This window comes from Amblyomma mixtum, chromosome 8 (assembly GCF_055824585.1).
Source record: "Amblyomma mixtum isolate Tamu chromosome 8, ASM5582458v1, whole genome shotgun sequence".
Lineage (NCBI taxonomy): Eukaryota > Metazoa > Arthropoda > Arachnida > Ixodida > Ixodidae > Amblyomma > Amblyomma mixtum.
The window spans coordinates 130,159,643-130,262,710 of NC_143019.1; the positions used below are offsets into that span (position 1 = coordinate 130,159,643).

Genomic DNA, 103,068 nt, shown 5'->3' on the forward strand with positions numbered 1-103,068 from the left:
TGGATGCCTTGGCACATTTAGAAGGAAATGCTAAATGTTATCAGACTAGACATGGAGAAAACTGGAAGGTTGCTGTACCACGCTTGAATTCTGGTATGGAGCGATTGTGTTATTCTTTGCCATCTCTGTTAAACTACTATCAGTCACTGAATTTTGATTTATTTAGTTGTTCCACTCTTAAACTTAGAGACATGTTTGCCGATTGACTAACCTGATTTTATCTATTCTGATGTTTGTTTTACCTAGCTCAGGACTTTTTTTCCTTTGTTCTGCACTGATGAAGTGTCTTGATTTGTTTATTGTTTTTTCATTATCTGGTGCTGTCTACACGCTGCCTTATATTTGGGGCTGCGGACTCGTCAAGTTGCCAAGTGGCAGCTTTTTTTCCGTAGCCCTCCATCTGTAGCACCGATGGAAATAAAGATTTGATTTGATTTGATTTGAAAATGCGGTATTTATTTTACAACATTTTGTATATGTCATCGCCCGAATGGCACCCTTAACACGATGTGACCCTTCGAACATTGCCAGAGTTTTTTTTACTTCCGATGTATATTCACTTTGGAAATAAAAAAAAGGTCCTTATCATCTATTGTCTTTCTTTTTTCTCCAAGAGAGGCGCTCCAATGACTGGTGCTGTTCCCGCTGCCACACTACTTCTCTGAGCGGCGCATTAGGTAGGCCTCGGCTCGCAGTCAATGCCAGGTTAGAGGAAATAGCTGACACATTGCTTCTATAACGTCAGCAGCTGTATAGGTAAAAATAAAACGAACTTGGGTTTGAGTAGCGCAGAATGAAACAAATGTGTACTGACCGAGCCCAGAATGCTGCCGCAGGACTGAACTCGTGCCTTTAAACACTGCGGCTTTACCGCATAGGCCCTTGGAAAGAGGGGCGGTGAAGGAGACAAGACTCCTTGCTACCTCTGCCTGCCATTGCTCGAACAAATGTCAACTTCATGCTTTGCAATCCTTGCTTTATAATGACAGACATTTCGCATGGCCAAAGACCGATGCGGCCTGTCCTACCACAGCGTCGCCATCAACATTACATCATCACTAATACTAGGAGAGACCACTAGTCTCTAGTTAAAACTTATGTGTGATTGCTCCTTATTCATTTATTTATTTCACGCCTTATGTAATACCCTATTTAGAGGTCTTCAAGGAAATTACATGCCATCGTGGCGAGACTGAAGGTTTCCGAAATCTACAGGTCACGATGGTGAAGGAGGCGTGGCGGAGCCCCTATGACAGCGTGCTTCGGCTGACGAAGACATTTGTCGGCTCCCTGCCCTCGGTATGCCCAGCCCGGCCTTCGCGCACTGTCGGCGACGATGGCCACCAGCGGGTCACTGCCGCCCCTGCCTGGAAGTCGCCGGAACTGTTGGGCGCTGCGCCTCCGCCGAGCCATCCAACGGCGCCTCCATTGTCCACGACGCCAAGAGCGCTTCGCGGCGACTGCAGCCAGTTCGAGCATGAGCGCGGCGAGTCCCAGAGCGTAGCCGACCCCTAGAAGCCAGGTTGGGCCGACAAAGTCGCGCATAGTGAGGGTCACTGTTTTACGCGCTTTCTTGGTCGGGTCCACCCGGTAGTCCACCAGATACTCCGGCCGCAGGTGCTCGGGCAGGCTAACTCTCATCGTCTCATCCGTCCAGTGGCTCATGTGTCCGGTCTCGAACAGCGCTCGGCTCCTGCGGGTGAAGCGTGAGCGAGTGAGCGTGCAGCCACGAAATATTCTTTTGTCCAGGCGACCTTGCTCAAAGACCAGCATGTTCTTACGCCATTTTTCGGAATACGGAAGCCAAAAATTTTAAAGGCATTCATCCTTGTCTTAATATGAACTTCAGCGGCAGTAGGCATGCGGCGAAATGCTGATGTCCCTCACAGTCTAAGGTAGACAAGAGCACCGCACGGCGTGCCACACTGTCTCTCATGGTCGTTCACTCATAAATTTAAAACGGGCGTCCATCGTAACCGTTCAATAAAGGGGACGAGCGACGGGGAGAACTGGTCAGCATAGTCCGCTGCCACTGTTTTCGTCATATGCAAGACGTGCACTGCTTAGATTGACAATGATAGAGTTAAAAACAACAAGAAAAGTTAACAGCAATCTACCAACGGAGACTATTGCATTCCAGCAGAAAAAAGAAAACAAAAGCATATGACAAAAAACTTGATAAAAGATAAGAGGGGGAGAGAAGATAACAGGGAAACGAACTACACTGATAGCAAGAATGACAGAAGAAAAACTGAAGAAAAAATGAAAAGTCTTCATGCAAATGGAAATTTCACAGCTCTTAGATCATAAAAGGTGGTGGTGGCGAAAAACTTTCATTAAATTGAGGGTGACTGCGGTAGCGGTGCCCGTGCGCGGAGTCCTCATACTCTGTTTCATACTCACTATTCCCAGGGGTCAATCCTCGGGGACTTTTAATGGCGGCGCAATCTAAACGCGGCTAATAAAAGCTGTCGAATTAGTAGTCGGAAAACGGTTTCTTCTTTGCTTTTTTTCCTCTCAATTTATCTCTTGGACTGCTGGGTTTATGAATTTTTCATACTGCATCTGTTTTTCAATGATCTTTTTTCCAGGCGGTTGTGCGTTTATCAACAACCTCAAAGCTTGCAACTCTGCCGTCACGGCAATCCGTAATCCAGAGTTTTAGCTCAATCACATCACTGTTTCTTAATACATAGGCCCTATATACTGACCGTTTCGCTACTCTCAGGATCAAAAAGCTCTAGTTTCTCTCCGCTCATGACGTGTCTGCTCATAGCGTGTGGCATATGTTGCCACGCTCCCTTCTTTCCTTTTCTCACTTTTTGCTACAGTGCCGACAACGACGTCGCCGTGCAACAGAGGAACTGGCCTTAACTGCGGTCGATGTAAAAAGCCGAATTTCTTTACTTCCTAGAGGCTCAACCTGAATCTGAGGGGCGCAGTGTGACGGTAGGGTGTAGTGCGTCTAGCGTCCACACAGCTGTCGTGCACGTCACACCAAGGCGCCTCGATGGTGGTCTACTCACAAGTTTCCCACTGCACGTCGGGTAGTTTGGGAAAAGAGGGTGAAATAAGCGTGCAACCTTACATCAGTGGCTCGTCATCATGGCAGTCGCCAACGACTGGTGCAAGTGATTCATTCATACATTGGATGTACAGAGGTCGCTGTGGCCCCCATGTTGGGGACCAGCAACATAGTGGTTATCAGCTTGGTTATCGAATACACTCATAGCAACCTACACTGGCGTACGCTACGGATGCTACTCATGGAGCCGAGATTGGACACTTGGGGACTGAGATGATGGTTTTGTTGCATAACTATATACTACAACGTGCGAATTGTCTCTTAGTTTTTATAAAGAAAGCTGGGGTCATTTGCATTTGTCACCAACACTTGTGTGCATTCTTGTGCTAACGGAAAAAACTGTACTCTATATTTTAATGCATCTCGCACTGCATCCACTGAGTCTTGTTTCAAGAAGCAATAGGGTCTTCTTTCTATGCTATGCGCTGCATATGGGCGGCTCCATGGCAGGCGCCGCAGCTACCGTCAGAGAAGGTGGCCTAGGACGGCACACATCAGGAGCCCAACAAGATTTAGACTTTCAGTGCGATTCCTAAGTGCCTCAGCGCAGCACCCACTATGACACTTTTCATGCTGCACACACTACGCGAAATGAAGTTTTCGCATTCGGTTAATTGTTCGAGAGTTCTGCTTGCTCTACTGGCTTTGAGTCACCAAAAAATTGAAGCCACAACCTTATGAAACAGTTGACAGATCAACGAATGTTAGGGTCCTGCAGTGATGTCCTCCGAGGTACTCGAATTTGTAAGTCCAACTCGGAGCCCACTTTCGAACCACTCTTTATTAAGCAGCCACCTCCTAGCTGCATAGGTGCGCATTGTTTGCGGCAGAGTACAGCACCTGGCGCTGACGATTCGTCGCAGAGGGCAGCCCTTCTGGAAGACGAAGCCAAAGTACTCGACGCCCAGGTGGTCGCCGACGACACGCAAGCGCCGTGTCTCCGGCTCGCTCAGGAGTTCCATGCCGGTCACGAGGGACATCCTGGTCACAGCGAGCACATGATGAAATTGCGTACAAATTTTATAAAATCAGGTCCTTCTCTTTACAACTACTGCCACAGCGCACAAAAGAAGTGGCTCGGTCACCATCATCATTATCAGCCTGGCTACGCCCACTGCAGGGCAAAGGCCTCTCGAATTAACGGTGTCCTGTGCCTGATGCGGCCACCCTATCCCCGAAAACTTCTTAATCTCATCCGCCCACCTATCTTTCTGCCGCCCCCTGCTACGCTTGCCTTCTCTTGGAATCTACTCCGTTGTCCTTAACGACCATCGGTTAACTCTTCTCATTACAGGACCTGCCCAAGCCTATTTTTTTCGCTTGATTTCGACTGGGATGTTATTAGCCCGCGTTTGTCCCTTACTCGCTCTGCCCTATTTTTGTCTCAACGTTACGCCTATCGTTTTCATTTGCATAGGTCGCTGCGTTGTCCTTAATCCCTCTCCGTTAGCCTCCACATTTCTGCCTCACAGGTGAGCACCGGTAGGATACAGCTGTTGTATACAGCTGTTCTCTTCAGGGATATTGGTGAGCTACCATTCATGATCTGAGAGAACCTGCCATATGCGCTCCACTCCATTCTTATTCTTCTAGTTATTTCCCTCTCATGATCCGGATCTGCGGTCACTACCTACCCTAAATAGACATATTCTCTTACTACTTCCAGCACCTGGCTACCAACTGCGAGCTGCGGTTCCCTTGCTAGGCTGTTGAACATTACTTTGGTTTTCTGCATGTTAAATTTTAGCCCCACCTTCTGCTTTGCCTGTCTAATTCATTGATCATGCTTTGCAGTTCATGTCCTGAGTGACTTAGCAAGGCAATGTCATCAACGAATCGCAGATTACTTAGGTATTCTCCATTAACTCTTATCCCCAACTGTTCCCATTTTAGGCCCCGGAATACCTCCTGTAAACAGGCAGTGAATAGCATAGGCGAGATCGTGTCTCCCTGCCTGACACCTTTCCTTATTGGAATTTTATTGCTGACTTTATGGAGAACAATGGTAGCTGCGCAATCGTTACAGATATCTTCCAATATCTTCACATAACACTCTTCTACACCCTGATTCCGCAATGCCTGCATGACTGCTGAAGTTTCTACCGAGTCGAATGCTTTCGCGTAATCAATGAACGCTATATATATATAAAATCTGGTTATATTCTGCGCATTTCTCTACGACCTGATTGAATGCGTGAATATGGTCCATTGTAGAGTATCCTTCACGAAAGCCTGCCTGATCATTTGGTTGATCTTATCTTAGGTGAACACAAGTTTTTTGAGATCGAAGAAATTTTTTGGTGTGTAATGCTCTACCAGAGCGGTATGCATTCACTGTTATCAAAATGGTTTCCTTTCGAACAAATGACGCAGCACCAAGCAAAGTCACCTGTTTGTGAGAAGATTCCTATTTCTGCCCACCTAGTTACGACTGAGACTTCGAATGCAGCCTCGTAGTCCGGCATAATGTGGAGCACTGCGCTTTTATTATTTATTTATTTATTGTACTGCAATCCCAGGAAGAAATTTGCACAGGGTGGGCATAGAGAAAACAACGTACAAGTACAATATTCAGTAAAGAAAACAGAGGCGACAAATGAATATTACACAAAAAAACGATCAGCTGTAAAGAAAAAATGAAATCAGGGCAGAAAAAAATGGTAGTCATAAAAATTAAGAACACATCAAACCTTAGGCGAATAAATTAATATTGCCAGAAACAGTATGAAGTCTACGATGTTAAAAAACTGGGACCAAGGCAGGCGCCAGAAGCGCCTTACAACAAAATGTAGTAACACACAAGCTTCTATCGAATGATGTCAGAGGTTGCTGAAGAACTTTCTTGTTAGTAAAATGATTCCACTCCGTTAATGTTGCCAGAAAAGAAAAAAGATGAATTTTTAAAGAAGTTATTGCATTGGCAAAAAGAGGTCATTATTGGGTTGTGACATTATCTTGTAGTGTTACCTGACGAGAAAGATGTGAGCCCATCAAGGTTAATCCAAAAATGACATTTGAGTCATTTCTACAAGTATTTAAGCCTAGAAACCCGATTCAGTTTCCTTATAGATACTACAGCATCCCAATTTAACAGGTCACAGGCACCGGGAAACAAAGCTGCTCTGTTATCGCCGGCGGTGGATGGAATTTCGATCGGGTCCGAAGTTATTTTCTGCCGGATATCATTGCCATAACAACGATACCGCGCTCCAGTTGGCTTTCCTCCGGCCGCTGTGAGATGAATGGGCGCTGACGTCTGGATTGGCTGGGCAGTGGTGTATGTGGGAAGCTTCCTACCACTCACCGAACACTGAAGTATGCCAGAGTCAACAAAAAGATTACGGAGGGCTCTTAAGACTATCTTGAGGAAAAAGACAGCGCACTCCTCAGACAAGGACGAGGAAAGACAAGACTATACGGCACTGGCTTCAACTGATTATTTTATTGTGGAGCGACATATTGTAGACCGAAATAGGTCCGTTAGCCTTTTTTACCTTTTGGAGAAGGTTGTTTTCTGTCTTCTGCTTTTAATGCCCCTTTTGGTTCTTTTACCGCTTTTGAATTTCTTCCTATTTAATGGTCTTTTTGGCCTTTTAGTGCATTTTGTTCACTTATTGTCATCTCGTAGTGTTTTTTTGTCTCTTGTATTGCCTGTTCGCGTCATCCTTTTAAGCGTCATCCTTTTAATCGCCCCTCCACTTGTCTTTTTATACTGTTTAGCTTCCTTTCTTTCTTGCCTCCAAGGGTCACCCTTGCCATTATGTGTCTTTTCAATTTTAGTATGTTATCTTTCGGTCGGGTGCAAACTCAGCAGCTGTCACCCATGTCTTCCAGCCCACTTTTCGAACATATATATATGTCGCTCTACAATAAAAAAAAACCAGTTGAAGTCAGCGCTGTATCGTCTTGTCCTTCTTCGTCCTTTTCTTAGGAGTGCGCTGTGTTTTTCTCCCAAGATGAACTACCAACTAGCCCGCTGTACCGCCCTTGCAACTCAAGACTACTTACGTGCTTTTAATGCGAAAGAAATTTATTTCCTCGCTTTTAATATATCAACTTTTAATTTTTTTCTTTTTAACGATACACCTATTACATTAGCATACGGTCGTAAGGAAACGCGTATAATATCTTAGCTGAAATTTGTCAGCTAAGAAGTGCCACAGCTTTGTGGCCTGTAGGTTGCGTACTCGTCTAGCAATCTGAAAGTCCTTGGTTCCATTCCCCCACCTTCGGAAGAAATTTTATTTTTCTTTGACACCACAATGACGTCATCTGGAATTTTTCGCGACCACTTTTGCGGTCGACGAGGCTAGGTTTAATTGCCAATGAGCCATACAATGATTTCACATTGAAACAGCTTCAGAGGAATGATCACCGAAAGTGACATCTTGCTGCCGGTTGTTCAAGTATCCTGAAATCCAATTACTGATTTTGTTATTTTTTATTGAGCGGATAAGTTTGGAAAGCAACTTTTTGTCAGAAATCTTGTGAAATGCTTTTGCAAAATCAATAAAAAATGGCATCTGTGTGGCTTCCGTTTTTAACAGAGTTCGCAAAATCATGTACAGTCAGGACAAGCTGAGCTGGAATAGCTGGACGTAAGCATTGCGTGGCGTGTTTCGTGTGGCTCGTGAATAGCAGCTAATTGTGCAAGACTCACAATAGTGCCGTCACCTCAGCTTTGTTCCAATGGCTTTGATGACAGTTCAACACTAAGCGAAACAGGAGCGAATTAAAAAGAATTACTTCATGACAAATGAGTAACGTTTTCCTAGTCTAGAACGTGTGAAAGTTTTCTGTAGCCAAGAAGCTTTGTCTAACCGAATGTTTATTGTTGACTGAAATATTTAACTACATAGTTGGTTCACATCGGCCAATCTAAGTTCATAAGAATATGACAGCCATGATTCTATAGTGGAATTTGATTAGAACATGAGCTTTCAAGATCTCTTTATCGCTAGTGTAATTTCGAGCTTCCATGCACGAAAGGAGAGATCCGGACATTTCGGCTACTATTACAATCGCCTAAGAATGAGTGCTTAGACCATCTGCGTGTATATTGTGAGCCACTTTGTCTCAATCACTCTTCATACAGAAATTTTTCGGCAGCGTAAACACAGCGTAGACCACGGCGCAAAAATTGTGTAAGACCTGGCCACGAGACCAAATACTGTTATTCGAAGACTCGCCAAACAGCGACGGAAGGAAAACAGCGGTCATAGAGCAAGAGAGTGGCAATGCAATTGGCAGCAGGGCGCTAAATTAGAAGCACTTCAAGAATGCCAACCTGAACGGGAAACCGATTAAGGCTTATATCGACATGGGCAGCCAGTGCCTAACGATGCGAGAAAGCGAGGCGGAAAAGTTGCCCCTCTCCTATGAAGCGGCCGTCTATTCACTATAAGCGGGTTCGGATTGGGAAAAACAACCTCCTGGAACAATTTGAGACAACGCTTACTGTGCACAAGGCTGCGGCCGACTTTGAGGTTCGCGCCGTCCGCGACCACACGCAGGCCGTTCTATTGCTTGTCGGTCAACCCTTGACTGAACAGTGGTGCGTCTTAAGAACACTGTGCGCATTTTCGAGGAACATGACGGGTTGAGGATGTATACGGGACTCTTATCTACCTTGCTGTACGAGTCCTACCTCCACGATGAGCGAGCATGTGGGCGAAAGCGGCCGTTGTCATACCTCTGAATCACGTCGTCCTCATTGGGCTTGGTAGTCGCAACGTTAACCACAGTGACATCTTCGTTCACGGCAAGCTGCAGGAGACGCGCAGCCAATATGCACCAAGCTGCGCATTGAGAGAAAGCGAAGTAGGCGAGCTATGCCTGCCCGCAGCAAGCATCTCGGACTCTTCGTTGATTGTCACTCAAAGCCAGAAGATGGCGAGAGGAACGTTGTGCGTAGAAGATGAAAACTCCGAACTCTCCGTCCTCGCAAACAGCAACCAACGAAAGACGATAAAGGCGATCTCGAGGGATATTTAACAGTTCATCGCAATGATTAAAGAATACCGCGACTGCTTTTGCAACACACCTTTCGGAGATCGGGTGCACGGCCACAGCAGAAATGAAGATTGAGATGACCACGGGTGCCCCTGTAACATACCGCCTAGCATACTCTTAAAGGCAAGCTGTAAGAACAATTACCGACGAACTCAAGACAGCTGTACTAGTAACGGACCCTCACACCACCTACGCGAGCCTTATCCTACCTGTTTAGAGAAAGAACGACGAGAAGAGGCTTTGCGTAGACTTTTGAGCCCCCCCCAAAAAAAATTGGAGGCGACACTTCAGCTCCGCCTTAAGCATATGACGCGAAAGCGTTAATGAGTGAATGCCCATATATGCAGAATAGGCCATTCACAAATTTACAACAATATGTGCCTTGATGCCCTGATACGACTCCTTGCACAATGGTGCAGCGGTTGAGGGATGTGCCACGAAGTCCAGCGGACTCAGCGGTTCTACGGAGGATTCCTGGTGGCGGTCCGGGTGAAGCGCTTTGCAGAAGGGACCGCGGCCAGCGAGGATCAGTCGTCGGACACCAATGACACCAAAAGAAGACAAAGTGAAGGTGCAAAGTGATATGCGGCATCTGTTGTGGACTTTCTCAGCGACGGCCCCTATTAGAGTACGGCTCGTCAGGAAGGTCGGCCTGCAGTGGAACCGCAAAGGAGACTATGTGCAGTGGACTATAGGCAATCAGATCAGCAGCCTATGCGACTACCTCGCCGAAATTGGTCTCCACTCCTTATTTTAAACTTCTATATCCTACATTCCACTCCCCCTTGCTCAACACATGCCTCATGGCAGACTTTCCGAATAAAAAAAAAAGGACGGCCGATTGTTGCCGAGAGAGGCGCTCTGAATACCCCGGACACACAGCGCTCGCAAGCCGCGCTGGCCATTCAAGCTCCGAGGCCGTCTACATTTCCCAAACACTGCCGACCACTCTCACCTCTTTGACCAGCAACGGGGACTCGACAGGGAGACGCCGAGGGACATCGGGACGCTGCTCTTTGGTTACCTTGGCCCCCCTCGACATCCGGTCAGACAGTGTCGTTTGAACTCTTCTCCTAAAAGGGTACACGTACTGCGCTCTGTTCTCTAACTGTTCCTCGAAACCTTCGCCGGCTAATAAACTTGCCCCTTTATTTGTTTTCTTTTAAACTTCTGTATCCAATACACGTGTCTTTCGCCTGTCTGGACCTCAAAAGATTAAGAAACAAGTTTATTTCGTCAGTGTGCGAATCCACACCGAACGGGACCACGTTCGGCGGCCGCTGCTGCCGCTATGCTAATAAGTTTGCTGGACGGCTCCATCTATCGCACCACTACCGGTTGTCAGCGGAAGTTTCTTAGGCATCGCCTTGGCATCTGCACCATCCCGATTACACTGCTCATAAACGGCAGGATTCGCTTTGAGCTGATCGTATTCACTCCTCTCTATCGCGCTACACCGTTGTCGGCATTGTTTTTCTGAATATTGCCTACAAGGCAAGCTGGCGCACCGTCTACACGCACTTAATCCAGCGCGAGAATGCCGGGAAGACAAGTTTTCGTGTTTGGCTTGGATCGTGTTGGGCAGAAAACGTGGATTGTTCCTCGACATTGGTAGCTGCGCCGCGATGCTCTCCTTACTGGGAACATTAAGTTATGTCAATACTGCGTTTTTCACCTCTTCAATACATTAAAAGTTCGGTGATGGGATGGAATGGAAACTTTCACAGCATTTGTGCGAGGTTTGCGTCGAGAAGAGTCGTATTTATGCAGCTGAATCCACGTTTTATGCCCAGCAATAGACAAGTCAAGAGAAAAATGTAGTCTTCCGGGCATTCCTGCACCACTCCATGGTGGATGAAGTGTAGACAGCCAGCTTTCCTTAAGCTGGCTGTTATCAGGCCATCAAAGAGCGTCCGCCCATCGTTGCTGATTGCGGATAACAGGATGCGATGAAGCAGCATACGCGGCGAGGTTCGTAACTCTTAACTTTTCCGCAGTTTTAAGCCCAGAACGACGCACAAATTCAAAATTTCAGCTCTTATAAGATGCCCGATAAATCTGCGGCCGTGAAGGGACAACGGCGCAACCAAATCAAAATTGCACCAGCCGCAAGAGGCTGATGCCTTAAGCGAATTTAAATCTGCCATTGCGGTAACGTGTTTCGGGAGCCCAATAGCAGCGCGCGCTTTGCACAATTTTGTTCCTTTGTCTTCAGCTTCAAGGGATCCCTCACAGTCGCCAGAAGAATTGTCGAGACTCGAAAGAGCCTTAATCCCGAACTTTGAAACTAGTCCGAAATACTGCCAACGGAGCGCGTGTAGATCAAACTGCGGGCGATAAAAGCGAGAGCAACTGAACCTGAATTGCAAGGACAACGCGCGCGGATTCGTGATTTTGGAGTACCATTACACATGAATCAGGCGGCGTTTTTCAGCCCAAATTTGTAGATAATGACGGATACCCCTCAGGATGCGGGTCAAGGGCCGGGTCCTCCCCCTTATTAAGCTATTATATTAATCGGGCTTCTACTTGCCGCACTCGAGGCTTCTGTGTCTTCTTGGTCACTTTCCCACCAATAAGAAAAGGAACTGTTGAGATTGACAACTAACTCACCCCCCGCCGCGGTGGCTCAGTGGTTACGGCGCTCGGCTGCTGACCCGAAAGACGCTGGTTCGATCCCGGCCGCGGCGGTCGAATTTCTTTGGAGGAGAAATTCTAGAGGCCCGTGTACTGTGCGATGTCAGTGCACGTTAAAGAACCCCAGGTGGTCGAAATTTCCGGAGCCCTTCACTACGGCGTCTGTCATAGCCTCAGTCGCTTACGGACGTTAAACCCCAATAAACCAAACCAAACCAGACAACCAACTCACCAAAAAAATTAAGTCCGGAGGATGTAATTGACTAAAGTAACTGTTTGGGCTTGTTGGTCAGTGGTCATGGTTAAAGAATGCAGTGCGAAAAGACAAGTCCTGTGCACTTCTTCGTTTGTCCCGGTCTTTTCGCGCTGCATTCTTTAACCATGATATGCAATTGACGCCCGCGGAAATTAATAAATACACTTCCGAAAAAAAAAATGTATTTAAATCTTCAGGTTTGCGCTAGCCTCGTTTTCTTTGCCCGTGTGCGCAACATACGAAACAAGCTTGAGTCATCTCTTCATGTTGTCCGCCAGTAAGAAGCCGGTATGTTCTCTTTGCGGTGGCAAGAATAGCCACATGTAACGTAAAGGGATAGAGTTATCTCCTGACAAGATTTACTAGTTACGGAGCCGGGGCCTATGAAGTTCTCGTAAATCATAAGCGTTAGTAACAGCAAAATTTCAGGATCTTTTGGCACGCATCTTGTATGCTGTCTTTCGCTATGATGCCTCTGTTCGTTAACCCGTCAGTAAACTCAGTGTCCTCGTTTTAACTGAGTAGACACCGTGATGGAAGAACATGGACTCGAGAAAAGTACTCCACCTTGAGTCAACGTATATGAACCTCTTGTACAGCGTCCTCTCGAGGCCTGTCTTGCGGTCAGACACAAGCAGGGTGTCGCCCTTGCCACCTTCCAGCTGGTTCTTGCGCGCCTGATAGAGGACGCCACTGGTCGCCACCTGCAGTAGAGTGCGTCACCACTTGCATCATTTAATTCTGGGTAACTGTAATTCAAACCCATCGAAGAGAGCGTAAAGATCACTACCCACTCGTTTCTTGATGTTGCGAAGACTATTTTGTTCTTGAGTTTAGTGCTGCTGGCAGTAGTAGCTGAGAGCGTTATACGTACCTCTCACATGCAAGGAATCAGGTTGAGAGGATTGAAATAATTACCCAGTCGAAAAAACGAGTAACTATGATGCAAACCCCTCGAAGAGAGCGTAAAGATCACTGCCCACTTGTTTCTTGATGTCACGAAGGCTTTATTTTTTTCTTGGGTTTAGTGCTGCTGGTAGTAGTAGCCGACAGCGTCATACCTCTCACATGCAAGAAAACAGGTTGAGATGATTCAAATAATTACCCAGTCGAAAAAACGACAGGAGCCCGGCCCAAAAAAATAACAAACAAAATCCGACAAAATATTTGGTCGTTTTTCGTAACGAAAAATTTTTCTGTTTTATTGTTTCTTAATATTTCTCTGTATTTCGTTCATTACAACAAGGGACACCACAGTACTACAGAAAATTCTGTAGTTATAGCCACAATTTTTGTTGTTACTACAAATTCATGACCAAAATGCCAAAGTGCAGAAAAAACATGGTAATTCGTTCTTGTTTAAAACCTGGCTGTACCCTTTGATATTTCTTTTATTGTATTTATTTACTCATTCTGTAAGATTATGCCAAGTCAGGAGTTGCTATTGTTGAACAATTATAAATCACAAGACAAAGCTACACTGTACAATGACACGTGGGACAATTTAGTGCATAGCATTTAGGGTAAAAAGCACAACATAACAGAAACTGATCAAAATTGGTTACCTTCAAACCATTCATAAACGAAAGCCACAAAAGTAGCGGAAATAAATAATCAAAAGCAAGATGCAATACAAGTGATCACCGCCTCAGGAGAAATACGAATAATACTTCAAGCAATTTGAAACAACACAGTGTCCCAAGCAGGCCAAAACAGCAGACAATAAATTGTAGGAAGGATTAAGACAAAATGCCATGTTATAAGGCTCAAAAACATACCGGTTCGAAACAGTTACAAATATTTAGCGAGGGCGGTTTCAAAAGCTTTCAAGTGAGAACACCGAGCAACCTCTTTTGGTAATTTATTCCATTCGTCAATAGTGCGAGCGAGAAAAAAAATTGCAAGAATCTGTTCTAAAATCCAGCGGTGTGATGTGTTTGGAATGTGCCGATAGTCAAATTCGACTCGGCGAAGGCTGACACTGATAACCGGCCCCTGGCTACCGGCGCATGCGTCGCGCCTTTTTCCTCCCCCCGTTTTATCTTTCTTCTTTCCAATGCCGAGAATAAACGCGTGTTCATTCGCCGGGCGACGCTGTCTGCGGTGGTCGTTTACTGAGCTGCGGCCGGTGGGCCGCACGAGTAAGAGAATGTTTCGTTCTGCTGCCAAAAGTACTCAGTGGCTTGATGTATCAGTCCATATTGACCCTATAGTCACCACTCAGCACGCGAAAAAAGAATATGAGCCTGTTAAACTGCATTTTCTGCTTCACAGTTGCCAGCCCGGCCCTGTTTCTAAGTTCAGACACTGATTGCGTTCGAGAGTAAGAGTTGAAGATAATTCTTAGAGCTTCGTTTTGTACCCGTTTATATTTTGAAATCGCCTAACCTTGAATGTAGCCAAAACTAAGTACGTTATTTTTCTTTCTAGGTACAAGGCAACCAACGACTCAATTACACTTACTCTAAGTAGCTCGTTTATTTATTTATTACCTCAAAGGCCCCGGTTGTGGGGCATCACATGAGGAATGGGTGGATTACATGCAGATTATATAAAGATTACAGAGTACATAAAGATTACAGGATACATTACTGATTACATAAGGATGGCCACAATCTTTTTCTTGAAGTCGATGCAGTTGACGATGAGTACGGCTTCCGGCGGCAGATCGTTCCAGTCCCGAGATGATATGACAAAAAAGAACGGAAATGAGATGTAGTTCTTGCAGCGGGTGGGTATACGGTATTGATGTGGTTGTTGCGGTTAGAAGGACGATGAGCTGTTGATATGATAGATGATCCTAAAGGTGAATGATAGAACTTGGGGAATAGGCATAGTCGAGATATTTTTATTCTAGTATCAAGGTTAGGCAAGGATGCTCTGGATTTTAAAGAGGACACGCTAGTATAGTAAGAGTAGTCACAATAAATAAAACGGATAGCGCGGTTTTGAACTTTTTCAAGGATTATAGAAAGGTTAGATTGATGAGGATCCCATACTGCTGATGCGAATTCTAGTTTAGGTCGGACCAATGTTTTATAAGCTAATAATTTGATAGAAGGGGTAGCAATACGAAGATTTCGACGTAGGAAGCCAAGGGTGCGGTTAGCGTCGTTAGCGATGTTCGTGATATGCGAAGATCATGTTAGGGTATGAGTTACGGTGATGCCAAGATACTTACAGGAAAGAACAAGATGATACTTCAGAATCGAAAAGAACATATTTTGAGGGAATATGGGATTGCCTGCGATGAAAAGAAATCATACATGTTTTAGTAATATTAAGGGACATCAGCCAATGCTTGCACCAAGTTTCGATTTGGGTTAGATCAGTTTGGAGGGTGTCAGAGTCAGTTCTGCTGGTAATAGGGCGGTAGATTATACAATCGTCGGCAAATAATCGGATGTTCGAGTTGACGAAGATCGGTAATGTAGATTAGAAAAAGCAAGGGTCCAAGCACTGTGCCTTGTGGTACACCTGAAGTAATGGGGGAAAGAGGTGACGATGATTTGTTAGCGTAGACAAATTGCTCTCTGTTGGTCAAAAAATTTTGTAGCCATTTTAACACCAAGTGGCTAAGGTTAAGACGGGAAAGTTTTAGTAGTAATCTTTTGTGGGGTACCTTATCGAAAGCTTTTTCAAAGTTAAGGAAGAGCGTGTCAACGGGAATGTTTAAGTCAAGATGAGAACTAAGATCATTAATAAAAGGGCTAGTTGGGTGTCACAGGAAAGTCCTTTTAGGAAGCCGTGTTGGTTAGGATGAGAAAACTTGACCGAAACTATAAATTTAGAGATGTGAGAATAAATAACATGTTCCATTAGTTTTGAACAGATGCTCGTAAGAGAAATAGGGCGATAGGTTTTAGATGAAAACGATGAACCTTTCTTGGGGACCGGAACGATCTTACCGATTTTCCAGTCTTGCGGAAGCACGCCTGATGATAATGACTGTTGAAAAAGATGGCACAAAATGACACTAACCACGTTTTTAGTATTTTTTAGCACTTTAGAGTTCAAGCCATCAATGCCAGATGACGATGACACTTTCAATGATTCAATTAGCTTCCTAATACCATTGCTATCGAACAAAATGTCTGGCATAGCTGGATGATCGAAGACAGGGAAGTGCGGTAATTCGCCGTCCGGTTCGTTAGTAAAAACTGAACAGAAAAAAGAATTTAGAACGCGACAGACATCATGTTCCGGAATGAGATTATGGTCCTCATCATGTAAAGTAATAGGTGTGTTGCGTGAAGGACTAATGGATTTCCAAAACTTGTTAGGATTAGTGCGAAGCATAGAAGGTAATACTGATGAAAAAGAGGAACGTTGAGTTTGGTTTACCAGAGATTGGAAGGTTTTTTCAGCACAATGGTACTTTTTCCATGAGCAGTTAGTGTTCACATGTCTGGCTGTACGGAAAAGCCTTTTCTTCTTGTTATTAAGGCGCTTCAGATCGTTGTTAAACCACAGTGACGATGACTTTTCTGTGATCGTGATAGTAGGGATGTGCGTATCTATTAGTTGATGCATTTTGTGTATGAAAAGAGACCAGTTAGTTTCTACTGACCGGCTTGAAAAGTCATGGACGAACCACGCCCCAAAATCGGCTAGTTCCGTGTTCATGGCAGCGTAGTTACCTTTGTCGTATAATGTAAGTGTTTTTTTGGTTTTCTTCAGGCTTGGGACTTGAAATGAAAATGTGCTTAGTATAATGGAGTGGTCACTAAGTCAGGATAAATGAAGTGGCGTAGAAACTTTATCAGGGCGGGAAGTGAGAATGAGATCGAGAATGTTGGAGGAATGATCAGTTTGCCTAGTAGGTTCAGATACGACTTGAGAGAAGCCAAAGGTTAGGCACGTGTTAACAAAGTCACTTACAATGTTATTTTTTGATGTAATGGTGGGATGATCGGACCAGGTAATGTCAGGAAAATTGAAGTCACCATAAAAAAGAATGGGAATGTGCTGATAGGACGTAGTTATCACGCGGAGTGCTTCGTGTAAGTGAGCAACAAAGGAATCAGTTAGATCAGGGGGTCGATAGCAAACACCAGTGATAACAGGAGGGAACGAGGCATGACACTTGCTATCGAACGATATCTTGCTATCGGGCGATAAAAAAAAGGAAGCAAGTACCAACTCCCCAGATAGTATATCGCAGTTTCAATCAAGAAAACTTAGCTAGGTTTAGATCCATGATGGAAAGCACTGCCTGGAGCGAAGTTTACAATGAGTTAAATCCTAGTATAGCGCACAATATCTTTCTTCAGTTAGTAAAAAGCAAATATGATACTGCATTTCCTTTGACAGTGGGAAAAACTCACAAAAAGTCTCGAAAGCCGTGGGTTACGAGAGAGTTATATCGACGAATTCAAACCCGTGACAGGCTTTTTGACAAATTCATCCAATCAAAAGATCCAGTCATACTTAAGGAATACAAAAAACTTAGAAATAAGTTAGGCTCTGATATTAAAAAAGCTAAGAAACAGTATTATCAGAATAAATTTTCAGCAGTCTACAATTGCCCTAAGAAAATATGGGATTGTTTGAGCGACCTCATGGGAAGGGCGACAACCCATATTCCCAGCACATTAACATTCAATGCTGTTGAATACAGTGGCGATGCTTTGGCAGACAAGTTTAATGCTCATTTCCTATCCTCTGGCGAATCATCTCAGAAGCAGGATAGAAATCATGAAATTGCTCAGTATATTGCCTCTCCAATTGGTAGTTCCATATTCTTGAATCCTTGCAGCGAAAATGAAGTATTCACATTCCTTAGAAGCCTAGACAAATCCACTGCGGCAGGCGCTGATGAAATTAAGGCCGAGCCTATTATTGCTGTTGCCGATCTAATTAGCTTGCCCTTGCAGCATATATGTAACAACGCGTTAGTTCAAGGTATATTTCCAGATGGTATGAAAATTGCCAGAGTGGTTGTTTTACACAAAGGTGGCCCTTATAACAATATAAACAACTACAGACCTATATCTGTACTCCCTTTGTTTTCTAAACTGCTGGAATATTTGATCAAAATCAGACTGTGTAAGTTCTTTGACGACAGACAAATTTTTGTTAACGAACAGTTCGGATTTCGTGAGAAGAAGTCAACAGAAATGGCATTGCTTAGTATAAAGGAAAAAATATTTTCTAATATGGATGACAAACAATTTACAGTTGGACTTTTTTTAGATTTCAGGAAGGCATTTGATTCAGTTAAACATGATATTTTATTTTATAAGCTACCGTTTTATGGCATTCGAGGAGTTGCCTTAAGTCTGATCCGTACTTATCTTTCCGGTCGCGTGCAGTATACATGTTTGAATGGTCATCAATCACAACCTGGTCAATTAATATACGGTGTTCCACAAGGGTCTATTTTGGGTCCAATATTTTTCATTCTTTATATCAATGATATAATAGCCATCCCTCGAACTCCCACAATAATTTTATATGCAGATGATACCAGTGTATTTTTTTCTGGCATGAATCTTAGTAATATTCAGGCTGAGGCAAATGCATGGTTACAAGAATTGTCTTTATGGTTGAATATAAATAAACTAGAGTTAAATGTTAATAAAACAAAGCTTATTGTATTTAAGACACGTAACAAGCCTGATAACAGTGAAATTAATCTTACATTCAAAAATAGCGTAATTGAGCGTGTTTCTTCCTACAAATTTTTAGGCATAATCTTTGAAGAACACTTGAGTTGGACCCTGCATATTAATAAGATTCATGCCAGCATATCAAGGTCATTATGTGTATTATATAAACTTCGAGACCTTGTTCCGAAATGGCTGAAGTGGCAGTTATATTATACCCTAATTAAATCACATCTTCATTATTGTTTACTTGTTTGGGGATCTACAACGAAAACTAACTTCACGAGGCTGATAACATTACAGAAAAAAGCAATACGATATGTCGAAAACCTTGCATACAATGATCATACAGGTTTGTACTTCTCTAAGCATTCTATTCTAAAAGTCAATGAATTATTTGAGTTGAAACTGTTTTCTTATGTGTTTAACGATTTCAAACATCATCCCACTAAATATGTTCAATTAAACTCTAGTAGTGACGCGCCTTATAAATTAAGACACGTCAGTTACAGAGTACCATTCGTAAGGACTAACTATGGAACCGAAATGCTTTCATATTTAATTCCCAGTCTTCTAAATAAACATACACAGGCCATAGAAATTATTCAGAAATCTGTTTCCCAAAAGTCCTTCAATAGAAATGCTAAAGCTTACCTCCTTTCTCGCCCGAATGATTAAAGGGTTGTTCACACAGAAATTCTTGATGTCCCTGTTTTTCCGTCAACTCTGTGAATTCTCGTGTTTTTCTTGTTGTGATGTGCCTTGTAAATATTTACTTTAATTATGTCATTGCAAAAGTATGCACCTTCCTCCTACTTTTACCTTGTATAATTATTTTTTGTTTTTGTAATGAGAGTGTATGAAGCTCTTGCTTCTTTTGCCGCTTGTCCTGAGCATTGTGTCGGGTGCTTGGGCCCCGTCAGGCAGAGTGCATCTGCCTTTTGCCCCTGTATCCGAGACCTTGTTGTCTAAATAAAGTTCTATCTATCTATCTATAATGAAAAGGAGTCCGAGAGGGGAATCAAGTTTAATCTCGGAACAAGGATATGAATGATGAACACCTATTAGTACAGCTCCTCCTCGCCTATTAATTCTGTCTCGTCTAAAGATATTGAAATCAGGAAACACGGAAGTTATTTCGGTGTCCCCTACTGTTGAATTTAGCCATGTTTCGGTTAGTACAATTATGTTGATCTCCGTAGTGCGTATAAGACTTTCTAGGGAGTCTATCTTCGGTACAAGGCTGCGAATATTAGTGTAAAGAATGGACAAAGGGCGGAGCTTAGGCTTTTAGGGAGGATTACGTAGTAGCTATGGGGTGCGGGGAACAACTTCATTTGAAATATGGTCATAAATGTAGGTAGTGCTGCCGATGATTAACTTATTGTAGCGGAGTTTGTATTTTTCACTTTGTGATTTACCAAATGCAAGTAGCTGTTTCCTGGCAGCGAGGGTAGTTTTCGAGTAATCTTCCGAAATACTGTAGGAACTGTTCTTTAGTTTGCTAGCAGAGGAAAGGATTTTCTCTTTTGTTTTGTAGTGAGCAAAGCTAACAATGATTAGTCTGTTTTTGTTGACATCAAATTTTCCTAATCTGTGAGCCCTTTCAATGTCTGTGGGGTTGATTGTTATATTTAGTTTTTCTTTGCATACCTTCGTGATCAAGCTTTCAGATTCAGCCCATGTTTCAGGGTTAGTGGCTTTTAATCCAAAAAATAATAAATTCGAGCTGCGCACCCTGTCTTCGTAATCCACCAGCTTAGACATAATGTTTGATATTTCGCCGGCATTGTGCTCCGCAAGTTCCCGAACATCGCTGATATCGGTTTCGCTGATATCGTTCATACAACTAGTCTCGTCTTTCAAATACATGGGAGTTATTTTTGATTGCCATTTACATTGGAAAGAACAAATTAACAACGTATGTAAAAATTAGCTTTCGGATGCCACATGCTCATTAAGGCAAAACATTATTTTCAGTACGATATATTACGCTCCCTATACTATTCCTTCTGCCATTCACATATCAGTTACTGTTGTGAATCTTGTGGCCAAACATATAAAACCTACTTGTCACCTTTATTTCGTCTCCAGAAACGGGCTCTGAACGCGATAAGATCTGATTCAGATCACTCTAGGAACAACATTTTTGATGCTAATCAAGTACTATCGTTCCCATCCATGCTTAACTATAGAATCTCGATCTTGATAAACAGCATAATAAACACTAGCTCTCCTCTTCCGTTAAGCCTTTTTGCCCTACCTTCCCGTAATACAAGACAAGCATGCAATTGTAAATTTAACCTTCCAAAATGTAGCAATGTATATGGTGAACGCCGGATAGAGTTCAATGGAGCAAAAATATGGAACGGATTGCCCATCGAGCTAAAAGTAGCCAGAAACTTTAAAATGACGTGTGCCGCCGTGGTGGCTCAGTGGTTATGGTGCTTGCTGCTGACCCGAAAGACGCGGGTTGGATCCCGGCCGCGGCGGTTGAATTTCTTTGGAGGAGAAATTCTAGAGGCCCGTGTACTGTGCGATGTCAGTGCACGTTAAAGAACCCCAGGTGGTCGAAATTTCCGGAGCTCTCCACGACGGCGTCTCTCATAGCCTTAGTCGCTTTGGGACGTTAAACCCCATAAACCAACCTACCAAAATGACTTGTAAACTGCATTTCAAGTCTAATCAAATTTTGCCTGAAACTTGTTTTGTGAATTCTTGACATCTCATTTTTCTTGGTGCTTGGTTTTGGTATGTTTTTTTTTCACTGTATTCTGTGTATTCTTTTCTTACTTTGTGTGTTTTTGAATCTTGTATTCTTTGTATTCTTCTCGCAGTCTCCTATCTTATTCTTGTTTTTTGCTGCGTGTTTTTGTAACCTGCACTATTGTGCTAATATGATTAACTTTTTAGTCTTCCGCGCTCTGTGGCTGAACTGCAAGTAATTTTTGTAATGGACCGGCCACTACCTTTGTACGAGAGGGTACCCAAAAGAAACTGGACTTATTTTTGTTTGAACTTATTTGTTCACATTTTAAGCACAAACCTTCAATCTCTTTCAAAATATTCCCCACTTGCAATGATACGCTTGTCTAATCTTTCATTCCATTTTTCAAAACATTGTTTAAATTCATATTTTGTGATGCTTGATAGTGCCTCCGTCGTTTTTTTCTTCACCTCAGCAACATCAGCGAAACGCTTTCCATTCACCTATTTTTTCATTCTAGGAAACAAAGAAAGTAGCACGGGGCAAGGTCGGGAGAGTATGAGGGTTGAGGAATAGGGGTCATGCCATTTTTGGTCCGAAATTGTCGTAGAGACAGGGCTGTGTGAGCAGGGGCATTGCCACGATGGAAAAACCAGTCACCCGACCGCCACAAATCTGGCCGCTTCCACCGCACACCGTTGCCCAATCTTTTCAAAACATCCAAGTAGAAAGCCTGGCTAACTATCTGACCCTGCGGAACAAATTCTCAATGGACGACTCCTCTCACGTCGAAAAAACAAATCAGCATTGTTTTGAGGTTTGGCTTCACCTGACGAGCTTTCTTGAGGCGAGGTGAATTTGAAGTTTTCCATTGGCATGATTGTTGCTTTGATTCAGGATTCGATTCAGGAACACTTGAGTTGTCCCCATAGCATCGTCCTTGTACGTCTTTCTTAATATTTCAAGAGTTTCCATTCAACTTTTTCAAAATCAGAATTTCACTGGCGCACGCTGTTCACGAAAATCAGACATTGCAAAAACGACATTCACACAAAACAGTCGTCACTCTAAAACTCTGCCTAAACTAGTCTTACCTCCTTCAACGACGGCACTCGGTTTACTGACTCTGGAATGTTAGTTCTATGCGCTCCTAGTGGCCAAACGCGGTACGACAGAAGCTTTGCCGACCAAAAAATTTCGTCCGGTTTCTTTTGGGTACCCCCTCGTAGCTATCGGTCCAAACAGTGTTTGTGTGTATCACCTGTTCTCGCAATAAAGTTTCTGTTATAAAAACAAAATGTTTTGTTCAGTGTACGGCTGCCAAACGGACTAGCATTAGACAGCACTGAAAGCACAGTCATCTTGTAAGCTATTAGTGTTGCCTCTGCAGTGGCATCATGCAGCTTTCGTCGCAATGACCACAGCTTTCGCATGGCCTTATTGCAAACGTAGTCAACGTGCGTTGTCCAGTTTAGGCCTCATTGGTTACTTGAGTTAATGCTGTACCATTGATACTGTGCGTGCAGATAAGGGGTCTTTTTGCGTGTAAAGCGCATAAAAAATGTTTTCGAGGCATTCAGTTCCATTTGCCACTCGTCGCACCAGAGACTAATTTTCTCCAATTGGTTGCTAAGTTCTTGCTGGTCAGAAGAGGGATATATTTTTGAATACACAATGGTGTCATCTGTATGATGTTATCTGATATATATATTGCCACCTAGCATTGCCAGGTGGCGCACAGCTGCTGACGACGAAGAAGTAGGGCTCGCGCCGTGTGGAGTCTGTCGCCGTGGCCTTGTCTGTCTTCGCACTTGTTATTAAAGCCCCCGTCGTCAACAAGTACGTTACAGTCTGGTGGAGTGTGCCGGGTACCCGTGAGCCCATGCAAGAGACCCCTCCAGGAAGCCGTCGCGCCAGCCCTGTACCACTTGACACCCCGGTACATCGCTACAGTCGGAGGATCTAGGGACTGCCTTCGGAGGTAGGACTAGTCGAGAGCGGCGCCATGGAGACAGCCACTCCTCTTCCTCTGCAAACTGCCGCTGCCGCGCCATCCCACTACACCTTGCAGACTCCGCGGATTCCCAAGACGTTCCGTGGGGAACTTTTTGAGGATGTGGAGGACTGGCTCCTTCATTTTGAGCGCGTAGCTGCGTTTAACCAATGGGACGACGCAGCCAAACTCCGGAACGTTTACTTCAGCCTCGAGGATGGCGCTCGCACCTGGTTTGAAAACCGAGAGGACGTTTTAATCACGTGGCATGAGTTCCGCCGTCGAGTTCTGGAGGCCTACACAAGCGTGGATCGTCGTGAACGAGCTGAGCGTGCGCTACAATCTCGCATCCAGCTGCCGAACGAAAGTGTCCAGATGTACGTCGAGGACATGACACGCCTCTTCAGAAGAGCTGACCCGGCCATGCCGGAGGAAAAGAAACTCCGGCATTTGATGCGTGGCGTCAAAGAGCAGCTTTTCGCAGGCCTCGTGCGCAGCCCACCATCAACCGTTGCTGCATTCCTTACAGAGGCCACAACGATGGAAAAGGTGCTGCAACAACGTTCTGCGACCTACGACCGGCCCGTGCATGCTGCTGCTGTCACCGCATCGTTTGCTACCTCCGGGAGCCACCCTGACGATCTGCGTGAACTGATTCGCACCATCGTGCGTGAAGAGGTCCTGAAATTTTGCAGCCCTTCGCAGCCAGCGCTAGGTTCGATTTCTGCTCTTGTTCGCGAGGAGGTGCAGCAGGCGTTCAGGGCTCCTGCTGTCGAAACACCTCCTCTACCAGGAGACTGCCACCGCCCCACCTATGCTGAAATTGCGAGGCGCCCGGCTGCGGTTTCGCCGCCACCATTTCCGGTAACGCCTCCTGAGCCGCGGTCCTCAGTTCCACCAGTGCAGTATTTCGACGATCGCCGAGCGCCCTTGCGGAAGGCCGATATCTGGCGCACACCTGATAACCGGCCACTCTGCTTTCACTGCGGAGAACCAGGACATCTCTACCGTAACTGCTCTTATCGGCGCCTCGGTCTGCAGGGCTTTCGAGCCGATTCGCCCAGACCCCGGTTTGGCCATCGGCCCCCTGCCATTGAAGTCTTCCTAGCGGAACAGCGAATTTCAGCCCGCACGCCGCATATCCGCGCTCATCGTCTCCGAGGCGCTCTTCCCCGAACCCCCACAGCCCCTCGCGAGCAGCACAGGGTCGCTCGCCCAGCCCTCGCCGGGAAAACTGAGACCAGCGACCTTCGGTGGCGAGGTCGCTGGGAGTCGCTGCGCTGAAGACCTCCCGTCGCCGCCGCTACGTTCCGACCGTGAACAGATGGCACCGTCATCCGACCTAGACAGCCCAGTTTCTTTGGACATACCTGTTCTTCTCGACGGTCACAGAGTCACACCGGGGCCGACTATTCAATTATGAGTGATAAATTGGCGACTCTTCTGAAAAAAGTGCTTACTCCATGTTCTGTGGTGCATCTTCGTACAGCCGGTGGTCATCTCGTTACCCCAAAGGGCATTTGCACGGCTCGCGTTCAGATTCACGGATCTACGTTCGTCATCAGTTGTGTAGTTCTGTGCAATTGCTCCCGCGATCTCATTATCGGCATTGACTTTCTGCGGGAGTATGGTGCTGTTATCGACCTCCGGCAACGAATCATCACCTTTTCGACCAGTCAAGCCACCCACCTCGCCGACTCTTGCCACCGCAGTGCCGCCCTTCGTGTTTCTGCTGACAGTGTCACGTTGCCGCCACGGATCAGTGTTTTGGTTGAAGTCACCTGCAACGACTTGCATGACGCAGAAGCAGTCGCCGAGGCTAACTGTTCACTCCTGCTTACTCAAGGCATCTGTGCCGCTCGCAGTCTACTGAAGCTTCGTGGTGGCCGGTCTGCGGTCCTGGTCACTAACTTTTGTAATGAATACCGACACCTTTTTCAAGGAACCGCTATTGCTTCTGCCGAACCTGTTGTCGATACTCCTGTTTGTTTTGCGTCCGCGGCAGCCGGCACTGACGAGCCCTCCCTTGGAAACGTCGACATAAACTGCCACCTGCCTCGGGAACAACGACTGGCTTTGGAGCAGCTGCTTAAGGAATACAAGCCGTGCTTCGCTTCTTGCTCGAAGGTTCGTCAAACACCCATCACGCAGCACCGCATCATCACCTATGACGACGCTTGCCCTATACGACAGCAGCCTTACCGTGTTTCTGCTAAAGAACGGGCCGTTATTCAAACCCAGGTTCAGGAAATGCTTGATGATGGCGTTGTTCAACCTTCCCAAAGCCCGTGGTCTTCGCCTGTCGTCCTCGTTAGGAAGAAGGACGGCACTCTCCGGTTTTGTGTCGACTATCGCAAACTGAACAGTGTGACCAAAAAGGACGTCTACCTGTTGCCGCGCATTGACGATTCGCTGGATATATTACGGCGCGCTAAGTACTTCTCATCTATTGACTTGAAGAGCGGCTATTGGCAAATTGAAGTAGATGAACGGGACCGCGAAAAAATCGCTTTTGTGACTCCAGATGGCCTCTATGAATTCAAAGTGCTTCCTTTCGGTTTGTGCTCCGCCCCGGCTACGTTTCAAAGGATGATGGACACCGTTCTCACAGACCTCAAGTGGCAAAGCTGTCTTGTCTACTTGGACGACGTCGTCGTTTTTTCGGAAACGTTTGATCAACATCTCCAGCGCCTGCGGGCTGTCCTCGACGCTCTCCGCTCGGCTGACCTTACCCTGAAGCCCCAGAAGTGTCATTTCGGTTACGAAGAGCTCAAATTTCTGGGCCACGTTGTGAGCGCTGAGGGAGTGAGGCCGGACCCCGAAAAGACTGCCGCTGTCGCGCGGTTTCCCGTTCCAACCGACAAGAAAGCTGTCCAGCGCTTCCTGGGTCTCTGTGCGTACTATCGGCGCTTTATTGCGGACTTTTCCACGATTGCCGAGCCGTTGACGCGTCTCACCAGGAATACCACCTCCTTTGTCTGGACCTCTGAGCAACAGACCGCTTTCTCTACGCTCCGCCAGCGGCTTCAAACACTTCCCGTTCTTGCGCACTTCGACGAAGATGCCGATACCGAGGTCCACACCGACGCCAGTAACATCGGTCTTGGCGCTGTCCTTGTTCAATACCAAGACGGCCTTGAGAGGGTTATCGCCTATGCTAGCCGTACTCTCTCCCGCGCCGAGAGCAATTACTCCACGTCTGAAAAAGAATGTCTTGCGGTCGTGTGGGCCACCATGAAGTTCCGCCCTTATCTATACGGCCGCCCATTCAAAGTCGTAACCGATCACCACTGCCTATGCTGGCTGGCAAATTTGCGAGACCCATCTGGACGCCTGGCACGCTGGAGCTTACGGCTCCAGGAATTTGACATCACTATTGTGTACAAGTCCGGCCGCAGACACGAAGACGCCGACACACTGTCGCGTGCACCAGTTGATATTGGCGACGCAGCGCCCGATGACGACAGCGGCTTCCTTGGTACGCTCACCGCCTCCGACCTACTGACCCGGCAGAGGGCGGACTCGGAACTTCGCCCTCTCATTGACGCCCTTGAAGGTACCGATACGGCTATACCTCGCCACTTCTCTCGACGTCTTGGCTCCTTCTGTTTGCGCCAAGGCCTCTTGTACAAGAAGAACTCGAGAGGCAACGATAGACCTTACCTTCTGGTCATTCCAGCTGATCTCCGAGCTGATGTTCTTTTCGCCTGCCACGATGAGCCCACATCTGGCCACTTGGGCTTTTCACGTACGCTCGCCAGAGTGCGGAACATGTACTACTGGCCTGGACTTCCTGCTGATGTCAAACGCTACGTTAAAAGCTGCCGAGAATGCCAGCGCCGGAAAACGCCACCACTTAAGCTGGCGGGTTTTCTCAAGCCCGTTACAGCCCCTCGCGCTCCGTTCGACCAGATCGGCATGGACCTCCTCGGCCCTTTCCCTTTGTCGCAGGCCGGCAATAAGTGGATCATAGTTGCTACCGACTATTTGACTCGCTACGCCGAGACCAAGGCGATCCCTCGTGGCACAGCTTCCGAAGTCGCGGAGTTTTTCATGCACAACATCGTCTTGCGACACGGCGCCCCATCGCACGTCATTACAGACAGAGGGACGGCGTTTACAGCGCAGCTAATCGACCACATCTTTCGGCTGAGCTGCACAACGCACCGCAAGAGCACGGCCTACCATCCGCAGAGCAATGGCTTGACCGAACGATTGAACAGGACCCTTTCGGACATGTTGTCCATGTACGTAGATGTCCAGCACAAAACTTGGGATGAGGTCCTGCCGTATGTCACCTTCGCCTATAACACCGCCCTGCAGGAAACTACGCGCTTTACACCGTTCCGCCTTGTGTACGGACGTGAAGTTCAGAGCATGCTTGATGCCATGCTCCCGTGCCCAGAGGATGACCAACTCGACCCAGACGCTGAACAATTTGCCCAACGTGCTGAAGAAGCCCGTCAGCTGGCCCGCGTGCACATCGGGCAACAGCAGAGCACCGATGCGCGCCGTTACAACCTTCGCCACCGACAGGTTGACTACAAACCCGGTGACCAAGTCTGGGTATGGACTCCTGTCCGTCGCCAAGGCTTGTGCGAGAAACTGCTCTGCCGCTATACAGAGTGATCCAGCGTGTGAGTGACGTAAACTATGAAGTGGTTCCGGACGGTGTTGCGCAACCCCGACGCCGACAGCCCAGCTCTGACATTGTGCACGTTGTACGGCTTAAACCGTCCTATACTCGGTGACGCAGACGTGTTGATGTCTTGGAACGCTTCAGTTGCGGAACTTTGCTCGTGTTTTGTTTATTTTTTGTTACGTCGAGAGCGCTCTATTTTTTTTTTCATAAGGGAAGAATAATGCCACCTAGCATTGCCAGGTGGCGCACAGCTGCTGACGACGAAGAAGTAGGGCTCGCGCCGTGTGGAGTCTGTCGCCGTGGCCTTGTCTGCCTTCGCACTTGTTATTAAAGCCCCCGTATCATACCGGTACTCACCTATGGGGCAGAAACGTGGAGGCTAACAAAGAGGGTTCAGCTTAAATTAAAAACAACGCAGCGAGCTATGGAAAGGAAAATGATAGGTGTAACGTTAAGAGATCGGAAGAGGGCGGAGTGGGTGAGGAAACAAACGCGGGTTAATGACATCTTAGTTGAAATCAAGAGGAAAAAATGGGCTTGGGCGGGGCATGTAATGCGAAGCAAGATAACCGCTGGTCCTTAAGGGTAACAGAGTGGATTCCAAGAGAAAGCAAACGTAGCAGGGGACGGCAGAAAGTTAGGTGGGCGGATGAGATTAACAAGTTTGCGGGGATACAGTGGCGGCAACTGACAAAGGACAGGGTTAATTGGAGAGACATGGGAGAGGCCTTTTCCCTGCAGTGGGCGTAGTCAGGCTGATGATATATATGCCTGTACATTTAAACGTTTTTATATCTCTAAGATTTTGTTTCGAAACTCCTGTTTCTTCTAGGCAAACGCGAAGCAGTTTAATTATTTTATTGCATGTGAGTAAGTAAAGTTGTGCCGGTGGTGTTGGTCCGGTGGTTTGAAGCAATTGGCTGCACCGCTCGAAGGGCTTCTCGATGAAGTGACTTCCAGGCGAATCGATTTAGGGAGAAACGAATAACTTTTATACAGGCTATTTACAGGTGTGTACAAGAATCAGTACGGCCAAACTATCCGCGGCCGGCCTAGCCGACCGCCTGCACAGAGGCGAGGGACACCACTTCCCAGCAGTCAAACTGGCGCGCCTTGCACCAGCTCTCAACGGCCGCTACCTCCGCGCTCGGCCCACGGTGTAAGAATGGCTCGGCCCGACCGAGCGCCTGCCAGCTAGGAGTAGCTAGAGACAAAAGCCCTCGGGTGCGGTTCTCTTCATGAGTTCACCCCGATCCCGCGCCCCTTTCCACACGCAAAATTGAACTGTGTTACCGCTTCCCGCCTGACATCAGTTTTAACGAATGGGAAAGCTCAGAACTGATGTCAGGGTTTCTCCCTCACCCCGAAATTCCTCCCTACGTGGTTGCGCAATCCTCCGCCAAGTGGACCGGATGCGCGCTAGACGTCTGGGGCCAACGGACACTTTCGGTTCCTAACCGTGCTGGCCTAGTATACCGCACGTCGCGTAACGCGACGAAACCGAGACCGTTCTCGCTTGTTTATGGCCGGCGGCTTCTCCCCCCGGGAGATAGGATTCCGGGAAGATGGGGGACAGGAGCCCAAGGTCGATGTCGGCAGAGAGCCCCGCCGTCTGGAGTGGCAAGGGAAAACGCATGAACGAACGGGGAGACCAACCGAAGAGCATGGGCGTTCGAGCCGCTCCTCCCCTTCCAACGGCACGCACTAAAACAAAACAAAACGAAACAAAACGGGACGCGCAGCCGAAGCCACTGCCCTCTCGCGGAATGTTCGTAACACATGTACAAAAAGAGGCGGCAGCGTGCCGAACCCTACAGAGTAATTATATAAGTATTGTCTATTTTAGAATCAATATTCCATTAGGTGTATGGCGAAACCAAATTGTCTTTATTTTTCTGAATAGTTTTCCTCTGGAAGAAGGCTACGAAACAGACATTTAGAGCTTACGGGCAGAATTAACATGATAAGTGGTTCTCTCTTCCAACCTCTATGTATACCCTGTAATATTAAAGACACTTGTACACTTAATCGTTTCAGGTCTCTAAAATTTTGTTTCGAAACTCATTTCTCTTTCTGCCTTGCAAATTCGAAGCCGTTTAATTATGTAAGTGAATGTACATATATACAGAATTTTCTTTGTGCCCTTTTTCTTTTTTGACATAACTGTTCAGTAAGTCTGATGGAGCAGCAAAATTTTCGTTTTTCGCTATACCTTCGTGAGGACGAATGAGAGAAAAGTGACAATTAGTACTTAAGTGCAGAAATAACATGATAATTCGTTCTAGTTTGCAAGTTGGCTATACCCTTTAATTAAAACCATACCTCTGCATTCAAACGTTCCTGATCTCTAACAGCTTGTTTCGAGAGTCCTGCTTGTTTCCTCCTGGCAAAGCCAAAGCCGCCTAATTGTGTAAGTCTGTCGTCACTCTGAAAGCGAATTTCCTGGTTTTCCCAGGTAACAGCTGTTGGAACGCAACCATCTCCTGCATCTTTGAAAACTGCCTGCTTGAAAACCTTGATAGACTAGTACTCACTCACTTGCTCTTTATGCTGTAGCATCCCGTTTGCCCAACTCCTCTGCCGAGCGCCTTAAATCAGCCAACACGGCGCTGCAGGTCGGTGAACCGGGCACCAACGCAGCCCGCCCGGTCCAAACCAATAGCTTGCATAAACATGACGACTGCTTCTATAGCTACCAGGCAGAGCTGTCTGACTCTACCGAACTCGCTTTAATGTAGCTGTAGAAGAAATGACCAAGACCTTAATTCTCTATAGCAGCACAGCGACAGACGCTTGTTCATACAGTGAACAGCTGTGGCGCTTTGCTAAGATCTGTGGCAGCAGTACCGCCTTTCGTGTTTACATCAACAGCTTTAGTAATACTCATAGTTGCCGTTAAGAGGCATCGTACACTGCAGCGCAGAGTCTGTGGACAGCTTTCAGTGCACACGCTATGGCTCTTCAGGTTGTTGTGCCCAGGTTGCGTGTATGGTGCCGTGCCAGGAACGAGATGGTAGGGGACGGAATAGAGTGTGCAGGAGAGCGCTGAAGAGACTGCAGTTTAGTTTGCATATTTACAGCTCCCAAAGAACCATACGAAAGCCTGCCATTGGGCTGGTTTTATACGGTCTGTGGTCCCTAGCTCCCTAGCTGGGGAATGCATTTGCTTGATCAGTGTCTATTTCGCTGGACGCACGTGATGTCTGGGTGGTGCGCACACAGCAGGAGGCGTCAGTGGGGCCCCCTAGCATAAATTCTGGTGGCGATGACGATAGACCACCGTGAGCAAGCACTTCAGGCCGCAACAGAGTTTCACCACCAGATAATGTCGGCCCCACCGACAGAGGGCGCTGACTACGGTCAACTTGAAGCATCCCTCTCAGAAAGGTCACCGGCTGCAAAGAGGTCGTCGGCTTCTGCTCGCAGCGGTAGTGGGAAAAGGTGGTTTCCTTCCCTCTGACAGCGCTGTTCTCAGTACAGGGAGGATTGGAGCCTTTGTTTCCCCTGCCGCCGTCCGACTGACGCCCTCTTGCGCTGTTGTGAGCGGCCCGTCGAAGTGGCTTGCAGGCGAAGTGGAGATGAATCCCTTCCTTGCCGAGACTAAAGACAGACAACGACGCTACCGCCGCTGGTTGTCGCTGCTGTTTCCGGCGCCTACTCGTCCCGAGGATTACGGCTTTGTTTACAGTTCATGATTCCCGCGTGCTTTGGCCTGCGACGCTATTGTAAGATTAAAACAAGGTCATTTTGAAAGTGTACGTGTTAGGCAACTTATTAACTCATCTCTGCGCATCCAAGCTAGAACTGCAAAAGAAACGGCAAGAATCGCCACCTTGGGAGTTCCCAGGAGCACAGGCCTGTGCTGCAGACAGAGCTTTTCGCACTGCATTCTCCAGATTCTGCTGCAGCCCTCGTAAGGTGCTAAAGAGGCACGTGAACACCCTCAAAAACAGCTACCTGTACAGCCTTTGTCAAAAGTAATCATGCTGCATGGTTTGCTTCTCATTCGTGTAACAGAGCCCTCACGGCTTCTATAAAGATAAAAAAGTTCTTTGCAGGTGAGAGCAGGGGTTCTTACCATACAGAGGTTGAGAGCTTGAGGGCTGGCATAATAACTTTAATATACGACTGAGAAGAAAAACGTGCAGCCTGGTTACTTTTGACAAAGACTTTACGTTGCCATTCTACACGCTTCACATCTGTGGGCCCGGGCCGCCGTGCATAGCTCTATGAGCAGGCATGAACAGTCCTACTGAGCCGCATTTGTGGTGCTGGGCGTTGAAATATCTTGGGCTGGGCGCTTACATAAAGTAGTGTCGTCTACAGGCCAAAAAATAGGCCATTGCAAGGTCGCTTAAATGTTTCTCTTTTTGCAGACAACCGAGAGTTGTCATTCCGTCTTACTCAAAGTCTGCACTACAGCGCCTGCGACGCGGCACACGCGATGAAACATTTAGCCTGTGTGTTCTCACCTGGTGAATAACCTACACTTGAAAGGATTCTAAATTTGCTTCCAGTGGCTACCATCTCACCTTGGAGTCGCTGGAAACTCGGCGGCAGAACGTCTTGCTAAAGAAACCTGGTCTTGTCCATCTTTAGTGGCTGTGCCAAAGGACGAGAACTTCATTAGGCAGCTTGTGGTGGATCACGTTTCTGAACATCGGTCACTTTTGCACCTCCCTTGTGTTACCAGAGGCTTGTCATGCTGCAGAGCCACTCCCTTGTATCAAGTGCTCATAAACTCTGCCTATACGCCGGTGTGGTTGCACAAGATTCACCGCACCACTTCACCTATTTGTGTGATCTTTGATGTTCTGGGTGATGTGAACCATTTCGGTTTAGTGTGCCCGCGTTTTTGTGCCGAGCGTGAGACACTCCTGGAAACTTTTACGAGACTAAACGTTCCCATGGACAACATTTCATGCATCGGGTACACTGATGGCTCCCGAACTGAACGACGATTAGTGTCACGATCACTAAAGTTTTTAGGGGACACTGGCCTTATGGTTCAGTGGCCGGGACGCAATCTCTTAAATCAGTGACTCAGGCAGAGAAATCGCCGACAGGCCTCTGTAAGGCTAATTCCGCTTGTATATTTACAACACCGCCCAATATTCATAGAGAAATCAGTACTTTCTTGCGAGCGCGAGATCATATATACCTTGATGTACTCGATGAAGATGGTCTTTCGGTGCGTGCACAAAAGCAGCTCGCGGCGGGCCAACGCTTCTTCCAGGCGGCTCAGGTCGCTGAGCCATGGTTCGAACACGGCGACGCTCATAATGGCCACCAGGCGGGCGCTGTACAGCGTGGTGAGCACCAGCACGAACAGCCACCAGGGTCCCAGGAAGACGCGGTAGCCGGCGCTCGCGTGCTCCTCCTCCCACGGGTCTGGAGGGTAGAAGGATGGTTGTCATTACAAACACCGCAGAATACGATGCACTAGAGAATATGATGGTGTAGGGGGCACTGTGTGTTGCGGGGATTTACCGTCTGAAAGCTGCATATGTGTTACGAGAGGCTCCTTAGTGGTGCCCTTCGGAACAATTCCGATTGCATGGGTTCTTTACTGTGCACACTCTTCGCACAACACACGAACGCCCTTTCTCTTCACCTCCGCCAAATTCTGGACACCGTTACCGAGATCACATCCTGCGTTCTTCTCCCTAGCCGCCGAATTTAAGCCACTGCTCTAGGCCGCTATAGCACAATAGGAGCATTGGGCATGTTTAGTCTATCGCGCTCTGTGTTTTTCCCCGCAGTGTATTAAAGCCCTATGTGTATGTATGTGTATGTGGCCCTATGTCTGCCTCCATCGGGCAGGGAACAGCGCAGAAGGCCCGTGCATGGGGAAAGGAATAACAGGATAGGAGAGAGGAGGGGGGTCGTCGAGGGCGACGAAAGAAAAGGGGTTGAACTAGGGCACCAGATTCTCGAGCTGTTTCACAACAAGAAACGAAGATTAGCTCATGATGAAAAACTGTAGCGCTCGAGACGAGGACACAACGAAGACGACAACACATGCGCTATCGCATGTGTTGTCGTCTTCGTTGTGTCCTCGTCTCGAGCGCTACAGTTTTTCATCATGAGCAACCAACCCGCCCAAACATCCACCCTGAAGATTAGCTGCTTCTGCGAAGGTCAGCAGAAGTTTTAGCGCTTAGCAAAGACATTTGTCGGGGCTACGCAGGAACGTAATTTCCTTCAGAGAGGCGCTGTGAATCCTTAGTTTATTTTACTCTTCGAATAGGGCGCAGCGTTCACGGCATAGCACTAACAATTGCACATGTGTTGAAGTGTTTTAGTGAGTCCACCGCGCGAAGAACGTGTACGGCGCATTACGAAGGTGACATAACACATATCCGATGCGTGCGCGGAGGAGGAGGATGCAGAGAGAGGTGCCCGGAAGCCATGCGAGGGTGGGGATGGTAAAGCACAACGAGTTTACGCACGCACGTGTTTACGCAAGTATACAACAGCTGTATCTTACCGGTACTCACTTATGGGGCAGAAACGTGGAGGCTAACAAAGAGGGTTCAGCTTAAGTTAAGGACAACGCAGCGAGCTATGGAAAGAAAAGTGATAGGTGTAATGTTAAGAGATCGGAAGAGGGCGGAGTGGGGGAGGGAACAAACGCTCGTTAATGACATCCTAGTTGAAATCAATAGGAAGAAGTGGGCTTGGGCAGGGCATGTAATGCGAAGGCAAGGTAACCGCTGGTGCTTGACGGTACAGGAGTGGATTCCAAGAGAAGGCAAGCGTAGCACGGGGCGGCAGAAAGTTAGGAGGGCGGATGAGTTTGTAGCGACACGCGCGGCCGGCAGTCCCTTACAAAAATGGATTTTGAATATCTGATATCGTTATGATATAATCGTGGTGAGTCATCAGAAATTAATCACAAAGGCCGCATATGTTGTGTTTCCACATCAGCCCGACATCATAAATTGTTAATGAGTTTTTGCATTAACTTTCTGGACGAGATTGACATCATAAATGCTTGGTTAATTTTTGCCTTAACTTTTAGGGACCGAAGTGACAACATAAATTCTTGATGTGCTTTTGCGTGAACTTTCCTGATGAAAAAAAAGGTAGTTTTTCTGATGCGTGAAGACATCAGAGCAGTATCTTTTTCAAGCATCGCCCGGGGCTCTCTTTTAAATTTATCGTGGAGCAATGATGCACATCAACTAACAGAACTTTGTAGTTAAATCTCTTCATTTGTAACTGCCGGAAATTCGTATATGATGCCAATATTATCCTACAAAACTCAACTTATTGACAGCTCCTAACTAGCACTTCTTAGGGGGCGTTTTATTGGCACTATATAATCATCAGCCAGCGCTATGAAGTACAGAAAGGTGAGTGTACCGTACATTGCCTGAATTTTAATTAGACGAAGCCAGATTCGCAGACCGCCTGGCGGCTTGGGGCGTGGCCCCCTCCGACCGATGTCCGCAGTGTGGCCTTGTTGAAACCTTGCCGCACGCACTCTTTGAGTGTTCTGTCGCCAGGACATTTTGGGTTCTCATGTCTAGAATGTTTGGAGCGACCCTCGGCCCCAACTCCAGGTTTCGCGACCCTTTCGTACGCATGCTTCTTTGCGTCGGGGCATTCGTGCTGTGGCGCCAGAGAGGTGTGGCGGCTCTGCAGGGACGACCACGGAGAGCCATGTACCCTATGTTACAGCGGGTACGTGCGCGCATGTTCGCCCAGGCGTGTGTGGACCTCGTGTCGCTGGAGGTGCACCAGTTCCTTCGGCGCTGGTCCACCCGCTTCATCGTCGCGGGCAGGGGCCGTGTGTCGGTGCGGCTCCTGCCATATTAAGTACGTGGCGCGCCTGTGTGGTACGCGTGTTTCGTACACGATGTTCGCTCGTTATGTTCGTGCCCGAAGTTTGTGCGCGAGGTGTGTGTGCGTTGTTCGCGCGTTATATTTGTGCGCGGGTATTTGTGCGCGGTATTTCCATCCGGCGTGCTTCCCCCGCGCGTATGGACCCCTGAACTTTCTTGTACATCTCGTGGTTTTGGACTCTTTTTAAGTTCCCTGCGTGTGTGTGTGTGTGCACCGGGCGACATCAGTCGCCGCAATGTTTGTTTGTTTTTGTAGAGGTACCGATGTCCCTTTTTGGTCCTGGGTTCAATAAACTTCTCTTTAAAGCCAGATTCATGCTGGCTGACCACGAGTCGTATGTACATAGCGTTTAATGTGTTTTGTTGATTGTTTGTTTTGTCCAATTTTCTTTGCAAAAGCCAGGCAATAAATAAAAAAAAAGGTGAGTGTACCGGTGTGGAATGCACTTCCATAGTTTATAATGCCCTTTTCTCTTGATCTTGTTACTTGCTCCTTTCAAAGAGTTGGTGGAACCTGTTTGCAGCAATGATTGGCAAATTACGGTCCTGGGCTGTTCCACGTTTCGGCGAAAGTGGCACATAGGATGGTCTAGTGCATGTTTACATTACACGTACGACTGCTTCACCGTAGCGGATTCTGTGTGATGTTAAAGAGCCGGTAAAAAATTGAATTCGCAACTTTTTTCTTTTTTTTTTCGGTGGGGAAGGGGGGGTGGGGGGGCAGGACACTGGTTTCAATGCATCATAAACCAATCAGAAATGCATCATGAATTCAGCATGCCTGCAAAATAAATTCACGAGAATCTCAACAGATAAACACACATCACGTCTTAATCAGAAAATCGGTGGCCAGTTTTCATCACCATTGCATCAGAAACTCAACTCAGAAGTCATCAGAAATACCTGATGAGTATGATGTCTGAAATCATTGACTTTTTATCAGACACTCATCACAGATTTTTGTAAGGGGTGGCGGAATACCGAAAAGGACGGAGTGGCTGGCACGCGCTAGGAAGAACGCTTGTACCTCCGCCTCAACCGGACGCTGCCGCCGCTGCCCGGCCTTTCTTCTTTCAGGCAGCCCTCACATAAACGTAGAAGCGGTCGCCTCCTGGGCGACCTCCACATCGACCTCTGCAATATTAAGAAGTTTGCGGTGATACGGTGGCCGCCGCTGGAAAAGGACAGTGCTAACTACAGCGACATCATCATCAGCCTGACTACACCCACTCCAGGGCAAAGGCCTCTCCCATGTCTCTCCAATTAACCCTGTCCTTTGCTAGTTGCCGCCACTGTATCCCCGCAAACTTCTTAATCTCATCCGCCCACCTAACTTTCTGCCGTCCCCTGCTACGTTTGCTTTCTCTTGGAATCCACTCCGTTGCCCTTAAGGACCAGCGGTTATCTTGCCTTCGCATTACATGCCCTGCCCAAGCCCACTTCTTCCTCTTGATTTCAACTAGGATGTCATTAACCCGCGTTTGTTCCCTCACCCACTCCGCCCTCTTCCGATCTCTTAACGTTACACCTATCATTTTCCTTTCCATAGCTCGCTGCGTTGTTCTTAACTTAAGCTGAACCCTCTTTGTTAGCCTCCACGTTTCTGCCCCATAGGTGAGTACCGGTAGGATACAGCTGTTATATACTTTTCTCTTCATGGATATTGGTAAGCTACCATTCATGACCTGAGAGAACCTGCCATACGCGCTCCACCCCATTCTTATTCTTCTAGTTATTTCCCTCTCATGATCCGGATATGCGGTCACTACCTGCCCTAAGTAGACATATTCTCTTACTACTTCTAGCACCTCGCTACCAATTGCGAACTGCTGTTCCCTTGCAAGGCTCTTGAACATTACTTTGGTTTTCTGCATGTTAATTCTTAGCCCCACCGTTTTACTCTGCCTGTCTAGCTGATTGATCATGCTTTGCAGTTCTTGTCCTGAGTGGCTTAGCAAGGCAATGTCATCAGCGAATCGCAAATTACTCAGGTATTCTCCATTAACTCTTATCCCCAACTCTTCCCATTGCAGTCCCCGGAATACCTCCTGTAAGCAGGCAGTGAAGAGCATTGGCGAGATCGTGTCTCCCTGCCTGACACCTTTCCGTATTGGAATTTTATTTGTGACTTTATGGAGAACTATAGTAGTTGTGCAATCGTTATAAATATCTTCCAATATTTTCACATAGCACTCTTCCACACCCTGATTCCGCAATGCCTGCATGACAGCTGAGGTCTCCACTGAGTCGAATGCTTTCTCGTAATCAATGAAGGCTATATATAGGGGTTGGTTATATTCTGCGCATTTCTCTATCACCTGATTGATAGTGTGAATGTGGTCTATTGTCGAGTATCCTTTAAGAAAGCCTGCCTGATCATTTGGTTGACTAAAGTCCAAGGTTGTCCTGATTCTATTAGCGATTACCTTAGTAAATACCTTGTAGGCAACGGACAATAAGCTGATCGGTCTGTAATTCTTCAAGTCCTTGACGTCTCCTTTCTTATGAATTAAGATAATGTTAGCGTTCTTCCAAGCTTCTGGTACTCTCGAGGTCACAAGGCATTGCGTATACAGGGTGGCTAGTTTTTGTAGCACAATCTCTCCTCCGTCCTTCAGCAAATCTGCTGTTACCTGATCCCCACCAGCTGCTTTCCCTCTTTGCATTGCTCCCAAGGCTTTCTTTACTTCCTCCTTCGTTACTGGCGGGATGTCCCATTGCTGTGCTCGACTGCCTCCGTCAGTAACTTGATGATTACATTCGCTACTGTATAGATTTGTGTAGAACTCTTCGGCTAATTCAACTCTCTTATCCATATTGCTGATGACATTGCCCTGTTTGTCTTTTAGCGCATACGTCTGGTTTTTACCTATGCCCAGTTTTCTCCTCACTGATTTTAGGCTACCTCCATTCCTTAGAGCATGCTCGATTTTCTCCATGTTAAACTTTCTTATGTCGGCTACCTTGCGCTTATTTATTAACTTAGATAGCTCTGCTAGTTCTATCCTGTCTGTGGAGTTAGACGTCCACATGCTTTGACGTTTCTTAATCAGATCTTTAGTCTCCTGAGATAGCTTGTTGGTATCCTGTCGAACCATCCTACCACCTACTTCTGCGGCGCACTCTGTAACGATAGCTGTAAGATTATCATTCATTGTTTCAACACTACGGTCGTCTTCTTCAGTTAAAGCGGAAAATCTGTTTTGCAGCGACATTCTGAATTCCTCTACCTTCCCTTTTAATGCTAACTCGTTAATAGCCTTTCGATTCACCAGTTTCCTCCGTTCCCTCTTCAAATCTAAGCTAATACGAGACCTTACCATTCTGTGGTCGCTGCAACGGACCTTACCGAGGACATCCACATCCTCTACGATGCCAGGGTGTGCACACAGTATGAAGTCTATTTCATTTTTAGTCTCACCATTGGGGCTCTTCCACGTCCACTTCCTGTTTGCTCGTTTGCGGAAGAAGGTATTCGTAATCCGTAAATTATTTCTATCTGCGAACTCTACTAATAACTCTCCCCTACTGTTCCTAGAACCTATGCCATAGTCACCTACCGCCTTGTCTCCGCGCCTGCTTTTTACCTACCTTTGCATTAAAGTCGCCCATCAGTACAGTGTACTGTGATTTTACTTTGGTCATTGCCGATTCCACATCCTCATAGAAGCTTTCAACTATCTGGTCATCATGGCTTGATGTAGGCGCGTAGGCCTGCACCACCTTCAGCTTGTACCTCTTATTAAGCCTAATTACGATAGCTGCCACTCTCTCGTTAATACTGTAAAACTCCTCGGTGTTGCCAGCTATATCCTGATTTATGAGAAATCCCACACCTAGTTCTCGCCTATCTGCTAACCGACGATAGCACACTACATGCCCGCCCTTTAGTACTGTATACGCCTCATCTGTCCTCCTAACCTCACTAAGACCTATGACATCCCATTTAATACTAGCTAATTCCTCCAGCAGCACTGCTAAGCTAGCCTCACTTGATAAGGTTCTTGCGTTAAACGTTGCCAGGTTCAGTTTCCAATGGCGGCCTGTCCGGAGCCAGAGATTCTTAGCACCCTCCGCTGCGTCACAGATCTGACCGCCGCCTTGGTCAATTGCTCCGCAGCTGCTGGGGACTGAGGGCCGAGGGTTAATTGGTTTGCTCATAGAAGGTTGTGGCCAAGTACTACACCAGGGTGGCCAAATCCTGTTCTGATGAGGAAGTGCCTCTTTTTTTTCCTCTTTTGTAATTGGTTTTTCTTAAATTTTCTCTTGGGCGTTGGCCCCTTTTCTTTTATGTTTCATTGGATCGCCTGCGATAACCTCTGGTTGGGTGCGTGCTTCCTCTCCAATTTTTTTGTTTATTTTATTTTATTTCATGAGAGTTTACAATAAAAGGCTCTGGTCACCGAAATCAGGCCGCACTCCAAGCCTGGTTATGCAATTCCATCGACACGCGGAGTTTTTTTTTATATCCGGTGGAGAATTGCGTGGCACCGGGATTCGAACCCCGGTCCTCTTGTTCTCGCGTTCAGACAGCCCATAATTTCGTGCTGCTACCCGCCTGATTAGTGTTGTCTTTGCAAGAGCTGAAGGGTGGCGGTTGCGTCGAGTGTGTTGTATATGAGAAGGCCGAGAATCTTCACCTGAGGCACAATGGGCACTGGATTGCCGTACATATGAAGTTCAATCGGGGGGTCACTGGGGAGGGGTTTCAGCTGCAGGAGTTCCGATTTGTTTGGACGGCAACTCAGGCCTGTGTTTGCTAAAATGGTGGTGGTGATGTCTGTGGCATATTGCAGGATATCCTGGGCTGTTCCAAAGGATCCTTCCGTTGTCTAGGGGGTCGAACAGGTGTATATCTAGTAAATTGCTTTTTGAGGAAAGGAAATGGCGCAGTATTAGTACCACATATATCGGTGGGCGCCTGAACCACGCTGTAAGGGAAAGGAGGAATGTGGGAGGCAAAGAAGAGAGAAAGAGGTGCCGTAGTGGAGGTCTCCAGTATAATTTCGACAACCTGGGGAAGAGGGCTCACCAGCTACAAGGCAACTCAGATTTGAACTTTTTTGTCGATAGATGGCAGCCATTGAGTACCCCAAAAAGGAGGCAAGTTCTATTCCCGCTCCAGGTGTGTAAACTACACCGCGACACGAAAGTATTCGTTCTTCCGCGTACAAAAAAATGGCTGAGGCTTAACTTGGTTAAGCCTGGAGAATGCGAAGCATCATCGTGTGGCGTAATTTGGAGGCGCACAACCACAGCGACGGCGCGAGGTGGGCCCCCGTTTCTCCACTGTCATGACGTCATCGTGTCACGTGGTGTGACGTCATGTATCACGTGATACATGACGTCACACCATAGGAGAGCCCTTTTCACGGCAGGTGCGTAGTCAGTCTGATGATGATGATTATTTTCACGTATGATTATGTGTGCACCGTCATAGGCACACACCGCGGTGGTCACGAACAAATACTTCTTGCGCGCACTTAGCCAGGGCGTCTGCGAGCTCACTGCCGCATACTCCAGTGTAAGATAGCACGCACTGTAGGACGATGACATAGCTGCTACAGTCGAGTGCTCAGAGTTTGGCTTTAAGTTCGAGGACGGTGAGCGCGCCCAGTTCGGGGGTGGACAGGGTTTGAAGTTCAGCTCTTGAGTTTGCGACGATGGCAGCACGTGATTTTGCAGGCGCCGCGAAAAGGAGACCCGCCGCGAGATCAGGGCCTAAGGACGCTGTACTGAGCGCAGGGCTCACTTGCCGCAGCGAAGAGGTCTGTCCTGCGTCTGTGTTTTCGCTAGCTTTATGAAGTCGCTGTGGCTCGCCGACGCTCGTGGCTTTACAGTTTTACAGTCCGTGCCATTAACTGTGTTTCAGCGCCACCAGCTAAATTCGTCCTAGACAGAGGTCATGGCTGTTTATGGCGCCAGAATGGAGCCCGATATCAAAACTTAGGCCAGGTTCGGTTTTATGGGGGTTAACCTCTCAAAGTGATTCAGGCTATGAGGGATGCAGCAGTGAAGGACTCCGGATAATTTCGACCACCTGGGGTTCTGTAACGTGCACTGACATCGCACAGCACACGGGCTATCAGAATTCCGCCTACATCGAAATGCGACCGCCGCGGCCGAAATCGAACCCGCGTCTTTCGGGTCAGCAGCCGAGCACCACAACCACTGAGCCCCCCGCGGCGGCTACACACAAGTTTAAGGCGACGCATTTTTTCTCCTCATTGAAAATAAATATTGCGGCTCTTATATGTGATGGCAATGACGTGGTGGTAATCAACAGCGAAACACGCATTCATTCCAGATAAAACGATAAAACTGTGTGCAAGAATAAAATACCTTCCCACTACTCGCCTAACATTCATGACGTTAACACCGGGAAGTACTCCATATAATGCCACCGCTATTTGGTTGAGGAAATGGCCGGTGGTGATGATAAAAACACCCCGTTTTTTTTTCGTTCTATAGATATTTTCCACCTTACAAAAGCTTCGTTTTAAGGGAAAGTGGCGCCTCTGTCATTACAATGTGGTAATATATCAATACGGGCCAACATTAAGTTGTCATTCAAAGTGCGCCCTTAAAATGAAAATGGGCATGAAGGTGAAAACTCTCGCTTACTCTGGCGGCTCAGAGTGGAGAGGAGGAACCAGAAGTCTGGCCGGTCACTGCGTCCCCTGTCGACGGGGCTCCAACGCAGGCAGTAGAGGAACGCGGACGACACGACCAGCGCCAGTACCAAGCACGCCCACATCTGGGCAGATCAAGCACGATGTAAGCGGCCTTCATTTTTCACTAAAAAGGTTTAAGAAAATACTGAAGCGATTATTCTTAAAGGAAGACCAGTGATTCATGTTTTCATGTTTTTGTTCTTGTTTTCAATTTATGTTTTATGTGCTTCAAGTTCGATAGTGTACATGTATTTTATGTTTGGAAGGGTTTTGTAAACATGCATTGCTAGTAGAAGTTGTGCACGTATTCTTGTGTTCCGTTCCTATACATATTCTTGCACTGTAAAAAAATATAATAAGGGGGTGGAGGGATACAGTTTCATCTTAGATATTTCTCTGCAAAGACCTAACACTGTTCTAAACTCTGCATGAGTGTCAAACCGGTGCTTGCCACAGGGTGGCGTGAGCTCGTCAGTCACTTTTCTACCGTTTGTCACGTTCCCCAAGACATTAGTTTTGTATTGTCTTGATTGATTGATATAGCGGGCCTCAGAGGCCACTCTGCAAGACATACGCGACAGGAAGCAATATCGCAGCATGCGTAATAGGACTCAGTGCTTCCCTCCTTGTTTAGCGAGTGAGAGGCGGTCTGAACTCACCTGTTGGACGCGACCAAAGGTTCGCACACGGCACATCGCTTGAGCTTTCTACACCGTTTCTTGGGCGCACTGAGCCAACTCACTTGTTATTTCTGGCATGAGTGGCGGCGAAAGATGGGATAAGGTGGTTTTTAACCGGAAACTAATTCAAGGATAGGTACACAGAGTGCTCGGTTTGAAGCGCAGTTGCCGCATTGAGGCCATATAGTTTCGCACAAGAACGTACTCCAGGAGTGGAATTAGCCGGGCCATTTGGTTCACGACGCATATAAATAAACAGCCTGACTGACGGGACAATAAAGAAGAGACACGAAACAAGAGCGCTGCACGAAGCAGAGTGAGCCCGATGTAGAAGAAATTAGATCCAGGAATGGAATTAGCCGGGCAGTTTATATGTGCAAAGGAAATACTGTTTGTCTTATTTGGGCACATACGCAGAGGTATTGTAATGCCGAACAGTCTCTGCCGACTTTTTGTCTGACTTTGTGCTTCCCTTTTTATTTCTTTTTTTTTTTTTACGCAGCGAGCATTCTAACAGTACCTGCAAACACAAAGAAATGTCCTGTGTAAACGTCATAAATACCCTTTCCTACTTATTGGTCGCTTGTAATCTTAGAGACTTACCATCCTAACACATCTTAACGAGTTTTCAACGCCACCTTTTTCACGATCGATATTTTGAATCACAATGTTGATTACGAAATTTCATAATCTCTGCTCGTTTTCAGTTTTGAAGGCCTTCAATTTCGCAATTTAATCTTGAAGTCTATGACCGAAGATTCTAACTTTGATTTGTTAGTATTATTCAATTTTTCGCACTTTTACTACAGTATGTTACATCATTGTCGTCCGCCTTACTGTGCAGTCAGTGTACACAAACCCCATCGATCTATCTTCGACCGCTATCAAAATAAATCTCTGCATCGAATAATTTGAAATACTCCGCATAGAAACACCACTGCCGCAAGAGCAGATTCCCTTAATTTTCAGCCAACCATGGAGCCTATCGCTCAAGTCTGGTCACTTGCTTACTGTCAAAGCGGCCGGAATGCCGGAAATGATGATGATGAAAAACTTTATTGATCGCAGGGGTTCGTAACGCCTGGGCGGGCCGCAGCCCTCAGCCCAGGCTATTGGCTTCCCCAATTGCTCTCATCCGTTGGATCAGCCAATGCCCAGTCGTTGAACGATACAATGACGTCACCCTTACAGCGCCAAGCATCTGTAGCATCATTAGTTGAGTTACCATTATGTTACGTCTACTTTGCTCGTAGTGTTTTTCCTTCGAGCTTGTGACAGCAATCCCAAATTTCTGTTTCTGTGAAGGCTGTATATCTTTCCCTTGCAACCGTATGGCTGCGCTTGGGTGGATGCTAATGATTAATTTGCTGCCTTATTACGTTGAATTTATATATATGCGCCGAAGTCACTGCCATTTATTATTATCCTGACAAAGCACCGTTATTGCTTGCACACATGATTTTTCTTGCATTTCAACAAGCGTTTTGGTGCCTTCAGTGCCGCCAGTGCATTTATATAAAGCGTAAACGTTAGGTTACGTTCTGCGCTGCCATGCTCCAAATCATCATGACATCGAACACCTGTTGTAAATACGAATTGGGAGGCCTGAACTTTTGCCTTTTTGCTACAATCGGCGACACCCGATACAGATTGGTCTCGGCGTCGCTGAGCGTGCGTCTTCGGACCTACAAAAACAGAGCCTGACACGATTTGAAAGCGATCAGTTTAGGCCTAAGTACCTAGTACTAATGTGGCCTAACGCGTTTCATCTTTGTAAGAAGCCTTAATGAAGTACACGAGCTTGACTAGTCACTTGGTTCTTCTATCAAGCGCTGTCGTTTTTATTTGAGATTGCGTGATCAAAAAGTCGTAAAAAATTAATTGATCCCGCAAAGCAACGATACCTAAAACACCAAATCACGTTAGAAATGCGCTAGAAAGAGACGCCTCTTTGTTCTTCGCCTCCTTTTAGCCGGCCCTCTACACACCGACGTGCAATGAATGAACTGGCGTATTTGTGACAATAATATTCCTTTATATCACTTTATTTCTTCGGCTACGTTCGCCAGTGGTTAGGGCTACAAGTGAAAACAAGCTTCATGGTCGTGATACTCCACAGTTCGGTCATGCGTGCTCGCGAATTTATAAAGAAATTGTATTCCACGTGAACAAGAAGGCACCGGGCCATTCGCTTACGATTTCGCTCAGGGGTCTGATGATGGCCAGGGCGAAAGGGATGACCCTGGGTGCCCTGGTGATGTAGGCGAGCATGTCGTACAGCACCGGGTACAGGTACGAGATAACCTCGGTGCGCTGGTGGGTGAAGCTGATCTCGCTCAGCGCCATGTGGCTTTCCTGCACGGAAAGCGGCCAGCGATCGATGGGACGGAGCACTGCGACTAAAGACGTCCTGTGCACACCACCCTTGTTTGCAGCCCATGTTACACGAAGATTGAAGCAGAATTCAAAAACGCCATGTACTGAGCTTTTGGCGAACCAGTGATGATCCATACCGTAACCGACAATTCAGCAACTTCAGTGAATGAAATCCCTATTTTGGGCACTTTTTCATTGCCGCACTGCGGGAAATTCCCTCATTCTTAACTGCGCTATTTTAAGGTTTTTTTTTGTTAGTACTACTTGATGTTTATAGGGGTCAGTGAACGCCACAGTACAGGAAGTTACCGCATACTACTCCTTGGTTTTGTTCATGTTTTCTGCTCTGTGCTTCACCCCATATTCTAACCAGGAGGAGTGATCTCTGAGAAGAGTTGAGTCCTATCACCAGTACAGTTAAGTGTAAAAAGAGAAAGTTGTCAAGAATCCACTTTCAAGCTTTACCAGATTAGAATCCACTTCCTCATTATCATCAACATTCACCTGACTACGCCCACTGCAAGGCAAAGGCCTCTCCCATATCTCTCATATTAACCCTGTTCTTCGCCAGTTGCGGCCACCGTATTCCCACAAACTTCTTAATCTCATCCGCCCACCTAATTTTCTGCCGCCCCCTGCTACGCTTGCCTTCTCTTGGAATCCACTCCGTTACCCTTAAGGACCACCGGTTATCTGAGTAATACTTGTTGGGGGGCTAGTTGGTGCATGTTTCCAGACAAGGGATGTAGCGCCGAAACAGACAACACACAGCAAGATAGATTGCGCCTGTCCCGTCTATCTTGCTGTGTGTTGTCTGTTTCGGCGCTACATCCCTTGTCTGGAAACCAGCGGTTATCTTGCCTTCGCATTACATGCCCTGCCCAAGCCCATTTCTTCCTCTTGATTTCGACTAGGATGTCATTAACCCGCGTTTGTTCTCTCACCCACTCCGCCCGCTCCCGATCTCTTAACGTTACACCGATCATTTTTCTTTCCATAGCTCACTGCGTTGTCCTTAACTTAAGCTGAACCCTTTTCGTTAGCCTCCACATTTCTGCCCCGTAGGTGAGTGCCGGTAAGATACAGAAGCTGTGTGCTTTTCTCTTGAGGGAAATTGGTAAACTGCCATTTATGATGTGAGAGAACTTGCCATATTCGCTCCTCCCCATTCTTATTCTTATAGTTATTTCGCTCTCATGATCCCGAACAGCGGCCACTACCTGCCCTAAGTAGACGTATTGCCTGACCACTTCCAGCACCTCGCTACCAATTGTGAACTGCCGTTCCCTTGCGAGACTGTTGAACATTACTTTGGTTTTCTGAACATTAATTTTAAAACTTGTCGTTCTGCTCTGCCTCTCTACAACTTGCTGATCATGCTTTTTAGCCCATCTCCTGAGCTGAGCTGTGCTTGGGGCTATGCACAGAGCCAATTTTGGGCAAAACCTTTACACCGACCTACAAAATTTCCTTCAGGACCACACAGCCCTGTTCCGCCTGAACGACACACCAACCCCACCCATCCTACTGACCCGCGGCGCACACCAAGGGGCTGTGCTCTCCCCCACCCTGTTCAACAATGAGATGGCTTCACTTGCGCGAAAGCTTTTAGGAAGTCCCCCGTCTTTACACCTGTTCTACGCTGATTACACCACGCTCTGGTGTACCCCGTGGTGAGGTGGAGTTGACTCTGGAACGTGGCCTCTACCTCATCTCTTCCTTCTTCCGCCAGCACCGGACCTCAACCCGCTAACGAAAAGACTGAACTCATCCTTCTCTCCATACCCCCTACCAACGCTCAGTCGCTAATCTCTCCTTTCACCTAGAAAACACCCCCATCCCTCGCGTCTCAGCAAGCAAAATCCCTTCAAGAACGCTCCCATCAAAAAGCCGTGAACTCTGCCGCCACCGTATGCCAATCGATCAGCCGCCTAGTTCGGCGAGTGGTCAAGCGGCATGCGGGCCTACAAGAGAAGCAGGCATTACGACTCACATGCCTTGGCGCTCAGTCGAATACTCTGTTCCGCGCCCTACTTTCTGCTCACCCAGGCTCGATATACCATGCTTTTTTCCATCCTCCACACCCTCTACAAGGCTGCTCTTCATCTACCTGCGCATATATCCACCCAGAGTCTTTATGCCACGGGTCTGTTTCTTCTTCTTTCAGACCTCATCCAACTCCATAAGGATCTCCAGATTACCCACTCTCAGGCATGCACACGGGCCGTGGGCTCCTGCAGCGGGCTGGGATTCCTCACATCGACCTTAATAAATATATTCCAAGAAGTCCTCTCCCATCGAATCTCCATCTTGCCCTCACTCGAACAAGCATGTGCCCTATTCTTCGTGCGGGCAGCCGATAGGCGCCGCCCTACGTCATCCTGCTTCTCCGTTCTGCCACACCACTGCTTACGCAGACGTCACCCTGTCGTCAAGCGGCAACATCGGAACAGCCGCGTTTTGAATCTACGAACACCACTCCTCTTCTCCCATCACCCATACGGCGGGACCATACACTAACACTCGTACATCAACCACAGTCCTTGAGCTTCTATCCATTGCTCATACCATTGTCTCATTCACCCAACTTACCTCCTCATCCTTCTGCGCAAGATGCAATGACTCGATCCTCTCTAATCACATACGCTCTCCGAAGACCTCCGCAATGAACTCGCTGATACACAACCTCCAAGACCAGCCATAATAAGCGTTAGCTGGATAACGGCCCCACTGGGATTACAGGCAATGAGCTGATGCATCAGCTAGCCCGAGGCACTCTGCACCTGGCACCTGCAATCCCCTGGCAACGTCCACCCTCCTGTGACGAAGCCCTCTTCTACATGAAGAAAATCACACAACACCATTTTCATTTGCTTGGATCCCTGAAGACGTTTCCTTTCCCCCACCCGAATCTCTACTTTGCTCAGACCCAGCTCCCCCCAAAAATTCAGCTGAACACGCTCCTCTCTCCTTCCTGCATATTCCTCTTTCGGGCACGTTACGAACCCTCCTGTCCAAACTGCCCCCACCCATACGCCAGCCTAGGGCACTGCACCTTTCAATGCCCCATCGCACTGCAATCCTCCTACATTCCCCATCACCCACCCACAACAGGCGTGCCTGGCTTGAGTCGGGACAACTCACCGACCAACTACAGCCCTGCTGCAACAGGCCGAAGATGTGCTAGACCCTTAATTTGTCGCCATATAAAGCGCTTCTCTCTATGTCTCTCTCATGTCAACCCGGCTGAGGTCGATTCTTCTGGAGGAGCGCGCACAGTTCAGCCACTGGTGGTACAATGTACACCGCCATCGAAAGTATACGGCCCATGAGGTCTGCTTGGGAGGCCTGCTGCATGCCTAGTTATGCATCCTCAGCGACCGTAGCCTCTCGAAAGAGGAATGGCAGCATACCCTCAATCCTCCCAAGCGTTGTAGTGCTCCATGTTCTCGGGAATCTCGCTAAGCAGCTTAGAGCAAACCCCTTGGGCTGTATACTTTCGACGGAGGCTGTACCTTCGGTTGGAGCCAAAAGGTGGAAATACTGAAGTTCCCCACGTGAATAAGTCGGGTGTCCGTTAATTGGTCTGCCCACTCCGAAACACGCAGCAGTCTGCCGAAAAGTGCCTCACAACGTATTCGTTGCGCGGCAGAAATACCTGCCGCCTGGACGCTATCGCTGCAGGCGTTTTGCCGGCGGTGGCGAGCCACGCGTGTCTTCCTGCTGGTGTGTCCCTCCTCACTCAAATGAGAGGAAGGTGTTGCTGTGCCGCTTTCTGTCTTTTGTTAAGAACACAGACCTAAAGACTTTGGTGCTGCCTAAGGTACCACAATGATCTCGACGCTCACACGGTCACGTGTCTAGCGCTGGTCACGTGAACGGTTGCTGAAGGTCTACGCTCCGCGTAACATCCGTCGCTGTAAATCTTGCTTTGCTTTCCCGAAGTTGATTGTCTTGTCTGGGTTTCATTTGACGCTGATGGTTGATGCAAGGCATCTTTTAAAATTGCCGGCTAGAGCGTTTCTACAACTCGTGCCTATTCAAGACTCGACTGTTCACTGTATGTCTGTTCGTGTCTGTGTGCTCTCAACGTAACATTCAGTGAGAGCACATCTCGCGAGACTGTTGAGGCTAAATCTTCAGAGTGCGACTACGGGCGTCTCGGCACGTTTGTGCCTGCACTCCAACCTACATTGCAGCGAGCGTCCGCGCTTCTGAGGAGGCGTCTGGCGTACTAGCTCTCTTCACAAACACAGCACGAACACAGCATTTTATTTTATTTTAGTTCTTCGCACTTTTTTTTCTTAAAGAACTTTTCATGCGGCTTATCCTTTGCGCTGCCTATAGACTTAGGTACGCGTGTAAGCTGGCCATTGTTGCCCGTAAGCCACATGAAGCGGTCTTGTTTTCTTGCCGCTGTGAGTCCAACTTTCCTTTAGTAATATTGGCTTTTGCGATGTCATATTATGATTACCGCTGCTGGACCCCCGTACCGTGCTGGCTTCGGATAGCGAAAACAACTTGCTTTGCAGCTCATGCTAAAGACCATATAAATTGTTCTCGCCACCAAAAAAGCGTGACCGCTAGACGTAACGCGCGCAGTGTCAGAGACTGGACGAGACTGAACAAGACGTTTGCTGAGGTTTGTTGTGTGTTGGAGCAGTTCTGAAGTTACAAGCATCAAAAGTGACAAATAAATGCACAGAAAATATGTACGGTGCGAGTTTGCACTGTAGAGCGCCTTTTTTGCGCTGTGGACATTAGAGTATGAAGAAGACCGTTCAACTCATGCGCTGTGGACATTAGAGTATGAAGAAGACCGTTCAACTCATGCGTAGTAGCTGTACGTGGTTATTTTGTTAGCTAAAAAACGAAACTAAAAAGATCTTGCTAGCCGCCGCATCTACCGTCGATTCCTGAAGCAGCCGAGCTGTGATTAGCGGAAATAAAAGGGACATGGAGAGGACACAGCGAGGCGGAAAGGAAGAGGGGAGCGACAATGAGGAAGGATAAGGGCAAGAGGTACATGTAAAACTCTACATATAAGAGGTATATAAGGCATGCGGCATATACGCGTAGCTATTAAAAGTCAAGTATATAGTCCCGGAAAATGCATGTAAACAATTAAGGAGTCCCACTTGTTAAAAAACTGGAATTTTTACAGAGAATGGATAAGTCCATAATTAAAATGCTCGTTGCCGTCACCTGCGGGGCAGTGAATTAACGCTGTGTTTTTTGAACGTGTATACAGCGGTAATTCAAATAAATTTTTACCTAATTTTTTTTTCCTTTTTTGTAAACAAAGATAGCCACATTCAGAAAATTTGTCGTTTCCCCTGAGAATTCTCCCCTTTTAGGTTGAACCCGGACATGCTTCTGAGCCAAAATCACCTTTTAAACTCCGCGTTCAAAATCAAATTTTTTTTCTCGTTTTCCTCGTTTTAAGCAAAAGTTACCAGCTCATAAAATCATTATCATTCCTCCAGGAGTGTGTGCTGTCTTGTAGCTTGCATTCAGATAAGCTTTGGAGACCAAATCGCTCTTCAAAAAGCTTTGGGACGAGCCCCGAGGCGAAACCGGAAGTTGGGCACTGTACCCTCGACACCATGGAAATACGTAGCATGCACACTAGCTTGCCCGACTGCACTGGATACGGTGCACCGAGGCGTCCTTGCCCACCCTGTACAAGACGTCTCCGATGAGCCCGGTCCATGTTCCGTTCTTCAAGGCTCCGTACTCGGCGTAGCGGTCGACGTTTAGCGAGTACCTGCAAATGGTGGTGTGTAGCGTTGAGGTGATGCACTGACTGGCAAGCCGTGCGCGCAAGCGCATGCCTTAGTAGAGGGAGCTGAAACAGTTCAACGCGGACACAACAACTGCGCAGTCTTCATCTAATTACTCATTACCAATTGGCCTATAGTAGCGACGCATTGTGTGCGCACGCTCGTGCATGCGTTCCCGTGAACGAGCCAAGAATTCCAAAAGCAGTTTATTTGTCACGGCTAGTTATCCGCTAACGAAATAAAACTTTTCGGCCATAGCTTAAGTACATCGTCGGTTCACTTATTTGATGTACGCCACAACGCTTGGTCTCACAACACGTAAAACTGCGCTGATTTTTATTCGGTCTTCGTATTATATGATCCGTTGGAGGTTCACTCTGCCAAAGGCATAAAAGGGAATGGCTAGAAAACTATTATATTATTGTAAAACAATACATTTTAACTGGGAAAGAACGCTTCACAGACCCAGATTCTCGTTCATACCCTGAATAAACAAGAATACATGGTCAGCTAGACTGGAGTGACACTGTTCAGAAAGCGGTATACGGTATCAACTCGGCAAACAACATTGCGTTAAAAATACTGATGTTGATCGGGCATTCAAGAGAAACTGACATTTGGAACGAACAATATTAAAAAGAGAATTTAACGTGCATTATTTTGGTTACCACATAGCTACTCGGTTTGGACCGCTCATCTACACGATAAGAATGGATACAGAAATTAGATGCTGACCAAAAGTGAGCCATCCGTGCTTTACTTACCTAGCATCTGATGCGATACGCAGCATTTTAATAACTTGCTGGGGTAAAATGTGCTGAGTATGGAATCATGTTATTTTTTTAGTTTCCGATCTACATTTTGGTCGTATGCTCTTGCGTGCCACTACGGTCTTTTGAAGTTGACAAAGATTTAACTTCGCGCTTATACCAACGACGCTCCTATGTATGACGCGCAGGTGCCTTCCATTTGCTTAACTCGAAATGTGTGCCAGTCCATTTCGAAAAGGAATGTTCTTAGCAGCCGAATTTATCGGTTGCCAATCAAATAATTTGTCGAAGCATGCCACTCATGCGTATTTTATAATCTATGGAGCAACATGATTTGGTGCCTCGAATGTCATTACTTTTCACAAGTTCTCTCCGCATTCGTGCCGCTTTTTAGAGCGACAGCTATACTCAATGCAGAACTCGAGTTTCAATCCGTATGCAGTCCATGTGCCCTTCGGACTAAGCAATCTCACGTTAACCGCGTTAAGTCAGATGCCGAAGCATACTTTAAAAATGGGCAATGCAATGGTGTCTCTAAACTAGACCTGGGTTTTTCCCAAATGTTGCCCATCCCAGCTCCCACATTTGGCCCACCCCACGACGGAAATTTGACTTTCCTCGATTTGGATCAAAATCGATGTCCTCGTTAATTTTTATGTGCTCGATACGACGGCACTGTCCAAGTTTGACCGGGCCCACTCCCATATTTGGCCCACCCTCAGAAATCTGTCATACTCCAAATTGGACCAAACTACGTGATGCGTAATTTGATCATAGTCATTCCTTTGGTAAGACCTTCGTTTGATTCTGAGTGGTCTTGAAATTCAAACGGAATCCAAAGCATGTCGTTTAATAACATTCGCATGGTAGAATAGCAAGAACAGCTATCGCTGGACCATTTGGTGTTGCATAGTTAAACTGCCCTAGTTTTTTCTTTTTCTTTTGAGCCCTTAAATTTTGAGCATTACTTTTTGTTCGAATTGCTGCGCTTATGTGAATGTCACGGTACTACTGTTTCAGTGTTTTCGCTCCTCGTGACCTGCCCTGCACTTTCATGAACTGCATACTACTTGGCCTCACCGCATAGGTTACCGCATCCTGACTTGCCAAATTTATTTAGTTAGGTCTAGACCTTAGAAAGCTACATTTTCCTCTTCATTTTCCGCAGCTTATTCTTATGCTCAGCTCTCCTCAAAGATTATTTAATATACTGTTTGAATGGATGAACCTCGCCTTGACAGATCCATGAAATCTGTACTGAACACGGATTCCGTGGAATGGTGTTGGCCGGTGGTGTTGAGGTGTGCGTTTCTGGAATCTATCTTATTGTACGAGCCCCATATGACCGGAAATACTTGCGAAAATCTCAATACTGAAGTGCTCAAAACCTTTGCTCCCTTAACTTTTCAGTTTCGTGATCATATCGGCTATTTGACGTGTTTCAGTAGTACACACTGAGGTGCTAGAAATATACTCTGGAAATAAAGTCGCATTAATTAAACGCCACTTTGAGTCCCAGAAAACGCCGCCAGCTCAGCCAGGCATTGGAGTGCAGAATCTGCTGGCGACTTACGTGAAGTTCAGATGGTGGCTGATGGCCTCAAGCAGCTTGAGCTCGACGCCTTCCTGGAACTTGTACTGGCCATCGGGACCGCACGAACCCAGAACGACGTACGGGGTGTTCTGCGTCGGATAGAACAACTGATACGGCAGTCTAGTTGTGACGATCTCTCAATCTGCTTGCCAGCGTTCATATCAGGCGGAAAGCCAGAATTACCCATCCTGGAGCCATGGTTGTAACAGCCCTTTGATTCTAGAGCTTTGACGGTGTAGGCGTTTACTTGGATGCAAAGCCATCTTTGGAAGCAACTATGATGCTGGAACTTAAAACACAAAACATGCAGCTTGCCCAGGGGAACTGCCATTCTGCTGTAAGATAGAGTTCTTTTTATTTGGTTCGCTTCCTTTCGTGGATTTATTACAGCTAACTGGCTAGCCCAGCCAATAGCCCGTCCCGTTTGATGAAGCTGCAAGCGGGCATAAAGTCTGATTAAAGTCGATTAACTTGAAGTACGACAGGGGTGTTGAAAACAGCAGCAAGTTTTAATGCGAATGCATTTCTTGGCTCATCAGTGGCATTCGTCCGGCGAGACAGATTTATAGTCAATCTAACACTAGCCACAATAACAATCCATACACTGGCTAAAGTGACTAAACAGTTCTTTCTTGGAAGGGAGGAAGGAAGGAAGGAAGGAAGGAAGCAAGGAAGGAAGGAAGGAAAGGGAAACTTTATTTCTACAAATGCTTTTCCTGCGGTTTGGGGGCATCTTCAGAGACGTCTTGGTTCTATCCCCAGGAGCCTTCTCTGTCGAAGTTGTCCGCCTCAGTCCAGGGTTCCGTTGGCCGCTGCCGCCCGTTGAGCTCGCTGTACCAGACCTTGTTGGTCTTCACAACGGTCGCTGGACAGCAGAGTCTCCCATTGCTCCGCACTCGGGTTTTGTATTTTGGGGACCACGTCTGTGTTTTGGCAGGCCCATGTGATGTGATATAGAGTAGGTTTTTCGTCGCACCAAGGACATTTCTCCGCGTATATCGTAGGGTGCATTTTGTATAGTATATGTAGGTTTGGGAAAGAGCCTGTTTGTAATTGTCTCCAAGTGACAGCTTCCTCTCTGCTGAAAGATTTGTGCGGTGAGGGATATCGCATTCTTCTGCCTCTATAGTTTTGTAGTATGGCCGAGTATTCCCTGGGTGCTGGCGCGAGTTCCGCGGTCTCGTCGGAAGCTCGGGAAGTAATGTATCCTCGAGCTACCCTGTCGGCCTCTTGGTTCCCTGCCACCCCCGTGTGCCCCGGTACCCACACAATTTTGTGTGGGATCTTGTTGTTTTGTTCTTCCTGGTTTTTAATTCTGTCGCTCGCTGCGAGGAGTATACAGAGCGCGTGACGACCTATCTTGCCATTCATGTAATTTCGGCAGGCTGTTTGAGAGTCCGTTAGTATTGTTAGCGACCGCCCGGTCCTATAGCCCTCAGCCACCGCTAGGCAACGGCTACTTCCTCAGACTCTGAAGCTGTGCAGCCTCGGAGAGACGCGCTGGTCATTTCGCGTAAAGACGAATCGACCACCGCCACCACAGCGATTTTAGTGTCTCCTTCTCTCCAAAACGCGTCTGCATACATGGTCGTGGCTTGAGGAGCGTATGTTTTCTTGATGAATTCGGCCCTCGCTTCTCTTCTGCCTCGATGGAGGTTGGGATCCATGTTTTTTGGTATTGGCGCTACCTTGAGGGTCTTGCGAAGCTCGTCGGGGATCGTTTCCGTTATTGTCATTTCTCGCATCTGCTCGCGGTATCCCAGCCTCTGCAGGATCCCTCTTCCAGTCGTTGTCTGCAACAGCCTGAGTTTTTGCGACTCAAGATGCGCCTCTCGTAGCTCCTCAAGGGTGTTAAGTAATCTCAGGGCCATGAGTTTTTCTATAGACGCGTTGCGCGGTAGTCGGGACGCTGTCTTATACGCTTTGCGTAGCAGGGCATCCGCTTGTTGTATTTAATTTTTGTGGAGGCACTGGTAGGGTAGGCTATACGTGATTCTTCTAACTACTAGGCTTCTGACTAGTTTTAGTGGGTCCTCTTCACGCATGCCATGTCGCCTGTTGGTGATGCGGGTGATCATGCGTGCGATTTGTAGCGTTGTTGCTTTGAGCAGGGTAAAAGTGTGAGTACTGCGCTGGTTGGATAGAACCCACATGCCCAAAATTCTTATTGTAGTCTTTTCCAGTATGGGCGTCCCTTCTAAGCAGACGTTGAGTTTTAAGTTCCCATTAGTTGGGACGGTCGGGTTTTGCTTGCCTCTCCAGACTCTCAGCAGTTCCGATTTCTCGGTCGAGCATGCGAGTCCTCTTTCTGCGAGGTATTGCTCTACACAAGAGGCCGCTTGCTGTAGCCTTTCTTCCTTCTCTCCGAGACAGCCCGTGTTTGTCCAGACTGTTATATCGTCAGCATACATGGCATGCCTGGTGCCTTCGATGTTCTCTAGTTTTCGAGCCAGGCCTATCATAGCTATGTTGAAGAGTAGGGGTGAGATAATTGACCCTTGGGGTGTTCCCTTCTTTGGAGTGCGAATTTTGTCCGATCGAAGGTCTCCTATGCCGATGGTGGCAGTTCTATCGGACAGGAAGGCTTTGACGAAGCCGTGGATTCTGCGTCCGCAATCCAGGTTGTCTAGACCCGTAAGGATCGCTTCGTGGCTGACGTTATCGAATGCCCCCTTGATGTCCAGGGCCATTATGACATTTTCTCCCGTCCGAGGTACGTTTCGCAGCACATCTTCTTGTATTTTTTGGAGGAGAACGTCCTGCGTCGAGAGCTTTCTTCTGAAGCCCAACATTGTATGTAGCACACAGTCGTTATCTTCCATGTAATTTTGCAGTCTTAAAGTTACCACCCGTTCGTAAAGCTTGCCAAGGCACGACGTGAGCGATATGGGCCTGAGGTTTTGAGCTTTTTATTAGGTTTAGGTATCATTACTACTTCGGCGTGTTTCCAATCTTCGGGAACCGTCTCCGCCTCCCAATGTTTGTTGAGGAAGCTGACGAGCTCTTGTATGAGGTTTTCGCTCAGGTTGCGGATTAGGGCGTTGTCGATTCTGCCCGCTCCGGCTGCCTTGTTTCTGGTGGTGTTTCTTATGGCCGCGTAAACCTCTTCCACAGTTATGGGGTGGTCGAGGTTCTTGTTTTCGGCTCTTCGATACGTTCCTTGGTGTCGCGGGGGGTTGTGATCACCGAAACATTTTTCTCGTGCCTTCTCCAGTAGGGCGATGTCTGATCCCTCGAAGGAGTGGATGAACCTGTGGATGGCTTTATTGTTTTCTGATTTTATTTTGGTCGGATCGATTAGTGCTCTTAAGAGATTCCAGGTTCTGACCGTGCCTAGAGTTCCCATAAGCGAGTCACTGAGTTGCTCCAAATTTTGTTTCGCGAGTTGCATCGCGTATTTTTTTGCCTTTGCCGTAATTTCTGCTATCTTTAGATTTAGTTTCCTGTTGTGCTCTTGCTTCCGCCATCTTTTGGTGAGACTGCGTCTCGCTTCCCATAGTCTGAGGAGGTGTGCGTCTACTTCGGGCGTTGCTGTCGTTCTCCTTACACTTTTTTGTGCATTGTTCTCGCGTTTCTCTCAGCATGCCGCTCCATTCCTCCAGTGATTGGATAGCGCCTTCAGGTTGGTTGCAAGCCCCGCGAAACGCGTTCCAGTCAGTGATTTTCGCCTGTCCAATCTGGCGTCTTATGGTGTCGGGTGCTATTCGCGTCCGGAGGATAAAGTGATCGCTGCCTAGATTTCCCAGCATGTTTTCCCACTGTGACTCCCTGCTCTTCCTTACGAAGGTGAGGTCCGGGCATGTGTCCGTGCTCACGCTATTCCCGATTCTGGTGGGGGTCGCAGGATCTGTGATTAGACTGCAGCCAAAGTATTCCGCTACTTCCACTAATGTCCTTCCCTTGATGTCTTGTTTCTGGTATCCCCAACTCCTGTCCATGGCGTTGAAACCTCCTACAATGATGAGTGCATTTTCTTTGGCCAGCTTGTTCGCTCCATAAAACAGTTCGAAGAGTTTGGCTTTTCTTTGTCTCGGCGGGCTGTACACGTTCAGTAAGAACGTGGTGCCTCCCTTTCGCTTTTTCGGAATAATTTCTACAAGCGCGTGCTCTATGTCGGTGTCGGCGATGGTATCGTGCCTGATGGCGGTGATGGCTTTGCTGACTAGGACGGCCGCTTTACCTTCGCTGAAATAAAAGAGAATGAAAAAAAGAAACAAAAATAAAAACTGAAATAGAAACAAAATTGGACAAAAAACAAAAACAGAAAGCCAACAACACAGATATTGAAAGAAACAAAAATAAAAATAAAAACAAAAATAAATAAAAATGCCTAATAGTAAAAACAAAAACAAAAATAATGACCAGAAAAAGCAAAACCTAAAGGGAAAAAGAGAGGACAGGGAAAGGCTTTTGCATTTACGCTCTTAAGCAGAAAAGTACAATCCTAATTTTTCTTTTTACTGCGGCAGCATACGTTTTGGCAAAACGAGGTATTCCACATATACAGATGGACGCCTGATCTCCGCTGAAAGTCCAGCTGTTGCTTTATTGAGCCAGATTAAAACACGTCAAGTGACAAGCACAACCAGCACGCATGTTCATACGCGATATGCAGTCAGAAGTAACACGAGCGATACTAGTTAATGTGTTTAAGAGAGGAGATACATGCTGCTTCACTTAGGTCATTGAGATGCGTGCTTCTTTGTATTTTGGTGTATTTCAGAAGTAACGTTTTTTTTTCATTGTTATACAGAACATATTTGGGTACGCCGAGGAGGTTTACCTTGGCACAGCTGGCAGCTGATGCTTCCATCCGTTTGAAGTGGTCAGCTTACACTTAGCGGCCATGTTCAATTTCTCGTGAAAAAATAATCGTAACTATGCTTCATCGGCGTTCTTTCTGGCCCATATTCACAAAGCCATTGGGGCGAACGCTCGCTTCGACATGGGCCGAGTCTCGTCGGCCGACCGATCACGAGATCCGACGGTTAGATGACATCGATGTCTCCGGTAATCAGCTTGTATGTACATGCGAAAAGCTTCGTCAAGCAAGCCGTCGCTGTCACTATTGCTGTGGTTGACGGGTAGCATTGTACATATCGCAATTTCAGGATTATATCGTGAGTGGAAATGATGACATTAATTTGGTAATATTGACTAAGAATGCATCTCAATGCATCCGTATTGTTACTTAGAGATTTAAAGAGCTAACTGCGCGAAGGGTTAGGACACCAGGGAGACACATTCACGACACTTAAAAGCGCTGACTGACAATTTTATTTTTCAGGAAAACGCAAGCCGTATTTAAGTTGTCAGTCCGTGCTTCTAAGCGTCGTGAATGTGTCTCCCTGGTATCCTAACATTTTCGCGCAGTTAACTCTTTATTTCAGACATGGACCAATAGCCCGGCAAATCCGTTTGAAGCTTAGAGATGCGTCAATCATTTCACATAAACAAAACTTACAGTCGCTTGAGTTAATTTTAAGCATACTCCCCAATTTCAGGCTGCAGTTTTTAAATGGTGTTTAGGATGTTAGATTTATTAAATAAAATCGATCTATTGTGTTTCACCCAATATGGTCTCCGTCGTCGCTGCGCTTAAACCACTGTACTACTACTGCTATCGCTATCGCTACTTTATGTACCATTTGCATAGTTCAGTGCGAACGCCTGCCTCCAGGCAGCGAATAAGCCACTCACGTTGACGGCGCTGACAAGCAGGTGGGCCCCGCTGAGCCCCGGCAGGTAGGCGACGTGGTCGTCCAGACGGTGCATGAACCCGCAGTAGGTGCAGGCCCGTGTGAAGCCCTCGGCCGCGTACAGCGTCAGCGTGACGCCGCCCGAGCGCTGCCGAAGGGCCTGTGGTAGGTAGTTCCCTCCGTCAGGTACTACCGGAAGGCCGCTCACTGTGGTATTATACATAGTAGCGCCTAGCAAGCGGTCTGCCAGTCGCCGCAAGATGCGCGTCACTAGCGTGGGTGCAATCTATTCTTAGTTGAGGGTTCGAGGAAAGCCCGTCTGGCGAGGGAAATTCAGCATATCAACAAACAAACACTCGCCATTGAGGCTGAAATCAAATTTTTTTTATTCGTCTGTATGCGTACACATTCATAAATTCTGATCTGCCTAAGCACATTTTGTTTGTTGGCTGATCAGGCAGCAGGTGGAGAAATACCTCCATATGCAGACATTACTTGTCTACATAGTATTACTTGTCTACTTGTCTACAACACTAATGCTAACATAGAGAAAAAAACAGAAACAAAAAAGAATTGATCACAAAACTGTACATACGAAAGAACTCAAGCTATACACAGGGAAATACATTTGCACATCAATTTCTCATGTCAGTCATCATCCTACGTTTGTTACTTGCAATACATAGATCATCGGGAATTTCATTAAATACAGCCGGTACATAATAACTGCCCATCTTTTTACCATAGTTTGTGTAAACCCTTAAAAAAACGTTCCGTTTTTCTCAAGGTGACATCTTTTTGTTACAGGAGTCTTATATTCATTTGAATAATAATACCGCGTTAACACAACAAAGTGAAATAGTTTACGAATTTGAAGGATGCCTAACTCATCGTATTTGTCTTTCATGTCAACCGAGTGTAGTTTTGTGCCGTACGATATAGTGTTCACTATTCTTTTTAGGATAACATTTAATGCTTCTTTCTTGTATTCGGAGCAGTTACCGTATAGAGTAATGCCCTTACTTTAAAACAGGTTCTACTACAGGTGAAAACAACATGGCCTACTGCTTAGGTAGGAAGATGTTACGTATCGTGCGGATGTATATCTCGGGTAGATTGACCTGTGTCCTGTTAATCGCTTGGCTTTTCATTTGTATGTGAAGGGATTCGTTCAGCAGGCGAGCAGATAATGATTTTTCTTTTTCGAATATGTGTGCGGCATCCTAATCAATCAAGTGGCCCGTGTTCAGCGAGAGTGTTAGAAGTCACTTTTCGCTCCTTACGTCGCGCTGGTGTCCTTTGAAACGTCTCTTGAAGTCCCCTGCTTCGCCTTTATAGGCTGCATCGCATCCTTTGCAAGGAACTTTGTAAACGACCTCAGGGTAGCTTGTCTCTTCAAACTCGTCCTTTACCCGTACCAGAAGGTTTCTTAGCTTGCTGGATGGGACATGGGCAACTTGGATGTCGTAGTCAGCCAATATCTGGCATAACGTCTCGCTGACACCAAGGGCATATGAGATGGCTGCACGCCATTATCATTATCTACTCGCCTGCTCAGGAAATCTCTTCACGTACAAATGACAAGCCAAGCGATTAACAGGACACAGGGCAATCTACCTGAGGTATACATCCGCACGATACGTAACGTCTTTCCTACACAAGCAGCAGGCCATCTCGTTTTCATCCATTTGTGAACAAGGCACCTGTAGTGGTGCCGAAACGTCAATGCTTTTATGTTTGTTTTTCTTATATGACTTTGGCGAGTGTTTGCTTGTTGATATGCAATCTGTTCTTCCTTCTAGACTACAGTAAACATAGCTGTTGTGATTCTTATACATGTACATCGCGTTATCGATATATCAACTATTTTGCGATCTTCTTCAAGTGTGGTATATCCGGGGTCGAATGTAGCATGAGAAGACCCGTAATGCGGACACCATTGATCAAAAGCGCTGTACTCACAACGTTTGAGCACCTGAAGACATGAACAACATGTGCTGTGGCCAAACAACAGTATGCTCGCGAATAACATATTTACTCGCTTAAGACGCGCCCTCGTGTAAGCCCCAGTCACAAACGTGAACTTTCAGACACAGAAATCGCGAAACAAAAAGTTGTCAGGGTTCACTTGGTTAAACCTGTTATAGAGCAAAACATTGGTTTTTGGCTTTATTCGATTTTGGAAATGACCCGGGTCAATTTTGGAGGTCACCATCGGGTTGGGAACGGCTAATTATGTCTGTACATAGATATTTGTCCAAATCGGGCAGGGTCTAATTTCAAGGGTGGGGGGCAAATTTAGGGGTATCTTTGTGTTTTATGCTTTTTTAACTTAACATGACATCACTGTTGCTAGGTGTCGGCACAAACAAGACCGGACAAGATCCTTGGTCGGTGTTGGTGAGCTTATGAGTGCTTTTGAATTAAGAAGAAACCCGAAACCGCCCGACCCAGTTCCTAAATGTGCCGCTGGATGGCGCTAGCTGCATTTCCGCCATCCATCATCAAGATTGCCACTGCAGCTCGGTCGCCTAATCACGTGACTTCGGTCTAAGAATTTCCATATTTCTTTTGTGTGCAAGAATGCACAGCGTGTGTTGTGACTATGGCGTGTGTTGTGACCACCGCCTTGTCTTCGTTGAATTAAGTCATGCTATCGCAGACCCGGTGCGGTCGGGAGCAAACCGTCTGAGGGAATTAGTAGCGTGATGTAGTTCACTGCGGTGTGCAAACATAAGGCGACCGCCTACGCTGATTAACACGGTGGTTGGGGGTGCGGGACTCAAGCATAAAATCGTCTAAAAGGGCATACGCTCTGTCTTGCAATCTTACAAGTTTCCAAGAATTAAAAAGCAGCTTGTCGATTGCTTTCGCGCTACCAGGAGTAACGACTGCGCGTTTAATCTGAGAGGGAACGTATAGAAACACTGGCTCTTTGTCGCCCACCACATGCCTTGTAAACCTTTCTGCGTACGTCAAGCGTTTTTCGGTGACAGTATTATGCCAGCGGACTTCAAGGCAAGCTCAGGATTTATGAACCGGCACCAACGGTACATGCGCCGTCGAACGGCGTTGTTTCAGAGGCTACCAGCCAAATATGAGGACAAGCTCTTCGAATTCCGTCATTTTGTCAACGGAGAGAACACGAATACAAAGTGCCACAGATTACACTTGCGGTTCAGACCCCTGTTGGTAAGTTCTATGTGCCACGACGTTTCATCGTGTACTTCAATGACTGTAAAAGCGTCACTCTGCGCACTATGCGGTAAATTGGTAAGGATTTACCGCAGTTAACGCGAGTAGACATGCGAAAACATGTGTTCGTACTTCAGGAGCACAGACCTTTGGGCTAGTTGGTTCATAGCAGACATGTACAAGCGCAAAAAAAAAAAAAACACGGACAGAGAAGAGACTTGGACAACACCAGCGCTTACTTTCAACTGAAGGTTTAATGATACACAAGCCATACTTCACGTATGGCTTCACGTATTGATACGCGTTCGTACTTCATTCGGTGGGGACACTTAACCTCCGCCTTGAGGGTAAAACGCTATGTTTAGTGGGTTAATTCCCATTTATGCAGACTTGGTCATTCTCTACGTAACATTCATAGATGGCAAGTAGTCCTCATATCACTTCCAGCGCATCCGCGCAGTGCTTAAGAGATGCGCCCCTGCACTGGCAGGCACCTGTTTCTATCACAACCGCCGCTAGGGATTGTGCGATCCATGTTGCTCATCCCGGGCAACCTCTCGCGCAGCTGGCGCGACGCTCCTCCGAACTTACCAGAGTTACTGGGGTAAGATCGGATATTAATGCCTCATCGGCCTTTAATGCCTCATCGTGGTCGACAGAAGGTTGTCAGCAGAGGTGTCACGCTTTTCGGTTGGTCGAATTGGTCATGACGTCAGAGTGCGCAGATTCGAAGTAATGAGGTCACCCACAGATGTCTGATGCCCCCCTTTGGAGCACACAGCAACTAATAAAATAGTTGTCGTCCGCTCCGACAGGTGGCGTAAGGCATCCGTGGGTGACCACATTACATACCTCATTACTGCTAACAGAGCCATGGATACAACCGAACTCATCGAAGCAGAGAGTAGTAAAATAAAGCACTAGTGCAGCACAAACAGTCTCGCAGTCAATGCCAAACAGTGCGCCAGGAAAGGCTTTCGCCTTGCAGCACTTTAGAGAGGCAAAGTACCCCCTATATTTTTGAACTCGGGTTGTTAAGAAAAGCTACAATATCAAAATAACGTATGTGCGTACGGTGACAAGAGTCTTGATCGGTGTTGGGGAGCGTGGTAGTGCGAAAGCACTAATAGTAGAGCGCTTTCGAATTGCGTAAACCCCATCCGCAAGGCGGCAACTGCACAAACGCCGCCTAACCACAACAAGGCGGGGTAAAGCACAGCGGCGTTGGTAACACATGGGTAAGGGCACCTACTACTCTGCAGGAAAACAGTGCTCCCCGCGTCAGCGGGTCGCGGTAGCATGCTGTGCTAAAACTCCCTAATACCTTATTGAAGCCGTGCAGTAAGTAAATGCATTTTATTTGGCATTAAAGGAGCACCAAACAGCGTAGCTAACCATTTCAAGGTAAACCGGCGGCTCAAAATGGCAGGTTGTATTTCGACTGGCCAGTAGAATTACTCTTTATATGTAATGAAAAATAGATTTGACTCTAACGTAATGAAGAAAATTCAATGGAAACGTCTCTTCTGGGAGTCCCTATCAAATTACATGTCCTGCATTGCGTCCACTGTGGCCCTTTTCGGTCGCAGTGGTGTTCAGCTCCTGACCGGACAGTAGACGTTGCTCTCACCACGAGATCCTCGGGCACGTCCTCGGCCGGACCGAGGCCGACGTTGAGCGCGCGGCAGCACTTGAGCGAGCGGAACGGCACCAGGGGCTGCTGGAACCTCAGCTCCGACATGTCCGGCAGCGCCAAATGGCACACGTCGCCCACCTGTGCTTTTAGGGGTGTCTGGGAAAAAAATTTAAGACCATACAATCAGTGTGGTGGTGACAAGTACACACAAACAGCGCTAAACAACAGGACCAGAAAGAGGAGTAGACAAACACGGCGCTGATGTTTGTCTACTCCTCTTTCTGGTCCAGTTGTTTAGCGCTGTTTGTATGTACTGGTCACCATGAAACACCGACTCGCCCATTCTGCCGTTCTGCTACAGTGTGGTGGGTTTCTAGTCAGCTGTTCACCGATAAGCCATTCTACAGCGTTTATATATTCTTCCTCTACTATAAAACTATCTATACAATGAAACCGCAATTTAAAGAAACAAGGAGGATTCATACCAGCCCGATTCGCGGCGAGCAGGTTGATAACGATTCAGTACGGGCTTTAGCGGGTCCGGTTTAGTTTTCATACAATTGAGTCGGACCTCTTCAGAGCTCTTCAAAGCGGGTTTCTTATCACTGCGAATCTATGAGTGACGAACAGGTTGCAAACCTGTTCAACGAACATTTTATTAACGTGGGTGTTTCCGCAAATGACTGCGCTGCGATACCATGCGAGGAATTCGTCAAAGCACATTGTGAAAATACTGTATTTATGTCCCCAACTGATGAATATGAAATACTGGACGTCATTTTGGGTTTAAAGAACCATTGCGCCTCTGGATCTGACGATATTAAACCCGGTCCACTAAAAGCCATGGCAGAAATAGTTAATAGTCCCCTTACACATATTCTGAACCTTATTCTTTCGACCGCAGTGTTCCCAGGCGCAATGAAGTTAGCTCGTGTGGCTGTTATACACAAGGGCGGTTCCACTAATTCCACTAATTACAGACCAATCTCTGTGCTCCCTATCTTTGCGAAGGTAGCGGAAAATATTATACATAAAAGACTAGTAAGCTTTCTGAGTGTAAATAATATAATATCAAGTGAACAATTCGGCTTTAGAAAAAATAAGTCATCCGAAATGGCCCTTCTGGAAGTAAAAGAACATATACTCGAAAACATTGAGAGGAAAATATTTACCCTCGGAATATTTCTGGATTTTAGAAAGGCTTTGGACTGTGTCCAACACGACGTGCTTTTAAGGAAGTTGCCATTGTATGGATTTCGTGGCAACGCATAGTCTTTAATAAAAAGCTACCTAACATCTAGAGCCTAGTTCACATGTATAAATGGCGCAAAATCCGACAGCAGACTTGTAAACAGGGCGTACCTCAAGGGTCATTACTTGCTCCGACATTATTTTTACTATATATTAACAACATTGTAAACATAATAAATAACACTAAGTTAATTTTATATGCGGATGACACGAATGTGTTTTTCTCGGGCGCTGACGTTGTGGACGTGTTTCATCAGGCCAACGAATGGTTAACTGGACTGAACCTATAGCTTCATTCGAACAGACTCCAATTAAACACAAGTAAAACTAAATACATACTGTTTAGACCGAGGGGAACCCATCCGCCCACGAACTTGCATTTAAAATTTCATAATATTACTATCGAACAATCGACTACATTTAGATTTTTGGGAGTAATATTCCAGGAGAACCTTTCATGGACGCCTCACGTTGACGCACTACGTAGGGACCTTGGGCGAGCCGTGGGAATTTTAAACAAGATAAGATACCATGTTCCGTCTGCTGTAAAAAAGCAAATCTACTATGCGCTTTTACATTCACGTTTCTGTTACTGTTTCCTAGTATGGGCTACAACGACTAAGACAAATTTAGATTGTCTTTTCTCTTTGCAAAAGCGAGCAGTGAGAGCAATAGGCAATTTAGATCTTTCGGAGGACACTGCACCTCATTTTAAAGGTAATAAAATAATGCCCATTCACAAATTCCATAAACACAAACTGGCCCTGGAAATTTCGCGTCTTCCAAACGAAATATCATGCGCAACCTGGTCCTTACTATCTACGACAAAATTTAATACCAAGGCTCCGTTCGCGTACAACATACGGCGATCAAAAACTAAGTTATTTGATTCCGGATTTCCTCAATGCGCATCCTGAATTAGCTGAGATACTGTTTACTGCCACCAAGGTGCAACGACTGAGAAGAACACTTAGAGACTTTTTCTTAAATGAAAACTAAAGACCATTCTGTGGTGATAACTTAGAGACTTTTTCTTAAATGAAAACTAAAGACCATTCTGTGGTGATAACTTCGTTCGCCTTCACTCCGGATCTTTACCTTTACTGTGATGATTGAAGACGTGCGCACATAGATCACTGTTTTTCATAACACCACACTACTGATCCAACTTATTGCTTTTATGTACCTGTATTTTTGTGTTTTTCATGCCCTTTCATATCATGCAGTATTGATGTTTCTTTTGCTTTGTAATTAATGTGCTTATGTTATGTTGTCTCCGCCGCAACCAAGGGGGGCGCGGCCCCGTCAGGCATGTCTATTGCCTTTTGTCGCGTCCCCCAAGGCATTTCTGTAACGGAATGTCTTGAATAAAGAAACAAAGAAAGAAAGAAAGGAAGGAAGAAAGAAAGAAAGAAAGAAAGAAAGAGAGAAAGAAAGAAAAAAAGAAAGCTTAAATAGGTTTCACCAGGTCCGGCGTAGCGCTCACACCACAGGTGCGTGACTGTGGCTTACTGCACACAATGAAAACATTTTCTTTTTTGTTTCAAGAATGGGCGTGAGCACATAACTTATATAGGAGCTTGATGGATATACCGGTGCCCATCCATATATCTGTGATCAACGAAAACTTGTTAATTGCACATACCTAGAAGTTCTGAACACGTGCATTTTTCAGCAAGAAATAGTTTATGAACACAATTTTTTTATATTCTAAGACATCGCTCTAACGATCACTATATCCGCAGATCTCCCCTCAGCACGTTTGAATTTTTTCCTGATAACGTTACTGCTGTCGTTAAAAACGTTACCTACTCGTTTTCTATGGCAGTCTTAACTACTAGATGCAAGGCATGGACAGTTTAAAAGAAAGATGTTGCAGTGCGTCGTAAGAATGGACAGTTTAAACCTTGAAGGCTTCCATAACGGTACTTTACAATATTCCACGATTCAGAATTGATGTTTAGGAATCCTGGATCTCAAGTGAAGGGAAGAATGGAGGTTTTCGTCAGCAGCATGAAAAATGTGATCGAGGACCCTGAAAACACAGCTTTGAATACTGAAATCTATACAGGTAATTTCATAGCAGTCGATGTAGTGTACGAAGTAGCTGCGGAGAATGCTATATTCTTTTTCTGGATCAGCCTAGGGGAGGCAGCAGTATGAAAGTAGTGAACTATGGAAAAAATTACGGATTGCACTTTGTTTTTTCTTTTACTTCCTTTATATTTTGATTTTATAACCATTTTATTTATTTACCTCTTAATTTCTAATGACACACCTACTTATCAGCGTATAGTCTGAAGGCAACGCGTATACTAGGTTCACCTTTGTTAACAAGGAGTATAATTTTGTGGTCAATAAGTTGCGTGGCGGCCTCGCAGTCTGAAAGACCTGGGATCAATTCGCCGCACCTTCGGAAGATGTATTTTTCATTGCCGGGTTACGGGGCCTTTGGGACGGCTTTTTTTCTGACATCGAGTTCCGTTGCCGGTGTGTCATAGAACTCGCTCGCAATAAAAGAACTGAAGAGCGAAGAATCAGCTGCGCAGTGTGGAAGAAAAATAAAAGGAGAACGCAAGCCTGTCTTTCGCTTCTGCTTACTGCATTCCCCACCTGTGTCTTGACCACCCCAAATTATTGTGTATGTGCCTTCTCTACTTGAGGCCAACAACTACGACTGTCTTTCGCGCTTTCATCCTTGTTATTTTTTTTTTCACTGTTGTGGTTCTCAATACGAACCAGCCGGGCTGTCATTCATTCAGCGCTCCCTATGTTTAAACCTAAAAATGCTTTTTCGTAAGGAAGTTATCGGCGTCGCTGCTCTGTTGGCCGCTTGTGGAGCTAAATTGCGCATTCTGCCAGGTATTCATGAGCCAGGTATCTCAGTGTGTCGCAATAATTAATAGGGTATACATATAAATACTAATAAATAAGGTATAAATAATTAGGTACACGCTCTTCACACAGTGCACTCACCAGCGGTTGGAGCAGACCGGCGACGGTGTGGTACGACGCGTTGGCCAGTAGAACCTTGTACTTGTATTGCGGGTCCCGTGTCCAGGAGAAGAAGCCTTCGCCCGAAGACGTGGCCCTTCCGTCACCGGACTCCACGACCACGTTGGCCGCGCACCCCACCGCGTGCAGCAGGCGGAGGAGGGCCGCTGCAGAGGTCGTGACAGTTGCGCAATCAGTGCAAGAATTAACAGCTGAGAACAGCCGTGCTGTTTACTCTTTTGTTTATTTATTATTTATTCAGAAGTACCCTTAAAGGCCGTCTTTTGAGGGTACGACATAATGAAGTTGCGCAGTAAAAAAATAAAAGTACTCACAAAATAAGACTGAAAAAAGCAAACAAAAACAAACAAGAAAATCTAAAGAAAAATAAACGCACAACATTCTATCCAATTTGGCGAAAAATTTTCAGGTTACAACCCGAATATTATTAAAAGAAGATGCAGTAATAAATAGAAGGGAATCGCTAAAACTAAACAAATGCATGGCAACAGAATGTTACGGTGCATGATGAATCATCAAAACAGGCACATCATCAGATCAGAAAAAAAAAGAATGAATACTGCAAGACGGCACGCAGCTTCCTCAGGCTGTCAGAGTTGAATACCATTATTATTTACAACATTTAGCCAGCCTGGACGTCAGCCCTCAGGCAGAAGTGGGGCGCACGTAATGGAGCAAATTACAGCATCAGATAGTACGCCCAAAAGGAAGGACCAATGACATTATGATCATAGGTACAACGGCGCACAAAATCCTCTCTACGCCTTTTTAAGTGAGCCCGTACTATCTACGCGTGGCGCTGTTTGTGTCATTTTCTCAGCATAGTGAGTTTCTACGCGTCACATTGCTCTCAGCGGTCCAGATTTAACTCCTTTTAAACGGAGGGAGGGGGGGGGGGGGTAAATCCAGATCCTAACTCCTTCATCTCTTGCGCTCTCGTTCGCAGTGACCTTCAAGCAGTTCTTTTTAGCGACTCATCTTTACTGCACCTGCAGCGTCCAAGTGAGTAGAGGCTCACGGGCGACGCGCTACGCATGCTGTGACCGTGCGACGTCAAAACGAATTGGACGCCAGGCATTGTGAAACCGGCTCACATTTCCTTACACAGCCAGAACGTCCCAGATGTACCCCGCACTTGGACGAATTTGCCTTCAGAGCAGGAATTTGATTGCACACTTGGCTTTCTCTTTTATCCATGCTTAAATATTCTGGCGGACTTGTGCCTACAGTGACTCTCTTTGAAATCTGCTCCTTTTCCTAGATATCTTAGCCCACACAAGAATGCAGCCACTTACGAGGCCAGTTATTGCATTGATAAGAAGGAGGCACGATGGAGTACTTTCGTATAACGTGGGCAGTGGCCGAGCACAGTACTGGATGGCTAAACGGGCGCGAGGAGCGCTGCCGACTTGCATACTGGGCGATCGCAAATGCCCCGTGTGACGAGGAGCTATCACCGCTCAAACGAACGAACTATGTAACAATCTGTATCACCGTAGCGCTTCCCTAGCGATTTGAGCATCCACCTTGAATGTGGGAGGTGAAGCGTTCGATCCCCAGGGCCGCCAGGTGCCCACCGGTTATACAATGGGGACAAGCTTTATCCTGCCTGGCGCTCGTCTCCTTTAGGGCGAAACGCATGGGAAATGGGTCATTGACCCCACCTTGAGCAGAAGCAAATACCTCGTACCATGGCGCTGTTTGGCCGCAGGTGCCTTTGCGCCGAAAAATGTTCGTCATGATTCATCACAATAATTTGTGAGGAAGTAGCAGAAGTCAGCTCCTCGACCAGTTTTCTTACTCGACCACCAAGGAAAGTTTCTTTTTATTACTTTTTCCCCGGAGAATATTTCAATCAAGATCTTAATTTGCAACACAAGGGATTAAGACTTGCCTTCAACCACGACATCAATGAATCATGGATCATGATTGCCTCGGCCGCGTTCGAGGACGCCACTGCGGTCTTTTATTCGCCATTTTGAGGAGCCTTGTGCTTTTTAGTCAATTGCTGCTGCACTAGACAAAAAAAAAGCATTTTCAGCAGCAAAATATGATTTCGCGCTTATGGAGAGGCTATGTCCTAAACACAAATTGCGAGGCGCAGACACCGAGGTTTCTCGGCTCAAAATTACCTTCCGTCGAAACCCGAAAATGCTCCAAGTGAGTTCATACAGTTGCTTCACGTTTACGTCAATTTCTGTAATAAAAATATCCTGTTCGGAGTGGACTCGATTCCTCCTGGCGCGCTGTATTCCTTCTTTAGCGTGCGTTATTTGGCTTCCGCGCTCAAATCGAAACCTGTGGACGCGACATGCAAACGTTACATTCCTCTCGAGGAAGCGGTTGCATTCAATTCGGGCCACCTTTTTCTTCGTTGACTATTCGTCTTATTCACCTTCTCCCGAACCTATTTGGATAACCATGTCGAACATTCTTGTCCAAAAAAATTGGAAATTAAAAAAACTGTAAGATACTGTTATGGAAATATTGAAGATAATGATCTATTCTTCTGATATGTAGCAAAATCTTTCTTTTAAAGTACTTCCATCGATCGCGTCGAACAGTTAACACTGCATAGAAAGCCAACGAGGAATTCTTTTGATGATAGCAAAAAAGTTAATAAAGAAAAAACGCAAGACTGCCGTCGGGTTGTCCGGGCATATATTAAATCTTACAGTGCAATCTTATATTACATGAAAAATTTGGGTTCCTGCTCGGTTTGCCGCTCAAAATGTATTTTGGCTAGAGTTGTTGGGTACGACTGTTGAACTAGAACTTCTAAATAGAAGCAACTGATTCATGATACGAACGCACATAAGAAGTAGATGTGCAAAATTAATGCCATAAATGGTGTTTTTGCGAGTATTAGTCCGACAGCTGTAAAGGCCCCGTTACGCAGGAAATCTGGAGTGTGCATTGTCGGCGTTTTCAGCAATTAATAGCCAGGTAGCCACCCCTCGGAGAAGCATCCTAGGTGGGCTACTTAGGTCACGTGACCTTGTGGCGGCATCACAACCGACCCAACGGATTACGAGCAAACTAATCACACTATAAGGTGGCTGTTGAATTAATAGTTGATGGCGAAAGATTGCTCGGGAAGAGCCACTTGGGTCACACAAGACCCACCTGTGGGAGCAGCTGCCGTTGCAGGAGTGTGGCGCATCCTTAACCACTACACCAGTAGTGGTATGAGGACTCCCAGGGACCTATGGACGTGAAGTTGAGAATGACGAACATGATGCTATCGCGTCATATTGCCACGTATCATTGCAGAGTTTGTTCGTTCACGCTCAGCTGCAGGAAAGGGTTGTTATCACTTTTGTTCGTGACGCGAGAAGCGACCACACTAATCTCTATTGATCGCAGCCATTAAAGGCTGCATCTAGGTTTTTCCAGACTACTGTAGATGATCTTGTCCTGTTATCTGGAAGTTTCCTTGCCGGCTTTAAATTGAGCGATGCCGCGAGCGGCGGACATTCGTAGTTAGACGACTGACGAGCACGTTTGTTGCTTACGCCGCCGCCGAGTGATTCAGTTCTTTTGCGGGCGCAAGTCAGCCCAAATAAAGAGCTTTGTTTCCAAGTCTTGTTGGTGTCCTACTGACCGCTGGACTGCCGTCACTACAACGTGACATCTGGTGGAGGTGCTGGGTAGTCTTCCAGGTACCGGACAACCCCCGCAAGTCGTGATGCCAGCCCTTTGAGTTATTCACCGGAGGACCTGACTCCAGTCTACCACGCAGCCTCTGGAGCCTCTGGAGACTCCAGCCATGACTTACGCCGCTGCAGTGCGCCGTTCTGTACCTCGACGACGGGACCCAAGCCCTTATCGCCCTTAGCCAGCTGCGCTGGAGCTCCGCCTTCTCGCCCCAACTCGCCCGTCCTACGAGCGTCGCACACGGCCGAGGAAATGTGACGAGTGGAGAACACCCGACCAGCGCCGCCCACTATGCTTCCACTGCGGCGAAGCCGGTCACATTTTCCGGTACTGTCCATACAGGAGAATGGGCGTCAGAGGGTTCTCTTACGACTCCCCACGACCCCGACCTGGCCAGCGACCAGCCGAAATCGAAGAGTTTTCTCGTCGGGAAGAATACTCATCACCGAGCCGCCCGTCACGTTCCCCGTCGCCATCGTCACCGCTCTTTGTATCTCCTAGCCGAGGCTACGCCGTGCGTGGGCGGTCCCCCAGCCCCGATGGTTAAACTCAATAAAGCAGCCTCTGGAGGTGAGGTTGCTTCTGAGCGCAAGAACTAAGATCCTACATCGACGAAAACGCAAAACCATGCATCAACCACGACGAGAACCACGACGAGAACCTCGACGAGAACCACGACGAGAACCACGACGAGAACCACGACGAGAACCACGACGAGAACCACGACGACAACCACGACGACAACCACGACGACAACCACGACGAGTACCACGACGAGTACCACGACGAGTACCACGACGAGTATCACGACGAGTACCACGACGACAACCACGACGACAACCACGACGACAACCACGGCGACAACTACGACGACACCGACGGTGACACGGCCAGATTTGAAGCTTTTACCGCTGCCCTTAAACCTTATTATGAACGCTAAATGACTCGAAGTTCGTATTCTCCGTGTTTATTTTCATTTTAAAGCATCGAGACTATGTTTCTGTAGGAGGGGGGTAATGCCACGTATCATTGCAGTGTTTGTTCGTTCACGCTCAAGGCTGCAGGAAAGGGTTGTTATCACTTTTGTTCGTGACGCGAGAAGCGACCACACTAATCTCTATTGATCGCAGCCGTGAAAGGCTGCATCTAGGTTTTTCCAGATTACTGTAGATGATCTTGTCCTGCTATCTGGAAGTTTCCTTGCCGGCTTTAAATTGAGCGATGCCGCGAGCGGCGGACATTCGTAGTTAGACGACTGACGAGCACGTTTGTTGCTTACGCCGCCGCCGAGTGATTCAGTTCTTTTGCGGGCGCAAGTCAGCCCAAATAAAGAGCTTCGTTTCCAAGTCTTGTTGGTGTCCTATTGACCGCTGGACTGCCGTCACTACAACGTGACAATATTCTTAAAGGAGTACAGACACCTAACTTCTGGACCGTATTTTTTTGTTTGTAATGATGCGTAAGGAATTCTTATACATGGATTACCACGTGATATTTTCCTAAGACCACCAAATAATTTAAAATTGAATTTATTTCTCGTGCTGTTTCAGTTTCATTTTCAACAGCCGATTGATGACTGTGACGTCAAAGAGAGGTTATAGGTCACGAGAGGCATGAAAAAGCTGCAATATCATCGCTGCTTCTACATTCGTTGTCATTTCGGCTTTTGAGCAAGGCATGCTTCAGTATTATAGTGAGTTATAATGATATAGCAGCGAATATATCGACGTTTTTCCATGCCTCACGTGACGTATAACCAGTCTTTGACGTCGCAGCCATCGTTTGGCTGTTGAAAGCGAAACCGAAAGAGCATGGCAGAAAAAATTGATTATAAATTATTTATCGGTCGTAGGCGAAACCACATGATGATTCATGCGGAGTACTGCCTTCATGTAGAGAATTAATCATGCCACCAAAATTAGGTGTCGATACTCCTTTAAAGCGGAGCTTAGGTGTCCGCTCCGATGCATCTTGTGCTAAGTAACTCTCAAGGTGCGTCTGGAATAATTTACATACTTAAAAGAGACTGCGGACAGCGATGTCGAATTTTCGTCCTTAGTATAATTCGATTAGATCCCTCATTCAGGCTACGTTGATACCTGTTCCGTAAAAAAAGCCGCATTTAAGACTCCGCACTCGATTTAAACTCGTGATGTCAAGCCTGACAGGAACGCCGTTTAGAAGTAATTGGCGGTGCCGTCTAGCCTCCAGGAACGAAAACCTTCTCGGATTCATTTATTCCATGTTAGTGATTTACACAACTGGAGTGAGCCACCTTCCCTCTCCAATTGCGACAGTTTCTGTTCATTGATTACTCCGTTCGGCTAGTTACTTTTGAGCAGTGTGGGATTAGATACACTTTAAACTGTCTTTCTTAGAGTGACATTGTCGCGGACTAGAAGACGATGAAGTGGACACTGGCACAGCATTGAGCGCTCGCGCCAGGCACGCGGTCACGTGAGTGTCTGCCATTCCACCAAATGCCAGGCATTAGTTCGAGGGGACGGACGCGGAGCTGGTGGCAAAATTAGTGGACACCTACACTGGCGACACGACAACCCTCCCGCAATAATAGGGCCATCCGAACGAGGCTCTCGATGCACCCATCACAAAGAGGGAGGTCAGGGCCGAAATTTTGAGCTTAAAGACGCGACCGGCCCGCGGCCCTGACGGGGTTACGAACAAAATATTAAGGAATCTGCACATGTCTGTAACGGCGCTCACTAAATACATGCAGGAGGTGTGGAACAGCGGCCGTCTCCCTCAGCAGTGGAAAGCTGCCAACGTGGTGCTAATCCCTAAACCGGCTAAACCGCCCAGATTAGAAAATCTCAGACCCATTTCCTTAACTTCGTGCATAGCAAGGCTTATGGAACGCCTGAATGATGCCAGCAGACCGACGCACTTCATGGAGCAGAACGACCTATGGCCGCACGAAATGTTTCCGGTCGGGCTCGCGGACGCAGGACGTGATGCTTTGTGGACAACACATTATAAATTCGAGCACCAAAGACGTGGAGGTTGAGACGTGGAGGTTGAGGTTGAAAGTCTAGGTTGAGATCTAACCAAAGCCTACCACAATGTTAGGCACGGGGCGATCCTTTCAAGGTTTAAAAAGATAGGAGTCGGTGAGAGGACGTATGGTTATACATAAAGAATTTTCTGTCAAACAGGACAATAAAACTAAATTTTCAGGACCTAGAATCCCTCACGGACCACCTGGGAAGTAAGGGTACACAGCAGGGCTCGGTGCTCTCCCCCTTTTTTTTCAACTTGGCAATCAACGGCCTTCCAGCCGCCCTCAGGGACATAGAAGGCCTAAAATTAAGCATGTACGTGGATGACATTAACATATGGATGAACAGTGGCCGTGACGGTAGCATAGAATAGCGCCTTCAGGCGGTGGCACACACTGTAGTGTCCTACGCGACCGAGGAGCCTTGCTTGTTCCTCGCAAAAATCGGAACTCATCTCATACAATCCGAAAGCGCTCCGGTGCAAGCACGACTGGAATTTATAAATGATAAGGTTGAGGACAAAACCGTGCCGAAAGTTAATCAAATCAGGATCCTCGGACTCTTTATCCAAGAGGATGGGTATAACGAAGAAACTATCAAGAAGCCCAGCAGCTACTCTGCGCTAGTAACAGGGAACTTCAGGACGGTCGTTCTCAACGGCAGAGGCCTCAAAGAAGTAGCCGCCTGAAATTGACGCAGGCGTATATCAGCATAATATGCTACGCCACGCCGATCCTCGATATTAGGGTGAACGAGAAAGACAGGATCGACGCACTTATTAGGCTTTGCGTCAAGTGGGCATCGAGGCTACCCATCTCCACCTCCACAGACCGCCTGTTGGAATTGGGGTGCATAATAGTTTGACTGAAATCGTCGAGACGGTACGAATCGCCCAGCTCGAAAGACTGAGTAGAACGAGTATGGTACGGACCATTTTAGAGTGGGACAGCCAAAAATTAGACAGGGGCATATGCGATAACGCCGCCATACCGCCACAATGTCGCGAGAATATCATAGTTCCCCCCCTTTCCGCAACATACACCCAGTACACCATAAAGAAAGGCGGAGAAGTGGGCGGAGGCGCTGGCTAAGAGGGCCGGGAAATTTAGGGCAGGAGAGGTAGCCTATGTGGACGCAGCGAGTGCCAGGTCAGCGGCGGCGGCAGCCTCCGTAGTCGACGGCCAAGGTGCACCAGTCGCTGCCTCCTCCATTAGAAGAAGAAACGGAGACACGGCTGAACAGGTCGCAATAGAGTCCGCTTGCGCCGGAACCAAGGCTGGTTTGATTCTTAGCAACATCAAAACTGCAATCTGGAACAACGAAAAGGACAGGGTCTCGCCTGAAACGGCTCACATCCTGTCCGCAGCCAAAATTGATCGCAAGGTCACCTTAATACGTGTCCCAGTGCACACATTCGTTCCCGGTAACTGGGTGGCCCACGCATTAGCTCGAGATCTCTACTTTCGCGTACCCGTAGAGTCGCCCGACTGCCAGAGGATTGACGAATGCTTGCAAACATACGCGGAATTTGTCGAGAACTATAGGTTACGAAGACGTCTCTTGCCGCCCCCGTATCCAAGCTTAAACAATAAAGAGGCCGTCGCCTGGAGACGATTACAGGTCGAAAGTTTCGCATACCCCGTCTGGGTGTTTCGCGTCCCGGTAGACGGTAGGAAAGACGATAAATCTAAGATCTGCGGAGCGAGGGGGGACCCTCGATCACATAATTTGGGAATGCCCCTGACCCCCGGGTGATGGGACAATACTGTAAGTAGAGAAGCCTGAGAGGCCCTGCAGCGGAGCCAGTCTTTAGTCGCGGAGGCCGCGGCCCCCGTTCCCTAGGCCTACGTGCCAGGGCGCGGGGAGTTAGCGGGCCTCCTACATTGTTGGAAAGAAAGTTTTAATGACCATTAACATCATCCATCCAGAGGACAACAACATAAACATGTCATTACCATCCGGCATGCAGTTCCGTTTTCATCGCCTTGCCGTCACGTAACATTTGGTGTGAGGTGCTGGGTATCCTCCTTATTCCTGTCCCAGAACTTCGGAGGCCGCCGAGGTCTTCTGTGCAGTGATCGTGGTTTGGCACCTCCCGGCAGATCCCAAGCCTGCCAAATATTGTTACGTGGCGGCCAGCCGAAGAACGAGGCGTGATGGAAGATGGATGGCCGCTGGCCTAGCGCGAGTGCTCCGTCCCGCGCCACTGCCAGCTTCGTCTTCTTCGTAACATTACCCGGGGCCACCGAGCGATCGTGCCGATCGTATCGTAAACTCAAGAAGACATGGACGAAGGGATGCGTGATTCAGGGAAGGCTTCTAGCGCAGAAAAGAAGTGGCAAGGTGATGAAGTTCTGGCCGCCACGGTGGATGAGATGATAGGCGGATGAGTCCCGGTACACGAAGCATCCGGGCCGTAGGGTGCCAGGAGATGACGGCCGAGGTCCTTGTACGCACCGAACGGCAGGGGCAGGGGGGCGGTGTCCTCATGTGTGGGCAGGGTCTTGGGTCGGTCGGGTCATTATGGTCGCCGCAACTTCGTCAGTTCGTCGTGTCTTGTGGTCCGGGCGGGGGACGGGGCTGGGATGAGCGGCAAGGTCGGTTCAGGTCGGGCGGGCTGGGGCACGGCTGTGCGGGTCGGACCAGGTACTCACGGCCGACGTCCACGGCAGGCGCAAGACGCCGAAGCTGCGTGACCAGGATGGCGATGAAGGGACCCCAGCACCTCACACCAAACGCTACGTGGCGGCGAGCCGAAGAATTAGGCGTGATGAAAGATGGATAAGAGATGATTTAATGGCCGCTGGTCTAGCGCGAGCACTCCGTCCCGGCCCACTGCCAGCTTTGTCTTCTTCATAACAATATGACGCGATGTCGCCGCTCTCCTCCGCCCCGCACCCAGCTCCGACCAGAAAACACAATGGCATGGCTACGACCACACTTGCCCGATACTTCAAAAGGGTTAAGTGTTGGGCTAGTTGGTGTTCAGACTTCACAGGCATATTTTAGCGCAAAAGACGGGACGACAGAAAGACAAGACGAACATGGGCGCTACTGACAGCTGCTTTATTCTAGCGAAAACGAGGCCTATAAATACGCTTCTGGCCAGCTCCAGCGCTACCTACCAAGGAACTTGGAATCAACATAGGAAATAATATAAGACGCGATAGGAAATTTATCTCCGCATTATACTGAACGATAGACGTGTCGCTAACGCAGCCCTGTCTCCCTTTCCTGATAAAGAAAGCTTCCAAGGTTTCACGGGCTGTTTTTTGAGCACTTCTCCCAAGGATTGAAACGCTAAGGAAACGCGGCTCACCATTGGAGCAAGCAATGCAGTGGTCAACCAGATTAGTACGTGCCTTATTGTAGATATCTTTTGCATGCTCCCGGAGTCGATCGTTTATGCAGCGCCCTGTCTGGCCGATATACTCTTTGCCACATGACAGGGGAATCTTGTACACGACGTTCATAGCGCACTGCACAAAATGTTTTTCATGGTTCTTTTGATATCCCCTCTTTCCATCTTCGACCGCCGCCACTGGCCTGAGATCCCACTCATCACGCGCCCACACATGAGAAGACAGTACCCCCGCCCTGTCGATTGGTGCGTCAATGAGCTCGGCGTTCGCTTCGAGCCGCCGGTGCCTCTTCTGTCTTCATGGACCCTGCTTCACCCGCTTGTCCTCTGCTCATCTCTTTCATTGTGACGGAAAGCGCTTCATCTTCTTCCTTTCTCTCTAGCTATTCTGTCACGCCCATCTTCACGTACTGCGTTTCATCATCAACAGAGCCATTCTTCTATAAGGACTGCAGATTGGGCTAGTTGGTGTAGATTCACAATGGCGGTTCAACAGCGCAAACACACACAGACCAAGAAGGAGTCAAGACACACACACCAGCGCTAGTGTGTGTGTCTTGTCTCCTTCTTGGTCTGTGTGTGTTTGCGCTGCTGAACCACCATTCTTCTAGTTCGCGCGATGGGGACGATTGCTCATTGGCGCCAGGTCGGCTCATGGACTAGAAGACGAAGTGGGCAATGACGCGGCACTGAGCGCCCGCGTCGTTCTGTTTTCATTGGCTTGCCGTCACGTAACAATCATTGGTGTGTGCTGTTGTTTTTCATTTGTTCAATATTCTCCATTTTCAATCACTGGCCTCTCTGGTTCCGTGCCTTGATTTGTAATAATATTGCCAAACTGCATTCGTCGTAAGAAATTTCGCAAAAATAGACAGTTTTAGCGTAGCTGCACAGCTGTCCGGTAAATACGCCAAAGCGTTGCTGTTGCTATCGCTTACAAGCTTGCCTAGCCACATATCTGTCGTACGGTAGCAGTTGCCGTGGTTGCCATGTTTACCGTACGGTTGGGCAAAAGCTCTCTAATAAGTGCCAACGTAGTGCATCACATCGATGTTTTTCTTCGTACGAAGTTGATAAAACACACCTGGCGACTGCAATCAAAAGCTTACCTGCTAACGCCACTCCCTGGTTGTCATAGACGAGAGCGGTCATAAAGGGACCCCGGCAGAAGTCGGCCACCACCTCGCCCAAGTCTGAGTAGCCACTCCTGGCCGCTGCATAAACAAAGCCACAGTTCTAAAAGTGGCTATAGGGCAACCGAAGAGGAAGTACAAAATTACAGATAAAGTTCAGTACGAGCAAGTCTGTCACTCTGTGGGTCGTATTCTTTTGTGGTTTCAATTTCATTGAGAATAATGCGCCAGCAAGCAATACCGGCTGCACTAAATACTGAATGCTAGGTCCAGCACTTCATAAAAAGGAAGGTTTGGTTTGGTTTATTGGGGTTTAACGTACCAAACCAACTCAGGCAATAAGGGACGCCGTAGTGAAGGGCTCCGGAAATTTCGACCACCTGGGGTTCTTTAACGTGCACTGACATCGCACAGTACACGGGCCTCTAGAATTTCGCCTTCATCAAAATTCGGCTGCCGCGGCCGGGGTCGAACCCGCGTCTTTCGGGTCAGCAGCCGAGCGCCGTAACCACTGAGCCACTGCGGCGGGGCATAAAAAGGAAGGATCAGTGCTATTTAACGGGCTTGAAACAAAGCAACAACAATGTCGACACAGCGGCCGCAATAGAATTAGCGTCGGGTTGGTTTTCAGGCTTGGACCAGTATAAAATTAGCTGCCGCGATTTCTAAACTATTAAGACGTCTGCCTGCTCTTCATACGTATGTTTTCGAATCCATTTTCTAGAAATGCTGAAATGTTTTGACGAAGCAGCAATTTTAAATAACACGAAACAGACATATTAACATGGTCCTTTGAAGAAGCTGCCTATTAAAAAGGTTTGTCTTTAATGCAAGTGCTTGCACCAAGACCGCGTACCCGTATCCATTGACGACATATTGATACAGCTTAGAAGTGGACGAAGAAGAAGTGCTCCGCCATCTCGCTTGTGACGAGGAAGAAGAAGTGCTTCGCCTGCTTGCTGGTGACCGCTCGGCAGACTGGAACAGTTCTTGCGTATCTAACGGTGTGCCGTGTAATATTCGTGACAAATCTGGTGGAGGTGCGGGGTACGCTTCCAGACCCGCGTAGGCTACCGACCAATACGGATCTCACCCCAGTTCACCAGCGCCGCGGCCGCCGCCTCCGTGGAGCGTCCCCTGAATTCGGACTCCTTCCGGCTGCAACTAGGGCGACGCAACCCCAGCCTTCGGAGGCACCAGCTGCCATGGCAACTGAGACCACGCTCCCGGCGCACATCCTCTGTCATCAGCCACGAACACCCCCGTCGTTTCATGGCGACGTGTTCGAGGACGCCGAGGATTGGCTCGAGATCTTCGAACGGGTTGTCCGCTACAACGGCTGGAGTGACAACCGTAAGCTCCACAATGTCTATTTTGCACTTGAAGAGTCGGCTCGGACATGGTTCGAAAACCATGAAGCTTCGTTTACGTCCTGGGAAGCTTTCTGCCGCAGTCTTAAAGCCACTTTTCCGAATGCAGACCGTCGAGAGCGAGCAGAAGCTGCGTTACACTCGCGCAACCAGCGAGCGCCGCAATGAGAGTGTACGCATGTACTACGAGGACATGACTCGCCTTTTTAAGCGCGCGGATCCCAACATGACAGAAGACAAGAAGCTTCGCCACCTCATGCGGGGTGTCAAGCAAGAGCTCTTCGCAGGACTCGTGCGCAGCCCACCAAGCACTGTGGCAGAGTTCCTCACCGAGGCGGCAACTATGGAGAAGACGCTGGAACAGCGAGCCCGCCAGTACAATCGCGACGTCAACAGCTTCGGGCCTGATCCCATCTCCATGCCTCCCGGTATCGACGCGGCCTTTCTACGCGAGCTGGTCCGATCTGTCGTCAGAGAGGAACTGCAGGCCTTCCGGACGCCGTCCGAGACGCCATCTTTCACGCCACTGAGCGAAGTCACCCGGGACGAGGTGCGCCTGGCAGCACAACAGCACCAGATTTCCGAGGTTCCTCGCCAGCCTGATGCAAGGCCCACGTATGCGTCCGTCCTGCGCCAGGCCCCTGGGTACGACGTCACTGCCGCGACTCCAGCAGTGCTCTCGTCGAGCTCCCCTCGTGGTGACGCTCCGCCAGCCTATCAGCGACCGCGAAAGAGTGAAGTGTGGCGTGCCCCGGATCGTCGGCCCCTCTGCTATCACTGTGGCGAGGCGGGTCACCTCTACCGGGCGTGCCCATACCGCCGCGTGGGCCTGCGTGGTTTCGCGCCGGACGACCCGTGCCCTCAGAACGGGGAACGACCGCAGAAGATAGCATTCTATCTGTCGTCGCGCCAGAACCACATCACGTCAGGCCACCAGGAGGCTCGATCACCGTCGCCGAGACGCTACCGTTCTCCAAGCCCCCGTCAAGCCGCAGGCTACTCCGGACGCCGTTCTCTCAGTCCACGCCGGGAAAACTGATGCCAGCGGCCTCTGGAGGCAAGGCCGCTGATGCCGGGACTTGTGAAGATCCTCCTGCGACACTACCACGCGACGATGTTTCTCCGGGAGCGAGTAGCGACAGCATCCGACGCGCTACCTCCGATTTGTGCGTCAAAATAGACGGAATCGACGTGACCGCTTTGCTGGATACTGGTGCCGACTATTCTGTCATGTGCCTGGCCCTTGCCTTACAACTGAAGAAAGTATTGACGGGGTGGTCGGGGCCTAGCATTCGCACTGCTGGGGGTCACCTGATTATCCCCGCCGGCAGGTGCACAGCTCGTGTCGATATCCGTGGTTTTGTGTACGTCGGCGAATTTGTAGTCCTCCGTGAGTGTTCGAGGGACTTGATCCTCGGTCTCGACTTTCTCCACACGAACGGTGCTGTCATTGACCTGCACGAAGCACGGGTCACGTTCTCGACTAAACGGGCCGTGGCGAGCACTGACACAGACGACTCACGCTTCACTGCTCTGCGACTTGTTGACGACGACGTAATGGTGCCACCCCGGTCCAGTGTGCTAGTTCTCGTAAGGAACGATTTATTCCACGACTACGAAGGTGTCGCTGATAGCCACGTACCCCTGCTGCTCGAGAAGGGAGTAGCCGTCGCTCGCGGGCTCGTCCAACTACAAGACGGTTGTGCTAGTGTGCTCCTTACAAACTTTGCCAACGAGTTGCAGCACCTCGCCAAGGGCACGGCTGTCGCCTTCCAGCATGACTTCGCCGTGGTGCCTCAAGTGTGCGCCCTGGAGACAAGCCCTCAATTCCAGGCTCCACAATGTCCTGTCCTTCCGTCCGTCAGAATCAATCCGGATTTGGCGCCTGAGCAGAAGGCTCTCCTCTCGGCGCTTATAACCAACTTCGCGGATTGTTTTTGCCACAAGCTCCAGGGTCGGTCGTACGCCTGTCGCAAAGCATCGCATCATCACCGACGAGACTACACCACCCGTATGCCAGCGCCCATACCGCGTTTCTTCGACGGAACGCGAAGCCATTAAAAGGCAAGTGGACGAAATGCTCGCCGACGATGTCATTCAACCGTCGACAAGCCCATGGGCATCACCGGTGGTCCTCGTGAAAAAGAAAGACAACACCTTGAGATTTTGTGTCGATTACCGCAAACTGAACAACGTGACCAAAAAGGACGTTTACGCGCTCCCCAGAATTGATGATGCACTCGACAGACTACGTGATGCCAGGTTCTTTTCCTCCTTAGATCTCAAAAGCGGCTACTGGCAGATAGAGGTGGACGAGCGAGACCGCGAGAAAACTGCTTTTGTGACGCCTGATGGCCTATACGAATTTAAGGTGTTCCCGTTTGGACTGTGCTCAGCGCCGGCCACTTTCCAGCGCATGATGGACACTGTCTTATCTGAGCTCAAGTGGCAGACGTGCTTCGTATACCTGGACGATGTCGTCATTTTCTCGCCCACCTTCGAGCAACACTTGGAGCGGCTGCGCACAGTGCTCCGGGCGCTCCAATGTGCGCAACTTACGATCAAGCCTGAGGAATGCTATTTCGGTTTTGAGGAGCTTCGTTTCCTCGGCCATGTTGTCAGCGCGCGCGGTGTTCTCCCAGATCCCGACAAGACCGCTGCTGTCTCCAGTTTCCCGCGTCCCACTGACAGAAAGACTCTTCGACGTTTTTTGGGACTGTGCTCTTACTATCGACGATTCGTCCAAGATTTTTCCAAAATAGCTGAGCCCTTAACAGCGCTGACCAGAGACGACACACCCTTCTTGTGGGGAAGCGACCAAGAGGATGCTTTCGTGGAGCTCCGCCACCGCCTGCAACGTCCACCGATACTCGCCCATTTCGATGACGCCGCAGCAACCGACATACACACTGATGCTAGCAACGTAGGCCTTAGGGCGGTCCTGGTACAGTGGCAGGATGGCGCCGAACGAGTCATCGCTTACGCAAGCCGTACACTTTCGCGCTCGGAATGCAACTATTCAACGACTGAGAAAGAATGTCTTGCGGTAGTCTGGGCCATCAGTAAGTTCCGCCCATACCTATACGGGAGATCCTTTCGCGTTGTCAGCGATCACCACTCGTTATGCTGGCTGGCCAGCCTAAAAGATTCATCTGGGCGGTTGGCGAGGTGGAGCCTCCGTTTGCAGGAGTACGACGTAACGGTCGTGTACAAGTCGGGGCGGAAGCACCAAGATGCGGATTGTTTATCACGCGCGCCAGTGGACCTGGCTTCCCCGGAAATCACTGAAGACTTCTCTTTCCTTGGTGCTGTTAGCGCAACCGATATGGCGCAGCTTCAAAGGGAGGACCAGAGTTAGCGCCGCTCATCGCGTACCTGGAAGGCTGCGATGGTCCCCGCGTTCCGGGTGTTTTTCTTCGTGGGCTCAAATCTTTCACTCTGCAGAACGGCGTCCTCTACAAGCGCAACTTTGAGAGCAACACCGCAACATTTCTGCTCGTAGTCCCGTCCCAGTTGCGACTTGATATCTTGAGCGCTTGCCACGACGAACCATCTGCCGGCCACCTGGGGGTCAGTCGTACCTTAGCGAGGATTCGGCAGAGGTACTACTGGCCCAGATTACTTCCATCAGTGCGGACATACGTCAAAACCTGTCGCGACTGCCAGCGCCGTAAGTCTCCTCCCTTAAAACCCGCGGGATTTCTTCATCCCATAGCGCCTCCGAAGACACCTTTCCAGCAAGTGGGAATGGACCTACTCGACCCTTTCCCGAAGTCATCCACTGGAAAACTTTGGATTGCTGTCGCGACAGATTATTTGACGCGGTACGCTGAGACAAAGGCGCTTGCAAACGGAACTGCTGTCGAAGTAGCTACGTTTTTTGTACACAACATCGTGCTGCGTCATGGGGCTCCGGCGGTTATCATTACTGACCGTGGAGCTGCTTTCACGGCCCGCTTGACTCAGGCAGTCCTAGATCTGACCCACACCAGCTATAGGCGTACAACAGCGTACCACCCACAGACAAATGGTTTGGTGGAGCGCCTTAACAGAACCCTGGCCGACATGCTCTCCATGTATGTGGATGTGGAGAATAAAACGTGGGACCAAATTCTCCCATACGTAACGTTCGCTTACAATACGGCTCTGCAGGAGACAACGCGGCACACGCCCTTCCAGCTTGTCTTCGGTCGTCCAGTTGTTACTTCTTTGGATGCCATGTTGCCCGTCGACCCTCAGTGTGACCTAGAGCCAGATCTTGACGTCGCCACTTTCGTTCAGCGGGCTGAAGAAGCACGTCAACTGGCCAGACAGCGAATACACCGTCAACAGCACGTCGACGCTGACCGCTACAATCTCGGACGGCGATTTGTTACGTACGAACCAGGCGACCATGTGTGGGTTTGGACACCAGTTCGTCGCCGTGGGTTGTCCGAAAAATTACTACGCCGATACTTCGGACCTTACCGAGTTCTCCGCCGCATTGGCGACGTGACGTACGAAGTTCACCGACAACCCCAGGCCGCCCATCGCGCAGACCACCGCATCCGGATGTTGTGCACGTCGTTCGTATGAAGCCGTACCACGACCGTCCTGCTGATTGTACTTGACGCTGAGTGCCACCGGTTCTGTGTCGTGATAGCTGTGTTTAACTTTCCGTGTCCAACCCATTTTCCCCTCTATGAAAGCGGGCCGCATCGAGGCGATGCTGCAGAGGAGGGAGCAATGATACAGCTTAGAAGTGGACGAAGAAGAAGTGCTCCTCCATCTCGCTTGTGACGAGGAAGAAGAAGGGCTTCGCCTTCTTGCTGGTGACCGCGCGGCAGACTGGAACAGTTCTTGTGTATCTAACGGTGTGCCGTGTAATATTCGTGACAATATCACCGGTGCCTAGGGTTACTCATTCGTGCACGCCGCTCCGACGTGAAAGGGAACAAAGTTTCAGAATTCAAATATTATGGCTCCACATTATGTGTGACAAGTCCACTTTCTCTACTTTTCTAACTTTCTTTCCTCCTGGCGTATAATAGCGCCGAATTTTAAACTGTCATAGAGACAGAACGGTAAAAGTGAAACCTGGTTGGTTGTTCAATATTATATTGCAGGGACCTCTACACCCCTTTTTTAGAGCACCTCTTTGAGACATATATGTCTAGCGTCCTACATCGAGGTCACCGCATTTTTGCGCAACAATTCTATTAGCTTACTGCGTAAAAACGTGCGCCAGCTAGCCTAGGTTCATGAAGCCTCTACACTGTTCATGTGCCAACGATGTGTTGTGTGCGTTGTGTGCATTCATAAAGATCCGCCATTCTTCTGTGGACGCCACTTTCAGATTCAACCACATAGACTGCATTGCGATTCTGCAATAAAAACAAATAATTTTTATGCACTATTGAAGAACGTGTGTGCATATTTTCAAATATGCACACACGTTCACAATTGGCCGCAGGCCGAACGATAAGAAAATAGCTTGAAAATGCTTGTGGCTTTTACAAAAACCAAAGGGAAAAACACATAAGATGCATTGGACACATGAAAAACATATACAAGGCAACCACTGTACTAGTGTGGCGAACTGGGCTTATTGGTGAAGGTTCAGACTTACTAAAGCGCGAAAGACTGGAGAAAAGAAGGAGGCAACATAAGGGCTTGACAACAACACAGCGCTTGCGTTGTCTCCTCCTTTTCACCCGTCTTTCTTGCTGTTTTAAGTAGTAACCACTGCTCGTGTTAAGAAATGTTCGAAGTTTTACATTACGCTGCAGAAGGCGAATTTGCCCATTATCCTACATTGCAGAACGTCTCAGAAGTCGGTGCTGAGAAAATATTTCCAGCAATAAAAGAATTATTCTTAGTTCTGAACTGAAATGAGCAAGAGGGATTTTAAGTTTCTCAAGTTTTTCAAGTTCCGCATATACAGGATAATGAGTCTGCCACTGCTGCTCGGTTGCACAAGATACCTTCCATTTTTTATATTTCGAGGCTGACCCCATTTATTCGATTTTCGACTTCCTTTCTCGATACAAACAAACATTTAGAGTAATTTAATTCATTAATGGGGCTTTTCCCCCGCCCAGGAGGACTTTTTACATTTGCTTTTAGCCAGCCGTTTTTTCTTAATTTCGGTATTTCCGCGTAATATAACGCAGCCTGCGGGTTTTACTTTGCTCAGCTGACATCACTGGGATCTTCGTGGGTTAGTGAGCAAGATAGGAAGAGCGGAAATTGGAGCGAATTAAATATTTCGTCTACCTCAAATTATTCTACAGACATCTTTCTTTTAAAAATCTACGTAAGACGTGTCAGTGCGATCCATCCAGGTTGATTTTATGACAAGGAGAGCATTATGTGCGTGATGCGTTCAATTAAAATAATATTGATATACTGCAATTAACTAATAAATGCATATTTTTCAGCGTGCCTGGTAAAGCGCAGTTGAAGGTCGGCAAATTGTTGGCGAACGAAACTTTCTAAAGTTTGGAATTGGTATTGTGCTTTGAGATGTACAACGTCAATAAGCTTCTTTTGGAAACTTAAGTTCGCTCTGCATTTTGTACATTCACCAAGTAGCAGCGCTCGGCGCTCTATCGTCGTCGACATCATCAACAACGTCAACATATTCCACGTTATGAAGCACATGAACTGCGCAAATGTTTCCTGCATTCAAATTCCGTCAAAGAGGTTCCAACAATGCGAATACTGGGGTTGCATTTACAAACAAATGGAAAGAATACTGACACACTCAATAAGCTAAAATGCACGGTAGAAGCGACGACGCGATTAATCCGCCGCGTAGCTAATCGAAGACACGGAATGAGAGAAAAAGATTTATGCCGACTAGTGCAGGCCCTTGCGCTAAGCAGGATACTCTATGCCACCCCTGATCTCAAACTTGCGGAAGCAGAAAAGGACAAATTGAATAGGTTTGGTTTGGTTTATGGAGTTTAACGTCTCAAACCGACTCAGGTTATGAGAGACGCCGTAGTGGAGGGCTCTGCAAATTTAGACCACCAGGGGTTCTTTAACGTGCACTGACATCGCACAGTACAAGGGCCTCTCGAATTTCTCCTCCAAAGAAATTCAACCGCCGCGGCCGGGATCGAACCCGCGTATCTCGAGTCAGCAGCCGAGCACCATAACCACTGAGCCACCGCGGCGGACAAATTGAATAGTATGATACGGCAAGCCTACAAAGTCGCCTTAAGACTCCCACTAAATGCGTCAACCGAAAGGCTTATTAGGTTAGGAATACACAACACATACAATGAAGTGAAAGAAGCCCATTGAATGGCTCAAACGGCGAGATTAGCCAATTCCAGAACTGGCAGGAGTATTCTAACCAGGCTTGGAACTAACTCTCAACCTACGAATCAAGACGCTAAAGTAGACTTGCCGTGCGACTATAGGGCAGTCCTACTAATCAAACCACTTCCAAAAACAAGCACCCCATACGCCATGAGGGCAGACGACAAGCACGAGCCAAAGCACTACAGAATAAATACGGACAGTGCGCTGGAACACTTTATGTGGATGCGGCAGAATACAAACATACGAATGCATTTGCAATTGTGGCTGTGAACGAGAACGGTGTCCGCATCGTCTCGGTAACCATCAAAACGAAATCCTCTGGAGCGGCAGATGACGAGCAATAGGCCTCGCCCTCCGCATACCCAAATGAGCATCATTCTCAGCTGTTCCAATATGGCTATCAATAATTTCGCAAAAGGGCGAATTACAAACACCGCTCTTAAAATCCTTAACGACACCAAATTGTCAACAAATTTTTCCGAACTGATATGGATCCCAGCCATTTTAAACTGGAGAGGAGAACTTTCTCCTTCCGGACAAAAGCCTGCTTAAAGAACAAGAGGTTAGGCGGCGGCGTCTACGGACGAGATCGATATGCACCCCATCACTCCACGCGCGCATTTATCCTGATCTATACGACCGAACTGCAAACACTGCGGCCAACGAGCCAACTACGATCACATCCTGTGGGACTGCAAAATAGAGCCACCTCCGGGTGGTCTAGTTACAGCTGCTTCTCTCGAGCGGTGGGAGACCGTGCTGGCTAGCTCTGACCCCAGAACGCACGTTCTGAATTTGCTCAGGACGAACTAAGGGGCTAGTTGGTTACACATAAACTAGTAATAAAAATGAAATTATTAGGCATTCCGGATCAAATCATAAATTGGGTCACATCATACTTATCAAAGCGAAAGCAGTTTGTCGACATCGATGGAGCCACCTCTCGATTCTTAGAGGTTTACTCAGGTGTGCCTCAGGGATCGGTTCTGGGTCCAGTACTATTCAATATCTATATAAACGATCTCCCAGAAGCTCTCGATCCCTCTGTGTCCGTAAAGCTGTTTGCGGATGATTGTATTATATTTAAGTCTATCAAATCTGTGTCTGACCAGCTTACTTTGAATGCAAATCTACAATATTTAGCTAAATGGTGTAATGAATGGGAAATGGTTATTAACTTTGACAAAACAGTTTCTCTTTGCATCTGTAAAAAGACCACGCAACATAATTTTTTATACAACATTAATAACATTGCAATCAGAGCTGTAAAAGAATATAAGTATCTAGGTGTCACAATAACGTCACGGCTCAAATGGACGAAACACATCGAAAATATATGCTCCTCCACCCGCAAAAAGCTAGGATTTCTGAAGCTTCGGATGAGCGGTTGCCCTAGTGCCCTAAGACTGAAGGCATATAAATCTATTCTAAGGCCCAGTCTCGAATATGCCTGCATTGTATGGGACCCCTACACGGTAGATGACATCCAAAAACTAGAAAGAATGCAACGTCTTGCGGCACGATTCATTTACAACCGTTACAGGCGCCTAGACTCTCCTTCCGCCATGTTGAAACTCGCAGACTTAGAACCACTGGCAGATAGAAGGAAGAAAACCCGTCTCAACTTCCTTCATTCATTATACTTTTCTCGACTTGGTATCCGACCTGAAAATTACATCGTTAATGATTCCACACGAGCCTCGCGCCATAAGCATGCCCTTAGCCTGAAACCTATTTTTGCACGCACAGATGCCTACAAGTTTTCTTTTTTTCCGAGAACAGTTTCTCAATGGAATGCTCTACCGGAGAACTCTCCGTTGTTTTGTAATCATTCTTGATTTTCACTGCTGGTTTAGTAGCTGTGCTGTAACCGCGTTCTCAATTGTACTTTTGCGTTGCTTGTTTTGTTGTATTTATATCGTTCGTTACTATCGCACCTGTTTTGCTTTTCCCTCCTGTATGTATTTCCCTCTCCTGCTTGGACATACAGCATGTCCGCAGTATTCAATAAATAAATATATAAAATAAATAAACATATCAAAATTCCGAGCGCACGAGAACGAAACGAAGACTGACAGAAAGGACACACACCACAAAGTGCCGTACTTCAACTGATTTATTTGCATGCGATGCGCCCACATTTATACAATGCATCACTACGTTCTGGCACGTTCTGGGAGTGGAGTGTGTTGACAAAGTCGTGGAGGGCTAGGTACTCACAGCCACTTAACGCGACCTCTTCGCACCAAGCTTTTTCCGACGAATAAAATGTACAATGAATGAAAACTTCCAACGATGCCATTTTATCAATATGCAGCGTGGGAAATTGAACTGAACGAGCTTTCAAAAGCGTCTTTTTCAGTTTAGTTATCTTAAACCGCAATCAGTGGTTTCATTTGGAGAGTTTTCCTTTTTTTGAGGAAACTTGAGGGGGGATTTACAAAAGAAGGCGGCGCGACAGAAGAATACAAAAGGAGGCACACAAAACGACAGGACCGGCGCCAGTAGCAATTGATTTTTATCTTGCATGAAACCCGCCTTTTTGTAGGCCAACCAAGCGCTATCACACTTTTAGGCACCCACATAACGCAGGCTCATGGAGTTAATGCGCTCTGTACACCAGATATACATATCATACAAGAAGTACGAGAACAAACTGTCGTAACCACTTTTTGTCATACCCATCCCGGAGGGAAAACCGCAAAAATTACAAGAAAAATAAAAAGAAACTAACTGCTCTACGCCAGCATAGTAAGCGAAGCAAGCACTACCAAGGGCAAATCATTAAACGAAAACAACAACAACAACTGCGTCAATAGTGATATCAGATAACCAACAAAGAACGTGGAAAGCGGTGAGAAATGAAATGTTACGGTCAAAGTCTGCGTCAAAGACATAGAAACCGAAAAGTTTGATTAAGGCAAAACCTTTAACAAAAGAAAACAGAACAGTAACTGCGTAAGTCTTGATATCAGATTACCAACGAGAAACGTGGAAAATAGTGCAAAAAGTAGTGTTAAGACGAACGTCCATCGAAAGCCTAAAAACTAAATGAAATCCGCACGAGCAACGCCACAGTGTCAAAAAAAGGATTGCTCCTGAACGCCAAAGGGAAGAACTAAAAACGATAGAACCAAGAACCACCTAAGACCTACAGAAATCCTAACGGAGTTCAAGATTCTTGGGCAATGGCCGCATCGATCATTGGCGGTGAGTGCCTGGCAGGCCCTGCTGCAGTTCTTATAAAGGCACATCTCCATGGAGCCATCCGAGGAGCGCGACCGCAGCGCCTACGCGCCCAGCGCCGCGCTACGACAAGCGTTGGAAAACATACGCAACACGGTGGCCTGTCGCCTCCTGTCCCTGGTACTCGCGCTCAGCTCAGCGAAGAAAACGGTGCGAAGGGCCGTACCGGATGCCGAGATAACTGCGTTCTCTGATTGGTTACACCGACCGCAATCCAGCGGGCCACTTCCGGAGCCAGCGCGTGCGCGGCGCGATTATCGGACATGGACAGATATTGAAGCGAAAAGCTTCAGTAGGCTCGTCAACACCGGGTATGGCGTGCGCCGTGATCAATTTTAGCCTCAGCGGCGCATGGGCGAAACCGAGTGACGTCACGCGGAGCGCAGGTGGCCGCTGCTGCCGCAGCCATCCTCGCCGCCGCGCGCTGACTCCGTCGTCTGAGCCTCGCCGCTTCTCTTCATCGCCACCGTTTTACCCTTCGCTGCTGCCCTGCGGTCGCCGCCGCCGTCCCAAGAGGAGCAGGTTCTTTCGCAAGGCGTTGCGAGAACGCGTGAGCCGCGGCGGAGGCCATAGAAGAGACAGCCATCCTCGCCACCATTTGACCTTTCGCCGCAGCCGTGCGCGGTGCACATTTGAAAGGAGGGGTATATAAGGCGCGCTTGCCCATAGAACAGACGCAGACACTCGCCATGGAAGGAGAAGAAGAAGCAACAGTCGGACTGCGCAGGAACACCGATCCAGAAGTGGTAGATTGGGAGTTGGCAGAAGAGCAGCGAGAGCTTTTCGCTTATCCAGGCTTAACCTTAGCTAAGCCACGGCCAATGTTTTGCCAAACGCCAGCGCCACCTAGCGTCTGCGCCTCGCGCATGCGCAGACCGGCTCCGGGTACGCTGGTACGCGTAGACGCTGCGCTCCTGCGCCTCGGATAGGCCCATGCAGATGCACCTAAAGAGTCGGGCCAGCACGACAGGCTGCAACTTTGCCGAAGGCTTTTCGCCTTCTGCTTTTTGTTTTGTCTCTCTTTTCTCCCTCACCTTTTTATTCCCTCATAACTTTCCCCCAGTGCAGGGTAGCAAAATGGTTTCATCTGCCGGTTAACCTCCCCGCCTTCCTCCTCCTCTTCCTCCTTCTAGAAAAGAGACCTCCACATTAAGTTTAATGGATGGCTTGCTACCGCATCTGCCTTGCAATCTTGTCCTTTTCTCTCATCAAGAAAACATTTTTCGAACACAGGACGACAATTTATGCATGCTTTGCAGTGGTCCACTAGGAAGCTAGCTTCATTATTGCGTAGATTTGGGTAGTGTTTACTACCGAACTCATTGAAGCAACGAGCATTCTGTCCAGTGTAAAAGAGCCCGATGCTCAGAGGAACCTGCTAAACAACACGAGTCCAACACAGGGTGAAAATTTCTGGTTTTTCATTGTACAAGCCGGTTGTTTTTCTCGGTTCTTTATGGTACAAAGTTTAGAAAGCTTGCAAGCAGCTGAGAATACGACCAGAACGTTATGTCTGCTAGCTAATCTCTCATTGCCGTGCGAAACCCTGGGCATCTACGGTATTACAGCCACATGATTGGGCGAAACCGGACCTCTGGTAAGAGAACTTATCCTAACTTCTGCAGCAAGGTTTCGGAAGCAGATGAAATCATACATGGTGGGTATCCTACTTCTTTTAGCCTCCAGCATGTCAGTTTCACCAAAGGGGTCCCAACTACTGGGGGACTCTAGTTTTTGTATATTAGGCTGTGGTTTCCTAAAGAAGGCCTGTGCTGGATGTATAATCCGCGTTCAAAGAAAGGATATACCTTAATCATACTTTTCGCTTTTTGTGTCTTGACGCAGACTTTGGTATTAACACTTCACTTCTCATCTTTTTGCAAGTTCTTTGTTGGTAATCTGATATCATTCCTTTGCCTTGATCCCACTTTTCGCCTTTCATGTTTTTTACGCGCAGACTTCGGTCTTAATACTTCATTTTTCACATTTTTACCACGTCCCTTGTTGTTTATATGATGTCACACTTAACGCGGTTGTTGTTGTTTTCGTTCATTTGTTTGTCCTTGGTCGTGCTTGTTTTTCTTACTATGCTGGTGTAGTGCAGTTTGTTTTTCGTTATTTCTTCTAGTAGTTGTTTTTTCAGGTTTCTTCCTCCCAGAGGACCATGACAAAAAGTGGTTACGATGATTTGTTCGCCTGCTTCTTGTGTGATATGTTCATCTGGTGTACTGCCCGCATTGGCTCCATGGGTGCTTGCAAGTGTGATACGCCTCGGTTGGCCTACAAAAAGGCGGGTTTCATGCAAGATAAAAATCAGTTGCTACTGGTGCCAGTCCTGCCGTTTTGTGCGCCTCCTTTTGTCTTCTTCTGTCGCGCCGTCTTCTTTTCTAATTCTCATACGCCAGGTAGACCATACAAGACTTCTACTTGAGGGGTGACATTGGGCGAAAAGGTAGTTTTTACGAGCTGCAGGAAACATTAAGCAACAAATTTTTCTCACTTTTTCTCAATTACGGAGATTCCTGTAGGGAAGGGGGCCTAAAATGCATGAAAGTGTCATGCATTTGTAACCAACTTGTTTTTGCAGTTTCTGCTTAGTACTCTTCAAGGGATCTTGCAATGTTTTACGTTATCTTTTGTCCATTTCTTCTTTTTTCTTTCTTTTTTCTTTATTTGGCATTTGCATACGTCTACAAGCCGACTCAGTCGTTGTTTGGCTGCTTTTGCTGTGTTGTAAAAGCGGGGCTGCGGACTTCTAAAGCCGCTTTTGGAAGCTTTGTGTGCAGCCCTTCCGTCCATGCACTTTTGAGGCAGAAATACATTTATTATTACCCATTTATTTTTATTAAATAGAGATTTTGCAGTCTAATAGACAGAATTTTCGGTTGCGGGATGAATCACCGACGACAACGCCCATTAGGAAATTTTATATCTCGGCTCCTCTTTGATTTCGATCGCCTTATTTCTTCAAAGTTATCTTGCGCTGTAAAATAAAAAAAGGAATAGCTAGCATTGCTAATTAACTGTACTTTAATTGCACTCTATCGTCTAAATACCGCTTGCCTTCTGCAGTAATCAACATGCACAGACGGCAACGGCGCATCTTTCATGGGTTTTAATTGAAAAATCTCTACTAGGTCCGCAATAGTCCCAATTGTAGGGTGATGTCAAACGGTAATTATTTTAAGCAGTTAGGCTGGCCTTCACTGCATGACTGTCACTTTTTTCGCTGATTGATTCTAGTGGTATCATTTGTACCCTCCATTAAACCAAAGCTTCCGAGTTTTGCAGACGTCTGTTGCTGTCTGCGTTACTGCTAAGTTCTAGTGAGCGGGCTTTTAACATTACTGAACAGTACGTTCTTCACACCATCTATTACTGCTCGCAACAAGGTTGCAGGTTCGATCCTGGGCGCAGTGACTGCATTTCAGCTGTAGCGCAATGCGTAGTCCCACGTGCACCTCGATAGCATTGATATGACCGCAGCCGAATACTTCTGTGAAGGAACATTATGCAGTATCTTGAGAGGTGAACGTAAGTCTTTCTGGTGCGGCGCTCAAACATGGAATGGTTCCGAACGAGTACTCGCTCAGTCACATTTCGATGAGCAGGCCTGGCACGCCAAGACGCGCATTGCACTTGTCCTCACACCCCGCAATCGCCTCACTGTCTCTTCTCCAACAATGTTCATTTTATTAAGGGCAGCTGCGCAGCTCTACCAACTAATCTTCGCACTACCTTCGATTTCCCCTAGCACGACACACTTGTTGTGCCTTATGCTAACTTGGCATCGTTTTCTAAAACACCTTTTTCGGTGACACCAGGCTGCCCGAAACACCAGGAGTGGATGTCATTTCTTCTGCGATTATGAGCGGCGGCAAGGGTCCAATGCGTTGCATTTTCCGCGTCTAAAGGCCCAGTGACATTTTTGCTCGTTGGCGGTAAACGAAACGCGACCAAGGAACAGACCAGCGGTGGTTTTCTTTGCGCATGAGTGGGCCACAGTAGAGAGGCAATCCGAAGCTGCGCCATTTACCCAGCGTGCCTAAATAAATACAAAAATATTCCACATACAATTTTTGTACTTAGAAAGGACACACATGTACACATGTACAGCCGGCCAAATCTTCAGCTGGCGTGCGTGACGGCCGCGTTTACCTGCAGCTTAAGGCGGAGAAAATTTGGGAAAATATCAAATCTAAGCACAGGCTCACTAAGTCCATGTTTAATATTGAGCTTTCCACAAGTTTGCTTCGTCTTAAAGCGCAGGAGCGCAGAAAAAGCAGCTGTCGCGCACGCCAGCTAAAGATTTGGGCGGCTGTACATGAAAAATTGCAGACGGTTTAGCGCAGTTAAGCGCGGAATATCGTCCAGTAGCACCTGTTACGGTGGGCACTTAATGTGCCCACTGTAAGTGCTAAAGGCATTTGACCTAAAAGCCCTTGCCATAAATGCCTTTGGCCTAAGGCCTTCTACCTGAACGTCTTTACCCGGAAGACAATTAGCATGAAGGTCTTCACCTAGAGACCTTTGAACTAAGTATATTTCACCTAAAGGACATTACCATAAAGGCCCTTATTCTGACGGAATTTACCTTGAAGCTCTCCATCGAGGTGAATTCCTGCCAGGCGCACGCACCTGGCAGGTTGACCACAACTGGGTGGGCAGGTGAACCGCCTGCTACAGAGCAGGTTTCAGACCAGTACTTATGCCCAAAATCGAAAAATGCGGCTAGTGGTGCTACCGTAATAAAAAAAAAAGACAATCATGCGACATCTTACCGCCTTGTAGTGTTAAATGGAGTCCATGTGCTGATGCAGCTTATCGCCTATCGTAAACAGGAACGGAGAAGAAAATTTTTGGCGTGCACTCACTCACCAAACAAATGATGCACGCTCACTGACGTACTGAAAGAGCAAGACGCCATGACCACCTCCGTACAGCAAAGCTGTGCACTTGCCGCTTACAACAACGCTAAGCACAAGTTTCTGCTGTTATCGGACCTCTGTAGCGGCGGCAATCACGTTTTGCTTTTTTTGTTTCAGGCGCTGGTCAAACAACGTGGCATCGCTTTCAGTTGTCAATGAGGCTGATCAGGTTAGTAGTGATTCGTGGTGGTGGTGAAAACATTTATTAAGAAGGGACAGGAGGTATGTTTGGATTAGCCCGTAAGGGAATGAACCTTACAAGCACTAGGTGGAGGTCCCTAGTATGGGACCCCAGTGGCGTGGCAGCGAAGTTACACTACGTGGCGCGTTCCTTGCCATGTATCTGTTGGGACACTTTTCGAGTGAAGTTTACAGAGGTTCACCATTGCGCGAAACGCGTCAAAACCAACTCGCGAGCTAACTCGCCACCTCAACGCTTAGGCAGCGCACCGCGCCTATCGCAGCCATATGTGACGCCGGAAAACTTCCCCCGGGGCGCGTCGCTGAGTGCTGACATTGTAAACGATGAGCCAGTTAATGACGCCTGCAGGCATTCCATAGATTCGTTACGCGAGACACTTCAGCAGCAAACAGAGTTCTAGAATAGCGTGTACACGCATGCGTACAGTAAATACAAGCAGTTTGGAGATCATTACACTGTATGCCATACCGTTAACGTGTGCAATGCAGCGACAACATCGCTGCTACTAGCGGTGCAATCTGGTTTTCGGAAAGTGAGCCATTTTTATCAACAAAACGATGTTTCTCGTTAGGTCTAGCAGCTGGAGATCATCAAATGACATTAAAACTAGGAAAAATTCATCGCCCATTCAGTTTGTTATTGGCAAGATATGACAAAGCGAAAGCCCTGTGCGCAGTCTATAGCCAGCTGACGTGCCGAAAAACGCAGTAACACGGACGAGCTCACAGCGAAGCGAGAGGGTTGCTATTTATGCCTCTGGGTTGGCTGTAGTCTCCTTGACGTCCTTGAGCAGGCGCTACAGGATCTAAGGTTATATTGCAGCGAACCTTTGTAGCTTTTTTTTGTAGCGTTTGTTTGTTCATGCTTAAAGGCTGCCGACACGTCGCTTTATCACTTCGTTTGTGACGCAAGACGCGCCTAGATTTATCTGGATTGATCGCACCCAGGCGGAGCCGCTTCTACATTGCGCCAGAATGTTCTAGTAACTTTCCAAGCTTTATCTCGAATGTTCGCTATCAGCTTTAAAAGAGCACGGCCGACAGCGGCGGGCGTTATGTTCGACGACCACCGAGCACGCTTGTTGCTTACGCCACCGCCGAGTGACTCAGTTCTTTGCGGGCGCAAGTCAGCCCAAATAAAGAGTTTCGTTTCGAAGACATTCTCGCTGTTTTCCTGGTCGCCCGACTGCAGTCACCACTACGTGACAATATGTGTGACGTCAGCGTCCATTATCTTCGACACTTACATATCGCTTATTCCAAGCCATCTCATTCGCTTCCCGCGTTGCGGCCAATTGGACGCCACAGAAAACGACCCCTTTGAAAACGATGCAAGTTGGAATACGGACCCTTGTCATAGCTTACGTGAATAATCATCGCTTTTGCAATATTCCCCTCTTTGGTATTTTTTTTTCAGAAAACAATTTAAGAAAAACCTTGAAAACTTGGAGCAGACACTTTAGCTCCGCCTTAAGGGTATCACGCGATAGCGTAATGTGTTAATTCCCATAATAATAATAATAATAATAATAATAATAATAATAATAATAATAATAATAATAATAATAATAATAATAATAATAATAATAATAATAATACTTTATTTCCACCAAATCAAATACAATTTGATGGAGGAGGGGAGAAAAAAAGCGGCTATCCGCTTGACGGGGTTCTCCTCTCCAGTTCAGACGGCAGTGACAGAAAACGAGGAGCTAAATTGAACATCAAGTCATCAAGTCATTAAGAATATAAAACGAGGAACTAAATTGAACATCAAGTCATAGATGAATAAAAACATCAATATAAGCAATGTCTGTAACCGAACAGAATACGCAGAAATCAAAAGGGGGTATCAGCAACGAAAAAGGGGTATCAGCACAGTAGACGACCAGTCATCAAATAACAAAAAAAAGGGTGGAGAGCAATGCATAAAACAGGAATTGATGTATTAGCACTTAACCAAATGAACAATCATACTACGCAGACAGGAGATGGTGATTTCACGGAGGTTAACGCCTGCTTCAATTAACTGGTTTTGTAAATACGGTAGTTGGTAATTAATTCTTTGACGACCGTAGCTAGTTCTTGTGAATGGTAAAACCCATTGTGGTTTGTGGCGATGCGGATATGGTGAATCGGGCTGATGCAAAGGAGCCATAGAGGAAATGGTGTCAACATGGCGCTTTTGCTCAACTGTATACACGCGCAGCAGTCTGTAAGCATAGAGGTTTAATATGGTAATAATGTTGAGGTTAGTTATCAAATCCTGAGTTGTGTGTCTAACGGGCAAGTCATAAACTATACGAAGGACTTTTTTCTGAAGTACTAATATCTTGTGTAAGTTAGTATGTGTTGTTGTTGCCCACACTAATGTGCAGTAGTTTAGGTGTGAACAGAATAGGGAATTATATAAGACAAGTTTGACTGTCTGTGGTAAAATATGTCTGTGGCGTGATTCAAAACCTATAACCTTAGATGTCTTCAACATGACATGACTGACATGGTCATCCCACAGCATATTTTCGTGAAAATAAACACCAAGTGATTTGAATGATTTTACTATTTCAATTTCTTGTGATTTATAAGAGAGAGCTAGTTCTGCACTACAAGTTTTATTCTTCGGACGGAAAACTACAGCTTTGGATTTTGAGACATTTATTGAAAGAAAATTTGAGTCTGACCATTCCTCTAGATTCTTTAATATGCGATTAGCATGCTTGTTTAGATCGTCACAGGTATCACCAGGTATAAGGATAGTAGTGCAATCGGCATAAATGATAAAGCGGGCGGAAGTGTCAATAGTTACAATGTCATTAATGTAGAGACTGAACAGCAGAGGGCCAAGGATGCTGCCCTGAGGGACACCGGTATTAACTGAGCGTTGTGATGATTTGAAGTTTCTAATCTGAACATATTGTTTTCGAGATGATAAATAAGATTTCAAGAGATGCAAAGCTTGTCCTCGTATCCCGTATAGTTCAAGCATTTCCAAAAGAATGCTGTGACTAATCCTGTCGAACGCCTCCGTGAAATCCACAAATATGCCTAGTACTAACATTTTGTTTTCAAAATGTTCTAATATATATTCCTTTTCGTGAAGAAGGGCAAGCTCTGTTGATTTATTCTGTCTGAATCCATATTGTGAACTAATAATTATGTTATGAGATAGCAGAAATATTTCCATTCGTATTAGCACGATTTTTTCTAGACCTTTAGAAAATACTGGAAGAATACTAATTGGTCTGTAATTACCAAAGTCATTCTTATTACCCTTTTTATACAGGACAGTCACCTTTGCTATTTGCATATCTGAGGGGAAGGTTGCGGTTTCTAGGCATAGGTTGTATATATAAGCAAGAGGAGTAGAGATGTATTCAATGATATATTTCACAGGGCGAATCTGGATGTTGTTGACGTCACAAGAAGTGGAGTGTGATAAATCATGGAATGTTTGTATAATTTCCCTTTCATCAACAGGTGCAAGGAAAAGAGTGGCAGGGCACCTAGAGATAGATCTATGTTGCAGTTCAGATGCAGGTTGAACATATTGTGTGAAATGAGTGTTAAATGCTTCGGCTAAGTTTTCTCCTTCATAATCTTTTCCGTCATGAGTCACCTTATCAATGACAGCGTTGACATACTTGGCATCAAGGGATCGCAGCTTTTTCCAAAGTATGTCAGGACGGTCGACTGAGCCAAAGTAATTCTCATAATAATGTCTCCTTGCATTGCGGATGTCATTGTTTAACTTATTTCTGTATTTCTTGAATTGTTCAAGAATAGAAATGTTTTTTGATGCAACAAAAGAACTGTACAGTTTGTTCTTCTGTTTTATACGCTCAAGTAGCTCTAGTGATATCCATGGTTTCCGTACGTTCCTACCTTTTCGTTTGTTTTTAAGAGGGAAATGCTTCTTATATATAGAGTTAAACTTTTCTGCAAAGGCTTGATAAGCGTCATTCGCGTTGGTTTTGTTATATACATCGTTCCAGTTTACACCGCACATCTCCGCACGAAAAGCGTCTGGGGATGCTGTTGTTATGACGTGGATTAAAAATGCATTCTGCTTTCTGAATTTGCGTTTCACAGTCTGACAGAATAAATAGATTCCCATGTGGTCACTCAAATCACAACAAGTTACCCCGGATATTATGGATGAAAGATTGATATTGGTGATAAATAGATCAAGAAGTGTTTCGGAACTCGAGGTTATACGGGTCGGCTCTTTGGTAGTAATCGCCAAACCGAAGCTGCGCAGAATTATACCGAAGTTGACACTATTTGCTGCGTTGGATAACATGTCTATGTTAAAATCACCGCTTATGACTAACTCATATTTATGTTCGCTTATAAAAGTAAGAAAGGACTCGATGTATTCAAAGAACAAAGAAATGTCACCGCTCGGTGGTCTATAAAACACAGAAAACACAGTATTATTGGTTATTAAAGAAACAACTTCCACATCTGAAGACATATAACATAGGTCTTCCACCATGTCACACTCAATTCGGTTGTTAGCAAGAATACACACTCCTCCACCTCGACGACAATCACGGTTCATAGAAAACGTTGAAAATGACGGCAAATGGAAGTTATTCGTATTTAGCCATGATTCTGAAATCATAACAAAGTCAAACGAAAAGCCAAAACTCTGGAGTAAAATTTGAAACTCATCTAGTTTGTTGTTTAAGGATCGCACATTGAGATGGAAGCATTTCAATACAGACGAACACAGCCACTGTGGGAGCAACGTGTGGCTTGTAGCACTGGGTAACAGATAACGTACGCTTGCAGCCATGATAGAAGTTGTGGTATGGCATTGCACTGAACAGGAAATTATCAGTTGACAAAGTTAGCTAGATCGCGTGCATTGGTGACCACCTGCACGTTGTCGCCTTCCTTCTTGCGGATGAGGACTTTGCCGTTTGAATGCCAAACAAATCGGTAGCTATTGCTTTTGGCCCATTCTTTAGTTGTTGAGAGAAGAAGCTTTGCTCGGCGTGTCAGGTTGTCACAGATGTACAGATTGCTGTCCTTCTCTCGGAGCAAAGCTCGCTTTTTCATCCACTCATCTTTGAGTGTTTGCCTTTCAAACCGCACTAAAATAGCAGGCACTTTACTTGGCTTAGAAATATTATAGCGCAAACAAAGACACGGACAAAAAAAGAGAGGAAACACACACACAAGCCTAGCGCTTGTGTGTGTGTTTCCTCTCTTTTTTTGTCCGTGTCTTTGTTTGCGCTATAATATTTCTAATTCAATATGAACTACCAACTCGCCCAACAGGAAGTTTTAATGAAGTTTATTTCTTATACAGTGGGCCCATCTTTCTGTGTTTCTTCATCTTCTTCCATCTCTGACCTTCTACTGAGTCACATCGTGGACGCTACATGCCGGGCAAGACGCTAAGCCTTTTGCATTCGGAAGGGGCTTGTTCCTGATGACGTAAGTGCGATCTTCGGCCTAGTGAAACCATCGTGGGGGCATGTGAAAAGACTGTGCAGATTACTGCGCTCGGAGCATAGCGCTTGTGTGTGTGTTTCCTCTCTTTTTTTGTCCGTGTCTTTGTTTGCGCTATAATATTTCTAATTCAATATGAACTACCAACTCGCCCAACAGGAAGTTTTAATGAAGTTTATTTCTTATACAGTGGGCCCATCTTTCTGTGTTTCTTCATCTTCTTCCATCTCTGACCTTCTACTGAGTCACATCGTGGACGCTACATGCCGGGCAAGACGCTACGCCTTTTGCATTAGGAAGGGGCTTGTTCCTGATGACGTAAGTGCGATCTTCGGCCTAGTGAAACCATCGTGGGGGCATGTGAAAAGACTGTGCAGATTACTGCGCTCGGAGCATAGCGCTTGTGTGTGTGTTTCCTCTCTTTTTTTGTCCGTGTCTTTGTTTGCGCTATAATATTTCTAATTCAATATGAACTACCAACTCGCCCAACAGGAAGTTTTAATGAAGTTTATTTCTTATACAGTGGGCCCATCTTTCTGTGTTTCTTCATCTTCTTCCATCTCTGACCTTCTACTGAGTCACATCGTGGACGCTACATGCCGGGCAAGACGCTACGCCTTTTGCATTAGGAAGGGGCTTGTTCCTGATGACGTAAGTGCGATCTTCGGCCTAGTGAAACCATCGTGGGGGCATGTGAAAAGACTGTGCAGATTACTGCGCTCGGAGCATAGCGCTTGTGTGTGTGTTTCCTCTCTTTTTTTGTCCGTGTCTTTGTTTGCGCTATAATATTTCTAATTCAATATGAACTACCAACTCGCCCAACAGGAAGTTTTAATGAAGTTTACTTGGCTTAGATGGGAGCCTATGACAAGCCTCAACATCGCTTTCTTCGACCTCTGCTAAATCAGCTAGTTTAGCCAC

At 47.1% G+C, this 103,068-nt stretch overlaps 2 protein-coding genes across 2 annotated transcripts; both read right to left on the reverse strand.

Annotated features, from left to right (window-relative positions):
* Positions 1–1,141: 1,141 nt before the first annotated feature.
* On the reverse strand, positions 1,142–64,331 carry LOC149334430 (putative glutamate receptor). Its single transcript, XM_089556237.1, has 10 exons — positions 64,192–64,331; positions 59,368–59,526; positions 53,647–53,756; positions 51,200–51,287; positions 45,341–45,499; positions 42,415–42,547; positions 33,102–33,331; positions 12,558–12,694; positions 3,926–4,066; positions 1,142–1,693 (listed from the first exon to the last, which is right to left on the reverse strand). The coding sequence occupies exons 1-10, from the start codon at positions 64,300–64,302 to the stop codon at positions 1,210–1,212; spliced, it is 1,752 nt and encodes a 583-aa protein (XP_089412363.1). The 5' UTR covers positions 64,303–64,331; the 3' UTR covers positions 1,142–1,209.
* Positions 64,332–65,301: 970 nt separating this feature from the next.
* Positions 65,302–80,506, reverse strand: LOC149334431 (uncharacterized). The gene is made up of 4 exons (XM_089557929.1): positions 80,488–80,506; positions 79,608–79,712; positions 68,425–68,609; positions 65,302–65,319 (listed from the first exon to the last, which is right to left on the reverse strand). The coding sequence occupies exons 1-4, from the start codon at positions 80,504–80,506 to the stop codon at positions 65,302–65,304; spliced, it is 327 nt and encodes a 108-aa protein (XP_089414055.1).
* Between the last annotated feature and the right edge of the window lie 22,562 nt (positions 80,507–103,068).

What these genes read in the sequence shown, in the direction of transcription:
- LOC149334431 (XM_089557929.1), bottom strand. An exon ending in CCAGGGAGTGGCGTTAGCAG is followed by an intron (nt 68,610 to 79,607) that starts GTAAGCTTTTGA and finishes CGACCTCTGCAG; the next exon opens with CGGCCCTCCTCCGCCTGCTG.
- LOC149334430 (XM_089556237.1), bottom strand. Translation starts at nt 64,302, where the DNA reads ATGTCGGAGCTGAGGTTCCAGCAGCCCCTGGTGCCGTTCCGCTCGCTC. An exon ending in TGCTTGTCAGCGCCGTCAAC is followed by an intron (nt 53,757 to 59,367) that starts GTGAGTGGCTTA and finishes TATCCGACGCAG; the next exon opens with AACACCCCGTACGTCGTTCT. An exon ending in AGCCACCATCTGAACTTCAC is followed by an intron (nt 51,288 to 53,646) that starts GTAAGTCGCCAG and finishes CACCATTTGCAG; the next exon opens with GTACTCGCTAAACGTCGACC.